Here is a 136,353-nt window from a genome sequence, read left to right as displayed (position 1 = left end):
CAAAGTGTTCCCTTAATTCCAGATAGTAGTTCTGATAACCAAATCCTCAGTACTTGATACTGAGAGCCTTCAATCAGTGTTGCAAGATGCAATCGGGCGGGAAGGTTTTAAGAAAGAGAGCGGTTTCCTCTCATGCTGTCCTTCCTATTACAGGAACACTTCATTCATGCTGAGTCAATAACACTGCTAAGGCAAGCGTTGTTCTGCAATAAAACATAGCTGACTAGGTTTATCCATGAAAGCCTTATCTGGGTTGTTTCCTGTCGTTTCATACTGGATTTCCTGAGGTTCTTGATTTTGTGGTTTAGCTACTTACAGGTCTTCTGACAAAACCAGCTCTTCCTATCAGCTTGCAACCTTCATGATGCTTTTAAACAATAATTGTGTAGATATTAATGATAAATAAGATATACTAACTGCCAAACCTGCACTGCCAAACTACCTAGAGCAAAAAGAAGTGAGCCCAAAGCCAATGCATTTACACTAATTCAAGTAAAGAACATGTTGCTTTATACTTATGTTTTTGGCAGATATGTAGCAAGGTTAATATACATATATATATGAGTGTGTGTGTTTATGACATTTTCAGTTGTAAGATCCATCAGCAAATATGGTAGACTTTGTAATAACATCTGTAATTGAAACTCAACATTGGAACAATCAAACAAGATAGAGAATTTAGCTTGCAACAAAACAAGAATGGGTAAACAAACAACTCTTACGCATACCATCATTCTAAAAATCATTGACAAGTGAAGAAGACCTAGACTTCCAGGAAAGTCCTTATAAAACTTTCAAGCTGAAACAGATAATGTTCACAGAAAAAGTGCACTGCCATAAACAGCCCTCAGTTGTTTGGGCACTTCTCCAGATGTAATGTACAAATGTCTACTCTTTGGCTCTGGCACAAAAAAAGAAACGTAGTCTGATATTGAGGCTTGCCAGAAGCACTTTTGACAAAGCTTTGTGATCTCACAAAGCCATGCCAACGCCTAACAAAGAAACTCCACCAAAGGCAATCTTGAATATAAAAGGCAAGCTCTCAAGAAAGCTTAACTCATGCACTCAAGACAAGCATGGAGATGTTTTCTTTACTACATTTCCTTGATGTTAATAAGCTCACCACATTCTTGTATATGCAGAGCAAATGTAACAAAGGTTACATATCTTGGCCAGTTATCACCCAAGGATTGACTAATGTACCATTGCTATTGCAATTCTGGAGCAAGTAAACTGAGAATTATGAAAGAGTTGATCTACTAGCCACACGTGAGCTACAAGACCATCCAATTTGTAGTTGGCATCTCTCTGGTTCAGTCTCTTTAGGTAAAAGGGACAGGAGGTGTAGCCTGCCATGCCACTCCTGAGGCTCAGGGACTGGGACGTGGTACTCTGGAGGGCAACATTGAGAGCCTAACTGAACCCCAAAGGTGGAGGAAGGCACTGTGATCAGGGCTGATAGGAGCCTGACCTTCTGTCTCAGAAGGGAACAGCATGCTGGGACATGGCTGGTCCTGGTTGGTCTATGGAGGGTCAGGAGGCTCTGCGTTGCCACCGGTTGAAAGGTCAAAGGTATCCTGGCTGAAGAGATGCCACCGGGTCATAAATGGCGCATCTGCTGTAGGATGGCTGCATGGCTTGAGAGAAAGATGGTTGCAGTGACCACTCCACCTTCTCCAGATGGAGCACCAGGGACTTGGGACTCTGAGGCGCCTGATCCAGTCCAGCATCAGCACAAGCAGGGCTTCCAATGGACTGCTCGATTTCTTCTGAGATGCCGCGTGAGGAAACCCAAAGGCTGGGGATTGTAGTACAGGATTGAAAGTGTGACCCCATCTGTAATTGGGACCTCATGAACACCGCATCAGTTGCCACATCAGTCCTCGGTACTGCATCCCTACTGCTGGTTGCAGCGCAGTGTTTCTGGGGCATGCACCTCTGCCCGTGCTGGAGTTGCCCTAAATGATCGGAGAACGTAGATGCTGCCATTTTGGTTTTCTTTTGAGCAGCCACCAGAAAGATTCCTGGCGCCTTGGACAGATGAGGAGCTGTGGACTTTAGGCTCTGTCTTTTTCCAAGTAGGAGTATCTGTCCATTAATGACCGTCTCTGACTGGCAGTAGAGATCTGCTGGAGTGGTCGTTCAAAAGACGCAGAGGTTCCGAGACTGTCCACTGTTCCCTTCCTGGCTGTTGGGCAGGCCATCGCTGGCGATATCTGTCTCACGGTCTATGTTGTTGTGTCCATTAACATGAACCTGGGCAGGGACAAGGTGCAGACGCCGCCTCCCCACTGCCAGAGCTGCTTTGGTAACCTGTTCGATGCATTGGTGCTTCCAAACCACTGAGCAACTGGTCCAGCTCCGTTTTTCCTCTGGGGCCCAAATGGAGTACGGCTGATCTACCAAGGCCGCTGATGGTCATTTGAACCGCGGTCAGTTTTTATGGAAGCGTAGAGTTGCCCGAGTCACTGCTTACAGACACAGCGTGGTCAACTGCGGTAGAGAGTGGTCAGTTACAGGCAAAGTGTGACTGTGCAGTGGCTGGGAGACCACACAGACCAACACGAGAGACTCCTTTCTTCCTAACCTAGCTGCGTGAGAGACTACCATCAAGTGGACCTGTGTGTGAATAACGCCTGTAGAAGACAAATGAAAAAGGAATGTGTTAATACATTCAGCTATTTCATATGTATAGACATAAATGTCCCAACTTCACGTTAGGGACTAAGAATGACACCTTCATTTTGTAATTATATTATTAAGTCTCTTGTTTGTGCTACACATAACACAGCACAAGCTTCAAACTAAGCAAAAGCTACACTTCCTCTCTTCAGTGGTAACAGAACACGAGATAATCTATTCCTAAATCCTAAAATAACTGATATTAAATACTGTTATAGTTTAAAAAAACAAAAACTATTTAAACATTTGCTCTCCCATGAAATCCCATACAAAGCACATTTCTAAGAGAACTAAATGTTTCATTTAAAGGATAATCCACACAAAATGTTGATTAGAATTTCCATTTACTTCCCATTGTGAGCAAAAACACATACACACACAAACATCATATAGGTTTGGAACTACATACTTTTACCAGTTTTTAGTGGCAACAAAAATTATTGGAGAAAAAGATTTTTTTATAGTGGACTACTGAGATAACTCTGATTGTTTTTAAGCACCTAAACACTTATGGTGAGTCCATGTCAATTTTTTTGGAAAATCAGGTGCAGATTTTCTCCTGAAACATGCACGTGTATCACATGCATGTAACGAAAGGCGGCTTGAATGGCAGCTCCGCCTTGTGCAATGAGTCAGTTTGCACCTCTCATGAGAGGCACCATGCCCCAGTCCAAGCCAGTGACTCACCAGTGGAAAAATCATCACATACAGATTGGAGGCATTTCTTCCTGGAATTGTAGCATCATTTCCTATACTTTGTACATTAACACACACTACGTTCGTTACTTACACAAAAACACAATACACCTATTTTTAGGGTGGCTGTGTGTCAGTGTATCTTTTGGTACTTAACAATCAGTATCTTGTTTCCCTGTGGTCACGCATTTTAATAACAGACTGTAAATTGTTTCTGGCTTTCCAAAACCACTAGGCCACTGTTTGATAAAGTTCACTCTGCAAATGGCCTTTGATATCAACAATGCATTGCAATCCCAGAAAAAAAATTGCAGTGTTCTGTTCAGTGTGCTTGGGAGAATGAGACTGCCTCAAAACCACAGACTGTGACAAAATGTGTCATTCATTCAGATTGAGCCAGCCAGAAACACTCACACTGGAGTTTCCCATGGTGTCTTAATGCAGGATCTGTCAGAGCCCAAATCTGATAATACAGCTGGGAAAAAGTGGACACAATGCTCTGCGCTCTGCTGTGCTGTTTTTTTGACACTCTATAGCACTAATAGCTGAAGACGAGAGACTGTGGCTGCCTAGTCATGAAAAGTCGTGACATAAAGCGTGAATTCTCAACTCTGGCACTCAAGGTCCACTTTTAGCTTATTGTTTAGCTTTCAACTTTGATCGAACTCACCTGCCTGCAAATTATCTAGCAATGCAGAAGACATTGATTAGCTTGTTCAGATGTGTTTGTGTTTTATTTTTAAGTGACAACTGGAGCTGTTTTATCTGAAACAGGTGGTATCACAATAAATACAGTGGGGAAAAACTCTGTGTAATGCTGCAGCAGTATTGGTCGATGACTGAACAGTGATAATCTGCATACATTTTGTAATCAGAACGATCTATCCTCTAAAAAAAGCAGTATGTACATTCTATGAAATGCTTTTTCCAGTTTGCTAAAAGATCTTTTAAAGTCTATTTTTGTACAATTCTAAATACAAAATAAATGAATGAAATCAATGAGATTTTAATATAGTATGATATATAAAAATGTCTTCAGAAAAGTAAATACATTTTAGTTTAATTTCAATTTAAATTTTAAGCCTTGGGTTCTTAGTAAAGAAAATTTTATGCTGATATTCTCAAGTTTACTATGATTTTATTTTTATTTTCTATTAAAAACTCTAATCTGCAAAACTCTTCCCTGCTTTTCAATCAGCTTAATACCAGTGAACATCATATGGTCTGTGAACAAACTCTCTAGATCTGGAGACTAACAGCTTTCCTCAAGATCCTTAAAAAATAGACTTCCCAGGTTACCTCAAAAGACCTGTTAACCTTTACAGGTTGTAGATGTCTACTTGCAACAAATTCAATGATCACCTTTGACCCAGAGTCACATGCAGCTATGTGACCTACTGCTTAGACTGGAGTTTGAATGCACGAGTACACAAGCTGATGTCTGTCAAATACTTCCGACTTTGATGTCCGTCCGTTTTGCACATCAGATGGTGCGTGATAAACAAGTAACACTACCAACTGCAACATATTATCCAGTGCTATGTAAGAACAATTTCCATGACAATTTGGGCGATGACAGCAGTAATGGCTGCATAAAAATTTTACTTTGCGTCACAGCAATAAATTAAATCGATTTACTTTAAAGTGCCCCTATTATGGACTTTTTGAAAATTACCTTTCATGCAGTGCGTGACAAAGTGAATAAAAACATCTTGCAAAGTTTTAAATCTGAAAGTGCACTGTGTATATAGTTATCAGTCCTCTCAAAAGAAAGTCGTTTTAAAATAAATCCAGTTTCATGTTGATGCCAACATGATAGCATATTGCCTGTCCACTTCTTGGTCTTTTTGCGCTGGTCTTAATGAGAAATCCCAAATTCATTCATTGCCACTCAGATGCTGCTTTTAGAGCGGTAAAAATAGTTGTTTCCCCAGTAACGCTGTACATAAAGCCGTACTGCTCTCAAAAATGCTGCTCTATAAGGAATAACAGGTATGATGAAATGAAAATTAGACCAATCGCCATGAGATTAGCGTCACACAAAGGAGGGCTCTTTTTGGAAAAAATAATCATTTACTTAGTGAATCGTATGGGAGTTGTTGGGGAAGCAAGCTTAAAAATAAATCCTATTATAAGATACAATGAAAGTGTTTATTAACCTTCCATGCATGTCAACCTGTTATTGAGGACCACTAAAGTGCAAATGTGAACTTTTCATTACCATAATAGGGGCATTTTAAGCGTATTACATTTCACAAAAGCATTGTTTTTGCAGACTTTTTGAAGAATAAACGCCCCTCTGGTCATCACTTGCTTTCTGACATCCCTAAATCTGCATAAACCAAACTTTGCAGGAGTGAATCTCCAGATGTTTTCTAAATGATATGGCCTAATGTCAAAACTGAGATGACTGTTTGTTTTCTCCTATATGAGACCAGGCCTAGAGCCAGATTTACGCCTTTTACAGCATAGTGTGGAAAAAATGGTTATTTCTCCCCATTCTTGCCCTTTTCTTTCCTCCAGAGTTTCCTAACAATCCCCTCTCAGCTGTTTGCAAACATCTCCCCAGCATTCTAGTACTCTCAAAATAACACCCACCAACACTTTGTGGAGGAAAGCTGTGCACCTGCCCATAATCCTCTCAGCAGGTTAAAACTTCATCTCAGATGTATTTCTGTACTCAGATCTCACATGTTTTATTTTGTTCCTTTAAAAAATACCTCATGACTTAATATACTGACACATCAGAGGAGCTGTCGCTGTCATTAAAATCTGCCATCTCGATGTGGAATCAGACATGCGCCTCTTTCTTGAAAAAGCAATCATCTTCTATTTCGGCACGCTTTTATCACCTGTTTGTGGACACAGTTGATATCATGCCCCAGATCGCGTTTCATCCTAATCATCGCCCATAAAAATAGCAGGATGTGAGTACAAGCTAAAGTGCTTCAGATTTTTCAGCACAAAAAGAGCCTATGCAGAAGACTGTTGCCTACACCTGCCTTAAGTGCAAAGCTCTGTAAATGTCCAACAAGAAACAAAGTTGCAAAAAGTCTGCGTGTTTTCTTGCTCTCTTAGCTCCAGCAGCTCAACACTAGCGAGTGGAGTAGTTTTGCATCAGGAAGCTCTCCTCTCTTTCCACCTCCTGTTTTAACTCCGATTGAGCTGTGCTGCTGAAGATGACAACGACTCTTTCCTTCTCATTGGATGCGGGCAACATACCCTTGTGAGGCGGGTGTGAATTTATCCTCGCCTGGGCTGTGTGTCTGGTGCCTACTAGAGTGACATCACTGGGGCTTTTTCTGTTTGATAGGCATTGTCATCCTTCACTAACTCCTTGGCTCTTGCTCCAAACCCAGTCAGAAGCCTACAAGGCGGCATTTAAAGGCATCCATTTCAATGACACAAAGATTATTCTAATAGAGAGATGCAGCTCTTCATCCAAATTATGCAGCATTATAATTTATTCAGTAGGAAAATATTATTCAGAAAATGTATTTTTTGAAATTATATAATGATTCGATCAGACTAAAAATATTGCAAATGTTTAACAATTCAAAAACATTTATTATTATTATGATTATGTGTGTAATATATAATATACAAATATATAAAATATATAAATATAAATATAAAAACAATCATAATTAATCCATTAACAAAAATAGCCACAAGGAAATATTTTTGAAATTGACTTATCAAAAATAATTTAATGCCAAAAAATTATGCTAAAGAAGTTCAAATAATACCATTATTTTATTCTTTTGATGTGTAATGTTATCTAACAAAATCAACTGTACAACTTCTTCTGATTGTAATCGTGACTTATAAGGTTCATACATTTGGTGAGGAAGCCTTAAAGTCAACTGTCCATGAGGCAGTGTACAACTGAGCAGCAGTTTTGGAACACATCCCTTCTCAGAAGCCACACTCTAGGGCTCTCACTAGCCCCAGAAGTCAACACTGTGCATCCATAAACACTGGAGCTCTGTTTCCAAAACCCAAAGTCAGCTGCTTTCTGCTCTCCACTTGTTTCCAGAAAGCAATAATCTACTCTAATACAAGTGTTTTTACAGCGGTTTTACTAGAGTTTTATTTTGCACCTAGAACACTCTTTACTGGTTTTGGCTTGAACATTGGTGATTTCACGGTAACTAGTTTTTGTCTAAATGGAAAACTGGCATATTATATTCAACACTGTTTACAGTAAGCCTTACCTTATTAAGATTTTACAAGCACAGGCAGCTGGGGCTTTCGGTGTATGTGTGTGTGTTTTTATAGTGTTTCCCAATAGTAGGAAAACAGTAGGCCCATCTGATTTCACATTACTTCACAGATGTGGACATTTGGTCAGTCAATGGTTGATACATTAATGTTGTAATACAAATGGCTTAAGGCATAGCTAATTGTTTAAAATAATAATAATAATATTAATAATAATAATAATAGACTTTTTATGCACGACAAGCATGAGACGTATCTCGCAGTTTATGTTTCAGTGCTTGGCGGAAAAAGCTATTTTTTTTTTTTTTTATGGACGATTCAATAGCAAAACATGAATCGCTTACTTGACTAATTAAGGGCAGGTAATGTTTAAAAATGCCAAAAATATGTAACGTGTTAAATCAAGGTTTTTCTTTACTTAAGCTGTCCATTAATAGTCAAAATTAATGATTTCTCTATATCTTTTATCTAAACATTTAAAGCTTAAATAGATCAATAATTGTGGCTGCTGTTCTGTGAGTGATAGTCTGAGCTTTCAAGGACGTGGAATGAGATCAAACCAAGAGGAAAAGAGAAAAAAAGTTAACGGAAGGACTGTACAAACTTCACATGGTGCGTCTGCAGGAAATGAATGTACTGTATATGTTTCTTGTGTAAGTCAGTCAGAAACAGACCGGCAGTCAGCAAACAGAAATCCTGACAATGTGACATTGACTGATATCCATGAAATGACAAACACCCGCTGCCATGAATCAAAACATACAATGTGATCATCGCTTTAACACCTGCTCCTAAAACACTCCTACGACTGGATCGTATCTCTCGCGAACCAATGTGGTTTACATCACAGCGTATGTAATTCATCTGATCTCATCTGCAATTAAATGTTTTTCCCCAAACGATGGTGATATTTGAACAATTTAAGTGATGTAAACCTCTTGAGATCACACCAGTGATTGTTTTAACACGTGAAAGACAGGACATCAAACTTAAAAACATTCATACTCGAGCAACAGACCTTATATTGCTTGTGCTTATATATATATTTTCATGCTGCTTTTTTGCACTTCCTCACTATGACTGCATTTATTTACATAAAATAAAAATAGTAAAAAATAAAGTTTTGTACAATGCCAATAAAGCAATATGGGAATGTGATTTAAGTTTTAATGAAATCTGGTCACTGTAACTTTGGTCAAGAGCTGCTGAGAAAACCTTGTGTAAGCACTTTAGAAGAAGACAAAGTGCTGTGTTTTGACTCCATGCAGTGATGCTCATCACAAGAGACCCTCTGGGTAATGGAGCCAGTATAAGGTAAAGTGCAGGACATTAATATTGCAGTATGCATTAAAGATGCTTTTGATGGGCCTCTTATATAAAGGCAGAGATGAAAGAGTTGGAAAAGCTATGTGTGATTAAAGCACAGAGAAAAGAAAAAAAATGAGCAGAACTCACCACACATCTGCTCCAACTAAATGTCCCATGAAGCCCAGTTAGCACCTTTGAAACAATATCATATCTAAAAACAAGATCATATCTTTGTTCAGACAGGCAGCAACAATCCATTTTTGAATACTTTATTCAAATGATTTGTTAGTTAGTTTTCAACCTAAACACCAAAAGCTGTGTGAAATATGTCATGCTTACAATCCAGTTGTAAACAATATTCTTCATTTCATTTATAAACTGCAGTGATATGTATGTACTTGTAATACATATTTCTACGTCTCACTAAAAAGCACGTTTATGCCATGTGACAAGGTAGGATATAGACTAAAACAGTCTCAACAAATAAACTTGAGAGTCATTACTAAAATGGAAAGAATCTCAAAACTAAATTAAAAATGGATGCATTCAAAGCGAATCACGAATCAAGATGAGATTTTGGCCATATTTTCCCCGCTTTGCTATATCTCAATCGGAGAAAGACGCCGCTTATGTTTTTCAGTGGCAGTGAGCTTCATGCCGCAGAAGCTTTCACGTGGACTGTGCAAGAGGCCATTCACTGGTAACGCTTTATTGGCGCTTTACGTTGCCGCAAGGAAAAGTTAATCACGCCCCTCTCAAAGTGCTGGGAACAGAGAGGCGCAAACGAGGCGCAGTTTCTTTGATAGGCATGCAGTGGCTGACTGCGGTCGCAGAACTGGCCCGGGCTATTTGTTCCACACGCTTACGCACACAGACCCGCGCCACACCAGCTCCTCATCACACTTCATCATTAGTCCTCAGAGAGCTTTGGAGAACCAAAACAATGAATTACCGAATCAAAACTAAATGAGGCGCTTTGAAACTGCATGCTGCGGTTCCACTCACATGTAGCCCTGTTGAGAGGTATCGCGTGTAGAACTGGCCTTTCAGTATCTCTGTAGTTAACTTCTTAAAACCTGTGGCTAGAGAAAACAGCCGTCTCTAAAGCAACTGATGACACAATTCATTAAGGGATAATTAATAAAGCTGCTAAAGAAAACTACAACTGCATTTAAAAAGCTCTGAAGTCTCCAGACAAAACATTTACGCCCAGGCTTGTCGCTAGTTATCTAAAGTATTAGGTTAAATCTCAGGAAAACCTGCCAAGAACCTGCCTGGGTCATATTTCATCTCAGAATCTTTAGGGATTTTGATACTGGAAACATGGATTCTTTCTTCATTAAGTACATTTTTAATAAAAACTAGGATAAGCGTCCATCATAAAACCAAATCTGTCTTCACATGAAGCCTCTGACAGCTCACAATCCACATTCATTTGAATTATTTTTTTATATATCAATTTTGAACTGGAAACAGAATTTTATTGAAATAATCTTCAGCAAAGCGCCAATATTTTTATGCACAACCTTGCAACAAAAATAATTTCTTATAGGGTGAGGCGTAATATTTCTTGTAACTGATTCCAGGCAAAGAGTAAATTTTACAGTAATTTAATGTCCTTTGGGAAACATAATTCTATTAAATGTTCACGCACAGATTCCTGCCCTGTGACTCCATGCCTCCCTATGTCTTAAAAACTAGCCTAAAGTAAGTAATTAATTATTATAAATTTTTTAATTAAAGTAAAAACTGGCCCCAGATATCTAGCCAAACCAGTGACTGTGTGAGGAAATCCCACTGGGTTTCCAGTCAGCGTTAATAAGAGAGACGGATGACACATAACTGGACTCTGGGGCTCATAAATATCATCACTGCCATCTGCCCCAGGTCAGGTCAGTGAGCTATTTAGGGGAATCATCGAGCCCGTGCTGAGCTATGTGCGTGAGTCTCTGGAATGCATGGAGAAACTGATACAATCTTGTCTTGTAACGGAGGAGAGGAGAGGTGGAGTTTTGATCTTCACGAGAGTGCGTTTCTTCTCTGAACGGTAGTTAAACCTAAAGACAAAACACAGATCCAGCGAGAGGGGGTCTGGACAGCAGCTGTGAGCATGTCGTGGGGTGTGAAGGCAGAGGTCAAATGTTATGATTGGCTAAATGTGAGATCCCTCCTGAAGGCCCTGGACGCAGCCTCGACAAAACAGCCTACGGCGGACCCGCGCTGAACAACTGAGCCTCTGTGTTCATAAAACTGGAGGAGCGATTCAGGAGCATTCTGGGCATGCGGTGTGCACACGGCCTTTCATAAGCTCTGACATTTGCTATATGTTACGCCCAATGAGTTTTTGGAGTCAAAGCAGTCTAATCCTGAGATACAGAGAGACAAATCTAAAGCCCCGTTGACATGATAAGGACCCGTGACTGTATGCAAAAAGCAGACAAAACAGCAACACTTCTCATTAAACACGAGAGCAATGGCGTCAGATGTGCATCACGGTTCGAGGACGCGCAGCACAGTGTGTTTCTTTTGTGTTTGGATAAAACTAGTCAAGAACATTTTACTCCTCAAATGAAAACTTTTTTTAGCTAAAAATACTGTCTAATACTGATTTACCTGTAAAGAAATGTTTCAAGGAACAGAAATTTCACACAGCTTCAATCTCAGTAAACATTTACCCAACTACTATCAAACGTATTTCTACATAAATACAACAAAACATTTTCTTGTGACCTTCCAGTGAAGTATTATGACAAAAGTCATTATTGAGAACTGCACTCTGTTCTGCAGCTGCATTAGAGCATCATGCTACAATTTATGAAATTAATAGTACACTTAGTACACACACACACACACACATATATATATATATATATGTATATGTATATGTGAAATGAAATGCAGTGAAAATGTAATGTACTGATAAATTTGCAAAGTACAAAAATAGAAAGTAAAAAAAACATAATAAAATACATAATATACAAATAATAATATACAAAATATACAAATAAACATAAATCATTGCACTACTGTAATAAGAATAATATTCATTATAAAATAAATCTTAATGGTCCTTAAAACATGCCTCCTTTTTCAAGTCAAAGTTTAATTTATTGTAGTTTTTTTATGAGTTTTTATGAGACCCATTGAGGGTTTTAAGGCATTACTTACCAGGAGTAAGTGTTTATTACATTCCTACAGGTGACAGGTGTTCAAGCATTTTTCATCATCATCATCATCATCATCATCATCTCCTGTCCTCTTTCTACTGTCCACAAACTCAGAATGTGATCGGGAATAATATGCAGTAGACACTTCCATATTTCCAATTCCAACTCATCTGTGCACACAACCTAAGCTTCTGCCACTGTGTCAAAACAACGTGACAAAAACATCCGGAGACCACACATGTGAACAAACAAGCCTCAGGTAGTTAAATCCGTCAGAGGGGAAACACGAAAAAGTGCACCTCTGGTGTCATGTATTAACAGATGGTGACAGTAAAAACCTAGCATTGTTGACGACACAGCCGAGAACTGAACTTACAGCCTGCTGAACGTTAACCGTCTCATTTTGCTGGCAAAGCTACTGGTTTATAGCCACAAAATTAAACGACATTCAAAATGGAGAGGCTCAGCCTCCCATCACAAGAAGGTTTAATTGAAGCCAGCTTGATGTGTAGACACGTTTATTACATAATAGTTAGACTGCCAGCCGCACAAATAGACCATAATAAAGTTCAGCTTTGCACAGCTGAACTCCAAAACGCAATTCAAACACCAATTCTGCAACAACTGTGATGAAACTGCAGTCGACGCTCTGCTTAAGAGCTTAGCTTAAAATATGCGCTAACCGCACTTAGACTCGTAATAAGGAAATCAGCTGTGCCTGCAAAACCTTGGACAAAAATACATACTTAATACGGGTTGATGAAATTAAATGCAGCCAGTGAGATTCATTCCCGAATCTCTGCGATGTTTCTAAAGGCACAATCAAAAGCTGTTGGGTCCTTATTAATTCAAACTAAGTATATTAGAGTCTTGAAAGCACATTTAAACTGTTGAATTTAAGCAGTCTTAAAACGTCACATTGTTCTTTAACAAAAATAGTGAGGGTGTAATCGTACTTTTGGCACATGATTTGTCAATTATCTGCACTTATGACTTAAATATCTTGACTTCAAATTTAGAAAAATAAGTTATCTGTTTCATGCATATTAAAAGAATGTGTCACATTATATCACTAAAATAAAGACCTGATCATGGTGCCTGTGCCTATATATATATATATATATATATATATATATATATATATATATATATATATATATATATATATATATATATATACACGTGACTTATTTTTTAAGAGAAAAAGAAATATATAAAATATTTTAAATACAATTATTAAATAAAATAAAATGAATAAATGAACAAAATACACAAATTAAATAAAAATAAAGTCAAAGAAATGCAATATTCTAAAATAAAGCAAAATGATAATGTAACCAAATAATTTGTAAATTATGCAAAAAAGTGATATTTCTAATTTCTAACATTCTGATTGGATCAATATAGAGGATATATAGATAAATGTCACCTGCAACAAATAGTTAAAGGGAGACATTAATTAACTACAATAAAAGTTTCAAACTATTACAACCTATCATTTACACACAACAAAAAATTGAGTTTTAAACTTGTATTTTTCCCTAAACCTTACAGAAACGTTCCTTGAAGAATCCATTTCTGGCGATGAAGTTGTGAAGAACAAATCATTCACAGCTTTACCTAGAGCAGATCAGCTTCAACAGTCCTCCCAAACAATTCTTCTACCTCTTCTGGGTTTTTACGGTCCAAAAACGCAGTGACAATACGATCCAGTCTGATCCGTGTGTGTGCAATTGAACAGAGACTCTTCGCTCCTGTCACTCTCCCTCTAGTGACTGATAACAAAAAGTCTTTTTTTGGTATCAGGCTGGAGGAGTTAGCTCTTTTCGCACACCATCTCTGTCAGCGCCTCTCCAATCCCATCTCCCGTCGTCACACTTTTCTTTACCCAACCATCCCAAAAATGCTGTGGGCAGGGCCCAGAAGAAATTTGCCATGTTACACATATGGGGAGGCCATGTAAACAAGGCCTCGGCTCTGTCTCCTGACTCCCCTCCAGTGCTTCAAGCTGAACCCCATGAGTCAGAGCCACCACCAAAGAGACTCTGATGGACAGAGGATTGTTTTTATAGTCCTAACGCCTGTCCTCACCTTTCACTTGTTTCATGTTGCCATGGAACTGTGTTTGGATGGTTACTGAATGTTGCACAATGTGAATATTGTCTTCTGAACTGAATTAAGCTTTTGTAATCAACATGAAAAGTTTGGATTCAAATGTATTATGTATGATATGAATATATATATATATATATATATATATATATATATATATATATATATATATATATATATATATATATATATATATATATATATATATATATATATATATTTTTTTTTTTTTTTTTTTTTTCATTAGCACTTGATGTGAAAAATATTTCTACATAGTAATCGTGAGCCATGGTGAGCATACAAGATTTTGTTGTAAAAATATCCAAAGTCCAAATATTCAAATAGATGGAGTTTGTGGATTAGTCATGTGAATTTTAGGCCACAATTATTTGAAATTATAGGTTAAAATGTATATATTTACATGCTGTCTATAATCTGCATGATTTTGTCATATTATACACATATTATTGATTAATCATCTCTTTTTAGGTGGTTGCATATTTTATTTTATATGCATTTAAATAAATTTAGTAGACTAACTTTCAACTAAATTTGTATATTTAAGTAGCTAAAATAAATTGATTGTAACCACTTATCTTATAATAATAAATATTTAGCATCATGTTTTTCAGTGTATATATATATATATCATTGTTCTATCTATCTATCTATCTATCTATATATATATATATATATATATATATATATATATATATATGCATGTGTGTGTGTGTGAACAATCCAAAAAATAAAAAATCTATTAATACTGACCTATAATAATAATGCTATGCGAGAAAATGTTCACTTTTCACATTCCCTTTCAAAATTCGACCTTCCATTTCACTCCAGAAACAACACATTATCACAATTCAATTTGTATGGACTTCCAGAACGTATTAAACGAAACAATGCATATTATTCTAAATGCTCATGACAGAAAACTTTGAAAACAAGACACAGAAAGCTTTTTGATGGCTTCCAGCCCAGCGCTGAAGCAGGCAATGCAGTGTCTGTGGTTTCTGAGGTGTACAAATATCAGTGGACCAGCAAAGATTGGCCTTGTTTTGCTCTAACCTTGCCAGCAGCTCCTGTTAAACAGTAAAGTGCTATCTGTGGTCGCGGCATGAAACAGATAAGACATCAATTACTGAGCTATTAACATCCAAGAAGAGATAAAGCATTACTATCTTAAAATGCTGCCCTCTCATTTGTGGGCCACTCTAATTATGGCGCTCAGTCCAAATCGAGCCAGTTTTTAAGATAGCGGTTTGCTTCTCGAATACTGTATGGGAAGAACGCTGAATGGCTTTAATGCTACAAGTTTAAAAGATGCATTAAGATCGTTCACCCAAAATATGTTTTTTTCATCATTACTATTTCTTTATTAACATGGATGATGGTTTACAATGTATTACAATCAACCTCCAAAATTCCAAATTACAGATTCTCATCACAGTCGTGAAATAGCTTTGTGTGAGAAAACTGGACTCGAGCGCCCTAAAGATACTTCCCAAACATAATGTCTGGAACATTTAAAATCTGAAATAAAATTTTTAATCATTAAATTAGTAAAATAGAACATTTGTCTGTAATTAAACGATAAGGAAAGTATGATATCTATCATTTTAGCCTATTCACCTCTAGCGTCTTACTGAATTAATGAATGAACAAAGAAATGTCTGTTCATTGGTTTAAACCAATTGTTAACCACTTACATTCATTGCATTGAAACAAGAATCGTGGAATATCACGCATAAAAAAAAAAAAAAAGACACAATAGGGGGATTTGTAAAGAAAATGATGTGGGTAAACTATTTCTTTACGAATATGGGAATTTGCCACAATTGCATATTAATCATTTTCACCGTCTAGTCTTTAAAATCCTTCGGACTTTAGCAGATGAGGCAAACAAAGAGTCATGGAAGGAATGGCTTGAGTTCACTGTTCTTGGTCTATCTTCAGTCTCAGCAGACGGAACGCATGAACTCCAGCACAAAGGCATAATGTCTGGCTGCTTATCACGTCTCTGGAGTCGGTCCTCTGGCTGCAGTCACTCAATGGAGATGTTTGACTGTGTGATAGGCATCTAAATTCATTTGCAAATGTGCCCTTTTCATTCAGCAGTCCTACTGACTGAAGACAGGCTGTTTCGAACGCGGCTTATTAGAACGATTTTCGAAGGACCATGTGACACTGAAGACTGGAGTGATTCAGCTTCGCGTCACAAGAATAAATTATATTTTAAAATATATGAACCTGAAAAAACATAAATAAACTTGTTTCACAATAATAAAAAAAATTTTAATCCAATAAATGCATAAGAGACTTCTTTCAAAGATTTAAAAATGTTACTGACCCCAAACCTTGAAATGGTAAATATATGTGGGCATCTCATAAAACACTGCCAGGGGGCAGTTTGGGGTCTTGCCTCTTGACCGGAGATTTAGATTAGTTTACACCCCTCTTAAAGGTGGAAGGCAAGGGCTTCCTATTTCTGCCCGCTCTATTTAAAGCAGGGACTGGTCAAGAGGGTGGCAGACTTTATAGCCTTTATAGCCCGTCATCTCAAATGTCTTCAACAGAGAACAGAGTAGAATTTAAATGTGTGCTAAACTGACTGGAGCTCCTAAAATTCGACCCCAGGGATGTTAAAAATAACACGGCCATATAGTCTCGACAGTTTTAAAAGTATTTTTTGGATCGCAGCAATCAAAACGTAGTCTTGTTGAACAGATAACATAAACACGCCGCTTGGGTGTTTTCTGAGACAAAATAATTTGCAGTTTTGGACATTGTGACTGGACGGATTGGTCGGACCGTCTCCTCGCGGCATGAATTGCACAATTCTCAGCCAACGCCTAGAATATTTCGTGAAATGCCACTGGAAGCTGAAGAGGGAAACGCAGGCTTGGGATGGAGTGACTGTGGTCAAATGCCCACGGGGAAACTGGGCTCTGTTATTGGGATCGTACCAGCCTCCAGGCCACCTCCAGACTACCCACAGTCCTTTCTGATGCATACCGCACACACAAAATAGGTTAAAATCACCATTTTGGTCTGATTTATGGTGCTGGTGAACAGATTATATTGTTCTCCAAACATATTCCAACATATAACATGTAATAATAATAATAATACATGATTAGACTCGGTCTTAGTAAAGTGAAGATTTTAAAGTAAAAGATTTTTAATCTTCCTGAGACACTCACCAGAGCTGCATTTATTTGATCACAAAAAAAGCAATTGTAAAACCCCCTTAACTTTTCGATTTTAAAATATTTTAAGTAATTGAGTAACTTATTTTTGTGATGCGAAGCTGAATTTTCAACATCATTGCTCCAGTCTTCAGTGTCCTTTAGAAATCATTCAATTATACTGCTGAATAAGAAATATTTCTTCTTATTATTATCAATGTTAAAAACAGTTATTTAAAAAAAAAGTTTGAGGAATAAAAAAGATAGAAATTAATACTTTTCTTCAGCAAAGATACATTAAATTTATCAAAAGTGACAGTAAAGACAAAGAAAAAAAAAGAAAAAGAATAAAATATGTATATATATATATATATATATATATATATATATATATATATATATAAACACACACACACACATTATACATATATATATATATATATATATATATATATATATATATATAAACACACATATACACACACACACACACACACACACACATATATATATATATATATATATATATATATATATATATATATACATAGATGTATATATATATATATATATGTGTATACATATATGTATAGTTTCCACATAAATGTTCATTAGCAAAACTGTTTCCAAGATTTATAGTAATAAGAACTTTTATAAAAATCAGTGGAATTTTTTCTGCATTACAAATGGCTAGTGTATTTTACTGAGCGGTTGAATCTTGCACAATACTGGTAGTCCAAAATTAGAATGTTGGAGCAGACTTTATTATATGTCACAAAAATATTTAATCACAAATAAGATGAAATGTACATAAACTAAAACTTACACAGTACTGCCTAACCTCAACAGAATTGCATACATTTCCTCTTTGCATTCCTCACTCTGACTTTCGCTCTCCAGAGATCTGACCCACCAAACGAGGATGTCTCAAAAAAGGACAACAAATCACATATCTGAAGACCAGAAGCACACCACAACTTAAAATAAGGAGGCTTGCAGCTTAGACCGCAAGGGTGTGAGGACAATTCCAGTGACACTTGGCGCTGTGTGTGTGTGTGTGTGTGTGTGTGTGTGAACTCAGCTCGACCTCTGCGATCAGCAGTACAAACTCATCTGATTAAATCAGTCTCTGTCATCGCACAGACAGATTATCAGAGACCTGTACACAAACAGCCCTGTCACAAAAACTCTGACTAATTCTGATGATTTGATGCCGGACCGACAGACGCGACCCGAACACAAACTCTACAGTATTTGAACTCTAAGAGTCCATCAGTAGTTAATTAAAACAAGAAGACCGGGCAGATGTTTACTAGGAAAGCATATAATGAAATAATAATGAAAAATATATATAAATAAAATTATCATTTATTTATCTATTTATTTATAATACATAACAAAAAGAAAGAAAACACTATTTATTTATTTTATTTTATTTTATTTATTTCTTTAGAAAGAATGTGTTTATAACAACTAGTTATGTCAAATTATTTAATTGTGATTAATCACATCAAAAATAGGTTTTTGTTTATATAATGTGGGTTATATAATATACATACATACATACATACATACATATATATATATATTTAAAAATATATATGTTACTTTATATATTCAATATATTTATGATATTAAAATATAAGAATATAAATATATAATTGTATATGCATGTAAATATATTCAAAATATATACTGTATGTATGTGAATTTATACATAAATAATAAATATACACAGTACACAAACATTTTATGTCAACAAAAACTTTTTGGACTTGATTTACTGTGATTAACCGTTTCAGTGCACTAATTTTAAATAATATATATTATTCAATTACAATTTCTTTATAATAAAGTAAAATAGATAATTTATTTCTTATTCAAAAATAAACACATAAAAAAATACAAAATTATGAGGATACAAGCAGAAATGTAAAACTATTTGTGTTTTACTATCATTCTGGCTCCACTTTTCAGAAAGTCTAGTCATTTCCAGTCATTTGTTAATAATAAGACAACAGCGTCACTTACCCTCCGCTGAATCTTCACAGCGCTGGTTGAAGTTCTCGTAAGAATCCCAGCGAATCAGAGGATCCTGGGTATTGTAGTCCACAGAAACACTGGGCCCGTTCTCAAGGTGGTCCATTCCTCGACAGAAAGCTGCTAGGTTCAGTTTATGTTCTATTTACAACATTTCGGGGATTTATTTTAACATCTGAACACGAATGACAACGAATAACGTTTTTACCTTGGATTTTTTCTGGGCCGAAAGAAAAGACAAATTCCACTTTTCCATATTCAGGAAATCTGTCATCTGAAAAAAGCAAGGACTGATCACCCGAGTGTCATCGGTGCAGCTCATTTCATTCAAACGAACGCAAGAACGCACAAAACCAACCAAACGTAGTCTGAGATGGCAGAGCGTATTCAAACGTCTGAATATACAAGACTGACTAAACTGAGGAGAATCTAGCATACCTTTAAATGTTTCATCAAGCTCATCTTTGCCGAAGACGATGCCCAGATCGTGGACAGCACAGGTGTGAAACTGCACTCTGAAGATGACGTCACGGGATGGGCTGCGGAAGCGCTTGTGATAACACTTGAGCTGTGGACCACACGAGAAACCACATTTCACTAACTGAAAATATGCTGCTTTTCAACCAGGCAAAAAAAGTCAAGGTCATACCGGTAGCGTTACAGCTACAAACAACCATAAATGTTCCAGGTTAAAATGTTAAGTTTGATTAATGATAGCATTGATTACCAAAAAAAAGAAATAAAATATTAATAACAGTTACAAATCAATCAAATGCATACATACATACGTACATAAATAGTTCATAAACAATTACAATCAAATAATTTGGAATCACTAACAAATAATAATAATAACTGTTGTATTTTTTTTTATTTTAACAATATTATAGCTATAAATGAATCCAATACATATAATACATACCATTTATGTATTAGTAAAAAATAATAATATAATATAATATAATATAACATAATATAATAACAACAAATAATGAAAATAAATAATAAATAATGAATATATAAAATTTATACCAACAGTAGCTTTAATACAAATGTAGCAAAACTTTCAAATATTTACACAACGAAAATAGATCATTTTGCTAGATATAAGTTGTCTGAAGTCAGAAAAGATTGTTTAACACTTTTCTAAAAGGACAAATTTCTGGTTTGCATTGCTGGTATAATTCCTGTGAGAGGAGTTTGCTTCACTTAAACTTGTAACCACAATTTATGCTTCTTTGTTTTCAGCTGAGGGGTGAGTTAAAATGACTTTCTGTGGTAATGGCGCTGTCAGTAGATCTTAACTTGTATTGAACCCAGAACATTCCTTTTAGAGCATGGCAAATCATTCAAACGTAATCTCGCATCGACACACGCACATTGAGCACAGAAAGGTCTATTCATGGGCTTGGAACGGATTGTTTGAGAGGTTTTGGATGCTGGTCACCCGCCTTCCCATGGTGCAGCGGTGCCAGAGATGTCAGTATAGTGAAAGTATGTAAAACAACAGAGCCTCTCCAAAACCCAGACAAGGACATAAAAATGTCCTCACTGGCCACCGAGGAAACTGTATCCCTCTTTCTGTTGCCCAAAATAACTATAATTAACCTACTTAACTTGGGGCAGATGGACAAAAAAAATGTACAGCCTTTCAGTTCGAAGAGTGAAACAAAACAAACACGACCGAACTGAGGAAGACGGGGGCTGGCAGAGCATCCTGCGGTTTTCCCAAACTGCAGCAGAGGCTCAGCCACACTCATGGGGGGTCCGCCTCGGGAAAAGTCGCAATTAACGAAATGAAGCTTGATTTAAAAGCCATTTCTCTGAGAATGAAAAATAAATAAACAGATAAATCTAACCTGGCGTAATAAAAAAATATGTGACACCGTTTTTATGTACCTCACAGAACGTTTCGCTGCGGTTTCCACCGAGTGACGCTAAAACACAGCTTCGATACATTTTTATCGCGCTGTACTGCTAAAAGCTAATGCTCTGTCATATTGGAAATATGCCCTACACCAAATCCAACACTAAACCTACCCGATAGTGTTAACAAATGCAAAACTGATATAAAAACACATTTGTTGACGCGACAGTATTCGAACCAGAGCTCCTCGTCTCTCAAGTACACCTATGTACTCCGTGAGCTACCAAACTCCAAACCTACCGTCTATGAAAACCCATAGATATGAAGCTGGATATGTGTGATGCTAATGTTCTCAAATCTCCCAGCACATTAATATTGTTTGATATTCTTCACGTAATTGTGTGAAAATTATGTTTCAGTAATCGAAACTCTAGTTGTCATTTCTTTTCGAAACTGCAGTGATATGTACTTGTTGGTGCGTATTTCGTGTATCATTAAAAAGTGCCCCAAGGTATGCGTTTATGCTATTAGACCACGAAGATAAAACCATGATGGAAATGGATGCATACAGTACTAAATATTGAGAAATGTTCAAAAAGTATTTTCGCAGTTTTTATTTTAAACATTCGGACCCCTTTGTTCCTCAAGGGAGGTGTATTGATCTACAACATTCTTTGGCAGAAGTGCAGTGCGATGTTGTGGTTCGTGTTCAGGTTAGAGTCCTCTATAGATCAGCTCTGATTGATTTTTTGCTTACTAAGGACTTCCAAATCGAGCCCATCAGAGAAAGAGCCTCTACAAGCGCGCAGCATTATGGCAGATGATAAAGCACTCTGCTCTTTTTGGCTTTCTCTTCCAAAAAGCTTTCTGAGGTAAAATGCAAATAAATCCATGCAGAGAACGAAGGTCTGATGGATGCCCCTCTAGACATCCTGCTTTATTATTGCCGTGTTGCTCTGAGAAATGCCCATAAATGGAGGAAGGAACATGTGCCAAGCTGCTTTCCTCCACTTTCTGTGGTCTTAATTCAACACTGAACAGATCATATTTAACCAAAAATCAAAGAAAAGCAATGAGAAATTATATTTGTATGTATGACAATTTTAGGACTTTATAAGTGAAAATGAGTGTAATCAAGTTTTTTTTTCATTATTATTAATAACTAATAATGAAACTATTTAAATTTATTGGGGTGAAATATGACTTTGATGTTTTGTGACAGATTCCTTCTTCTTACCAGGATGTCTCCTTTCAGAAGCAGGCCGGGTTCAATGGTGATGCAGATACTGGTCTGACTGTCTCCTTGGACGTTACTGCAAAAATCAGTCAGACACACAACCGTTAACCATAACAAAAACCCCATTAAACATAAACATCCTAAACTTATCGATGCATGGCTGCCAAACATTGTACTTGCATTTAACAGAAAGGGTCATCCCTACTGATAACAACACAGCTGCAGTCTGAGAGCATGCAGGAAGCTACAGCGGCCTAGTTCTGTGATGTATGGGAAAAGCACATGTGTGTGATTGAGAAACCCCCCAGACTCAGAGGGACGCCTGTGATTGGACGTTTTGAAGGCTGGGCTACATGCCAGGGAAGCATGAGCAATACCGTGTAGGAAAACATGGGGCGTTTCTTACTAGATCCCAGATGTGTAGACGGGCTGCATAGCCTGGTAGATCTTGAGGAAAGGGCGGCAACCTGAGAAACCATGAGAGAAAGTGAAAGAGAACAAAGAAGGTGTTACTAGAGCTCTAGAAGTGGAGTATCTAGTAAAACTGTCTCTTTAATTCCTGTTTATACCCAGTATTCACATGTTTCTCCAAGACTTAAAATATTTTGCAATGTAAATTGTTAATGTAAAGTCAGTATATTGCCATTACATAGGTTAATTAATAGATCACACCAGAGTTGTTTTAGACCCTACTGAATTAGAAAGGAAGTGAAATGGAATAAAGAGAGGGGGGCGGGATCAGGACACCTGAAGCGCAAGGGTTTTATTTATTTATTTGTAATCTTTTCTTGTTCTGTTTTTTATTCTGTGGACCGCTTGAAACCTTTAAAGGCGCTGTGTGTTGGATTATGACTCTATTAAAGCATAAAAAAATACTTTGCAGATAGTTAAGAAACATGCTAAGTTAACATAGTTTTTTTATCTGAAAAACAACGCTACAGTTTGTTGTTCTCCTTTGAAAATGTGCGTTCCGGCATGTCGGCCTTTTGGTTTGTGAAACCCACCCAATCATTTTTCGGAGATACTAGTTGGTGGAAAAAGAGCGGATTTCATTTCAGTCGTGGAAGCCGGCAAACGAAAGGAGTCTGAGAGGGAATCTGGCAACCTTCGTGTGCGCCAAGTCTGAGTAGGAGGGGCCGGGTTAAAAAAAAAGTCTCCAATATTTTGAATTTGGACTGCAATACCTAGTTCAACCGCTCTGGTTCAATCCTACATACAGCACCTTTAAGGACCACTGGGAGGATGGATTCATTTACACTACAAATGCGATTTGGTCACATGTTTCTGACTACCTCTGACTTTGGTTTCAATGATCAGATCACAAAACATTCTGGACCCCATCGACACCTGTATTTAGCGTTGACCCGAGACGTGTGTAATAGAGCAGCATGTTGTCAGTCTGACAGAGAGGCGTCAAAAGCGGCGGCAGTCCAGACAAACCCTGAAACCTGCCTTCAACGCCCCAGCAGTCGCTGACGAACAGCCAGCGGTCAGAGCATGTCAGCTCACCTCCTTTGGACTCGAAGTTTGGGATCCGTGCATGATGACGTGGTGCAGAAACAGGGGCTTGTTGTTGATCTTGATGTGACCAGAGAGCAGACCGCTGAAATACTGCACGTACCTATAGCGAAACAAAAGATGATCATAAATAACATAAAATAAATTAGCGGACCACACTGCACGCATGATTAGAAACAGCTAGGGAGGACGGAGATAGGAGTCTGTAACAGGGATAGGAAATTTAGTCATTAAAAAAATAAGCAATCAGAAGGATATGATGGTATTACCAAAAGTGCAGAAGTAGTAGTATATATTTATTTAATTACAGCATCTTAGGCTATTTTCTTCTTTTTTGTGATAACTAACCTACTAGCTAATTGACTAACTAACTAAGTAAACAGGTGTTTGTGTGTGTGTGTGTGTGTGTGTATACAAAACTTTACAATACGTTTTGATTTTTTAACATAAGTTCGTTAAGACATTGGCATTAATGCATGAACTAAAAATGTTAAAAAATGTATAAAGTTAGATTGATCTTAATTTCTAAATATACTATAATATAATAAAAATGTGCAGCAAAATAAAATTATGACAATAACACAATAAAACTTCACATTAAGTTTTACTTTGTTAGCATTTGTTAAGGCATTAGAACTAACACAATAATAATATGTATTATTATAGGTTATTGCTGATTTCTACATATATTGATACATTTTGTTTTTATTTAACATTGTATAAATGAACGTAATGTTAACAATATGAATCATACTGCAATGTTACCATGTGTATGCTTACAGTACGTTTATAAAAAATTATATTTAAAGAATATTTATATTTGTAAAGTTTTTTTAATAAGCTAATTGTTTTGCTGTAGAAAACGTTGCTAAAGTATGCTATTATGGTATTCCATTTAGGATACGTAGATGCACCTGTTGTACAGCATAATCTCACTGAGAGTGTGAAAGTCTTGGGTTTCAAGCAAAAGACACATTCATGAAAGTCATTTTACATAACATGCTATCTACACTGTCGTGACGACCATTTAGGGTCATTGGACGTTCTGATCTGCAGTCGTGTCCAATCCCTAAGCCCAGATGTTAGCTTTTATAAACAGGAAAAAGCATGTTTCTTCTTGAAGGTTGATGCCGTGTCCCGGGAGAGGAGCAGTGGCCAGCACTTCTGCATCTTCCTGGCTGAACGCCCGAGGCCTGGTTTCCCATGAACATTCGGTTGTTCCTGGGCCCCTCTATCAAGAGAAATCATGCGCTGCTTCTTTCCTCCTGGAGCAAAGCTCTTACCATGACTCTGCCTTTCCATTTTCCATGAAGCGCAAGTATGTTCCCCAATGAAATCTAGTTTTAATGAAGCCTGAAGTGCCAGTCCTTCCATACACGGATGGAATGCCTGATTCTGTAAAAGCAGCACATCCGTGGCCAAGTGTTCCCTTATGAGGCATAAATGGGTGTGTAGGGTTGTGTACTGAAGCACAAAGCGTGCATACACTTATATCAGAGCCTTTGGGTATGACGCTCTACAATAGGGGTCAAAAATCTGTGAAACTGTGAGTTCAAATATATATTTTCATTACCAATTGCCATTGCAATCTTGGTTCAAAGGAAGTGGGAGCATCTGACTGTCCAAGCAAAGAGTCATATGATCAATGCCATTTATTTTGCTTATTGGTTAGTGACCTAATAATGGAGTATAAAATATTATTTTTTGCACATAATTCAATTCATAGTTATCCTTCTTTAGAAAGTTTGGTTTAGTTTTTGACTCCACTGTACATTTAAAGCTAAGCAGCAGGATAGATGAAACTGACAACCACTTATGTCTAATTATAACTCAGGAAATAACAAACATGTCTTTCCAGAGTCTCTCCAGCACATATTTGTGAAATTATCATTCTTTAGCAATCCCGACGCGTATATATCTTCCACAGCTAGTACGTGCAGATTTGAGCCTTTGTGAAATTAGGAGAAATTTGGCGAGATGAAAACATTATAGTACAAATTATTACTTGCCACTTACTAAAGTAAAATAACCACATATTTATGCAGGTATAAATATATATTCGATATAAAATGGGTAGGTTTAGGTTTGGGGGTTGGTTAAGTGGTTTAAAAATCTAAATCGCTTATCGATAAAAACGGTAAAAATGCACTGATACGAATAACTTAATTTTATATAAAAGATATGCCAATATTTGACTTTTTTAACAAAAAATATGTAGCGATTTTAATGTTTTAAACAACGAAATGCATCTAAACTGTGTGTTTTAATATCAGTAAAAATGTAAATGTTACATATTCATACCTGCGTATAAACATGAGATCAATTTTACACACTCCCATAGGGTAAGGTTATATAAACAACACATAATCGTACTTAATCTAACAAAACTATACAGGGGTGGTTTGAATGTTTGGGGCTTTGTTATCAGGAGGGTGAAGCTCATAAATCTAAACAATGAGGGTCAAACTCATAAAACGCAAAGATAAGAGGTCAGATGGAGAAAACAAAGCACCACTGACCTTCTCTGGGAGGGTTGACCTACAGGAAGCACTTTATCTTCATAAAAGCGCTTCATGGCAAACCTGTCCAAAGCCTGGTCTGCACTGCAGAGTTGAAGGAAACACTTAGTTAGGTCAAAATAGAAACAAAAAAGTCGTTTTCTCCAATACAACAAAATCATATTCATAATAAGCATCTTTGTCTTGGTTTCCAGGAGAAGCATTTACATGTGCTTGTCGAATTTACTGGAAGCATTTTATCCATAAAAATAGCATGAATACACTTGCAATCGGGGACGAATTTGATCAGCACTTAATTTGAGTCTTGAGACAAATCGGCCTTTGTAAAATGATGAGATTTGGCAGTTGTTTTTCCCGCTCATGTGTTACCTAACGCTGCGTGGCGGTCTTGTGATATGGGATTAAAGTCTTTCCATAATAAGCGCTCAGAGGAGCATCTTTAATTCAATAAACACAGAAAGTACACAGTCTACGTGTCTCACCTCGCTGATATGTTACTGTAATGCATGTACGCAGCCACAACCACCCCTGTTCGACCTCTGTTTCCTGCAGGATGAGAGAAAGATGAGATTATCAGTCAATGCAATACATTACTTCATGTATACATTATTATCATTAACTGTTTTTCAAATTCAAGATCATATTAGTTTATTTTTACACATGTTGCAATTAGGATAACCTCTAACATGAAAAACTAAACGAGAAAATATGTATTTATCTGTTTGTTTTTCTTTCTTATAACCGAAAGGATAAAAAACATTCTCAAAAATAAAGATTTAATAAATTAGCATTTAAATCCTTTAAATATTATATAGTCATATAAACGTCCCACAAATATTAGAATTTGATAAGTTATGAGTATATGTATCAATTGATTTTACCTCTCAAAACATTAAATTGGGCTGTGTAAAAAAAAATTGAAATAAAAACTAGTTTTATTTCAGTTACTCGCCAAGGTAGCATTTCTACTTTTTAATTAAAGTAGTAAAATTATTAAAGCTATAACTGAAAAGAACTAAACTAAAACTGTCATTTAAAAATATTAACAATAAAAGCAAATTAGTTTTAGTGTATCTAATAAAACAAACGAAACAAAAGTGAAACTAAACTAAATATGAAAATGTAAATGGAATATGATGTTTAAATAATGTTTAATAAATACTATAATGCTACATTATGTTCTAATACTGATGCAACACTGTTCCAAAGTTCGAAAGGTATTTTAGAGCACGAATAAACAAAACTTTATTATCCATCGGGTCAGCAAAGAACTTAAAACAAATTATTTCATGCATAGTTTGAGTCATTTTAAAGATGTGTTCTTTCTGAATGAGTGAACATTTCCACCATCAAGCCATCACCTCGTGTTTCTGCTGTTACAAAGAACAACACAAGTTGCCATAACAATGCAATGTTTATGGTTTCCTGCTAAAAAGGCAGCATATTTGGTTTAAGCCATTTCTGGCATTTATAAATCCAGATCACAACCTCTCTTGGCAGCACTACACTTCTTAAAGCTCTCACGGAGCGCTAGTAATGGGTAAGATGCATCTTGAGGGTGTGGAAAGAGTCGGGTCTGTTTGAAATCAAGCGGAAATATAGCGAAAAGCATTTCTAAAAGCACAAGACCCATTTCAGGACAGACCTGCGAGCCATTGAGAAGGTAAGCTGCAAACTCCACCAGAGGCTGTTTTTCTGACGTTTGTATTCTCAGACAGAATCCCTTTCATTAGAGAGGCACTTAACGATACCGCTATCCTCAAAAATAACAAGAAACATTTAACAATCTAACTTCAAAACGTGCTGTCATCATTCTAATGTTTGTAAGTGGGAACCAGCTATGCGACTTAACCAGATCAGAAGGATACATTCAAATGAATTGTTTAAGAAAACAGATTTGCTTGAACCTCAAGAAAGGGTCAGGCAAAGGCTTTCAAAACAGTGGCCTTAGTATTAACTTTAAAAGTAAAATCGGGCATGTTTTCTTACGCAAAGGGCCTGCAATTGCATCATAAATCACACTGCCCAGACCACCATGACCTTTACTGACCCCACACCGCCCCGGGTTATTAAGAATTGCCTGAGAACGCCATCTACTGACAAACCACTATGGCTGCTATTTACAGTAACTGTAATGTGCAGATGAAAAATGTATAAGGCAAACATAAGACTGTTTCCAAACCTAGTGAGCTGTCCTGCTGTATACTACCTAGGGAACATCATAACTCTCATAAGATTCGAATCACAGTTGATTTCAACAGAGTTAGCATGTCGCTAAACTAACAATACAATATTTTAATAAGCATTTAAAAACTACAGATTTTTTTTAATTAAATGAAATATATAGGCCTACTATAAACTGCATTGTAAAAATATATTTACATTTATATACAAAGTAATTATGTGATTGTCTGTTAAATGTTTTATTTATAAAATTAATTTCATTATATAATATCATATAATAATTGAATATGATTTTTGGAGCAGCCTTTGGATCAGTAGTGCACTTATAAAATCTTAAATCCCATCTCACTAGGTTTTTTTACATACTGTGTGACACTGTGATGTTTGTTGCTAGTGTTAACATGTCTCCCATTCCTAAAACAGAAAAAGCACGGATAAAACAGTACCTTATTGTGTAAGACCACCACATTGTGACTGTCAGCGTTCATCCAAGTGTCCATGGCTTTGCAGATGCTGCAGATCTTATCCAGGGCTGGAGCATGATGGTCCGGCCAGCCAAAATCCAGCACCTTATGCCGAAATAAAACACACCGGAGCATGAGCAAGAGCAAAGAACAAACATCTCCACAATAGATAACGTAAAAAAAGTGAAAGTAAATACTACTTACTTTGGGATTTAGCTTGGAGATATCATAGCGCTTTTCACTGAGGTTGAAGAGCTAAAAAAAAATGATAATATTTTTAAGTTAATAAAAATAATAAAACTGGAAATAATATATATTAATAATGAATAAATATCTAATAATATATTAATAATAAATAAATTAATATATATGTTTTTAGTTTTAATTATTTTTACAAGTCCTTGACAGCATTGCAACCACAAATACGCTTATTTTAGTGCCCGAGGCTATTGAGTTCTGATGTCTCACCAAGTAGTTGTCACCATGTTTGGAGCGTAGCATGGTGGCGACCTCCTTTATGTTAGCGCTGTAGCTCGGCTCTTCTACATTACTGGGGAAGGTCACAGAAATGATGCGCTCTGTGATGTAGACCAGGTCCACCTCATAGTTTTCCTCCATGGCCTGGATCAAACTCAAGCTCCTGTAAAAGAACAGAAGATTTTCAGCACTTACAACTCACGTCTACAACCCTTAGTTTGCTATGCACAACTATGCACAACTCGCATCATTCGCTCAAGCACGAGCAAGTCTTGTATCTCAGCACATGACATCACGAAATCATCACATCTCCTGAAGGACGCCTCACCTCAAACATGTCAGCGCTGAACAGTCTATTAAAGCATATCTGATGTTCAGTATGGCTTGAATAAAATATAGTGGGGAAAGATTGATCGCAGAGATAAACAAAGGAGATATGAAAATATCCCGCATTCCCTGTGTGCAGCAGGGCAGACCAAAGAAAACAATTTGGTCACTGGTGAGGCCTAAGCCAGCCAAGGATGTAACCACAATCAGCCCCCCCACCCCAACCATCTGTGACCTCACTCTCTCCTCAGGTCTGGATTTCAAGACAATCATAGAGAACTACAGCCATCTTTTAATCTAGGGCTTTGTTCCAAAAGCTAGTGAGATTCCTAAGAAGGCAGCACTTCAGTGTGCTCCCAAAAACAGTTCAAAAAGTTAGAATGCATCGTGACAAGCTCTACTGCAATGAATGTCTTAAAAGAAAATAGAGAAAAAACATTTATTTATATGAAATCAAAAACTCAAAACACTACATCTGTCATGTATTTTATATTATATATATATACACACATATATATATATTATATGTATACATATAAATATAGTAAGGCAGCTCACTATATTTTGGAGGAGAGCATACAAAGTATTTGAACTCGGCCAGTTCTGCTTTAGAAAAGATAACTGTTGGTGAGGCCTTTTTTTAGCCTTGAAAATCTGGATTTCGTCATGTTTTCTAGGCATTGCAGCCACAGTAAATCATGTAAATCTCTCTACAGCTGATTTTAATTGAAAAGCGGTTTGCATTCATTGCGTGTTGGAGAAATAAATGTAAATAACGCATGATTGTGAGTGGTACATGACATATAAACATTGTACTTGCACCGCAGCTTGGGAAAACATGCACAACATTGCACAACTCTCGGGAGATTCTGACTGATCTCTGTGTGTGGAAAATACGAGGCGTAGCAACCCCTAAACAATCTTTTAATGGCAAGGATTTCCCCTTATCCCACAATCATTTTGGAAGCCCAAAGGTTTTGTCCATTCGTTGACTTTTAAACAAACGTATTCATCTCTTTCAACAAGCACAAATAATCCATCTTCATCAGGTCCTAAGTCTATTACTTTCATACTAAAATTGGAAGTAGTTATTTATTAAAGGGTTAGTTCACCCCAAAATGAAAATTCTGTCATTAATTGCTCTCCCTCATTTTGAAAGTTGGACCGTTTAATTACAGTTCTGGACCTGGGAACATTTCATCTATGGAGGGTCAGATATCTCCAATTTCATCCAAAAATATCTTAATTTGTGTTCCATAGGTCTTTGTAATGATATGAGGGACATGTTTATGTTGAGGAGAACTAACCCTTTAGTCAATCAAATAACGGCAAAGGAATAAATGATTTCAACTGTGCGCATCTCAAATGCTTTTCATAGCTTCAGTGGGCATATTTGCACTGTTATCTGATTTGCATAATTTCTGAGCTGAATGGTAGCTGAAACAACACAGAAAACGCATGCAAATGAAACGGGCTATCAGCGGGTGCAATTCATTCTCCAGAACTGATCTACAGTACAGTATCTGCTGCACAAACTCCATACCAATGAAAACAGGAATGCGCTTTTTGGCGGAAAAACAAAGAGTCCCAAAGGACCTCTTTTTAAGGTTGCGTCCAAACAAAACAAGAGACAAATAAAATAGCAGCCCATGTAAATAAAAAGCAAAAATTCCCCCTGGTAGCTGAAATGGGAGCTATTTGTAGTGGTGAAATTTACAAAGCGTCTTCTCACAGCCCGGCATGAACACACCCAACAGCTGAGAAACATAAGACCATCGGAATGGATCAGAGATCAACTTTAGCATTACATAACACAAGATTAATCTTTTTGTAAGTTTTTTGGTTTTTTTATATTCTTATCTTTTGATTTTCCCAATAAAACGAATAACAGAATAATTAATTGAGATGAAGTACATTTAACTTGTGTTAGAATCCAAAAGTAGTCATTACCACATTTTTATGTAATATACTGTATCAACTTTATGCCATAAATACTAAGATATAAATGATTACAATTGTGTACAAGGGTACGAACAAATCAAGCTAATTTACCGCTGATTTATTTATCTAGTCAAAATGAAAATAAATATATTTACTCGTTTTTAAAAAGATAAACAACCCAAAACTTTTGGTTGAATCGTTTAATTTTATTTTAAGTTGTTTTATTAATATTTTACCCCTTTTTAGATGTGCACAAATCTCTATTGTTTGTTTGTTTGATTTGTTTTTTACCAAAGGTTTCTTTTTTTTCCTTATAGAAATGAACGTGTAAATATGGTAACAAGGTTTTGTTTACTGCCTGTATCTATAACAAATGATCACTCAAGATAAACGTGCCATTATTTATCTGCTATACTGTATGTGGGAGAGAAGCCCTATTAGGACATCATAACTTATCTCTAGAGATTGTGTAGATGCTTTAAAGAATGTTTATTCATCGTACTCATAAACTGCAATAAAGAATGAGACTGATCCATGCAGAGTCAAATGTCAACCGGCGCTGGATTTAGGAATGCTGTGAAGATCCCTTGAGATGTTCAATATAGCAGCACACAGCAACGCATGAGATGTTGACTGAACTGATTTCTGATGAAGACAAAGGCATCTCTTACCTAGATGGTCTACGTCGAGACTCCATGCTCTTGGAGGATTTGGTTGAGCCCTGAAAGAAAAGAAAATTGTGGTTAGGATCATAAAAATGTGGTCGAGTAAAGCCAGCGTATGAACTTAATTTATGCTACTTGAAGGAAATGGTCAGATAAAAAAAAGAAGTTGTATGGCATCAGAGCAGACTTCCCATTGTTTTTTTTTGTTAAAGCGCAACAATGTTTTAAAATAATCTTAAAAAGCGCCTGAAGGAGCTAAATGATTTAAACTAAATGATTAGACTATATAATGACCATAAAGTTGTACAAAACACAATTTTTCATAAATTTTTCAAAACAATCATTTTTATAAATTCTATAAAAAGCTGTGTGTGTGTATATATATATATATATATATATATATATATATATATATATATATATATATATATATATATATATATATGTGTGTGTGTGTGTGTGTGTGTGGTTTGGAAATTACACAACAGTCGACAACCTCTGTGTTTAGCCTATGCAGATAATCTCGAAATGACCAATTCATGTCCAATTATTCAGCCTGGCTGATAAAGTAGTTTATCACTAATAACGATCGCACAAATAAGACAGTTTCCAGATGTTTGTAGCCCATTTCCTGTTTAAAAATGACCGTAAACCGGTTATCCTCAGGGGAGGTTTACTGTTCATCTCCAGAGCTCAGGCTGTTCTGCTGATTGCACCAATGAAAAGGCCATTTGTTTGGACAGTTACTTTTAGTTTGTGTTCATCTGTACGTAAAACTTTGTTGATACAGAGAGTTAATGCGAGTCTAATATCTAATAACTAATATCTAACACTGAGCTGCGTCCTCTTAGCTGTATATACAGTAGTGTAATTTAAATGACAACAAAGGCAATTTCTGCACTATAATTGGTTTGGTGTGGGTTGTGGAACAAAAATACACTTTTCACTTGTAAAATCACATTTAGATGCCAAGAAAAGTCAAAGTGTTAATATTCTCACAAAAGAAGGATAAGCCTGGAAAGATGCGTGGTTTACACTCACCATCTAAATGACATACTAGTACATGATGGACATGACTAAAAAGGAACAATGCTTACTAAGAAAACCCAGAATCCAACGTATAATTACACACAGTGCTGGGGCCGTTTCTAGAAACAGTATGGACTTCTGCATGTGGTTTCCCATATGTAGAAGTCTTAGAATAGTATAAAACAACTTAAAGGAAATGAAATGATGGGAAAATTTCAAGTTCAAATGTCGGCAATAAGAAAAAACAACACAGGTTTGAGGTTTGAATCCGGGGAATTTGCTGGAAACCAGGAAAGAAGTACATAAAACTAATTTACTACAGAAATTACAAAGAATATACTGTCTTAACAAAACCCATTTGGAATGTCATTTGGTTGAGAATACAAATGCAAAGGGCATAGCAACGTGACCGTTTCTAAACAGTTTTCCTGAACCAATTTGCCATTGGTTAACAAGCAGTCCTACTCCAAACTCTTGCCATTGGTCGATGCTTAAGATCCAAAACACACACCCAATTACTAGGATTTTCCAGGTCTTGAAATTAAAAATTAGAAACCTTCATCATTTTATTAAATGAATTCTCTAAGTACTTTAAGAAATGAAATTATGTCATTATTTTCTCATCACCAAGTCATTCCAACCCTGTATGACATTTTTAAGAATGTGTCTTTTACCATACAGTGAAACTCAAGTCCAAAACACTGCAGTTGTACACTCAAAAACACCAATTTAAAATATCGTCTTTCCACATAAGCAAGCAAGTCATACAGGTTTGAAACGACATGAGGGTGAATTTTAACTGTTGGGTGAGCTGTCCCCCTTAAAGAGTATTAATTAAAGTAAAATGCTCAATGTCATACATAATTCTCCTTTCCAAGAATCCAGTGAAATACACCAATATATTGTTTGCATTATATGTTTAGAGCCCAATCAAGCTTTCAATGAACAGACTGTAAAAGACCATTAACACATTTTGTAGTGTAACACACTTTTGTGTGTATAGATTACTGGGCCAGGCCGTTACGAACCATCATAAAGCACACGGAAATACAAATAAGCCACACTAAGAGACTGCCAAAGTTGCTCACTCATAGCCGGAGAAAGCCATTGCGACACACTCGAGTAAAACACCCTGGCATTGCAAACTCCCTCTATCCATCCGCAGGGTCCACCTTCCATCTCTCGCCACACGGTGCCCGGCTCCAAAAACATTCCCTTAATCAGCCGATAATTGCGACCCCCAGAAGGACAGCCAAGAAAGGGTGGGTGGGGGGTTGGAGGGGGTCTCAGCCAGGCTTGATCAAAACCAGCTGGAAGCGCTGCTTTGAGCGGGCCTGACAAATGAACGATCAGAGAGTGCGGGGACTAAAGCGAGGAGAGCTTTGAGTAAAAAGTCGCCAACGAGACCTACAATCGGGAAAGGAGCCAAAGTTCGGCGGGAACCCGAAGGCCTACCTTGAACAGGTAACCTGTACTCCACCTCCAAGCATCGCGAATGGAGGACAAACGCCTCCGTAGAGAGCCGCTGGGATTCATGGCTGGGAATTAACGCTTCCCTTCTCCTTGCAGTCCCCTTTTCCTGAAGTTCCCGGCTCTATTTTGGTTCTGCGCTGTGCTGAGGATGCCACATGCCTGGCGTCAAACTCAAGCGGACCGCAGCTTTCTTCTTCTCCCACTTTCAGAGTTACTCTTTCCCTTGTTTTGTTCCCCTCCCGCCTCCTTCTCCGGCCCCTCCCTTTTCCTCGGCACCTCTTCCCTCCCTCTTTCCCATGCTGTGTATATGTGTGTGTGCTGCCACCCGCGTTTGTTTGGATCTTCGGTCTAGCCTTTGCTCTCTCTCCGGGTCACACACTCAGCAGCTGACTGGAAGAGATGATCATCCCAACTTAACGGTTTCAGCCACTCACAGTTGTGTCACCTCCAGTAAACCACGACCTATCACCTCCTTTTTCACTGGAATACAAACTTATGGTTTTTTTTCATTTAAAGTGGTCAAGCTGTTTTTTTTTTTTTTTGTTATGCATAGTTTTTATCCCCGAGGTCCACTTAGGATGCTAAAAATAGCCGTAATTTAGTTTTTCATGAGCGTTTTCCATCCTCTCGCTGACCTTGAAGCAAGCTATGCTGCTTTCTGAAATGTCTAAAAGAGATTTCTATGTAAACGTTCATGTGCATGTGAAGTGGACCCCTTTTACAGAATGTGATGATGTTTCCACAGTTATTACATAATGGTATTTTACAGTCTGTTCATTTGAAGTTGAACTGAATGCAAAAAATATTTTACTTTCCTACGCTGAAGAAAAAACGGTTTATGGTTTACTTGGAAACAGTTTTAACTTTAGAAATTGCTTATACATTTCACAAATAATTACAGAGGAACGACAAGTTAAAATTAAATGGAGTGAATTTGTATTGTAAATTTTCATTTAAAAAAGTATTGCACATTTGTAATATTACACTTTGTGTTACTCTACCTTGACATTAAATTACTTTGTGAGTGATTATAATGCAACGGCTGAAGGAAAACGCCATTGCACTATTTCTACTGAAGTAAATGGGAACAGAAAACACAGAAGTAAACCAATTCTGATGACTTCCGCTATAAGAACTCCAGAAACTTACTGTAAAAAAAAAAAAAAAAAAAAATGTCCATGATTTTCTGCACTTACACTTCAAGGTTGCTGTTTTCTGTCAAGTCTGAAGTGGTTTTAACTGCCTTTAACTGCCTGTCCTTCAACAACGGTCTTTCCAAAAGCCTGCATCATACAGACATATTCGCAAAACACATCTGCACCAAACGTGCTGTGCAACACAATTAGACCCCATTTTGATTAGCTTCAAAGTCACTTATATGCTAGTGCACACTTAAAAGTTGACAAAATGCACAAAAACAACAAAACCTGAATAGAAGTTGTTGACGTGTAAATGTGGGCAGCTGTATGCTAATGTGATAACCGGATTGACGTCATAATATTGTATAAGTTCAGGACCAATTTTTCTTCAATAAATGCTCTTTTTGTACTAGGGAGAAAGTTTTGAATTCTCACAGTAACAGTACGCTTTCACAGCACAATGAACCCTTTATCTCAAAAGATGAGGAAAAATGTGATTCCTCATAATATGACTCATCTAAATCAGAGCCAGAAGGAATTAGAAGTCCAATGACTACACTCAAACCAAAGACGTTTTCAAAATATTTCTATCACAGTCACTGCTGCAGAAAGGAATTATGGTCTAAACGATAGGAAAAGGCAAGCATGTTATCAAACTAAAACGAAAAAGCATGCCACAGGAAGTCATATGACAAACTGATCTACAGATTCAAAGCGTTTGTTATTGTGAATCAAAGACGTCCGCAGAACCACAACTGATCGTGAGAGACCCTAGAGGTGAGGGTGGTGCACATCTCCCATGATGCCTCAAGAATGAGTAATAATGCCTGACACAGCTGCAAACGCACATGGCTCTAAACATCTAGAGCTCTATATTTCGCGTTATTTACAGAAATGCAAAATGCCAAGAACAATGTGGCATGATGAGTGGCTAACGAGATATTTTCATTCACAGAAATATCCTGCGGTTTGGCATCAGGAGCCTATAAAAAATCAGTCAAAATAATAAAAAATGCAAACAAGTCAACACATGAATGCATTCGTGTTATGTTTAAGGTTGCTTTGTTAAACCTCATAAGGGAGAAAATGGTTGTGATTTCAAGGTTTCAAGGTTCTAAAACTGCGCAGGTTTCTGAAACAATGCTTTGGGTGGCATATTTCTGTCCAGTTGTTTAGAGGGGCCGACCAATTTGTATATGGCATGTTAACCACCCAAAATGACTTCCACTCCAACACAGCAACAACAACCAGAAGTGTATGGAGAGAATTAGGGGGTTATACACAGCACACGTTCATGAATTTCAAAGACAAGTAGGTTGCTTGCAGTTGTACAAAAAAAACTATATCCAGGTAAATATTTTTACAAACTTTACATCAGTGCTATGCACATGCCAGTCAAAATAGCGAAAACTCATCAGTCAAAGATTTGACTACTTTTTTTTTCTATCCAAAATCCTGATTTGTAAAATGATGCTTCCTTTCTCAAGCTAAGTAAGATCCAGGAGTATCTGGCAAATATTTTATGCTGATATGTAAGTGAATCATTACACCGAATAAGCTGCGTGGATGATGCGTTTGGACCGTGGCAAACTCATTTCAAAGAGGACATTATACGCAAAGTTCCTACTCACACATACAGTAGAAAATCACAAAGTCACAGCCAGTCTTACACAGAACATATGCATGCAGAAAATCCATATATATATATATATATATATATATATATATATACTCTACCAACTGGTTGTCAAGTGATCAAGTAATTCTACTCTAAGTGACACAGACTTACCAGTAACGCATTTAACTTTTGGATTACTCAGTGACTGCTAAATCACCAAGTTGGTTAAGGTTTCTAATGTCCCCCAATTCCTCAGATGGTTCATACACCCTTGGGTACATGCAGGGCTTTACTTTTACAGCACTTCCTTCGGCTACACTCCAGCTCAATATTGTATCAATAAAAGATCTAATGATGTTTCAGGGGATTATAAGAGTCTGTTTCTCTGTCCCTAAATCTCTGAACGTACTCGTGCTCATATGGACGGCTCCAAACGAAAGTCTGAATTTTATTTGGATCAAGGCAGTTAGTCATCCACAGCTGCATCTGGTGTGAGTGTTCTTCACCCAGGCATGAGGGGTGAGGAGGAACGGGTGGACGAAGGGGCTTCTGAGAGGGGGTGACGGCACAACTGAACACACATGCTCGAGCTACGACATCTCTTCCTCTGCTAATCATTTAAAGCTACAGTTCACCCAGAAATGAACATCCTTTACTACAGTTGTTCCAATGTTTCTTTCTTCTGCTGAACACAAAAGAAGAACGTCGGACACCGTGAAGTTGCTGGTAGCCATTGACTATGGAAATCGATAGCTACTAGCAACTTTTTGTGAAGAAATATCTTCTTTTGTGTCAAACTTGTACTGGTTTGAAACATCTTGAGGGTTTTAGTGTACCGCCCCTTTAAAGCACATTCACTGGGCGGTCATTTCTAGCCCCAGTGAGGCTGTGTTTAGCTAATCCAACCAATAATTTGAGCTTCAGCACTCTGTGAGGTTTAGACTAGTGAAGTTTAGACTACAGAAGCTGCATAGCAACAGTGTTCTCTAAAGACCTAAATATTTATATCTTAAAGCCGTTATTTCTGCAGCAGTGTCAGTAATGACTTTACACTGTGTTCACACTGACCCAACAAACGCCAGAACTTCAAACATTCTGCATTTGGCTGTTGTACTCGGAACACTGGAAACATAACCATCATGTTCACACTGACCCAACAGGCTTGTCAGTGTTCGCTTTTAAGATGGTGAAACCTTAGCTTAAAGTAATTTCATTTCTCAAAATTGTATCTATAAATGTACAGAAATAATACATAAATTAATAGTAATTACACACACACACATACACAATAAAACATACATAAAATGACTTATTATAAATTAAACTATTATAAATATTATACATTTTATCTTTCTGTACATATGTGTATATATGTGTTTGTGCCTATTATTTTCATTTAAAAAATATAAAATAGAAATATAAATGTCTTTAAAACTAAATACTGTTTTATTAAATGAAACTATTAAATGAAACTATTGCTATAAAATTGTATGTATTGTATTGTATTTAAATGATACATTTAAAATAACATTTTATTTTAACAATTCTCAAATATAAATGCAAATAATGCAAAAAATATATATATATATATATATATATACACACACACACACACACACACACACACAGATGCATTTTATATATATATATACACACACATACACACACTTTTTGTAATTTTACTCACACATACAATGCATGTATTCAAAATGTGTAATAAAGTTGTAAAAGATTGATTGCAATACTCACTGTTGTCTCTATATGTTTCAGTGGGAGGTCATTGCTGGGGGCCTGAGGTGAAAGAAACAGACAAGAAGGAAACAGTTCATTCACTGACAAGCTGAAAAGGCTTCAGGAAGTCTGCTTTCCTGCAACCCATCCGCATTACATTCCAGTAGGACATCGCTCATTAATGTAACAATGTAGTCTTATAATAATCCAAGAGCAAAAGTGCAATAAAAATCACTATAATCTTAATCCTATTCATGCAAATAAACTAATAATAACTACATGAACAATCAAAAGTAAAACAAAGAAAGCTGCTACCAAATGCACAAATGTAAATACAAAATGCACATTATTGGTTAGGTAGATCAACCAGCATCAAACAGTGAAAGAGAAGACATGGGCTGGCTCCAGTGTGTAGGTGCATCACTAAACAGCCTGGGTAAATATTTAGACAAGAGCGCATAGCTCCAGCGTTACTGTGAATCTGCCTGGTGGCCGAGAAGCACCATATACAGAAGTTTAGCACAGGATCCACAGCTCAGTTTATTTCCCCGTCGATCCTGAGCCAGAGAAAGGCATTTATTTATGAGGCCTCTGGCCCCCAGGAATCCATGATGTCATTGGCCAGCTCGAGTCTGGCTAGCCTCAGAATACCCATGTAAGTCTGGGATGGCACAAGAACACAAGAAATCACCACGAAGAGACGGCAAGACATGGCAAGACAGCGTTGAGATTGCTATGTCCTGCTTTAGTTTTTTCGGTATCAGGCAACTCTGCGGTTCTCCGAACTACCGCTGAACTCAACATATAAGGTTAAAAGAAGTCAGGACATATAATGTGTATAAAAGATGTCAGTGGCATCCAGGGAATATATATATATATATATATATATATATATATATATATATATATATACACACACACACACACACACATATACATAGGTACATAAATATATATATATATATATATATATAAAAATAGAATTATTTTCAATTATAAATTTTTTTATATTTAAATTTATAATTTTACATTAATAACAGTTGGATGTTTATTTAAATACATTTATTAATAGTATCAATTAAGTTAAAAAAAAAGTTTCATAACTTTCAAATATTACTTTTAAATATTGATTTGTTTGTTTTTTAATCAAATAAATGTTGCTTTGTTGAATATGCAAGACTTAATATATATAAAATATATATGTATATATATATATATATATATATATATATATATATATATATATATATATATATATATATATATATATATAATAATTCTTTGGACTTTAGACTGGCAGTGTATATAAAAGCTTTTATTTAAAAAAATATTTATGCTTTTGATATAATGCATAAAAAAGATGTGACCGGCATCCTGGGAATTGTTCAAAACCTAAAGGAGATTCAAAACAGCCTCCGCTGTAAGGCGAAACCTCAGGTTTTTGAGGTTCGAGTGGTCAGTGATGTAATGTGAATCATCAAATCTCTGAGTTCCGCAAGAGACCCTACATGTCTGTCTCAATTCCTGAAGAAAAAACAAGCCTGGAGGGAAATTATACCCCAGCTGTAGAGTTTGCACTACTGAAGCCCCCGAAACGGCCTCCCAGAGCTGAGGCTCGACCGCTAACTAGAGCGCATCCGACACCGAGCGAGAACGCTTGGCAACCTCAACTTTCTGTGTGCTTCTGAGAGCCTCGTTATGTCCATCCAGCATGACCACCACCAAACCCATTATGGTTCCAGCCGGTCACACAAACACGTCAGTCCATCAGACACAGTCCAACCGCTGGCAGAACAACACAGAGCAGAAAGGTCATGATCTAGGTCACCTATCTCTGTTATCTCCTTTGCCGAGAAATCCCATACAACACTTTTTACAACCACTTCAGAGGGAAAGCAGAGATTTCAGAAGAAGTTAAACACAAGCCGCAGGTACGACGATTTCAAGGATAAACTCTCCTCGGCATCAACAAAATGTCGTGTGTAGTGTGCTGCGATTCGAACGTAAAGATGGAGACGGCCGAGGACCGTGTGCCGATCAGACGCGTGATAATAGTGCCGCTGGGAAACTTTTTCTTCCCCGCCGCTCCAAATGTTAAACCTTAACACATTTTGTAAAACCCGACACCCTCTCTCATCTCGTTTCATCGCCGCTCTGTATTTTGTAAACTCTTCCCCTCCACAGCCTTCTACGACTTTTGGTGTTTACTTCCATCTTTCTTTGATCGTTGACTCTATTTTTATTTTTCAAAATCGGCCAGAAGAGGATGTAAAAAAGAAAAGATCTGAGACTGCGATCAACTTGTACATACGAGTTCATTTTGCCTCGCGACGAAGACACCGGTATTTTTCGAGGCATTTTTTCGCTTTTAGATGCGAAACTAAATGAAACGCATTGTTAACTGAAAAAAACTCAATTTTTAATGCAAACCTACATGAAAACTAATTAAGCCTATATTAAATGTTAAATGCATAAAATAATGGGAAAAGAAAAGCCGTAATGACTGTGGTTTACAGTATATCTGCAGAGACAGTTTCCCAGGATGCTGGGTTAAGAGCATTGCACCATAGTAACGATGGTGAGCAATATTTTGCATTGAGCAACCCACCAAATCTTGAGTCACCACAATCTTGGATAAAATCTGCAATTTTTGTACATCAGCGGCAAAGATTCTTAATCATCAGGCTACTATTGCCAAAGTAAAGTCAGTGCTCCGGTCTTACATGCTCAGCAAGACTTCCTTCGGGCTTATGTGGTTTAGACTGCTTCTTAAAACGTTAACAAGAACTGATCTTTTTCATCTCCAGCAGTTAAGGCTTTTGGTGCTGGAGTTTAGCGGACGGTGATTCTGCGCACAGTGCGTCGGGTGAGGTTAATTTTATCTTCTCGTTTCACAACAGTTCTCTCTGGGTAGCTCTCAACCACTATTTAATGTTGAACTCATGCTGAAACTAAGCAGTGTTTAGCTTTGGGCAAGCGGGTAAATAAATAAATAAATAAGTCACAGTCGCTCAGCAACAACAACAATAATATACGCTAAAAAATAAAAAAAAAAATTAAATAAAATAAATAAATACATAATTTCATTTTTTTAGAGAATGAATAGTAATCATGATTATTATTATTCTTATTATTACATTTTTATTTATTATTATATTATTTTCAATTTGCATTCAGGTAACAAACACGCAGAAGTGAAATGCAAATTTGACTAGGAAAAATGACTTAAAATTAAATATAATTGATATAATAGTCTTTAAATGTTCTTATTTGGAAATATGCGTCTAAATAAATAAATACATATAGTTGAGGTTTTAAAGACCCTATAGATAAACGAACGTAGATATGTTTAAAAAGTTACCTATAGAAGTATGTACATCATTTTCACATGATTTATAATTCATTAGTCAAAGTCGATGTGACAACGTTAGGACACTCAAGGTCTGAGGCCTTGAGAAATTCCCAGCTCTAAACATGAGGCCCAGAACAGCGAGGCGTGTTTTAGTGAGCAGCACTAACAAGGGCTGCCTGACAGGATTACAGCATGAGATCCGCGCACCGACGGATGCTCAGATTTATCAAAGAGAAAGAGAAACTCATGTGTGACTGACTTGATTTGGACCAGACTGACGCGGCTCATCATATGATCATGCCACTCGCCTGAACCAATGCAAATTATAGTCCACTTAAGTAAATACTGCAAGAGGGAAAAAAAAAAAGCACAGGGAGTTTCCTAGCAGGAAGGCACAAATTGAGTGAACAGAGCCTCCTTTAAAATGACATGTAGCTAAAATAAACCCAGACGGTACTTATGTGAAACCATGAATGCACTATTATCATTATAATTAATATTTCGATCCTAAATCTAGGTCTACGCAGGCCGGGCAACATTTCCACAGAGAGTGTCATCCTCTACACTGATTCTATATCATCATAAGAGATTGTGAGTTCACTTTTTTTTTTATAATTGCAGTAATGCTATGCTGCGTCCAACTGGGAAAAGAGCAAAAGATGCACTTTCAGTTTGGAAATGTGGAAACCCACAATTCAGATGCTGACGCGTGCAAAGATGGTGGCATTCAGAGAGATAAACAGTGTTAGTATTAAACAGTCACTTTTAGGTTTAGGCAAATAAAATTAATACTTGGTAAATCTTCTAAAAATATATTTTTGCAGAAGTCATGCTAACGTTACATATCATTGTTTTCACTCTGCAATTTAGTTTAAAGGCAACTTCTTTTTTGACAATCAAAAACCTATATATGTGTATATATGTATATGTGTATGTACAATAATGATAATAAGAATAACAGATGTTTGAAGCATTCACACATTATGTATTTATTTTTAATTCCTTAGAAACAACTTTATCTCATACTTTTATCATAATTCTGACTTTTGTGTTTAGAATTTTGAGTTTAAACCTCGTAATTCTTTTTTCTTTTCCCACACGGAATATAAATATATATATATACTTTCAATAATAAAAAAAGCCATGTCAATAATGAATATGGATATAATTTAATTTTAGTATTAGCCATATGGGCCTGGTTTCAAAGACAGGACTAAGCCAGTATTTAAGCATATGCATTTTTAATAACTTTTTTAATAAGCATTTTTAGTGCTTTGATGCAACCTGTGTTGTTAAAAGCGCTATATAAATAAAAATGATTGATTGATTGATTGAATAACGTTCCAAAAAATTTTCTGACCACCATTTTGCTTTGTTGCTACTTTGAAATGGTTCCTACCTACTAAAACCCATCTACAGTTTTCCAGTAGGTTATACGTCACCTTTACGGCCAGAAGCCAGGGATATACCACTTCCGACTTTGAAGGGAAAGCAGCAAAATGTGTTTGTGAAATGTTGTACCCACAGTGAACAGCCACAGGACAGAGAGATGGGGAATCACATCAGTTTGGTAGAAGCCTAGTGGACGTGAGGGTGTATCCACGTTAACTCAGTGAGTCTGCTTCTTTCCCTCCCTATGTGGTATTCCAGCCTCTCCTCCGAGATCCCAAAATACTCGTCCTTTGTTTTGCTGCAGTTACTCTGCATTTAGAACAAGGCTCCATGTGTCCATGTGTTTGATTTCGGCCGCATGTGGGTTAAGTTAGAGCTGTACGATCATACAGATGATCAGCCGCTATTTGTCCCGAATCGCTCCTCCGACCATAATTTGTATGCAACAGGTACAAAAGGCATTTTTAAAAGCTTTCATGTGCATTTCTGTGGGCCGTAGATTTATACCCCAATGAAAATTCCTAAAACCGCGCAGTTAAAAAAGGCATTTTGTCAAATGTACCATGTGCTTGTCCAACTAATGATGGGAAAAATTGCCTGTTCTACGTTCAGAGTGCTTAGACATTTAGTCACTGATCTTAGTTCAACTGCTTACAGAACAGCGACTGTGTAGATCAGATCTGTCCTCAAAAACAGTGCAGGGCTAAAGAAACGAAAAGAAACCACAAAGAGGAGGAGGCGTTTCAAGCACAAGTTGAAAGGATACTCCATATCTGCTGCCGCCTATTGGTGGCTACGAAAAGAGCACGTCAACTACTATAAGGTTCAAAAACTCCACATTCCTAAAGACAGGCAGGTGAATGTTTCTGAACATGGCCACACTATCACGTCAAAGACGCGTATTTAGTGTTCGGATAGTTCACCCAAAAATGAAAACTCGACTTCATTTACTCATGTCACAGCCTCATGCTATTCTAATCCTGTATGGCTTTCTTTGTTTTTGGCAGGAGCACAAAAGATAAGGTTCTGAATGGTATTTGGATGAATACAGTACGTAATGATGAAATTTAAATTCTTGGGTGAACTATCCCTTCAAAAGAAGTAACAACAACTGATGGTAAAAGTACAAAAAAAGCTAAAACCTGTTGCGTAGCGCCTACGGCTCTGCAGTTTCAGCATAACAGCAATTTGATGCAACTTTACAAAGAGGCTGTTTCTTAAAAAAAGACGCCTTAAAGGCAATTCCAGGTTAGGCTCGGAGAGAGGATGAAATGAAACGAATCAACGACATTTCCCGATGTTTGTGTTGGGCAAGCACTTGGTTAACATTTTATGCATATAAAATGAATGTTATACATTAACATTATTATTAACGATTGATAAAAAATCATGTGCTTAAAAAATTATTACAAATAATAAAGATTTTTTGTTTTCAAATAAAGTATAAATGCCTGATATGACCCCTTTCCAATGGTTGAGCACTCGTTTTTTTTTATGGGACTTGAGGGCTTGGCTAGGTCATTGACAGAACGCTAACTCCACTGCAACCCCTCATCCTATGAGATTATTCAATAACTCTGTTTTGGTTCATAAACTGTGGAAGGGCAGCTGTTCGGCTCGCAGATCTGAAGATCTCTGTCGAAACGCGGCTTACGGAGCACCTAAAAAGGACATGTTGTTTCATTCCTGTCTCCAGCACCTCAGAGTCAATTACAGCGTGATTTAAACGTGTTTGGTTAATGTCCAAGCATGGCTGAAACAACAAAAACCTTTGATAAATAAAAAAGACCTTTATCGACGACCAGGGTGGAAAGTTGGCCCGGCTCTCCAGCGCATCGGATCCGGGGGTTTACGGCAACTGTTAGATGCTCTCTCACAGTTTTAACGGCCACCTGTGACTTTTTCGGCACAATACAGCAGGGATGGAAAAAATGTAAACAGATGGGACGTTGCGCATTTCAGTGGCACTCTGCGTTTATATTACGCTAATGGAGGGTCCGTGCCTGCCTTCCATCCCAGGAGAAATCTACGGAAAGAATTCCCGAAGATGGTATTCAGCTAAAGAATTCCGAGCTGTGAGAACCTGCGTACAGAACCGTCCCAAAACAAACCTCTGACCCTGGTATAACGCCGCAACAGGGAAGGACGTCACAGAGGACCCCTAAACAGACATCTACATTACACATATTGCATAATTCATCGTATGCCCTGAGAAAAGCGAGGGAGGATGCAAAGCAGAGAGCCTTAGGGGGCCTGGGCACGGAGCGTAAACACAGAAAGACCTGGAAAGAGTAACGCTGGTCTGCTTAATGTCATCCGAGGCCCGGCATGCGCTTCACCCTCTCATGGCCAATTATGGCCAATATCACATTGTGGTGAAACAGACACAGGCCAGATGGCTCTAGAGGACGGCAGACAGCTATGAGAGAGAAATCCTGAAGCCTGTCTTCAAATTATAAGCAGTGATATGGAGAGCATGTTATTGAGATAACGCCCACCTAATGTATGTGTCTGGCCGTCCATGTGTGTCAAATCAGAAAGTAGAGCATAGCAGATCACCTTGGATAGGGCACGTAAAATTAAAACACACTGTATTTGGTATGGGTGGTTTCTCGTATAAAAACAAGCACAGGTCACATTTCAAATAAAACTTAAATAAAAAAAAAATACAAATAATATTTTCATATATATATAATATAATATAACATTATATAACATAATATAATATAATATAATATAATATAATATTTTCAGAGAAAAAAAAATACAAAATATGTAATTAGTTTTAATTAATTTAATATTTTATTTGTCAAGGAAACATAAAAAAGTTCCATTTTATTTATTTTTTTCTTATATTTCTTAAATTTGACTGAATTTTCATCCAAAACACTGGCATTTGATCCTTGTTATTGGTTTCAGATCACAGGTCTAACCACCAGCCAGCCAAGAATTTACCAAAAATGGCGGCGAGGAGAAAGCAGGTCTGTGAGATTCAGGATGACCACAGAAACACTCCTGAATTCACAGAAAAGCTATTAAGCAGGGTTGTTTTTGGCTTCAGCGTGCTGCGTCATTGTAAACAGTGAGTTCAGTCCTTGCTGAAGGCAGTGTGTGTGTGTGTGTGTGTGTGTGTGTGTGTGTGAGAGAGAGGAGAGAGAGAGAGAGAGAGTGAGAGAGAGAGAGAGAGAGAGAGAGAGAGAGACAGAGAGAGAGAGAGAGAGAGAGAGAGAGAGAGAGAGAGAGAGAGAGAGAGAGAGAGAGAGAGAGAGAGAGAGAGAGAGAGAGAGAGAGAGAGAGAGAGAGAGAGAGAGAGAGAGAGAGAGAGAGAGAGAGAGAGAGACAGAGAGAGAGAGAGAGAGAGAGAGAGAGAGAGAGAGAGAGAGAGAGAGAGAGAGAGAGAGAGAGAGAGAGAGAGAGAGAGAGAGAGAGAGAGAGAGAGAGAGAGAGAGAGAGAGAGAGAGAGAGAGAGAGAGAGAGAGAAGAGTTAGAGGGCAGCTTTTCTCCACACACTTTAGATTAAAAAAAATCACTAAATATTCATGTTTGGGATATTCAGTCTGCAGGTCCAAGATTTACATAAGTAGATGTGAGGGTGTAAAATAAAACATTAAAACATTAATAAAACAATAACATAAAATAAGTGAATGTTAACAGATGCAACAGAATCTTTGGTGCATAAACTTGTATTTTTGCAGTGCTGCTGCATTCATCTAATGTCTTGAAAATATGTTCCTGCAGTCTCTCATTTTTAAACGTGTCCTCAGAACTTCAGTTTTTATAGTTCAGCTGATTAGTCTTTAAACAGGCCATCCGATTTGAAGTGTGTTTACTGTGCCTGCAGGCGAGATTCAGTACCTGCGCGCTTCCAAACTCGCTCTACCGTTATATACTTTATCAGGGAAAGAGAACGAGAGGGAGAAGAAAATAAATCATGTCCAAGCGATGAAAGCCAAACTTTCCCTCGAAAAACAACTAAAAATATGCGTTCCATTTTGAGGACACAATGTACAACAAGAGACTTTTTAGTAACACGGGCAGAGTAATGATGGATTCTGGCTTGCCTTGAGCGGGCAAGTGTACATAGGAGGAGGAGGAGGAGGAAAGAGAGACCAAAAACACAATTCAAACCAAAAAAGGAATGTTCACTATGTTATCGCTCATGCTTTGTTATTCCCCCTGGCTTATTTAGGTCTTGGGAGAGATCTGAACCGAAGACCCCAAGATTTTATTTCCTTATAAATATTAAGGGTTGTGGGACGATACATTTTGGCCTCCGAAATAGACAAACATCACTTTATCATCAACGTGAACAATTCCCAGCGACGACGGTTCTAGGAAACGATCAAAAACAACCACAGACGTTCTTACCAGTTCATAGTTGGCGACAGGAACGCAGGAGGATGATACCTGCAACACAGGAAAAAAAAATACAAATGTCAGGCCTGATTCTGTGACTTTCATCAATACATTTTACGTGACATTTTTCAGGTGAAATGGCATTTTGGATAAGAAAAAATGAAAGACGGATCCAATCAGAGCCAGGCGTTTGGAAGAGAGGAACGAGGATTCATGACATTGGCTGAAATAGGTTTCAGAAGCGGTGCAACTTATTACATTTTGATAAAAGGTTACCAAGAGAAACATTTTGTTTGCATTTTGAAAATATTCAGATTAACTGACAGGCCAGAAATGTGCAGTTTACGCACAACTCCACCCCAGTGTTATTTTAGCATTATGTATATACCATTTTAGTATTTATTCATATTTTGAATTAGCTTTTAAAAATTTCAGTTTTCTTTTTCATTTTGTTTAGCCACCTGTATTTAGTTTTAATGATTTTTGATTTATTTTTCAGTAATTTTTGTATTTTTACATTTCTTTAATTTATTATATATATATATATATATATATATATATATATATATATATATATATATATATATATATATATATACACACACACACTTACTGTGTTATTAGTTGGTTTTATTTCAGCTTTATTTCAATTACTGAAAACACTTTTAGATGAAAACTTTTTTCATCTATATCTTCAGTTTATCAAAAGTAGTTCCACCACAAAATTGATAATTTAAACAGCTTATATACCCAGTAAATAAATAAATAAAAATCTTCAATTTTCATATTTCATGTTTTGCACATGTTCATGACACTTTCTTCAAAAACAACTATAGCACAAACCCAAAATCAGTGGCAATAATGTACCTTTTCAGTGGCAAATAGTCTAATTTAATCGTGATTAAATAATAAAAATGACTACAATTTTAAAATAAAATCAAATAACATCAAAGCTAAATTAAAATATTAATAAATGCTTTAATAGTACACAAACAACACTGATCCGGTCACAACAAATCAAAACAATCACCTCTGCTCAGTGATTCGGTACAAAAACAGGCAATCTACAGCCCTAACCTCATTTTCAGCATTTCATGAACAGGATTGGAAGTCCCTGATTGTTTTTGATTGGTGATTTGCTTTGTCAGATCTCACAATCTGCTGAAGTCCTTTATAATAGGATTGCTGCTCAGACCACTGCCACAACTAATATCCCGCCTCCCATCAACAAATGAGCTCCGGGCTTCACAAACAGGATGGCGGACCATAATTTCTGGCATTGCTTCTACTGGAGCATTAAGAAAAACTGTTTCCAGGCAAAATAGCATCCGAGGAACTGGATCTGTGCACAAACAGGAAGCTTCCTTTCAAGGCTGTGTCTAAAAGCGAGGGTTTAGTCGATGACTAAACAGACTGCATTATTGTATGAAAGCACCTCCTGAGGAAGGAGACAGACCTCTGGCATCATGATGATTACATTTAAAAAACTAAACAAACATGAGTCAGACATTTAGACATTTGAGTAGAAATGAAATTGTATGTTTTTTTACAAAAACAAAGTGAGATTTCTAAAACAATTTACTCTTTCCACAAACTGCTGAACCGCACATTGGATACCATGAGCTGCAAAATTCAGACGTTCTTTGGCGTCTTATCTGCTTCATATTGCAATGATTATTTCTATAATAAATAAATAAAGTACTAAAATAAAAAGAAAAGATAAAATAAAATAAAAAAACATTTAAATAAAATAAATGTAAAAAAATAAATCAAATGAAATAATGAAATAATAAAAATAAAATAAAATAAAATAAAATAAAATAAATAGGCTTCATTTTGTTAAAGACTCAAGTAAAAAAATGATTTTAAAAAGGAGATGTCATGGCTGATATTACCAATTAATTCACCACACTACACACTGCAAATAATGCTTTTCAAGACTCGTTTTTTTTGTCTCGTTTCAAGCCAAAATATCAAAAAATTATTAAATCGAGGAGGAAAAAACAAGTCAAAATTAAGAGACTTTTTGCTTAGAGCAAGCAAAATAATCTGCCAGTGGGGTAAGCAAAATAATCTTGTTTCCTGTTTGAAATAAAAGCTTTTTTTTGCAGTGCATATGAAAGGTCAAGTTAAACACACAGCACTGTGGGATACAGTGCTGCTCAAACGAGGCCACAGTGATTTTACCAGTAAACCTGTGACTTGGAAGCCACGAACATAATGCCGGTTTATTTTTCTCACTGGTTATGGTAAATAAATAAAGTCAAGGCGACTTGGGTCAGATTTCAGTTGTGTCATTCCAAGGACAACAATTGATGATTTCCCAGAGTGCAAGCGTGTCTTTGCAAAAATTTGATTCAGATGAAAGTGAGGAATTTGACATGGTCTGGAAGCCATCGACTCTTACCACTTGTTTTGACAGCTGAATATATACGTGTGTTCTTTTCAACCATCTGGCATTTGTGTTAAATTTGCTCGGTCCATTTAATTGCTCGTCCTAATGCTGACAGAGCACAACGGCTTTCGCAATGTCAGTTTCTCGTTTATCAATGACCTTGACAAGTCATTGATAAAGTGTTCCTTAAAAAGGTACTGAGCCTTAACTAACAGGGTTTATAGTTTAACAGGTGTGCTGCACCTGAAAAATCACAACCTATCGTGTACTGCTGGTGTTTGTGAAAACACTCTCGATAGTGCAGCGATTCTCCAAAACCATCCAGAACAACCGCATAGCATTAGACTGAGCACAGACTAATCCCTGAAGACGTCTAAACTGCCGTGCAAAATTTGGATAAGTTGTTGGTAAGTACGGATTCTTCTATTCTTCTTAATAAAGGGCATGAGATTTTAAGCGTGACTAAAGCTGCCGTTTGATTCGACTTCCTGCTAAAAGACGTTATTCCAGCTGCGTACGTGAAGCAGCGACGCACATAAACACTGAGAATCTCGTCTTTTTTTTTTCTCACTGCAGGTCTCGGCGTATCTAAATGAACTCTGAACACAAACAATTAACCACTTTAAACAGGAAGACTGATAAGAGAGAAACAACAAATGGAAGCAAGCTGACACCCCAATTTCGGATAACTTGAACAAACATGGATACACTATTTTAAGAATAGGCAGTAAATCTTAATGATAAAGTAGCAGAAAGCATTACATTTTTGAATATCTGAAATAAATAAATCAAATTAAAGACTCCGTCTTCCACAAGGGCAGGTCCTGAAATTCACTAACTGTTCGTTTCAAACAGGCATAAACATTTATGCAAACCGTACACATCCTTATCTCCACCCAGACCCAGTACGAGCACTGTACCAGTCCATAACACTTCAGTGATAAAGAGAAATCGCTTCCTAATCGTCTCAGAGCTCTCCTCTAAGTCTTTCTCCAGACTCGTAACACAGGCCTGGTCTTTCTCCAGACCAGATTCCATCACCTGGCCTTGCTCCGCCTGCAGGCACCTGCTGATGACAGCCCGTCCACCTGCTATCCATAACTAACAAACACCTTATGTCTGCGCTGAGATCTGGCCCGACCCAGCATGCCTTCATGCCTCTGAAGATGCATGGAATGCTTGAAACTGAACCTGACGACTTCTCTTTCAGAGGTCACTCCGGAAGGGCAAAAGAAGGAGGCCTGAACAGTGGATTTACTTTGCTTTAATTCGCGGTAATTTTAATACACGGTACACTAAAAATTATGATAAAATATTAAAAATGTTATTAGAAAATGCTAAATATTTTTAAATACATTTTTATGAAAATTGCAAAGATTACATTTCTTTAAATGTAACTATTTATAATTATTTCCGAAAAATAAAACACACACATACAGTACATACATATGTGTGTGTGTGTGTGTGTGTGTGTATATATATATATATAAATTATGTTTATATATATATATATATATATATATATATATATATATATATATATATATATAATATATTCAAACTCTAATATAATTTAATGTCTGCATATCCAAAGAATATAAAATATAAAAAAAAAAAAAATATAATGACCCTAATACAAGTACTCAGGTTAGATGAGGACATTCAGAACGGCTAGAAATCCTGACGGAGCTCGTCTCATTGCAAGAAAGCAAGAAAGCAGCTGGCTGGAGGGTCAAGAGGTCGATTAACTGCACAATCAGCACCATATAGACAACAAACAATCACACTCTTTAGAGGGACATCATCACATCAAATACTGAAACTGATGAACATGTGAGCCCTTGATTCTCATGTGTCAAACTAGCTCCCTGAGAGCTGGTATTTACATCACGGTTGAGTCGTGTAAATCATTCTGACACATCCTGAGGCGGACTACTCAGAGCATAACCTCTGGTTAATGGTTCATGCCCGGCCTTTTAAACCGCAGCAGGGGTGCAGGTGAACACACAAAAGGTGATAACCGCTGGCCTGCTGGTGGTCAACCGCAATGCTGAAAATAGCCCTGACAATCATCCAAAAAGGTGAGTAAGCCTTTAAAAACCAAAGGAAAACATATTGTAGACATGACAGGTTAGCACAATATTCACCTGCAAAGAAGAGAATACCATCTGCTGTTGGATGAATGGCCCAAACACCTGACAAGAACATGTCCAGATCACATTTACGCTAAAACGAAGGGAATTATATAATATATTATTAAATAAGGTTATCCCAAGACTGTGACTTTATAATCAGGTTCACATTTTTGGTGAAAATAGTACTGAATTGTCACAAAAATTTAAGTAAAAAAAAAAGAAAAAGAAATACATAAATTAATTATTTAATTAAATTTAATTAAATTAAATATTTAGTATTTTATACAAATATGTATTTGGAGGGAAATTGCAAGCAATTGTTTTCCATGACAATTATTTCTGCAAACTGAGCAAAAAATAAAATAAAATAAAATGTATGTATGTATGTATGTATGTATATATATATATATATATATATATATATATATATATATATATATATATATATATATATATATATATATATATATATGTGTGTGTGTGTGTGTGTGTGTGTGTGTGTGTGTGTGTGTGTGTGTGTGTGTGTGACTTGTGATCCTCATGTTTAAGTTGCTTTAGCTTAAGTTCATATTTCAGATGTTTTGATGAGTATACTGAATCACTTCCATGGTTACGTTCAGCTGTGTTTTTTCTGTCTTATCCTAATGCCATCTCAGACCATTTCTTGTATGTCTGCAGGAAGATTAATAAGCTGTGCCGGATCAGGGGCTTCTGGGCGAGAGAGGAAAAGCACAAAAAAAAAAAAAGGTCCAGAATTTTTGGCTGGCATGTCCGTAACACAAAGCCTCGGTCGGTGCGTGCTCTTTGTGATTAACAGAAAGAGAAACAAAACAGTTCAGAGGAAAGAGGCAGAAAGGAGAGTGGATGCGTGTCAATAACACCGGAGTGTATAGATGAATATTATATAATGAGCGGTAATTGTGTTTTTGCATTCCTCGCATGCTCGTGTTAATTAGATTAAACCGAGACCTGTTGCCTTCAGACAGCAGCCCTCATCATGTGTGCTGGAGCTCCACCAATCACAAGCTAAGAAATAGTTCATCCAAATTTTGACGTGTTTACATAACTTCCTCAACCTCATGCTTGTCCAAACCCTGTGTTTTCTCCATGAAGCACAAAAAGAGACGTTAGAGAGTGACCGTGGCTGTCAGGCCCCAAAAGGAACGCCATATTTCTATTATGCTTTGCCATACAACAGAGCAAAATGTAATTTGTTCATAATGCATAATTCTTATTTTGGCTGAACTGTTCATTAAAACGTCCTCTGAAATGAAGTTTAGGAAATGAAGTTGTAGTTGCGGTGGATGGAAACCTCACTCAGAAACACTTGGATCAACGCACTGCATTTTCCACAAGCTTTTTCATGTGCATCCAAGATGATGGAATATTTGCATCTGGCACCGAAAGAGCGCAGAAAGAGAGAAACGCTCGCAAGGAGGCCGGATGATGGATTTGTTTCTAACAAACACGCAGCTTTTCACTTCACAAGACATTAACGGATGGACCGGAATGGTTTGGGTTACTTGTGAATTATCGTGATGTTTTCATCAGCTCTTTGGGCTCTCGTTCTGACGGCACCCATTCACTGCAGAGCATCCATTGATGAACAAGTGAAGCAATGCTACATTTTTCATCTAAATCTAAGTCTAAAAATGACTAAAAACAACATCTAACATTTTTATCCTTTAATGTGTTTTAAGGCCAAATTAATTTCCATAATTTTGGTGATGATTACTATATAAGGTCGGTGTTGTTTTTTTAATCATCGTCATCATCATCATCATCTCCACCATCACATAACTACAAAAGTAATTTGAAACTTAAGTTCAATTAAAGATTATGACTATAAGAAAATATCCATTAGTTTTCATTTATTTTGGACTTTTAAGGTTTTTTCAGGCCTACAGTATAACTTTGCTATTATTTCTAGGTTTTCCGTTGTCCTGGACAAAATTCAGAGTTCGGCGGAAAAAAAATGCAAGTTGAGAACTTGTTCAACAATTGGACTGGAAGGTGTTTGACATTTTTAGTTTTTGCATTCTTAATTAAAAAAAAAAAAAAAAAGATAAAACATTCAGTGAGAAACTGTACGCGAGCAGGATTGTGTAAAAAGAGGTAACCTCATATTACCTTTAAAATCACATACAAACTTCACTTAAATTTTCATAGGAGCAAAAGCAAAGCCCTCCGAGAGCTAATATTAGGCCATAATGTATAGTCTGATTACAATTCAGCAGCTTTGCCATGGCATGGATGAATGAAAAAATGACCCAGTCATTTCCTCAAAAAAAGCAAGGTCTACTGAGCCAAAGCAAAAGGTTAATCTCCAATCACAAGAGACTCGTGAGTAACTAAGGGCATTTACTGAAACCCAATCCTGCTCTAAAACATTGAGAACCAGTTACAACACTATCAGTAGAACTGCAACATAAATCCCATTCTGCTCTACACATAAAACATGATCTTAGCATGATCTACAGCATGATTGTTGACCTTCCGAGGAAGGAACTGGTTATTTGCTATCAGTGAAACGCGGCAGGTTGAAACAGGCCAAAGCCATCTGCGTTTAACTCGCAAGATATGATGAGTTATTGGCCGAGAAACTCTGTTTTTCAAGCAGGTGAGGAGGAGTCCCGACTCGTTCCACCATAGGAGACAACAGCTATCCAGATGAGTTATCCTCACCTCTCGTGCTTTCCCAAAAACACAGAGATAGATGTATTTCTTACACGCACAGATATCGCGTCTAAAACAACACATTATTAAGTTCTTACTTACTGAACTGTTGCGTAAGACCGGTATCACATCTGCACAGATATTGCATAACTGCAGTACTTTGTGTAGATATGATACTCGAACTCAAAATATATTGAGTATCTTGAATGTTAGAGGCATCTAACTTAGTTAGAGTCTGAAGCACATTAACTGATTCAACTGCAATTAGGGTTTTATCAAGACTGGCTGCCTAAGAAATGGTTCCCGTGGAACACTACAGCAGAGCCGTTAGAGAGCATGGATAGAAAAATAAGGAATTTCTGACATCAAGTGAACAGGAAAGAAATTTTAGAGGCAGAGCACATTATGACATTTTGATGAAAGAATATGAAGACAAACATTTTTCCTTTGGAATAATGCTCACTGATGAATCTCACAGATTAAGGTCAGGAATGTGTAATAAGAGAAAATAGGGTTATTTTTGACTTAATGCATTTTTAACCATTAGTGCTCATATTATGCAATAACATCAATACATATACACAGTATATATATATATATATATATATATATATATATATATATATATATATACAGTATATGTATATATATGTATATATATATATATATATATGTATATGTATATATATATATATGCATACATATATATATATACTGTATATATATATATATATATATACACACTTTAAATATACTAAATATAAACTTTCAACAACTCAAAACATTCTCCTACTATTTACTGAATCTATACATTTGCAAAGACTAACTGCAAAAAATTTTATCCAAAAAAATGTAAAAATAAAATTACTTGAAGGTGTATTTGACCTTTAAAGGGTTATATATTTTGCAATAAAATAAATTAATATATAAAGAAAATATAATGTCACTTACATAATGACTCATTATTTAAAAAACTAACTTAAATAAATTACTAAAATGTTGATATATATATATATATATGTATGTAATTACATATGTAATTGAAAAACCCAAAATTCAACATTAAAAAAATAACACAAATAAATGAAGTTAAATTAAATTGGAAATAAAATAAATTATATTTTTCTTAGTCTTAAAAAAAAAAAAAAAGGAAAAAGTCCTGAAGTTCAAAGGGGGCTAAAAAATGGTCATGAAAACCAAAATTATGGCTGTTTTTTGGCAAACTCCTAAGTTTTAGCCCTAGGTTTAGTGCTGCGTGATGTTGCATATCAGCAGAACGGCGGGGCCTGGTTCTGGGTTTCCTGCCTTTATTTCACTGCCCGGACCATAAATCAAATGCAAAAGCAAACAAGCGCACAGCAGCTCTGTGCCAGCAACCCCTGAAACAGGCCTGCTTTCTATAAACATTCCTCAGGGAGACCGAGCCCTGATAAGACCTCCACAAACTCCTGAAGATCGTGAAGCCCGCCTCCGTTTCCCATCAGCACCACGTAGTACAGCCATCAAAATATTTCACATGGTGTTCAGCGGCTCACTGGTTCTCCACCGCTGGAATGTCCTCACGAACAAACACAATATCTGAACCTCACACAAGAGTGTAGCATCTGCCCACCGGAGTTGGAAAAAATTACTTTTAAAAGTAATGCATTACAGTATTGCGTTACTTCGTGAAAAAGTAACTATGTTACCAAATTACTTTTTATGGAAAGTATGCAATACTTTTGTGTAAATATGAGCAGGGCTTGATTGTTTAATTTTAATATAAGAAGTTCTATTTATAGCAAATGTACAATGCCATTCACAGCAAAAAGTGTAATGAATAAACCTCAGGCTAAAGGAAAAATAAACTCAGAATACAGAAAATATATATTCTTCAGCATTAAAGCATAATTGTTAGTTAATCTAAAGTCATTTTTGATTATTAGTATGGTTAAACTGGATACTTACTTAAATAATCTGATTAATCTCGTGTTACTTGTAATGCGTTACCCCCAACACTACTGCATACAATTCAGTTTTCACCATTCATTTCAAATTAGGCCCATTTGTACTTTGCTCTAAATGCATGTACTCTTTACATCTTTACAAAAAGCACAAAATTCTGAGTTAGTAGCAGAATAGCAAGCAAGATCTCCTAATTGTGTCTTTAATAGACCGTTGTTTTCTAAGTTAAGCGCATCCCAAAATGCCTTTTTGTCACAGTTAACAGACATTTCCACATCCATCAATTTCCAGATCCCAAACTATATTAACCTACCAGTCACAGAATAATTCAAAAAGTTAAAAAACATATATTAATATGTCTGTATAATGACCCATTTAAACGTTAATGACAGAACATACCATCATAAAAAAAACCTACATAAAATGATGATATTTACCATTAATATGTTTCTCGGGTGATTCATTTGCAATACTAAACCCCTGAATAAAAATGAATTTTCATTGCTGCCTTCATAATACCGTTTTAAGCTTGTGGAGTACAGTAACTACCACAGTTATGTTTTTACTCTGTAAAGCACTAGGGCTTAACTGCTTCAGGTTGTGCCTAAAAACCCCCTTTGCTTGTGGTGAATCAAATCACTGTAATAAAGCAGTGCGCTTGTTCATAAACAGATCAAAAACCAGACTTGTGAAGAGGTGTTGTTTACTGCAGCTGTTTAAATGCAGCAGCGGCACGGTTCTTTACAGTGAACGTCGACGTAAACTCCAATAAAAGGCAAATAATTAAAAAAACTCATCATCTTGAAAAAACAATGCATCCAGGATGGAGCGCAACTGAATGCAACGTCTCTAAAAGTCACATCTAATGCACATGTACGAAGATGATTACAATATAATCCTGTGTTTTAAGGACAGTTGGGCCGCTGTAACATCACAATCCATGGTGGCAGTGTACACGGAAGAGAAACACAACCCATGATTAATCACTCGTGACGGGACCGGCAGACTGGAGGACTGGCATGTTAGAGTAATTACCGGAGACAATACTGCATACAAGCCGCAAAAACTCAACCTCAAAGCTGAAAAACCTCAAACAGGAACAGAAGCGGCCGCCCCGCGTCTCCAACAGCGACAGTGGGTTACGAAAACCATTTTTTGCGAGAAACGGTTACATGATTGCACTGAAATTTTTAAATGCGGCAATAGTTAAGTCGCCATCCAGACATATTTCCTGGCAGAACTTGCCACGCTGGTGCTCGCTCGCACCACAGACCCTCATCCGTACGGGCTTTGGTCGAATTGATTTCGGTTCGGTCATTAAATCCAGCGGTGAACTGCTGCTACTAATTTCCAAACAGACAAACCGTGTAGAATCACTGCAGAACCACGTTTCGACAAAATCTGCAGACTTTGATCACGCTTTCAGCACAGATTTTGGTGGAATTCTCTGTTAAACATAGCCAGAGTGCTAAACTCCTATCGGCAGCGAAAAGCATTATTACATTAACCAAACGAAGATCTTTGCAAATTTATAAATGACAGATATGTGTTCCTAACTGCTGATTAGTGGCCGCCATGCTAGCATTCTCTCCCAAGACCCATTCCAAAAATCGGCTTATCAAGGACAAAAATGTCCTGTTAATACACACAATTATGGTTTGTCTAAACTATTCCGTTTAATATCATACAGTCTGGAACTTTAATAAGCAAATCAATTATAACCACTGAACATCGGTTCCTCATAAGTGCTTTGAGTTTTAATCACCGCGACCTCTTTTAGCCTGAACAGTGGCTCAAGTGTGCGAAAGTGTCCCAAAGACAGGATGTTTTAACTAATTCTGCCCCAAATGATTTCCTGTGGGCCTCTTAGCAGGTCTACAGAGTGCCAACTCTTACTTAGCAAAGTGATCTCCACCCATCTGAGAGCCCCTCAACCACTGTCCTTTCTCTCCGAACGCCTGCTTAATGCAACGCACAGGAAGCAACGCTGGCATAGTCCACCTCAAACCAAGCGGCCAATTCATTAGAGGAGCAGAAATCAAGCCAAGGATGCCATTACTGTACATCTTTTACGGCCAACATTAGTAATACAGAGCAGAGGCCAAATCATTTTCAAAAACTGCTTACATTTTATTACATTTATGACCTCTACTTTTTTAAGTGATGAAACTGCACATGCGGTTTTGATAGATTAATATATATATTGGCCAGGCTTACAAGTTTTGCCATTGTCAGCATCTGCAGTAATAAAGGGTTGCAGCAACATGTAGAAAGAATTTATTTGCAAAAAAACCCATAACTCTGTTTGTTTGTTTTAATTTTCACAAAAAAAGTCTTATTAATTATTAATTAATACACTGTTTATATATATATATATATATATATATATATATATATATATATATATATATATATATATATATATATATATATGGATAATGCATTATCCATTATTAAATGTTAATAAATGGTAAGTATTTTGAATTTGCCAATATATTTTATTTAATAAACAGATATAAACAAAATGCAGAAAATGTTATTGTTCATAATACTTAAATTATATACTAAAAGACATGATATGATAGCAAATATTATCTAGTGATTTGCCCTGACCAATACAGAAAATTATGAAAAAAATTTATTTGATCAGTGGCATCATATCGGCACATCAACTACTGCCTTTTCTAGACACGGTGACTGGCACTACTGCTTCAAACACTGCAAAAAAAAACCCCAGTGATCTGAATTCTCACGCTATTTGTATTAAAGCAAAGATTTCAATCTCATTGAAACATGTTTGTACTCTGCAATCGTTTGAAACAAACTCCTTAGGTTAGGTAATCCCTCAGAGATTATCCATTTATGATGGGATTTCTTATCTTAAGTTTTTTCGCTGCAACCGGGCCCTTTGCTTTCCGACTCGTGCGATCCCAATCTTCCTGACGGGTGCTCCATCAGCCCCGGCGCACTGAACGTGCCGCCCGCCAACCTGCAGTGATAAACAATCCCAGCGAGCTGCGGCGCTTTGTTTCCGCAGCGCCGAACGCATTCATCCGTTTAAACTGCAGCAGGCTGTGAAGATGCTGCAGGGGTCTTAAATCAACCCCTCCCGACCGTCCCAGAGCCTCGGCTTCTACGCAGGAATGCCGTGGCACGTGTTTCTGCCTCCGTCAGCATCTCCTCCCAACACTTCACAGCCTCCAAACATTTGGCAGAGACCGACTTTAACTTGCTAATGCCTGAAAACCTCTTAAAGATCGCTGCTAATTTGCTGTGACCTCGTGAAAAGCGGGGCCCCGGTCAAAACAGCTCCATGTTGGTTACATGTTGGCTATCTTGTCAAATTTCATGTTCGCTGGCACTCTAATTTAACAACCCTGGAGAATCTGGACATCTTGAATGCATTTGTGCGGTGCCGTTCAGTGCTCTTTTAGCACGCTAGTCAACGAGGATTAAGTCAATCTGCCGTAAAACTGAACGGAAAAGTAACTAGGTGTAAGTGATGGTAGGATAACATAGACATGAGCAGGCCCAGACGTCATTTTTGAGCAAAAACGGTAAGATTATGCTAAATGGAGCTGAAATGCAATCAAATTAGCCAAAATATATAATAACCAAAAAGTTATATATAATAACCAAAAGTATTTATACATGCACAAGTTAGTTTAACACTAAATAAATACATATGTATATTTAGCAAACACAATGTATATTTAGAAAATATTCTATTGCAAAAATACACTGAATTTTATTTAGCTATTTTACGAAAATATTAAGCAGAACATTCATAATAATTGATTATTAACTGGTAATAATACAATGCTTCTTGTGCAGCAAATCGGTATATAAATAAAATAGAAAATATAAATAAAATTAATTAATTAATATAAAATGTTATAATATTTACTGGTTTTTTTGTGTGTATTTTATTGGTGAGAATTTAAGACTTCTTTTAAAAACATTCTGTAAATGTGTTTTTATTTCAGCAATATTTATTTTCATTTTTTGCATTATCTACATCAGTAGTTGATCTAAAGTGCACAATGGCCAATATACTGTGAATAAAATGTAATGATTGAGCAAATACACAAACTTTCTGAAATGTATCTATTTACATTTCTGAGAAAATCTCCAACTGCTTATTATAAGTAGAGTCTCGTCATAACTCAAACATCTGCAGTTAGCGGCATGTTGTTGGGAAATAATTTTTAGTTATCCCTTGATAAGACATCCGAGAAGTACAAGCGTGACCTGCTTCGATATGGAAAGAAGAAAAGAAGAGTTTGCTTTATTCCCAACTTTATGACTTAACTCCACAGAATAAAGAAAGTTGTTTTGTCACGGTATGAATCTGCGGTGAAGATGTCCACGTTTGATACGGCGAGAGCTAAAACACGGCGCAAGAATGTAAACAAGCTTAACAACACTCGAAAAATACTCTCAAATTTACGAGCCAGTTACGAGTCCTATCATTTACCTCCAAAGCTGTAATTTCCGTTTACGCATGTTGCGAATGCTTCTTAACAAGCCCGCATGCACAAACCAAACTGCTCTTTAGCATAATCCGCTCGTATATTGGAACATCCACATCGAATGCCGCTTTTCTACGAGGAAAAGTGAGTCGATCTCGACGTTGGACGGCTGGCCAAACTTTCTAACGGCAGAGATGCAGATTTATTTATCTGGCGGAATCCAAGCCGACACTAAATACATCTTCCAGCCATGAGATCAAATGATCCTTGAACTTCCATAAAGGCCCGTTTTTTTTTTAAACGCACATTTATCACACAGAATTCCACACCGGACAGTGTTAGAGTGCTGAGGATCTGGATTCATCTGCCTCGCTATGTGTAAGTGGGAAATGTTGGAAGTGCAGTAACAGAGGAGCTTGAGGAGGCTCTAAATCACGGCCGAAGCCAACAGGAGGAATGCTGGAGAAAACCGCTCCGAGCTCAACCAAGCCGCTGCAATCTCTCTTTCGACGATTACCTGGAGACCAAACGAAGACCATAAAGCAAGAGAAAGCGCTTGTTAATATTTGAAACCATTATCACCGTGAAAATCAGCCAACAGTTAACAATAACTATGCCCAGACAGCTCATTTTGCATTTTTGCATTTTCTAAGTGCAATTCCGTGGAATATTAAACATAACAAAAATGCATTCATTAAAGTGCATTCATTTGTCCGAATTCAGAAACACTGAAGCATTTGTTTAAATCACAGTAAGTTGATGAGAAATATTTTGAACGTTTACCAAGGCCATCATTTTTGAGTAAAAATACAGTAATAATAAGAAATTAATTTTTTACAATTTTAAATTCTTTTTACGATTTAAATATATTTCAAAATGTAATTTATTCTTGTGCTTATAAAGCTGAATTTTCAGCACCATTTCCTAAGTCTTCAGTGTCAAATTATCCTTCAAAAATTATATGATTTTTTTCAGGATTCTTTAAAAAATTTTTACTTTTTTTGTGTAAATCAGACAATTTAAAGCATATTTAAAGCATAAAATCTTACTGACCCCAAACCTTTAAAACGCGGCTTAATTTCCAAACTGTACTAGTGTTCTCTAAATCTCTACTGTCCGGCGCCAATATTGGCAAGCATAATAAACTTAATGAAAACTTGCATAAGGAAATTGATTGATAGAGACGCAACGGGATGTGCATAGCTCTGTGAATCTGCAGAGCTTTCTGTGGAGATTTGCATATTCATGCTCCGTGTGGGGCTGCCAATAATTCACTGGCAGAAACAGAAACTTTCTCTTGGAAGAAAAAAAGCCTTCAGCATCAAACAGTTGGCAGCGATCGCGGATCAGACAGCTTAGCGGGGAAACTAACAAAATGGTCAGTTAATTAGCCCCCGTTTGATTGACCGCAAATCTCCTTCTTTCATATCTGAGTCACTGCAGGTTCTTAAGCTCCATCAGCTGATAGTTTCACTGGCGTTTCGGCATGCGATGAAACCTGTGTGAGGCTCAAATACAGTAGGATCTGCGGGCACAGTCTGGGGAATGAAACGAATTTGTTACGAGAGACGCTGTCATGAGAAACCGAAACCATCTATTTCCCATCTCGCTATCTCTAGATAATGATAAATACACTGGATGTGTTCACAACAGAGTTATTTCTTTTTCCCCTCAATTTGAGACAAATTAGTGTAAATTGCATCTGCGAATGTGCCAAAAACACAAAGTGTGCATTCTTTCCCATGGTTGAGGTGGAATGGACGAGAGCGGAACAAACAGAGCTATAAATGTTGCGTGGGTGTGCGTAGACGGCACGATGACGGCATCAGATCGTCATCACAGTTTTGCCTTCTACTTGAAGAGTCGCATGCTTTATCTAACCCCTGATGCCATAAACACATTAGTTGAGTTTGCAGCATCATAAATAACAGACACTAAAGAGACGTTTAAGGTCACCGCCTGACCTCAGGGTCATCAGGTTATGTCTGGTCAACGGGAAGAGCTGGGAGAGAGTGAAGCGTCGTTAAAATATGTCCAGGTCACATTTACTCTAAAATCAAGATGATGTCGACATCAAAGGGAATTCACAAAATGCGATTTTATGTCCATAGAAAGCACATTAAATGTAAGTAAAGTGTCTACTTTTAAGGATTCGAATACGTTTTTGGTGAAAAAAAAATCATCAAAATTATTAAAATATTAGCGTAACATAACATTTATATCAAAATTCAAACAACATGCTTATTCTGACTTGTACATAATAAAATACGTAAAAGATGTGCTTTAAATTATTTTAAAAATAACTTACCGACAAATGGCCAAAACCTAGGACAGTGACAAATTTAAAAAAATTTAAATTACAACTAATTAGTATTAAGGGTGAAAGCAATTAATCTCTTAATGTGTCATAAGTTAATTTTTGCATAAGCGTGCCTGACAAGATTGTTACGCTGAATGACATTTTAGTGGGTACATTTAGTAAATCAAGGAAAATGTATAATATTAATTTTTGCTTCAGAAAAACAAAATTGCAAGTAATTTAAATGAATATTTTCCACACAGATTGTATAGATGTTTCAAAAATAAATTATTCAAATTATATTTTAAAACTAAATAAAATATCATTTGAAATAAGTAAATAGAATTTGTGTTGTAAATGTTTATTTATTGTATTTAGTTTGATTGCACAAATTTTTACACAAATATTCGCATTATCGTACTGTTTCCGGGTGTTTTACTGTTTTTACCATTATATTCTGATAGATTTTACAACCGTAACAAACATTTTACTGTATTAAAGAATTCTTTAAAGAAAATCAGCATAATTAAAAGGCAGATCTAAAATAAAATAAAATAAAATAAAGTAAAGGTTGTGTTAAGAATATTTCTTATTTTGGAAAAATGCTCAGGGCGGGTTCTTGACAGGTTTGGTGTGATTCAGAAGAGAGAGCCACACGCCGAAGTGCTGGTCTGCGCCACGGGGGGGACGGCTATTGTTCAGCATTTAACAGAAGCTTTGTCATCCTGTCAGCCGCATTTGTTACAGCAGAAAGGAAGCTCTGAAAACATGCCACTCAGAGACCCGAATCAAAGCTGAGCGTCCTCGATGTGAGACCACAGCGACACTTACACCAGACCGGAACCTCGCTCAAAACACCGACAACTCCGGTTCTCACTCTACACAGCGCATAAACGCATGCAGGCATGCATTCGATAGCAATGCGCCAAATCGCTACCGTTAAAACAATCAGCATATAATTAGGCTAATTAAAGCCAAGTAACGTATTTATACAGCACTTCATACCACACAGACGCCTCATATAAATCTTGCAAAATGCATCAACTGTAAGCAGCTCTAGAAGAGAACAGTGTCATTGTTCAGCTCAAATTCAATGTTGATTCTATTCAGTTCAATAACAGTTTCAGAGTTGCAAAGTTGGTGTATTTTAAGTTAATTGCAGAGGCTGAAAACCTATTTAAATGTGACGTATTTCGATAAGCTGAGCTTGGTCTCATGCCAACAAAAGCAAACGTTGCATAATTTAAAGCACAAATTACTAGAGCGAACAAAGGTTTTCTGTAAATAATGACTTTGATTTCAGTCTGCTCCTCACACAAAACAACTGAGCACTTAAGAAATCTTGAAAAGTCATCATTATGTTATGCTAATTCTACAGTGCTTTATCGTTTGGAGGCATTTAAAGGTATGAATCGAAACATCATCCGGCAAAGTCGGGACAAATAAAGGATTCTTTCATTTGAACTATTGCACTATTTCTTTAAAATCACCAAAATGGTACAAGAAGTCAATTTCTATAGCACTTTCCAAAAAACTAGGCAGAATCAATTACGGAAACTACGGAGTTCGGGTTCTGCTGTAAAGCATAATTCTCTAAATATTTAGCTCATGTCAGTTCAGCGTTGGTTTAGTTTAGTCAAACCAGCATTACTTCCAACACCGAGTCTCATTCTAAAACCGGTGTTTAATATGGCTAAATTTCCCCTCGACATCCCCACACTGGTCCCGCGCTTCTCGCAACCCTCACGTCCTGCAGTCCGAGCTCGCCTTAGACACGTCTGCGAACACTTACTCTCTGTCTTCACGCAGAACAAGCAAACAAACCGTCAGAGGCGCGCACACGCGCACCCCCCGAGAGCAAATGAGGTTAAAATTCCCCAGATATCTGAGGAAGTTCCCAGCGTCAGCGAGCCGTGTCACCGGCTCCTTACCTGAAACACGGCGGTGGCCATCCTCAAAGTGTGCGAATGCGTGCGTTTTTCAGCCCCAGTGCCGCATTCTCCTCCAAGCCGAGAGTGTGTTGCGGGATGGTCCGGTCCGACTCTCAAACACACGCTGTAATCCAGCCAGCAGGAGCGAGTGAGTGAGTGAGTGTGTGAGTGTGCGGATGTGTGCGCAAACGCCGCCGCTTTCTTGGCTTCCTGAGAAAGGCTGAAATGTTGACTCACATACCCTGTTCGCTCTAGCAAAAAAAGAGGATCATAAAAGATATTCACGCTATATATGGCTATGGACTAAGAGAGGAGGTCAGATCCAGACGCAGCACCTACAAACTCAACAAGCGCACGGCACGGAAATCTAGGAAGTCTGGCTGCAGGCTACTGCCATTCCTTTCCCTCTCACTTTTTGCCCTCCCTTTTTGCTCTCTCTCTCTCTCTCTCTCTCTCTCTCTCTCTCTCTCGCTCGCTCACTGTAAGCATTTATGAAACAGAGAGCGCAAAAAAATCCTTAGAAAAATATATACAAGGTCCAAAAGTAACACTCATCAAGCACCAAATGCACGGAAAAAATAGCTTTTAAGCAAAATTACTCATCAGTAACTTTATTAATGAAAGCTAGACTTAAATGAAATCCAGATTTCTATGAAATCCTTTTTTTAACAATCATAAAGTGTCCATCAAATAGTCAAAATCGCTGAAATCAAGGTTTTGTAGATTTTTTCATTTCATTTCAACCCTTTGTTGCATAAACAAAAAACAACAAGTTGATAAAACTCAAAAATCCCTTGTAGCTGGTTGTCTTAAACTTTTAAGTTCTAAACTTTTTTATATATATATATATATATATATATATATATATATATATATATATATATATATATATATATATATATATATATCATATACTACAACTGATAATTTCAATACTACATTTGAAAATTAGTGATAAAGTGGTAATATTTAAATCTATTTGTGAAATCTTCATAATCACAACTGAATACTGTATAAAATAATTGTAAATATTAAAACTTCATAGCTGGTCAATTTCTAGGTGAATCTCGTGCCCAAGTTTTCTGTATTGCATAAGAAAATGAAGGAAAAACATATTTGAAATGAGCATTTATCCAAACACAGCTGAAATCCCCAGAAAGTTTTGTGGGTTGGACTTGGTTTTGACAGACAAAAGCCTTTCAGCCCTCTCTCTCTCTCTCTCTCTCTCTCTCTCTCTCTCTCTCTCTAGTTGTTATCAAGTTCTCAGTTTACAGGTTTAACATGAGTTGACAAGCTCAAAGGCAGGCTGAGTTGCGCAGAAGAGCTCCCAGCGTGAGTCGTGTAGCTGTAAAGCAGCGATCTGAAGAACACCGCCGAGCCTAACTCTCTCCCAGACCGACTCTGATTCATAAAACAAACGACTTCAATCCTCTTTAAAACAGCCAGAGTGCTGGAGCTTCTGAAGGATGCTCGCTGGCTGACGGATTACAGACAAAACACAACGACACTAGATTTATACAACTGTTCCTGAAGGAAATACCAGTGCGGCAAAGTAGCGAGTCGTAGTTCCTTTATCACTGTCATCCCTCTCACTGCTGGATGTGCATGAGAATCAAAACACAGCACAGTTCTTCGATTTTGGCATCATGAAGGCTATACGATTAAATAAAACCAGCATGATAATGTGTGCGAACTGAATGCTAAATTCAAATCAAACAAAAAGAGAGATTCGTGAACTTAAATGATAAAATCTACAAAGCTACGTATGCACGTTATTGTCCCTCAATAGAAAGATCCAACTCTGAATCACTGAAACAAGTCGATCTATCAGTCACTTTTATGTATATAGCGCTTTTAACAATACAGATTGTATCAAAGCACTGGACGGTATCAAATAGAATACAATGATAGGGATGTATAATGGCGAGATTGAACAATTAAAATGCAGAGACGTCTTCTGTAATCAAATCAACGATAATCGAAGTGTAGCCAACTAAGAGGCGACAGCGGCAACTTTTAAACGAATCCCAAGTCGTTTCATGTTGACGTCGTTTTGCCGTTTCTATGCCACAAGGCCGTTTCCTCAGTAACGCTGTACGCGAAGCAGCACTGGGCTCACGAACGCTGATTTTATTACGAAATAGAAATTAAATCGGCCAATCGATTAGCGTCACAGAAAGGAGGGGTTTGGAAAAATGAATTGATGGGCGAATCGTTTGGGAGTCGTTGAGTAAGTAAGACGATAAATGCATATCATGAGACAATCAAAGCGTTTTTCGACTTTGCGCGAATGTCAACTTGTCGTTGGGGAAGGTTAAAACCAAAACATGAACCTTCCATTACCATAATAGGGGCTTGTTAATGAATAGCAGAAATGTTAAAACTCGCATTTAAAATAAATCCTAAACAGAGTGTCTGAGGAATATGAATACACTATGAAAAGATAAATGAATGAAAGGTTGTTCGAACTACTGAAGAAAACAGACAGGTGATCATACGGCCTGAGTAACAGCATGGAATTTAACACTGGCTTCGGGGCTGTTAAAGACCAGACAGAACCCAAGCAATTACTGAGAAGATACTGACAGCTTTAGTGTTGCAACCTTCGACCCCTCGGGACACAAATATACAAATAGTTATTTTCGAATTCTGATTCTCCTTTAGTTTATCTACATCATAAATAATAAATGAATACATTTTTAAAAATTATAAGAACATTTTAAAAATACGAACAAACCAAAAAAATCAGTACGTTTACGACGCTATATTTTTTACATTTATGTTTCGTTCACATTTAATAGGCATTGATCGGTATTTAATTCAATCAGCTGTGCAGCCCTAGACCATGCCATTAATGTAAATTACGTAAAATCTTCTTGCAATGTAATTATCCAATTTACATGGAAAAGTTTCTATTATGAAAAAGCAGCTGACCATTAAAGCCAACAAATTGGCTTCTCAAAGGATTATCTGAGCTCTGATGGCGAGAGCAGATAACGTTATCTGTTTTCGTGAACGGCACAAAAACTATTAGGGTAACAAGTGTCTCTCTCTGTGTTCCTCTCTTTGAAGTGGGACTGGAGTGAACATGCTCCTACGAAGACTCTTGAGATTGAAGTACAATACAATGTGCTCTCTGTTGAATGCAGTCGGAGAGGGTCTGTTCAGATTACGCACCTCTCACTGACAAGCACACTCAGAAAGCAGAGCCAAAACAACATGCATGCTAACTATTATTACCAGGGGGTTGGGGTTTATCTGGTTAGCTTCTCCCCTGCTGGAAGATGCTATAACTACATCATTATGTGCTCAAAATACTATCTAGTGATGAACATTCAAAAAAAAAAAAGATAAAGAAAAAAGAACTCATTAAATAATAAAGAAAATATCCTCAACACCATATTTAAAATAAATACAAAAATTATACAATGAAATAAAATAATATATATTTACAAAATAAATATATTTTATATTACATATTCTTCTGGAGATTTAACATTGTTGTGCAATTATTTAATTTTATTAAAATACATTTAAGAGTAATAATAAAATAAAATAAAAATCTAAATAAATAACATAAAATAAAAAAATAAAAAGTAAACAACTTTCATCAGTGTCTGATGTAAATCGTTTTTATTATTATTAAAAATTTAATAAAAAATATGATCAGTGTTATTAACAATTTTCCATTTCAAGTCCTTTTCATATATTATTGTGAGAAAACTCGCTAACGCTCAGGGTTGATTCTGAAAAATACAGCTCTTTGCGCTCCTAAAAACACAGACAATCATTTGTTTGGGCGTGACGTTGTGCAATCGTGCCATCTAATCATCATTTCTGATGGTGGTTTCCATGAAGCTAACAATTGAAGGTCTTTTTTTCGAGCGCACCATCTTATTGGAAAACATGAGCTGTTTTGTTTGGTGATATCAAAATAATTATACAGAAGACGTCAGCTTCAAAGTGAGATGTCTGTTCGGAGCGTCCCTTACCAGATGTTGGTATGATGTGGGGCGCAGAATCCAGCATTAATGACAAGCCTGACGAAAGAAGAGGAGGAGAGGAGCAGAGGAAAGCACAGCTATCCCATCAAGCTGAATATTGGCCTTGACCCAAAGCGCAACACTTGATGTGGACTTTGCTTGTTAGCAAGACATTTTGTCATTGCATACTAATACTAATACTAATAATATATTTTATACAGATATTGATATATTTTATTTAAATGATACTATATTGTATTACATAATACATATGTAATGTATGCACTATTTATGCATTATTTCCTATTAGCGTTGACTAAATACTAGTCTGACTGGTATGAGCTAGAATAATTAATTCGTTTTTCTTTCAATACAAAAATTGAACATTTTTATTTAGTGCTTTCAAACAATTAATCATTATTAATCGCATGCAAAGTAAATGTCTACAACACATACAATGTTTTTCAAATATTTACATTTTTCAAATAACCCATCAAAATAAAAGTTTGGTTAAGGTATTATGCCAGAAATATATTACTATTATTTAGAATAATTTATGTGATAGGCTACTACCGCTTAAAAATTAATAAAGCTTAATAAATAAATAAAAAATAACACACTATTTCATTTTAATTCTATTAGTAAATCCTCTTTATTTACCAAAAAATTAAATTCATACTTTTATTACTTCAAACACAATTTTAGTAGTAAAGAACGGCACTGATTTTTGTATGTTTAATATACATATTCTTATATTTTACATTATATGAAAATATATTTCATATATAAACATATTTTTGCATGAGTTTGTATTTATTTAAGTATACACAGTGTACACACATTTATTATGTAAATAAAAACTTTTATTTTGGATGCGATTAATCATTTGAAAGTACTCGGGATCATCACAACTTACTAATTATTCCACCACTGTTTGAATGTCTAAAAAAAATTGGTTAATTAAAAATAAAAACAAATGAAATCACACTCACAAAAAAAAAAAACATTTCTTTTTACGTACAAAATAAAATAATTGGTAATTTAAATAAAATAAAATATAAATTCCTTTTTTCTATTTTAACTAGTTCCTAAGGTAAAAATGTTTATTTTTATTAAGATTGCATGATGTATAAAAATAACTAAAACTGAAATAAAAATGTATTAAAAGACTTGCAGAGTGCAACCAGTTTTTTTGTTCATGTTCATGTGAATAAGATCACTGATACAAAACATTCAAAACAGGAGCTTGAACTAGATAGCTTGAACAATTATGCATGCATATTTGCTAAGAAACAACAACAAAAACATGAACAAAGAATGTAGACCAGTCTTTAAAAAAAAATCCCCTATTAGATGCTGGCATGTTATGAGTCTGACATATATCCTGTGTCCTGGATTTTATTATCTTTAATGATCCTCTCGGTGCTGCCTGTAATAAGCATCGTTATAAGTAACACTCAGGATGGTGTTTAATGTTTGCAGCTAGTGTGAGGGAGAAAAAAAAATGCCAGGTCTAGCATGGCACGGGAGCCCAAGAGGTCCCAAAACAAGACCCATTCCTCCGACCAGCACGCTACAGGAGAACATTCCCGTGATTCCGGGGAGGAACGTCCTGCTGGAACACGCAGGGGCCAATCAGAGCCCTGCAGAGAGGCAGGTGCGTGAACAGGCAGCCCACCGCCGCGCACAGGCTCACATATGGAGCGCACATTCAACAAAGTGTAAATTCCTCAGGCTCTCTTTAAGCTGCGGGTGGTGAGGTTAGAACATCACTACCGATCCTCACGTACGCTAAAGACATGAACTGATGATCGTAACCTGCGTCGGCACATTTTAGGAACGGTATAAAGGTGCAGTGATAATTATAACATGCATGTATTTAAAGAGACGGTTTTAAACTTACAAATTAAGAAAAGTTTCATGATGTTCCAAACACAAAAGATTTATTTTCTCTCTCTCTGTCTCAGGGGACCTATAACAACAATTTAGGTGAGTAGTTAAATATTTATTGATTTAAATAAACCTTTTAAGTTGCAGGGATTAATTTGATTGACATGCTGGTGATTATAACAGCTTAATATAATAATAATAATAATAATAATAATAGTATCAAAAATGAGTAATAAAATAGAAAAGAACAAAACAGAGCAGAATAGGATTACGATAGGTTGGAATAAATAAATAGAATAGAATAGAATAGAATAGAATAGAATAGAATAGAATAGATAAGCATTTCACAGCATGTGTTGTCTATGAAGATAAAAATAATTTTGCATAAATAAGGAATTAATGGCATAAATAATAATAATAATAATAATTATTATTATTATTATTATTATTCATTCTTATTTTTTGTTTGTTTGTTTTTATTACCACAAACTTAAATAAATATAAGGTCACAGGTTCTAAATTATTGATTCAATTATTAATTATTAATTTAATTATTACTCATTGATTTGTATTACTTTTTATGCCATAAATTAATTTAATTAAACTAATTTAATAATGCTTGTAGTTTAAAGTTAAATATTCCCTTATTATCAATGTGAAGAAAGCAGAGTTTGAGTTTCCACGAATGCACTAATATGTTACTTGCTCACTAAATGCAAAATAATTTATATTTAACATGTGCTATGCTACCCGTTCATTTGGACTGAAAAATATATCCTGAATTAATTAAACTTACTTGAACTTTGTGCATTTATTCTTATTATTGAGCCAAAAGATTTGTTTATATAAAATACAATAAAAGTCAAAAGACTCCCGTGTTATGTTGACTCCATTTAGTTTCTTTTGTGTTGCACAGAGGAAAGAAAGTCATAGAGGTTTGGAACCTAGAAATAATAGAAATGCAAGAAGAAATGAACAAATTTTTGGGTGAATTATCCCTTTAATGGATTGTTGTGGACATGCATTGTGAAACCAGCTGTACAATGACTCCATAGAAGGAATGGAATAGTTTTTATGACTCTCAACAGAGTTTTTGTCCATGAAGACCAATTCTATGAGGTCACACAATATCAAGTCTACTCACAGTCAGGCTCACCGCAGGAACCCAACACTGTTTGAATCAACAGAACGTACATACATATGTTCATCAAAAACACGCAGACTAACACGCTCTGGCAGAGTGATGACTGCGTCCTCGTATCAAGTTCCTACAGACACAGTCGAGCCAACGAATGGCAAGCAATGGAAATAATCAACAATTACAGCAAGAGGGAATGTTCTGGGTTGGAGAGCAGACAGAAACTTCAGCGTTGTGGCACTGAAAGAAAAAAAATCCTGATGCATGACTGCTGATTTTTAGGTCTAGTAAAAAGCACTGTGAGCCAGCAGGAATTCTTTGGGATTAGCATGTGGTCAGTCCAGCCTCAGACATCTAGTCCTCATCTGCACAGTGACCATCTGATGCATTAAAAAAAAAAAAAACCTGAGCTGAAAATCTTTGCTGGAAATGCTAAATGCTGTAAAATAGTGTCCACAAACATCAGCACAGCTGTTTTTTTAGTTGGCAATAAGAAAATCATCCTTCTATTGAGTGTTTGTTAGGACAGAACATCATCCCATTTAGCAGAGACAATACTATTTGAAAATCTGGAATCTGAGGGTGCAAAAAAATCCAAATAATGAAATTGCCTTTAAAGTTGTCCAGATTAAGTCTTTAGCAATGTACATTATTGATCAAAAAGATTTTGATATATTTATTGTAGAAAATGTAAATGATATATCCATTGCACGCAATCTTTACTTAATATCCTAATGATTTTTGCAATAAAAAAAGGCAATTTTGAGCCATGCAACCTGCGACTTATGGCTCGTTTTGTGGCCCAGGATCACATATTAGAATTATTTTCTGAAATATCATGCGACACTGAAGAATGGAGTAATGATGCTAAAAATTCAGCTTCGCAAAAAAGAAAAAATATTTAAAAATTTAAATAGCAATAATATTCCACTACTTTCAGTACTTTTTTCTAAACTAAGCTTTGGTGAGCAAGATGATGAGAAAGATCATTAAAAAAAGAGAATCAAGTTGAAAACATGGCTACAATACCCAAATATAACTCCCAGATGTACTCATTTAACCCTAATACAAATGTATGTGCATGACGTCTTCCATCTCATGGTTCACCAGCATTGTTCTATGCAGACATCGCATGGGAATCATCTTAAACTAATAATATGACTGGCTCTGGTCGTGTGTTACTAAATAAACCCTATCCATTCTCTCTAAATACTACTAGCTTGCCGCATCTTGTTACTAAAGAAAGAGTTTAAAAGGCTTCTGACACATACCTCACAGCTGACATGTAATAATCCTGAAGGTCTGAACGTTCCTCAGTGTGAACTCTGCAGTAGGGTTTCCAGCTGCACTGGACTCAAACACGTTTTGATGATTCAGTGAGATCTTGTTCTCTCACGCGCTCGGTCGCTCGCACTTTATTGCCCTCCGTGTGCAAACAAGAGCCAGGCTGATAAAAACGCATAATCAAATAAAGCAGGTTCTGATTAAAAACAAAACATCTGGAGTGACCCCTCACAAAAAATATCCGAACAACAGAAAGAATTAACTATAGAATGAACGACAGACAGACAGACAGACAGACAGACAGACAGACAGACAGACAGACAGACAGACAGACAGAGAGATAGATAGATAGATAGATAGATAGATAGATAGATAGATAGATAGATAGATAGATGATAGAAAAAGACAGAGCAATACAAAAGATTGAACTATAGAATGAATGATAGAACAATAGACATAATCATAGAATGATAGATAGATAGATAGATAGACAGACAGACAGACAGACAGACAGACAGACAGACAGACAGACAGACAGACAGACAGACAGACAGACAGACAGACAGACAGATAGATAGGTAGACAGATAGACAGACAGATAGATGATAGAAAAAAAGACAGAGCAATACAAAGATTGAACTATAGAATGAATGATAGAAAAATAGACATAATCATAGAATGACAGACAGACAGACAGACAGACAGACAGACAGACAGACAGACAGACAGACAGACAGACAGACAGACAGACAGACAGACAGACAGACAGACAGACAGATAGATAGATAGATAGATAGATAGATAGATAGATAGATAGATAGATAGACAGATAGACAGACAGACAGAGAGATAGATAGACAGACAGACAGACAGATATAGATATAGATATATAGATATATATATATAGATCTAGATAGATAGGCAGAATCACATAGAGACAGAGAGACAGACAAACAGAAACATGCTGTTCAGAGGTTTTTTTAAAAACCCTTACCCAAGTTTGTACAATAACTGTACTGTTCAGACACACACCCGCCTGAACTCCACCCAACTGAGCAACTCCTAATACATACTAATATCCCTGATGGCAGTGCCAATGTCACGACACAGTCTGTTTCTAATAAAACATATCATTCGTGTCTCTCAGTGTTTCCAGCTTGTGTATTCTCTTCTCTTCTTCTGCTCTTCCTCCAGGGACTAATGGCTGCTTCTCAGTTGGCCTGCTGTTTACATATTTTCCATACTGTTTTGATTACTCCATCTCAACCAGTTTGGGTGTTGCTGTTTGTTTTCCAACTGTCTCTATGCCTGCAGCGCTGAGAATTGAGTAGGAAGAGGAACACATAAATCACGAATGATGAGTAATCATACTCCACTGTCTGACAGGGAATGCCCAGACAGACTCACGCTTTTTGGATTACGCTGGGATTGTAGACGCAGCCCAAACGAAAACACCAGAACATATGAACCTCTAGGGCGCATGCGATGTTCAGAAGTGTGCAACACCCTCAGTGTCTCTCAAACAATGAGCAATGGCTTTAGGGGTAAAGTGTGATTCATAAAGTATATGTTAAAGGTAGCAAAAAAAAAAAAATTAACAAAAGAACTCACTGAAGAATCTCATTTCAGTTCAAAAACAAAATCAAAACAAGACAAATATAGCATTTTGAACTGATTCAGTTAACTCTCTCATAGGGTGAATCCGTTAAGAAACCAAGCAATACATTTTGTATTTATTATTACTTTTTTATGTTGCATAATAAATAGTGATAGTGGCAGATTAAGAGCTGCAGTTCAATGTTTCTGCAAAATATTTGTTCAAAACTCAAATAACAGCTATACAAAATCCCAGGTAATCCGTGCAAATTCACTTTCATTATGCAGACCACTCATTCGTCATGTCCTGTGACAAAGAGGTGCACGGGTCAAAGCCTGTGTGGCGTCATAATCCCTACATGACATCTCAAGTTCATATACAGCACACATAATAGATGAGAGAGAGAGATGAATCACTAAGATCACGTTCTCTTAAAGCTAAAACCACACAATATTCAGTCATTACACAAAAAAGCAGACATCACCAAGCCCATCATCTAAAAACACCAGCAAGTCAGGTACGTGTGTTCACATCACAAGACGTGCCTCCTGAGGTAAATGATCTCGCTGTGTAAGAGAGACTAACTCCTCATGAACTCTGAAATGAGACAAATGTCAAGCACAGGCTTAGAAACATCTGGAATGGAAGCTCAGCTGGGTGACCGCAGCTAGAGACCTATAACAATCGTGACTTACGTGCATACTGTAATTGCCAAATTAACAATGAAAAGATTTACATTTCTTTGATATACATACAAAAAACTTGAACAAATAGGGCTATAGAAAAGCTATTAAATTGGTAGTTTGCATTGAGTCACAAAAATGAATCAAATTTACTTGAAATGCAAATACAACTAGGTCTCAAATGTTCAAATAAAAAAAAGTGTATTAAAATCATTGTGATATTTAGGACACTTCTTTGTGGAAAAAAAGTTGTTTCTTTCAAAGCTTTGTACAGTGTGTGACCTAGGACCTTTAATTGAACCAAACATTGCATTAGTCAAGTAATCATGACTTACAGCCTGATGTTCTCACTGCTCTACGTCCCTGCTGAATGGCCACTATCATCACCTCTCAGGCTTCAATCTTGTGCAATTTCACTCTATATCTCCGGAAATCTAATTCCTGTCCCAAAGAGCACATGGGAGTTCACTTCCTTCAAGAGACGTCTCACTCGTCAACAGTATTGAACATCAAATGCTTCAATCTGTCATTGACTTCACAATCTGTTTACCTTCCATAATTAGAGTCACAAAGGCTTGTTGTTGTACAGGATCAGAACATCATAAGAGACCTGGATGTGAACGGCTCAATTATAGTCTAGTCTATGGGCACACCCTAAAAGCAAGAAGCCCATGTGAAGGCATTGTTTTCAGCAGAAGAAGGCTGGAGCCGCTCCGCACTGCTCAGGACGTGCAAAACCTGAGAAATATAGATGAGAATCAAAGGCTGGGAGCTGAGCCAGAGAGGAAGGACTTGAGAGAGAGCAAGAGGAAAGCAGTGGAGTCTCAGGGATGAAGCTAATGGCCAAAACCCTCTCGCTTTGCCCTCTGCATCTGAGAGTAGTAGAAAACCATAAGAACATTTTGAAGAACATCCTGGCAACCACCCAGCACACGCTAATAATCGCAGCAGCTAGTTTTGTACTGCGCATTTTTCATAAAATGCAAGTCATTATTATTTTGGACTGCACTCGAGAGAAATAAACTTTTTAAAATATAATGAGCATGTCCCAAGAAGTAGAAGGGGTCAATTTAGTAATTTCTTAAAGTGGGGGTCATGTCCTACATAGTTATAATGGCTGCTACGCCCTGCCAAGCTCATCTCCATGCCAAACCAAGAGTCTAGCAGCACCCCACAGCGCTATACGACCACTTTACCCAAAACTTCTCTATTACATACCAGACATAAATCATCCTTAATGACAAAGTAGTCTCTCTGAAGTAAGTCCCTAGAAAGGGAGACAGACCATTGGATATGAAATGATGCTGAAAGGCCCTGCCAGGGTGCAGAATGCAACCCTTCTGTGCTTGCATATGAAGCAACGGACTGCACTGTAGCAGCATAAGTTGACTAGGGGTAAGAAATGGCAAACCACTTCTAAAATAAAGCTTGCTGCAGGACCGTATCCAAATGAGGCATGACACTCCGCGGCTTACTGCACGGCCACAGGCTCGTAGCAGCTAGATAAAAACACAGCTAGAAAATACACAGCATGTGTTCGGAATTAACAAAGCCATTGTAAAAACAGGGTTGCAGAATAAGAAATCGTGAATAATTAGTTAAATACCAACACTGAACTTCCTAGGAATCACTATGTAGTCATTATATAACCTAATGTGAGAAATAAGCGAGGTAAAAACTTTATAGAGTGCAATAAATATTCGCTCAACACTTACCTGGTACCGGAGAGTTTGTAGAACAATTTTTAAATGTTGATAAAAGTCCTATTCCTTAATTTCCGAATGCGTGGCAGTGTATTTTGGTACTAAACAACCGCTTTAGCTGTGCCGTAAAATGTTATGGGGAGGAGAGTGTGTGTACAGGAGATCCTGCTGCTCAGAAGACCAGAACACACACACTTCCTGCCAACCACACCTCAGACTTCACGAGCACATACACTTACTCTTAGCAGAAACTACATATATAAACTCATATAAATACACTTATGTAATCTTTATATATGTATACATATACACACATTATATGCATAAGTAAATAGCAAGAAAAAAACTAACCACATACCGTACAGTGTGACATTCAAGGTTGTGCATTATTCAAAACAGAATCAGGAAATCACATTAAATTCTTGAACTGGAATTCAATTTAACAGGATTCAGAATTGCAACTTGAATTTGAATTAAAATGAATTAAAATAAAGTAAAATGTATACAATTACATGTTTTACAGGAAAAGATCATTCTGAATGTTGGCTTGACATTAAAATAATTTAAACTTCATTTAAACGTCACAAATTAAAATGTAGGTTTGAACAGACAGATTTTATATGTCGTTTTCTCATTTAAAATATTAAATATAATTAGCAAAAAAAAATTGTATTTAAATATTTCATTGAATTTATTAAATTATTTTTTGTGGATCAGGGTAGAAAAACTCTTATTTTATTTTTAAGAATGCAAAAATTGTTTGCAATTCAGTAAATTCCTCTTTCTGTCATTTCAATTTCAAACATATCTTCACCTTCACCACTGAATTCATTTCAAATTTCGTTTCAGTTTAACTTGGTGTTTTAACTGTGGTGGCATTAAGAAGTTTTTTTTTTTATATCAATGTAGAATTTCTGTAATTCGGTTTAATCATGATTAACGAGTATGATCATGATAATTTAATGTTGAAATCAGAGACACTTGGCCATCAGAGTGACCTTGTTTTTTAAACTTAAGCTGATAATAACATCCTAACAGTTCTGTTTTTGGTTAATTAATTGTGCTGAAATCTCCAATCACAGGCTTTGTTATAATGGATGCCCCAGCTGAAATACACAAAACAATGGATAGCTGTGAGCAAGGGAAGAGATGATGGGAAATCAGTGTGGTCAATGCACTTTGTTTAAACATATCAAGGACACGAGTCACAAATCTGGCAATGCACCTGCTATATAAGCAAGGGGAACTCATCCATGCAGAGCTGCGCTCAATCAGGAACCATATGGGCTTCACACCAGTGTTCAACGGACGGGGTGGAGCGCTGCTTTTCCTGTTCAAGTGGAAAACACCCCGGACCAGATCCCCACGACCAAACCCAGGTCTGAGTCATTCAGTGTACTTCTTGGCTAGCAGGGGATGCAGACTTTGGAAGAGGACCCATCATTGTTCTGTCTGCACATAGCTCCTCTATTTGTCCTCAATTGAGACCTTTACATCTTAAAAAGCTCCATAGGGTCAGCACATTGAGAACTAGAAGTCGTTTGAGGTGGAAAAACATGCTTCCAGCAGCCAAATCCAGGAAGCCATTGGCTCCTATCACAACTCCAGCCAGTCTGACCAATTCAGGAGCAAAATTGCACTCCTCGAGTGGCTAAAAAAATAAACACGGTAAGGTTATAAGTCTCTTGCTAGCACCCGGTCAGTCCCCCAGCTGAAACCAAGAAACATCGAGCTGAGGAAATGAGGTGAGCGTCGTGAAAAGACAATACTGTGTTTTTAGAGTCTCACGCCAGGACTAACAATGTGCTATGATCTTAAAAGGATATTAAAAAAATGGGGAAAGAAAAATAATGCTTAGCTGTTTAACACAAAGTTGATTTATGGTGGTCAGAGTTAGTTCATTTTCTCACATTGACTCCCGAAGAGCTGAACTAAACATTACTCGCTGTTCTCTTAACCCAAAACCCACTGAACAAGTCAATGCATCTTTACATCTTTGTGCCAGAATACTCAAGTAGGATTTTTCAAACACCAAGGTACTGTCAAAAGTTTTAAGAAAAAGGTTATATACGTGCTAAATTGAGGGTGCACTTACTTTTCCAGTTTGATTACCCTGTCTTGTTAGTTTAGCCAGATTGTATGCCATCTATAATTGTGACTTAGAAAAGATCAGACCACATTTTATCTTTTGGAATCCATTTATTTTTGACAAACTTTTGCTTGCCAGTGTAGATATAAATATGTCAACAGCTCACCACGATTCTGTAATACACAATATAAGTAGCTGTTCTCAAAGATTCAAATGGCTGTGTATTCTTAAAAACAAAAGTTTTAAATGGTGCCAGATGGTTTTTCGACTATGGCATGGAAGAACATTTTTGGGTTTACCAAAAGAACCTTTCAGCGAACAGTTCTTAACAGAACCACTTTTCTTAGAGGAATAACATTTTATTATTTTATAAATCTTTTTCCACTATAAAGAACATTTTGTGAATGAAAAGATTCCATGAATGTTCTACATGAACCCATAGATGCCCATAACAACCTTTATTTTTAAAATGGCCAACTGCCTGACCACACATATGTTACTAACATGAAGCCATGATTTAGCTATGTGCCTTCAAAGTCATTCAGAGTAAGTGGGAGAGAAAGACATTTCAGATTCTATAAATAGTATTCAAAGGATCTGGAAGGACCAGCTGAAGCACAAACAACGACATCAGAGCATAGACATTCTATAGCCTTCATGTATTACCAAATACGGATGTATAGTTCAATAGACCAAAGTGACTAATGGCTTTATCTCCTGGTCAGTACAAAGGCAATCTAGGGTATTTGCAGCTGCAGCTCTATAGGTTGAGTAGGAAGTTTTTCTTACACATAGTGATCATATTTCTCATTGCCAACGTAAACAAGCATTTCAGGGGCCCTGAAGGTAAGGCTAATGTGTGTATTTTTCTAAACTTTCTCCTATTTGAATCATTCTCATTCACTTCCACGCTGTGGCATGCTTTTCTACCTTCAAAGACTGACTACAGCACAAGTAAATAGCATTCGATCGGGCTGTGAAGGAACACTTAATTACTTGGACCTAATTATGAGTCCATTTGTCCAGTCTGAAAGAGAAGCTTGCAGGGCAACTAAACTAATAAATGAATAAATTGTTGGAGAAGTAATTCAAAAGATTTGAATAACGTTTAGTGAATGATTTATTGACTCAATCCTCCAAACACAAGAACTCTAAAGACAATATGACTAATGACTAACACGTGAACCAATTCAAAAGATTTAAGTCACTGAACACAGTTGATTGAATTAATTATTGACTTAACTCAAGAAATCTGCACAAATAGGTAACCTAGCGTACCAATGAACAAATCTTATTAATGAACTGATTCAATGGTAAGTGAAAGGTTTCAATCATTCGTAACATGCTTAAAATCAAAGATAAAAAAATTGAGAAGAAGGTAATTCAACAAAATCAATCAACAAATCTTATTAGGATTCAACTCCCTTTAAAGGATCCAACTCACTGAAAAGAAAATGTAACTAAAACATCTTGAGTGTATATATATATATATATATATATATATAAAAATAAGATACCTGAAAAAAAAGTTAATAAATCAATGGACTGATCTTATTTGTGATACTGATCCAAAACACTCTGAAATAGATAAAACTATAAATAAACAAACAAATCTTTTTGAAGAACCGCCTGAAGATTTGATACATTGAATGAAGCTCAGTGAGTGATTGGATGCCTCATTGAGATGAATCAAAATCCCCACCGCAAGTCATTATTTTTGCAATTCCCATTAGTGACACCAATTGTACACAGAAATTAAACATTTCAACGTGTCAGAATACACAAAAAGGCCAGATCTGACATCTTTGACTATGTTTTCTCACATCCTTTAATTCACACTGATTTCCTCTGGCATTTCCAGTAATTGCCCTCTTGAGCATGCTGACTCTCCCCGCAGTGAACTGGCACCGTACACACGTGCTCGCCGCCGGAGTCTCGCATTAGCTCTCTACGGCTCATGGCTGGCCTTTGAGTCTAATGATTCATTTACTCTCCCACTTAACCTCACTCGCCTATATTTACAATCACCCAGAGACTGTAACTTCATTTTCCAGCCTTTGGAATTCAAATCAAGTCCAGTCTCGCGGACGTGCCTATGCTCGTCCAAGCCCGTGCTCAATGAACCCGCTGTGAACCGCTGCAGTCATTTCCGACCCCTTGTGAAACCAGGCTGAGCTGTCGACAGAAATGAGCAATCGTAACGAGAGAAGAAGAGACGTTGGAGAAGGTGAATATGTTGTGATTGGAGCTGTCTGACCTGCACAACCTTCTGTTATCTAAGACACATTTATGATGCGAGTCATTCTTCAGGCTGAAATTTGTCCCAGGCCTCTTAGCTGCCAATAGACCCATTCTTAACAAGCATTTTTCTTACTTTTCCAGTAAAAATATCTAAAAATCCTTCAAACAGACACATTCACATGAGAAGCGACACAGTTTGTGTGTATGAGTGTATTCTTTTACTGAAACTGTAAGTATAAAAAAATGTAAATAAGTCTTTAAGCATTTAAAGCATTTTCTCAAGTAAATGTATCCTGACTTTTAGAACTTTTGCATGAAAACAAGACAAAAAAAGTAAAGCTCAACTATAATCAATACTTCTTGTCAACATTATGTGTATTTTAGGTGGAGGTTTCTTTAGCATGTCTGTTAGCAATGTCATATTTGTCTTCATGTGCCATTTGTCTGGTTTCTTCCAACATTTCTCAGAGCAGAGAGCCAGTTAGCCGCCAAGTCTGGACAGTGCAAATGGTCTGAGCATTTGTTTTTTGTGGCAGAGGTTAGACAGCAGCCACATCTTATCTAAATATGGACGTGGAAATTTATGGAACAGCATGTCGGTGTGGAAAATGTCCATCTGACAAGGGCTTGATTTATGGAAATTGCTTGAATTTGTATCTAGATGTCAACATGAAATTAAAATCGACCCAGTTCAATTTTTATATTGTGCAATAATAGACTTACTGATACAATTTGCTTGTACCTTAGTCAATACAAGTACAATATTTAATAAAAAATTACCTTCTTTTCGCTATTACTCAGTGGTCTAATGAGAATGTACATTGGGAGAGTAAATGGTGAATAAAATAAAATTAAATAAAAGAGCACATGTGGGGGCTTTATTGAAATAAAACAAGATTGGTTTTCTTTCTTGCAGGGTTCTTTTGCACTTCATACAGCTTTTCACACTGACTTTTAAGTAATTTCTGTAATAAAAACGGGAGGAATCCAAAGGCCAGCTCTGCATCACTCATTGTCATTTTCATCTTTTATCTAATGACAGGAAACGAATTGCATCCATTCTTGGATGATTTTGTCGGAAATTCCTCAGTGATTCTGGCGAGGGAAGTTGTTACACGTCTCTAAACAGATCTGGAGCATTTTTTGAGCCTTAATCGCAGTTTAATCAAGGGAGCTTCAGGGTGTCATAGCTGTCCTCCTAAATCAGACGTAATCTATCAAACAAAAAGCCCCGTCCTTTTTTTTCCCTTGATAATCTGAAAGAGAACACATCCCTGCAAGACATCCTGTCGTCTCTACAAACCACACAGCAAAATGCTCAAGCGTTGCTCAACGCTCGTATACACTGCAAAGCAAACTCAGAGCTCAAAAAAAACATGCACCCCTTTGCACCTCTGGAATTTCCTGTGGGTGCAAAAAAGTGGCACAGCAGTAGGTAGGACTAGCTGCCCGACACAAAAAACACACACACACACACACACACACAGACATTACCAATATACACAATAATAGCTGCCATATGGAGCTCAGAGATGATGGAGAGGGGTAATCAGCAGCTCTGTTCCAAAACCTAGTGAGCTGCCTACGTAGGCTGCATTTTAAGGCACCTCTTAAGCATAATCGTTCCAGAAGTGTTTTGATTTTTCAGTGACGCCATAGAAGAACCACTTTTGGTTCTCTAAAGAACCTTTCGGTGTACAATTCTTGAAAGAATACTTCTTAGTTATTTTTTTTTACTCTTAACTCAACCTTCAAAACAGGACTATCATGCAGGAAAGGTTGAGGGGCTTAATTTCGGGGAGGGTATTCTAGAACAAGAAACGAGTTGGCCAAGCCAAACATGTCCTGGGACAGCATGCAGTTGTTTTTATAAGATTCCAGAGTGCGCCAATACCCTTCCTCAACCAGAGGAGCTGGTCCACTATCAAGGAAAAAAATGTCCTCTTTGATAAGATTTGTTTGGTTTCCAGACAGAAATGGGATGGTGGATTTGACAAAAGGAGTCTAACCTGTACAAGCAGACGCAACCATTTAGGGAAGTTCTGAAGGCTCGCAACCAATTTCAGTGTTACAGACATCCATTTTTATGCAAAAAATATGATAAATCAAGCATGCTTTGTTTCTTACCTTAACCTCACACTTCCTGTGGCAGGCTAACCGGCAAACTGCAAAGCAAAAAAAAAAAACAAGCCATTATTTTTACACCTACTTTAAAAATTAAATTGTGCATTTTAAAAGCTTTGTTTACTATTACTTGTCGACTTTCTTGTGCAAAACAAAACTAAATATATTCTAAATAGATCATTATTATATACATTTTGTTTAGCATTATCGAGAGGCCTAACTAGGATGCAAGTATTAAACGCATTGCAGAATTGTGCAGAAAACAACCAAAACGAATCTAAACGTTCCCTTCGGAAGAGATGTTTTCTTTTAACATGTTCTTTCTCATCTTTTCGCAACTTGTTTACTCTGTCAAATAACATCTGCCATTAGAAACCTGACATTACGCAGCACCCTTCACATGTTCGCCACAGTGGTTGAGCTCAGACAGGGCCACAACAACCCTAGACGTTGAGGAGGAAATTTTGCCCACAAGATCATTCAGATTAGTGGTTTATCATTACGGGTTTTCAATGAACATCGTCTGTGATTTATGTGAAATGGAGGAAAAGCTTTTAGATGTTTATGGCTGATGTAAAACTGCTCAACACAACAAAAAAATTGTTTGCCAAAACCATTTTTTTTCTGTTTATACAACCCCTGGCAAAAAGTATGGAATCACCAGTCTTGGACGAGCACTCATTCAGACATTTCATTCTGTAGAACAAACTCAGATCACAAACATGAAACAATCATGAAGTCATTCCAAAGTGCAACTTCTTGGCATTCAGAAACACTAAAAGAAATGAAGAAAAAACATTGTGATAGTCAACAAATGCTACTTTTATAGAGCAAGCACAGGGAAAAAAATATGGAATCATTCAATTCTGAGGAAAAAAATATGGAATCAGACAAACGAAAAAAGTCAAATCATATCACTAGTATTTAGTTGCACAACCTCTGGCTTTTATAACAGCTTGCAGTCTCTGAGGCATGGACTTGATGAGTGACAAGCAGTATTCTTCATCAATCTGGTGCCAACTCTCTTTGATTGCAGCTGCCAGATCAGCTTTGCAGGTCGGAGCCTTGCCGTGGGACATTTTTTCAATTTCCACCACAGGTTTTCAATTGGGTTGAGATCTGGACTATTTGCAGGCCATGACATTGACTGGATGCGTCTTTCTCCAAGGAATGCTTTCACAGTTTTTGCTCTATGGCACGATGCATTGTCATCTTGGAAAATAATTTCATCATCCCCAAACATCTTTTCTATTGAAGGGATAAGAAAACTGTCCAAAATGTCAATGTAAACTTGTGCATTTATCCCCAGTGCCTTTGCCTGACATGCAGCCCCATATCATCAAGGACTGTGGAAATTTGGAAATTTCGGTTTTCTTTAGGCAGTCTTCCTTGTAAATGTCACTGGAACGGCACCAATCAAAAGTTCCAGCATCATCACCTTGTCCAATACAGATTCGTGACTCATCACTGAAGATAACCTTCATCCAGTCATCCACAGTCCATGATTGCTTCTCCTTAGCCCATTGCAGTCTTGTTCTTTTCTGTTTAGGTGTCAATGATGGTTTTCTTTTAGCTTTTTCTTTAGGCGATTTCTCACAGTTCGGTCACATACATTGACTCCAGCTTCCTCCCATTTATTGTGCATTTGTTTTGTTGTGCATTTTTGGTTTTCAAGACATATGGCCTTCAGTTTTCTTTCTTGACGCTTGGATGTCTTCCTTGGTCTACCAGTATGCTTGGCTTTAAGAACCTTCCCATGCTGTTTGTACTTGGTCCATATCTTAGATACAGCTGACTGTGAACAGCCCACATCTTTGGCAACCATGCGTGAAGAGTTACCTTCTTCAAGAAGTTTGACAATCCTCTCTTTGGTTTCAAGAGACATCTCACTTGTTGGAGCCATGACTCTTGCCAATCCACTTGGTCTAGCAGCCCTCCAAGGTGTGATAACTGCAATGCTTTTAACTGCAGACTAACGAGCAGATCTAATCTGAGACAGGTGCACAATTAAGGAAAGGAAATTGACTGAATGAATCCTTATTTTCTCCTCAGAATTGAATGATTCCATATTTTTTTCCTCAGAATTGAATGATTCCATATTTTTTTCCCTGTGCTTGCTCTATAAAAGTAGCATTTGTTGACTATCACAATGTTTTTTCTTCATTTCTTTTAGTGTTTCTGAATGCCAAGAAGTTGCACTTTAGAATGACTTCATGATTGTTTCATGTTTGTGATCTGAGTTTGTTCTACAGAATGAAATGTCTGAATGAGTGCTCGTCCAAGACTGGTGATTCCATACTTTTTGCCAGGGGTTGTATTATAATCTCTGGAAAGAGTCATAGACCACCGGCGAAGAAAACCGAAGACTTCTACTGAGCTAATCTTTAGTAAATATTTGCAATAAACAGTGTAGTGCATTCACAACTGTTAATATTGTGGTCTTGTATTGTCGGGTATTATGATAATTCACCATTATGTAAACTTCGGCTTGCTAAATTCGCACTCAATTTATAAAAATACTTACAAATGCTTTATTTTTATGGAAACGTCTTTTTAAGAAGGTAAGAAAAATGTTTTTGCGGATATGATTGCAGATCCAGATTTTTGGTAAATCGCACGGCACATTATCTACCGTCATCATTATTTGAATCTTGATGGTTTGAGAAGTAGAAGCAAGAATAAAATGTATTTATATAAATAAAATTGTGTGCAATTATAAAATAAAAGTAATGAATGAATGAATGAAATGCTTGGCAAATTGCCCACATCCAGACGATTTACATTTTAGCAGAATATTCAGAATCAAAAATTATTTGTTACTCAAATGTCATTTGGAAAACAGATCCAGTTGAAATGGTCTTGCAGATTCTCAAAGTATCTGTGGGGCCCAGAGAACATAAAGAACCTCCTATCCCAGCCCATTCCAATCCACCTCATAAAGGTACAGCACACTTCAGCAGTGGCCCAAACGCTCCTGCTCTTCTTACACAGAGCCCACTCTGTTCCTCACGTCTGACCTGCCATACCACAGAGAGGGGCGGAGCCAACAACAGAGGGTCTACACACAACCAGGGTTTTTTTTTAGTCACTGAGGTGATGAAATATCTCCAAAGCCACACCTAATCTCTCTCAAACTACTCTAATGGCAGACAGAGACAACTACGACTTTTTATGTCTTTGTGTCTCTTTTTAAACTCTGTGAGCTGCCTTGTTGCACACTGCCTACGTAGGGAATGAGAGTGCAAAATAACAACAAATAACTTTTCTTAGTCTATAATTTAGTCCTTTTTTTTTTATTATTTTTCTCATCATTTTTAGCTAACATTTCACAATTCTGACTTTGCACTTCAGAGAAACCAGAACTGTGATACTTTATGGAAAAAAAGAAGAAGTTAAAGTTAAAATTAATTCTGATCTCACAACTCTATTATATCTCACAGCTTTTTTTTCTCAGAATTGCAAGAAAATATTTGAATCATATGATATAAACTAAAAAGCAGTAAGTTGTTAGACTTCTATTTTTAGCAATATATCTTATAAAAATGAGGTTTATTTTTCATGCTTTTAATTTTTTAATCTAAATATAGTGATGTTATGATGTTAAAACAGAACTAAAAGTCTTCAAACGTCACAAATTATTGATGCATATTCATGTACTGTATCATATTGTCTTACACAATTGTGCAACCCACGTTGCTCTTATTCTAAAGATTTTCAGATAATAAACAGAACAAAACAGAACTTTGATTTATAACATGTTTTTTGAAGTTGAAACAAAAATGCTTTCTTAATCAATATTTTTTGTGTTATTTAAATATTTGAGCAGCAAAATCGTACGAGACATCAAACAGTTCGATCTCGCTGCTTTAAGTCCGTTAGAAGCTAAGCAGTCTGGGAAACATGCCTCTGTTTTAGAAAAGAGCCCATCTTCCTCCTCAGCCCTGTATTGCCCTCATTTGAAATCCAGGTCACAGCATGAAAACACCGTACTGGAGGCTACTACTCACAAGTTCCCTCAATCTCAGATGATTCCTTTAAGAGCGCGAATCTCAAGTGCTTTGGGAAAATCCAGAATTTCAAAGAGTTTAAAAATATGTGCTTATTCTGGAGCAGACTGTACCTTATGTAATATTGCCTTTTTCCTGTCTTGGTTCACATTTTTCTGTGCATACGTTACATCTGCAGTGTTTATTTATTTAACTCATTGGTTTAGTCTTCGAGAAAAGTAGTGAGCGTCTCAACAGGGTAAAATTGACCATGGGAGCCTTTCAGGAGAACTGTATTTTGGCTTCAGGTCCGCATAGTTATTGGCTTTTTCATTTCAGAATATTTTCATTAGCATGCGATCCTCCTGTTTGGGAGTGTGTCGGATGTGAGACAGTTTAAAGAACTGATGAGTGTTTCATTCTGGTGTGGCTTAGCGGTTGAAAATCTGGGCCACTTATGCAAAAAGGTTGCAGGTTATGCATTTGGCAGACGCTTGTATCCGAAGTGACTAGCAAGGTGTGCATACATCACTTTGTCAGGTTGTGTGTTCCCTGGGAATCCAACCCACGACCCTGGCATTGCTAGCGCCGTGCTCTAATAGTTCCAGAGCTACAGGAACATCTACCCCAGAAAAAGGTGATTCATGAGCTGCCATCGTTGAGAGCAAAGCACTTAACCCAGGATTGCTCCAGTGCACTGTACCTGTAAAACAAAGTGAAAAAGCAAAAAGAGGCCGTGCTTTATAGGGATCCTGCATGTCTAAGAGGTGCTCATCCGTAATGCACGGCCTTCAGTGGCTTGGTGATATAATAAAACATCGCCAATGGACAATAAGAAAAATGCATGAATTAATAAGCATAAAAACCAAACCATAAGTTTGAGAAATGGAAACAGAGATGTTCTAAAGCATTCAGCTGTCTTTAGCTGCATCATTACCGTGTTTTGATGGCTCAGTCCTATCTTCTGACGCACTAATGCATACGGCACACAAAAATGACAAGAGCCACCAGAAATTAGCTCTAATCTGAGTAGCAGCAGAAACAAATCTTATGGGAGACAGAAAGTCCAGCTAGCCACCTAAAGAAGGACAATTCATGTCTGTTCAAGTTCATGAAATTAGCTGCAGTGAAGAAAGATTTACCACGTTAGTTGTATTAAGTCTTCAATATGTGGTTTTATGATATTTATGTAGCCAGTAAACTACATATTGTGAAAAAAAATCTTTAAAACACTCAGAAATAAATAGCACATTTCACAAATAAATAAAAGTCATATATGACAAAAAAGTAAAATTTTTACATAGAAAAACTAGAATAGTATTTTTTTGCACTTACTTTAATCATCTTTACAAGCAGTACTATACTGTATATATATACTACTATATACTATTTTGAGTGTCTATAAAATACCATACATAACACTTCTAAACCAATACACTGAAAAAGTTCAACTGTTAAAAAAATACGAAGACTATTAAATTAACCATTGCTACTTCAAAATTTGATTACAAAGATACAGATTTTACATCGATTTATGATTCAAAAAGTCATTTTTCATTTTTCATGTTTCATTCCTCACAGTTGTGCGATTGTTTTAATATGTTTTCCCATATCTATTGCTGCCAGTTATGTTTCTTTTCACAACAGGCGCACAAACGTGCCCCATGTGGGCTTCCCAGCACGTTTCTGAGCACACGAGCCCTGAATAAAACATCAGAACTACCATATTGGGTGTGAAAGTGCATTGTGGGGACCGTCCGTGGGTTTGCCTTGTTAGGAAGTCAGGTCTTCGTGTATAAACACTGAGAGAGGCAGCAGAGAGAGAGAGGTGGAGGGTCTGTGAAAGAGATGTAGGGAGAGAAAGAGGATTAGGAGGGGGCTGCTTAATATCTGACACAAGGACTTAAGAATGTTCAGAAAGAGAGAGGAGGAGGAGGAGCGGGGTTGGCATTTCCCATGCTGGCCTTTTGTAATGAGCAGCGGTCCCAGAGGGCTGGGCCGTGCCGGGTTACACAGAGAGCACAATCACAGAGCCGGACCACGAGTTTCCTCACACACAAACACACCGGACTGCACTCGAGCAAACACACACACACGGACAATTTCAACATGCCACGGCCATTCTCTCAAAGCGAATGGGTCCCCCGAGGGCTGCAGTGCCAAATGAGTGTTTAGAGTTTTGCCACACTCAGCACTTAAGACCGAACAAATGTCAAACGCTGGCAATTTCGCTATACCGTGGCAGATCGATGCTTTAAGTCATGCACACTTGAGAGAGACAAAGACGTGTGTAGTGTTGAGAACGTTTTGAAACGTCTGCTTTTTTTGTCTGTTTGTTTTAAAGCGAAAGGGGTCCCAGTGCTGTTTTAGGCCCCAGTGTTTTTCAAAATAGCTCTATGATTTCTGCAGATTTTCAATTTTGGGTGGACCATCTCTTAAAGATGCGGAAATTTTAATTACTACAAAGTAATACTATATTATCTAAAAAAAAAACAGGTAACACACGTAACTGGATGGATGGATGGATGGATGATTGATGGATGGATGGAACGATGGAGGAATGGATGGATGGATGGATGGATGGATGGATTGATGATGGATGGATGGATGGATGGATGGATGGATGGATGGAACGATGGAGGAATGGATGGATGGATGGATGGATGGATGGATGGATGGATGGATGGATGGATGGATAGATGGAACGATGGAGGTATGGAACGATGGATGGATTGATGGATGGATGGATGGAACGATGGAGGAATGGATGGATGGATGGATGGAACAATGGAGGTATGGAGCGATGGATGGATGGATGGATGGATGGATGGATGGATGGATGGATGGATGGATGGATGGATGGAACGATGGAGGGATGGATGAACACCGACACACACAAAATACCAAGTGCATGAAAACCCTCCCATGAGAACACCCATAAGAAGTGTATTATATTTGTGATATGTTTCTGTGTGTCAAAGTGACATCCATATATTATTTTGAACTCTGTATGACCCCGTCCTGTCCATTCAGAAGACTCTCTATCTACTTCTAAGTGTGATTTCAGGTCTTAACTAAGAAACAAACCCCCCGTGCAGCTGTTAAGCTTTAATATCCTGTATGGACTATTTCCCACAATTCCCTCTGATGCTCATCTGGTGTGGATTCTGATCTTTTCTCCAAGTCTAACTCCACTGCAGTACTGAATCAACATGCTTTCTGAGAGCCGTGCTCATGCGCCTGGGAACGCAGGATAAATCACTGCTACATTTGTTGAAACAGCTGCTGAATTCAACACACATTACTGTGGATCACAGTGCTTATGTAATAGTGTAAGAAATTAACAGCTTGCAGTGGTCACTCCTCAAAGTGTGTGAAGTTTTGTTCTTTTTTCCTGAGAGCGTTGTGGTTGGTGGGCTCTTTTCTGCCATCTAAAAGCAGTGAACATTATACAAAAAGGATCTCTGCTTAATCTAAAGGCTCCTGATCTATATTGTTGCACTGTCTCCTAGTGGCAAAAATTAATACTGCATGAGTTTATCTGCAAACAGTTAGGTTACAAAAGATACTGTAGCAAAATCTATAAACTGTTATATATATATATATATATATATAGGGGTTGGGGGGTTCCAATTGCAATACATATTTTGTATTTATAATAATTTACAATAACATAATGTATACTTTATATAACAGTCTGATTTGACACAAGTTGAATATTTTAATAAAGTTTGCAATTTTTTATAGAATATAGAACAGTTTATAGAATATCAGAATATTTAGAAGATCCGATAATTTTACTAATTAAGTTTATATGTGCTATTTAACTCATATGTATTGTATGCGTTACTCATTAAGAACATAAATAAAACTTACCAAATCTGAAAAATAGAACAAAATAAAACCAGAAAATACTTATCATTTAACAGGCTTATGCAACAAAACTACATTTCCCATCATTCTCAGTGAAATTACAAATCATTGTACGCAGATAAAATAATTATACATCTAACGCTCATTACTTGTTCTTTAATTTGTTGTAGTAGTACAAAAAAAACGTATTGTTGTTGCTAAATTATTGTTTTGGAAAATTAAAAAAAAAAAAAAAAATATTCTGAGCAAAATTTATTGAGAGTGCAACATATAATTATGTGTAACTTCCATCAAAGTCCATAAGTAACATAAGAAAGGGATACGTAAACTGATTAAAATTAAATAAAAATATATATATAACTGACCAGAAGATGTCAGCGTCTTACTGGTGCGTTTAGCCTCAAAAGCTATTTGGGGTGCTAGACCCTCTGATTTAACATAATGCCTACTCAGACTGTTTACAGAGCTAGTAAGTCATCGAAACCTAATCAGAAGCTTGAACGACATCCTGCCTATTAGGATGCCTCCTCATGTCTGCCATCATTGCAGATTATCAGACGTTACGGTGCCTTAGCAGGTCTGCAACCAGGCGCCTCATGCTGAAAACTGTGCTAATTCTGGAGCTTTAATTTAACACCAGATTTCAGCAAATAAAGGCTTTAACGAAAACCTGGAGGTTTCTCGTTAATATATTTTCAGTTTTAGTAATGTCAAATATTTAAATGAGCACAAATGTGGATGTCCTGCATGTGTTTACCGCCATACCAAATGGAAGGTCATGCTGAGACGGGGAGTTTTAGCTGATTAAAGTAATGATGTTAGACTCAGCACAGAGCTCGTCTATCAGCAGGGAGAAATTAACGGCAGTCTTCATCAATCTGCTTATCTCATTTCACTAATGCAGCTTCAGGAGAGGAGTGGCAACTTCAGGAAGCCCTAACGAGCTGTAGTGAGCGGTTATGTAATGTGTGTGCCTCCATCACAATGGCAACGATGGATGGATGAGAAAAAATAATAGACCTGCTGTGGGAATTTTTTGTGTGGCATTTCTGAGCGTCAAATTGAATTCTCAAATCTGATTGGTCAGTCGAGAAGCGCTGATAAACAGAAACTTGGACTTTTTTTTCAGTGTTTTTGTTGCTGTTGCTGATTTAAATTTTTTTATTTACTTTTTATTACAGTTTTTGCAGGTGACATATTGTGCCTGTAGGTGCTGATACTTGGGGGGGCTATGTTTTCTGTCTAATTTTCCTTAGTACTTGTCCTTGTACATCCTTGTAATGCAATAAAGTTACTTCAGAAGCAGCACTGCATAATGTATTAGGATATTACGCATTGAAATAAATACACCATTATTTTTGTTTAATAATTTTGAAGAATAGACAAAAATACAGTCGTCCAGTAAAGTGAGACAAAATGCAATTCCATGATTGATAAGTCTTAATATCTTAAGCTGTTTTGTTGTGTAAATAAAGATAAGCTAAAGAAGATAAATCATTTAAAATATTATGTTTGCTTAAAAATTTATCAAAGTTGAGTTTTTGCTTAATAAAAGAACAAAATGTCTTCCATAAGAACAATAAACTTAATCGTAAAAGAAAAGCAAAACGTTCTTATCCCACTAGTAAATATTTTCTTGTTTTAAACAAAACTCACATAATTTTAATACATTTTATTTAAGAATGTTTATATATTTACAAATAAACACAAGGCAAGATGTTCATAAAGTGTACTTCTGAGTCACTGAATCATTCACTGAAGCGATTCATTTAAAAACAGATTCGTTTAGGAACAAAACACCACTGCTGTGTGTTATTCAGAGACATTCAAGAGTCGATACTCCTTAAATATGCAAAGACAAAAAAGTCATTGAAAAAAAACCTTTGCATAAAAAATATGCAAAGAAAATGAAAACACTGTGTCTAAAATACAAGTGACTGAAATAATGCTAATACTGTAATCATGCTGTTCTGAATATATTACAGATGGATATTATAGATGGAACAATGGCATGATTATTTAGCTATTTTCCATTCTTAATTAAATTTCTTCAAAGTTTGAAGTTTTCGTTTCAGATTTGGTAATAATGAGTTTTCAAAAAATGCATCTCTGTGCTCGTTTATACGCTGCCAATAAATGGTCAAATCGACAAAGCACTGTGGGATACAGAGCCATGTACTTGGCTGCACATTTTAATAAATGTCATTGGAATGCAATCTGGATTTTCTTTGCAAATGGCAAATTCTAGTAGTTTGCAAAAAATAAATAATTCATACTGCAGAAACAGTAAGAGTATTGTGTTAGTATGCTACTCCGAATGTAACTAAACATAAGACTTAGTTCCTGGACAGACTCCTTTGTGTAAACTGGCTTGGACTCTGTTAGTGTGTGTGTGTTCGCTTCCATGTGTTTGCCATGTGTGCGCGCGCGCACACACACAAACACAAATCCAGCGCACCATCAGTCTCTTCAATAGCAGCCTGCACCCCTGAGGGCGATCAGGGGAGATTTTGCATTTCTTTCTGAAAAAGGAAAACAGTCTCAATGTCCAGAGGCAGAGATGGAATGCTAATGAAACCACAGAAAATGCTATTTTTACCTACACGTTTCCCCTTGACATCGTTTCATATCTCTGGGTCGCCTCAGCGCTGCGCCTGAGGTGTTTATGCTGGCGAGAAGACACGCCAGATCAATTGATGCCATTGAAAAGCAAACAAGAAACAACAGTGAGTCATGACAGAGTCAGGCGGGCTGCTTTCGCTCTTGCGAGGGAAACGCGTCCAAAACTGTGATCGGCTGGAATGAAAATAATCAGATGAGATCGTGTTACAGGGCAGGGGGCTCAAAGGAGGGGGGAGTACGGTGCGTTCTGTCCTTGTACTGAATGCAGGCCGCCTTCTCTTTCCAGAGAGGTGCTGCGTGACTTCGCCAAACTTTGTCTGTCGGAGACACAGCTACTTTCAACAAAGTTAATCAACGTCGTGAATATCGTCGCGATTTTAATTTGGCCAATTAAACTAATTTCGATTAGTTAGACTCATTAGAATAGTATCACGGGTTTAATTGAGTTAATTGGAGTGTTTCGGTGAATTCTACCACCTGCGATGATTCGTTTACGATGCCTGATGTCTTGGGTGTCTGATTGACTGGTATAGTAGTTAAATTGCTGTTTATTTAAAGTGTCATCTCACAGACCACAGATTTAAAGATGCCTGCGATTAATTCGAGCACTAAAAGCGACAGTAATCCACATTAGCTTTGCAGCCGAGTTCAGTCTGACCTGCTGTTCTCGTGTCAAGTGCTCGACTGTGATCAGGCTCGCGGACTGCATGCTTTATTTACCATTAGATGGGACACAGCTGTCTCGCGGTAAAACTGCGCTCATTTATGAGCACCGTGGCAGGATGCTTATCTCCCCAAAGCTTTTAAGTGCAGGTACGGTTCCTTTCAAGCTAAATTTACTCAAACATTCATACTGATACTGTATACTAAAATGAGATTAAAACAGTTAAACAGGGAATCGAAACTAAAAGTAAAGTTCATAATTATCAGTTCATTAATCCCGATTAGTTAATCAAAATAAAAACTTTATTGTAGTCACAGGTTAAGGCAGTTTTTAATGTTTTTCCACTCCAATTCATTTAAATGGATATATACACATGTTAATCAAGACAACTTATTTAAAAAAAGATGAATAATGTTAGCATTAATGCATCCATAACGCATGCATTTAGCAAATGCTCCTCTCTAGAGTTATCTTTCTAGCTTGTTAGCATCCTGAGGTAAGTGTAATAAACGCACCAATTTCTCATGGACAGCTTGCGCGATTTGAAATGTTTTTATTTAGCGATAACATGAGAGATGGAACATTTCAGCAAGTCATTGTACCTTGTGATTTTCATGCTATAACTTGCAGCAAAAAGAAAAGACTATGGTGCATGCGCTCTGCACGCCCGCTGCAACGCAGGTCTGTCACAGCAATTTAAAGTTCGCCAAAATATATCAGTTCAATTCCTTTTAGTTCCAATTCTCGATTCTGATTGGTCAGCGGCTGTGTTTTATTCACGATAGAGCGCTTTCACCCTGTCTATCACTAAGTAACACCCCTAACGACCACCATTAATTTAGAGACCACGCCTTCCCCATCTAATAAACACTTCTCATGCAGAGATATGTTGATGCGTGCATGCATCTTTGTGAATGCCGCAACGTGAAAAAGGAAGGGAATATTACTGTATTGGTTTTCTGTGTAAGGTATGATTTTATAACAACTTGTCCATCAGTTCAGACCGTAATGACGCTTTCGCAATCTTGATGCTACACCATGAGTCAATCTATTTTAAAATCACATGGTGTAAAAAAATATACAGATGATAAGCTATTCTCTGGTATTGTCTGTTTTATTTAAGCTCCATTAGATTGCAAGCATATTTTCTTTCCGTTTACTGTCAGGAACTATTTTTAGAAGAAGGACTGCATTTAACGAGCTCCACTTCGCTTTGTGCCTATAACAACACCCTTCAGCCGTGATTTATTCACGATACAGCACGGCCTCTCGTGACCTTATCGCCACGTAAAACTGGCAGAATTTGAAATCGCACCATATAAAATATAACAACGTCGAAATGTCATTGCGATTGCTGGCAAGAAAGCCTGCTACAAATACGTTTATTGACGTTTTGTTCAGCCACTTGACGCCAATTCAAAGCATCCCAATTGCCAATTCAACCACAAAGGGTACCATAAACAGCTCTGTCCTGTACTTTCCATATCAAAGCCCTCAGCTATCAGAGGTCACTAAGAGGACTCCGTCCTTTGTGCTGTAATGGACACCCACTGGAGAAAGCGGCAGGTTAACAGCTCAAACAATCAGCTAATAGATTTAACTGTCTTTAACTCAATACCGCTCAGATGGGACCCTCTCCCTAGAGTCACAGGACAATGACAGATCTGTCATTCTGAATGGAAATGATTACCCAAGATGATCTGCACAATCAAAGATTTAAGTGCTAATGGCTTTAAAAAGTGTAACACCAACTTGTAAACACAGATATGATGTTTAGCTATAAACAAATTTCGGGAGGAGCACGCACTGATAATTAACGCGCTGGCTTCTCGTTTCCTAATCACGCAATTATCCAACCAGAGCAAGAGAAGCCTACTATAAATTCGCACAAGCTTCTTACCTCGATATCTCGTTTCGAGCATGGTATCCAGCATGTCCGAACAAGACCAATCGCCAGAAACCTACGAAATCGAGGACACCGAGCCCTCCACGACTCCGCTGAGCAAGCACGCTAACGCCCGCCCGAACTTCAAACGAGCGCGCGGCTTCGCCAGAGGCAGAAAACTAACGCGAGTGACTATCCTTTCGCCAACGCGATTAAGATCACGTCGCCTCCACCTGCCAGACGCCCTCAAGCTTCCCCAGCTTCTCCTACCGTGCAGCCTTTTCTTCCGCTCCATCCGCAACAAAATGGACAATTCCGCTTTGCGTCAAGCACTGCAAACGCGAACATTCCGTTCTCCCGCCGCGCTAACAAAGCCGAGCTCTCGCTGTACTCGACTTATCAAACAGGCGCAGCTTCGCCAAACATTTCTCCTCCAGCCAAAAGAAAGGAAACAACTAGAAGAAGCCGTAATTCTCCCAGGGAAGACCCGAGAAGTCAGCATCTGCACCGTATTAAGCCTCCGCCCACCAGGAGGCGGCAGAAGGCTCCCAGCTACTGCTAGCAAAGCCCAGGACCCAAACACCAGCAGCTCTTCCTCCAGTTTCCAGCAAACAACCCACGCAGCAAGCACCACGGCTCCAGCCCCCACAAGCCATCAGCCTAGCCTGTACCCACTCTGTTCATTGGATCAGTTGAACCCACACCAACAGTACTCTGCCCAAGTCTCTCCCGACCATGCCTGGCAACCAGCCCCCAATCCACTGTCCGTTATTTACCAGCCTCAAGTTTCTCCTATTCCTCCAGGACCTAACTCGTCCATTTCTGTTCCCACAGCCCAGCCAGCCATAGGTGCCAGCACAGGCACACAGATGCCTCCACTGACGATCCCAGCCGTACCACCTCCTATTCCTCCTCCCCTCCCCTATTTTTCTGCTACCAGTCTGAACCCAGGTTCAAGACCCCCCCCACCATCTTCACACACCTATTCTTCTTTACCTCCCTATCTTTTCCACTCTTTTCCCCTAGATCCCCCTGCCATAGCCGCAGTGAGCTCCAACCCACCCCCACAAGTAGCTCCCATGAGTTACCCCCCCGCCAACTCTCCCATCGCCCACCACCCTTTCTCAGTATCCACTGCTAACCCTCTTCCTATGCCCTCAAATGCCGCCGCACCGGACCCCACCCCCGTCCCCAATTCCATCAAAGCACAGATCCTTGCAGAAATCCAGGATGCTGGCACCAGAAGCGAACCCTATGCAACCCAGGTGCTTCTCTTTTCACAACTAATATCCCAGCGAACCATCCTTTAAGGTCCCTCCTCAAGCCTCCTCGACTCAATCCTACAAGCAGTTTCTCACAGAACCCTGCAATCTTACCTGACCGCTTGGAAATGCTTTAAATCTTTCCAGGCAAGGTATAACCTCCAACCCCTGATTTTTCCCTGCTATCCATCACTTCTTTCATCTCCTTTCTTAACACCTCAAAAAACCTGCAAGTCAGTTCTATTAAGGGCTACTTGAGTGGTATCCAGTTTTTCCATAAACTCATCCACGGCATCGCCTCACCTCAAATAACCAATGCTCAGACTTCACTTTTAATCAAGGGCATCCAAAGAAGGCATCCTCCCGATCCGACTCAAGGATGCCCATCACCTCGAAATTCTCTCAAAATGCATATCCACCCTCCGCAGAGGCTACTCTTCTATCCATACTGCTCGCACTCTCGATGCAATGTTCATTCTGGCCTTTTTCGGTTTCCTCAGATGTTCAGAATTTACAGTCAACTCCAGATTCGACCCAAATATTCACCCCACTATTTCCGACCTATCTATCGTGAGACCACTAAACCGTATCCTTTTTCATCAAACAAAGTAAACGGACCAGACCAAAAATGGGCATTTCATATATATTTTTAACCTCCAAACTCCTACTTTTCCCCTTCAAACACTTCTAGCTTTCCTCCAATACAGGAAATCCCAAACTAAAACTCCACTCGACCCTCTGTTCACAGATGATTCCAACCACCCCGTATCTCGATTCTGGTTCCAAAAGCACCTCAAATCAGTCCTATCTTACTCCGGAATCCCATCAAAAAATTTCTCCACACATTCCTTCAGAATAGGGGCAGCCACCACTGCAGCAGAGAAAGGTCTCTCCCAACAGCAAATCCAAACCCTCGGCCGCTGGTCTTCTAACGCATACAAAAGCTACATTCTGCTCAGACCAGTCACTCATCAAAAGCCCTCCAGACCCTAACCAGTCCCAACAGAACTCCAAACCTACCACCCCCGCAGGGGATCACCCAAGGCACGTCATCACTCCTTCTACAACGGCCAGCTCTCGCTGTATACGACCAAATACAAAATCCGCCACCGCAGCGGCCACACCAAGCAGGAACATCGCACCCACCGCCCTGGACGGCTCCCGCTATAAACAGCCATATTCAAAATCTGCCACCACAGTGGACATACCAAGCAGGAACATTGCACCCACCGCCCTGGTCAGCTCCCGCTATAGACGTTCGTATACAAAATCTGCCACAGGAGTGGCAATGCCAAGCAGGAGCATCGCATCCACCGCCGTGGACCGCTCCCGCAGCAAACGACCATATACAAAATTCGCCACTGCAGTGGCCAGCTCAAGCAGGAGCATCGCACCCACCGCCATGGACCACTCCCGCTATAGACGTTCGTATACAAAATCTGCCACAGGAGTGGCAATGCCAAGCAGGAGCATCGCATCCACCGCCGTGGACCGCTCCCGCAGCAAATGACCATATACAAAATTCGCCACTGCAGTGGCCAGCTCAAGCAGGAGCATCGCACCCACCGCCATGGACCACTCCCGCCGTAGATGACCCTATACAAACCTGCCACCACAGTGGCCAACACAAGCAGGAGCACTGCACCCACCGCCGTGGACCGCTCCCGCCGTAGATGCTAATACACTCCCACCGCCTTAACAGCGGACCACTCTAGCTAGAGTACTGCACCCACCGCCATGGACCGCTCCCGCTGTTCACGACAGTATACAAAACCTGCCACCGCAGTGGCCAACACAGGCTGGAGCATTGCACCCACCGCCGTGGACCGCCTCCCGCTGTAGATCATGGTATACAAACCTGCACACCGCAGTGGCCAACACAGGCAGGAGCATTGCACCCACCGCCGTGGACCGCCTCCCGCCACACAATAGCACACAAAACCTGCCACCACAGTGGCCAACACAGACAGGAGCATTGCACCCACCGCCGTGGACCGCTCCCGCTGTACACGTCAATATCCAAACCCGCCACCGCAGCGGCCAACACAGGCAGGAGCATTGCACCCACTGCCGTGGACTGCTCCCCGCTGTAGATGACGGTATACAAAACCTGCCACCGCAGTGGCCAACACAGGCAGGAGCATTGCACCCACCGCCGTGGACCGCTCCCGCCGTAGATGACGGCATACAAAACCCGCCACCGCAGTGGCCAACACAGGCAGGAGCATTGCACCCACTGCTGTGGACCGCTCCCGCCGTAGATGATGGTATACAAACCCGCCACCGCAGTGGCCAACACAGGCAGGAGCATTGCACCCACCGCCGTGGACCGCTCTCCCGCCAGAGATGACGGTATACAAACTTGCCACCGCAGTGGCCAACGCAGGCAGGAGCATTGCACCCCCGCCGTGGTCCACTCCCGCCAGAGACGCACACTTGCACCCACTGCTTCTAGCAGCAGACCGCAAAGCCGGAGCTCTGCACCCACCGCCGTGGGCAGCTCCCGCCAGAGACGGTCATTCACACAAGCTGCTATTACAGTGGACTGCTCTAAGCCGGAGCCCTGCACCCACCGCCGTGGACCGCTCCCGTTAGAGACGCACACTCGCACCCACTGCTTCTAGCAGCAGACCGCAAAAGTCGGAGCTTTGCACCCACCGCCGTGGACAGCTCCCGCCAGCGACGGTCGCTCACACATGCTGCTATTACAGTGGACTGCTCTAAGCCGGAGCTCTGCACCCACCGCCGTGGACCGCTCCCGCTAGAGACGCACACTCGCACCCACTGCTTTTAGCAGCAGACCGCAAAAGCCGGAGCTTTGCACCCACCGCCGCGGACAGCTCCCGCCAGCGACGGTCGCTCACACATGCTGTTATTACAGTGGACTGCTCTAGCCGGAGTACTGCACCCACCGCCGTGGACCACTCCCACTAGAGACGCCACACGCACTCCACTGCCTTCAGCAGCAGACTGCAAGCAGGAGCATTGCACCCACCGCCGTGGACCGCCCCGCTGTACATGACAACATACAAACCCGCCACCGCTATGGCCAACACAGGCAGGAGCATTGCACCCACCGCCGTGGACCGCTCCCGCCCAGATACGACAATATACAAACTCGCCACCGCTGTGGCCAACACAGGTAGGAGCATTGCACCCACCGCCGTGGACCGCCTCCCACTGTACACGACAATATACAAAACCCGCCACCGCAGTGGCCAACACAGGCAGGAGCATTGCACCCACCGCTGTGGACCGCTCCCACTGTAAATGACATTATACAAAACCTGCCACCGCAGTGGCCAACACAGGCAGGAGCATTGCACCCACCGCCGTGGACCGCTCCCGCCCGATGATGATGGTATACAAAACCCGCCACCGCAGTGGCCAACACAGGCAGGAGCATTGCACCCACCGCCGTGGACCGCTCCCTCCCGTAGATGATGGTATACAAAACTTGCCACCGCAGTGGCCAACACAGGCAGGAGCATTGCACCCACCGCCGTGGACCGCTCCCGCCAGAGACGCACACTCGCACTCCACTGCTTCTAGCAGCAGACCGCAAAAAGCCGGAGCTTTGCACCCACCGCCGTGGACAGCTCCCGCCAGCGACGGTCGCTCACACATGCTGCTATTACAGTGGACTGCTCTAAGCCGGAGCATTGCACCCACCGCCGTGGACCGCTCCCGCTAGAGACGCCACTCGCACTCCACTGCTTCTAGCAGCAGACCGCAAAAGTCGGAGCTTTGCACCCACCGCCGTGGACAGCTCCCGCCAGCGACGGTCGCTCACACATGCTGCTATTACAGTGGACCGCCTAAGCTGGAGCATTGCACCCACCGCCGTGGACCGCTTCCCGCTAGAGACGCCACATTCGCACCCACTGCTTTAGCAGCAGACCGCAAAAGCCGGAGCTCTGCACCCACCGCCGTGGACAGCTCCCGCCAGAGACGGTCGCTCACACATGCTGCCATTACAGTGGACCGCCTAAGCCGGAGCACAGCACCCACCGCCGTGGACCGCCTCCGCAAGAGACGCCACATGCACCCACTGCTTTTAGCAGCAGACCGCAAAAGCCGGAGCTCTGCACCCACCGCCGTGGACAGCTCCTGCCAGAGACGGTCGTTCACATATGCTGCTATTACAGTGGACCGCCAAGCCGGAGCCCTGCACCCACCGCCGTGGACCGCTCCTGTAAGAGACGCCACTTGCACTCCACTGCCTTTAGCAGCAGACCACAAAAGCCGGAGCTTTGCACCCACCGCCGTGGACAGCTCCCGCCGGAGACGGTCGCTCACACATGCTGCTAATACAGTGGACCGCCTAGCCGGAGTACTGCACCCACCGCCGTGGACCACTCCCGCTAGAGACGCCACAACATTTTCATGCCCACTCTCCTACACCTACATAATATCATCCTAATACCATTCCAATTTCAACTAACATATCCATGCTCTTCCTCCTTTCTAGCTAAGCCAGTAGCTTTTTTGGGGGCCGCTTACACGTGTTTTCGGCTGCTGTCTTAATTGGCTTTTGGGGGCACTCAGGATCGGGTCGGACATCGAGTCCTGTCCGCCACGGACAAGAGGAAAACTCTGGACTCGTAGTCCACCTAGTTTCGAGCCCTCTCCCTGACAGCTCGCCAAACACGCTTACTTTTTACCGTTACTATGATTAATTATACGTAAGGGCTTAACTCGTGAAATGATGTTTAGCTATAAACAAATTTCGGAGGAGCACGCACTGATAATTAACGCGCTGGCTGGCTCTCGCTTCCTAATCACGCAATTATCCAACCAGAGCAAGAGAAGCCTACTATAAATTCGCTGACAAGCTTCTTACCTCGATATCTCGTTTCCGAGCATCCTCCACCACCCCAATCTCCATTCCTCCTAGTTCTACTATCCCCTCTCGGGGCACTCAGGATCGGGTCGGACATCGAGTCCTGTCCGCTCACGGACAAGAGGAAAACTCTGGACTCGGTAGTCCACCTAGTTCCGAGCCCTCTCCTGACAGCTCGCCAAACACGCTTACTTTTTACCGTTACTATGATTAATTATACGTAAGGGCTAACTCGTGAAATATACAGCAAACAACTTTGATAGAAATCACCCAAGGCTAATAAACTCCCATAACTTGCTTGTCTAAATAAGTATGGATTTTTTTTTATGGCCAACCATAAAAATCTATAGTTGTCACGAGACTAACGTGATAGAATCACTTACTGTCCTTGTTTGAGAAGGACCGTTGCTAAAATGTACAGGGTTTGAAAAAAGGTGTTCTAAGTAACAGCTGCAGATGGGGCTGTGAAGTTAATGAAAGAAAGAAATTCAACTGCCATATTCAAGAAACACATATAACGTATAGAAGACAATATACAAGACAATTTAATCATTCTGATATGGAAAACAAAAATCACTTAATATAATAAAATAACAGTTGGAAAATAAACCGCACGTGTTTTATTAAAAAGTATATATTTACAAAATATTTATTAATAAATTAAATAAAACTAGCCTACTAGAGATGCCTACAATGCTACATAAAATATAATATTTACCTAATCTTTCCTAGACTGACTACAGCAAACTAGTGAACTGAAAACTCAAATGAAAGCACCTGGAGAATGAAACTTATTGCCTAAAGTCTCTTTTTATTTTAAAATGAACTTTAATGTGTACTAAACCTGAAACATGCCATGTCTTGTGAAGGACTTGTTCTGGATCTGAAGGTTTCTGCTGTCTGTGAGCATCAGATGTCTCTGATCCTGCCAGAGCTTCTGCAGCTATTGGCACTGGCAAAGGTTTATCTGAAATCTCTTCTTGATACCCGAGTTTCTGCTGGCACTGCTCAGTTTTATGTAACAGATGATAATAAAGCGGTGCACTGGAAAAAATTGAGATCTTTGCCAGAACCCCAGCAAACCAGATACTGTCTGTAAGTATTACTACTGCATTTGCAAGACATTCGGTCACTTTTTACCCTGACCTTTGACATTATGAGCATACAGTATGTCCTATTCAGCAGTTGGGTAATTCATGTATTATTTAAGACAAAACAATGAGTTATATTCCAGTCTGTCAATTGAAGCTCATTAATACTTAATTATAGAAAAGATTTCTGTGCAGACAAACAAAAATAAGATCCTGCTAAATGCATTGTGATGACCAGGGCCATTTCTATACATTTTGACAAGATACTTATTGATCACTTATTGTCGGTATTTTTAAATAATACTAATCTCAAGATGTGTTAAGTGAAACACAAATACACAATGCACACATTAGATAGTCTGCATTAAATTGTCTACTTTTGCAACATTTTCTGCAGTAAATAAATCTAAGTAAATGGATAAATTACGAAAAACTAAAATGTTATGTCAAATGTCAAAAATTTCATTGCCTGGTTTGATCTGACCTTACAGTAAACAAAATAAAGGTTTTAATTAAATGCCAGTATGTTTTAAACTTTTTAATTGAATTGAATTTAGTTGAATTCAATTAAAGAAACTAGTGATTTATGCTATTAAATAAAATCCACATTTGAACAAAATATTTTATATTTTGCTGACAGTATTTATTTGTATATTTTTTTAATACTAAAACAAGGCTTTGGTTGTAGAAGGCCATTTCTTTACTATACTTATATACAAATCACCACTATATCATGTTTTTATTTTGCTGATGATGCCATGCGTTTACACTAAATATCTGTATTTCTGACCTTTCTGAAAATAATCCATATTGTTTGTGCTAATATTCACCCACTTACATCTACTCAATACACATTATTTGATACGGTTTCATTTTTTTAAAGGGATACGCCACTCAAAACTGAAAATTCGGTCATAATTACCTTCATGACACACATGACATTCTTTCTTCTGTGGAACACAAAGAAAGATATTTCGAATCACGTTGGTTACCAAACAGCTTCCATTGACTTCCATTATATTTTTAGCAGCACAATAGAAGTCAATGGAAGCTGAAACTCTTTAGTTAACATTCTTCTAAATATTTTCTTTTATGTTCCATAGAACAAAGTCATACAGGTTTTGAATGATGACAGATGCCTACAGACGACTCTCTAGTTTGCCGATGCCTATAGAAACGGCCCTGGTGATGACTTTTGGCGTGAATCCTGGCTCGAGTGCAGAAATGATAGAAGCATCATCAAAGCAGGATCAATATCTGCACCGACCATCTTGCCTTGTGTCGCTCTTTCACTCTCTGTAGTCAAACATCAAGCGGTGATGTAATTTCCAGCGGCCATCGTTGAGCAATAAAGCCCTGTCTGTAACACTACACATTGTCTCTCAGTGGCCTAATCGGGTTAATGATTATATTTCATTAGTGGGACAAACTGACTGGTCAGTGGGAGCACCTGCCACCCCTCACACACATCTCAACCTTTATCCATTAGCTCTGATCAGATGCTGGGACGGGCAGCTGTCCATAGTGGAAGACACCCCTCGGGCGGTCCACCCTCCCCTGGACTGACCTCTGCAGATGAGCCCCTCATTGTTTACAGTCTGCTTGCACACGCCGCAGTGCTTCCCCTTCTTGAACGTCTTCAGCCGGAAAGTGTGGGAGTGGACGGCTTCGAACTCTTCAGGCTGCAGTGGAAAGAAACAAGAGATGTTATAGAGACACGATAAGGACTCGCGAACCAAAACATAAAACGAAAAAGAATTTTATCTCAAGAGGTCGGGGGAAATGTCATTTCAAACAAACTGCCAATGATTAAAATACAGTAAAAAAAAAAAAAAAAAATATATATATATATATATATATATATATATATATATATATTTTTTTTTTTTTTTAAGTAGATTTTTACTGTATTTTTACATATAAAAATATATATATCAACAAAAACTTATTTTGGATGTGTTTAATCGTGATTGTTTGACAGCACTACAATATTGAATATTTTGCAGCGATATAATGATGTATTCGAGTAATATGCAGCAGTATAAACTATATTTAATTGATTATGTTTTCATAAAACGTAGTAATATATGGAAAATATGTTCTGTTAACACGTTTAAGTCATGCCACAAAACACTGAATCAAAAACTAAAACGAACAGTTCAGATCAATTCATGAAGCATAACAAGGTCATAAGTTATAAAATGTGTACTTCATAAATAAATGGCCAAAAAGCACAATAAATAAAAGATCGATGAAATTCTCTTACATTCACCAAGGCTTTATTACAGTGATATTTATAGAAAAGGAATTTGTTTCTGTGATAGCAAATTGTCAGCATTATTACTCCAGCCTTCAGTGTCACATGATCCTTCAGCGTCACATGATGCTGATGTGCTACTCAGGAAACATTTCTTATTATTATCAATGTTGACACTGCAGACTGCTTTTATAGCCTTTGTGGGGAAAAAGCTAAATTGTCACCAACTGAAATAAGCATAGAAATAGTTGTTTTATCTCTCCCATTGCCTATATTTTTAAGTATCTAACACATATTTTTACTCTTATAAGTGTGCACATGCACAAAAGCTGAAGCTTATCTAAAGGCTTATCTAAATGTTGAGATCGCTTTTTTTTTTTGTCTAAAGTAAAAATGCAATCCAGAGCATTCTCGATGAAACACAGATCCTTATTTGGGAATGGTGCAGCTGCGTTTAGGTATGACTGAGGCACCCTGTGCTTTACCCTCAGTAGGAGCTGAGAGGGAGAGAGGGGCCATCCAAAAACAAGAGAGACATGGACAGGATTTGGGCCTCTGCAGGTGTGTTATGTAAGCTGGGACCGCACATTTGGATCTGACAGGCTCCCTTCAACAGACGCCTTGTTTCAGGCCTCTGTGTTTTTGATTTCCATTATTATGTCTGACGTTTTTTTTTCCTGCCTGGATTTAACGCTCACGAGCAAGAGGGTGGTGAAGAACTAACATGCGTGGTGACTGGTAACGAACGCTGATGATGATTTCACTTGTGACTTCACTTCAAGGATTTACGATATCTCTGCTGTGTTGCACATTTTTGGGATTCACTGTGAAACCGACCTAAAACACTCTAAAAACAACGCTGTACAAGAGGACAGGAAGACTACATTAATAGAGAAAAAAGAAAAAGAAAAATAGCAGCACAGTCCATTGCACTTATCAATATGAATACATTTTAATTGAAATAAATTAGATCAATTGGTAAGGCTTCTCCGCACACCTGACAGAAATAGATAGGTGCATAAGAAAACGAAAATCGGCAAGGTCAAAAACTGAAAAACAAACCAGATCCCGCAGACTAACTAAGCAAAAAGTATCAAATTTCGGGCGCAGGAAACTAAAAAAAAAAAAAAAAAAAAAAACATCACACAGTAAATCACATCTAACAACAGGTTTGTGACCAATCACCACAAAGGTCCATTGATTTATAACAACCTGCAGGTTATGTGATGTTACGTTTTTTTACAAAAAGGTTTCTTGATGAAGGTCATACGAATAATACTTTTTTGAATAGTTTGTGTGCGTAGATCTGGTTTGTTTTTCAGTTGAAAATTAAAACCTCTTCATTTCAGCCAGTTGCCAAAGCATTTCTGATTTCTAATTAAATTCTAATTGTAAATCTCAACTAACTAAAATTTTAATAAAAATCAATTGCAGAAATATAATAAAGAGTGCTATTGCACGATTAATCACTTAATAATATATATATATATATATATATATATATATATATATATATATATATATATATATATATACTAAATAAAATATAAATAAAAACAATAAAAACTACAATATTAATATAACAGTATCTAGAAAGATACTAAAATTACACTGGTAAAATAATGGGAGATATACAATAAATCATTATAAAAATGTAAATAAATAAATGTTTAAATAATAATTGTTATTATTATTATTATTATTATTATTATTATTATTATTATTATTAAAAATAATTTGTCTTATGTTCCTATGAACCTTAATGAAGTACAACAGCATTTCCCAGCAGTTTTTAGAGGATTTGAGCACCATGTAGGTGGCTCTTTCTCTCCGGCTGCCAGTCTAGCTTGGCAGGGATCTGATATGGCACGTGTCTCATATATTGAGATGCTGACGGAGCAGCACAGAGAAGAGAGCGAAGTTCAGCTGGCACCAGAGCTGGCCAGTGTTTTCTGACATTTGGACAACAAACTCCCAAGTGTCTTCATTCTGTAAAATTTGCCTGACTATGCAACAGTAACTAAGGGGGCAGAGCCTTGCACACATCAAATGCTGAATGAGGAACTTCCATGTAGTGGATCAGAAACTATTGTATACAGAGGAAATGACTGTACAAGACAGACCTCCTCAATGCACTAATGTAAGTCGACATCTGGATTTGTATACTGAGACTAGTTCAGGAAATCCTAGTCTAACTCTCAATGGTTTGACGCCACAGTAAACAAGACATCTCCTGAATCTGGACCAGCTCTATAAACATAATGCAAGATAATCTAAATTCTGTAACATTTTTAACATCTTTATGATCCTCAATGGAAAGCAAAGCTGCAGTCATGCTTAAGGGTTAATTTCTTGCCATCTTCTCCCAAGAGAAGCTCTGGACAAGCTGAACAAAGATGGTCTATCTGAAGAATGAAACTCCATGGGACGGTGTGACATTGACAGCTATGTGCCAACAATGACACGGTCTCATTTGCATTCCTCCATGAGGACGCGACTCGGCACCAACTTAATGTGATTAGACTAATCTAATTAGCCAGAAACAAATCAATGCACTGGGTAGGAGCCCCAGTCTGAGATCCATGAGTCTTTAGCAGTGACTGGATGATACCATCACACCTACACATACAGATACTTTACAAAATGCAGTCTGTACAGCTTAGATAAAACAACTTTTAAAGACAATGTTCACTACACATTTATCATTTACTCACCCTCATGTCGTTTCAAAATCGATTTTTGCGGAAAACCAAAAGAACATTTTTAAACATTTTTCATTTTCAAGAATGAAAAATCAACAAAACAGCGTCAAAGTAGTAATCCATATGATTTGTTTGTTACATGCCAAAACATCCACAGCCATGCAGTCCTGAAACGATTCTCACATAAAAAAAGTGCGCAATACAAAATGCATGAAAAGAACGTAATGAAAAGAAACCTAAGATCTTTAGCTAAGAGGGGGGAAAAAAACCTGAGTTGGCACATAGCTGTGTAGGAGATGAGCTATTTCTCCATCCACTCCTCTGAACACTGGATTCAAAAAGAAAGACAGAGCCATCTAGAATTGAAATAGAAAGAGGAATCAAGAAGTACTGTTTTTGTTGATGATGTTTTTGTAAGTAATGTCTATTATTTGTATGTATGTATTTATTTACAATAACTTAATAATAACTCTGTGTAAACAAAAATAATATATGTTCAAAATTTTTGAAAAATGAAAATTGAAACAATATTAATATTTATATATTTATATTAATATGTATATTTTATATATAAGAAGAAGAATATATCAGTCAACAGTAAACTTGGTCTTATCAATAATATCAGTCAACTTACTGACATCAATACTAAAAATATTAGCATCTATAATACTTTAATATTCATTAATAATCTTTTGCTGGAGCACTTAAATTATGTGTCAGCAACAATGGTCAATTTTATTGCAACGCATCAATGTAACATATGGTAGAAAGAAAAAAGGTGAATAAATAATACCAAAATGCTTACTGGTTGAACTTGTCTGAAATCGAAACAGTTTTTTAATTACCTGAACTCAAACTTTCTTACATCGACACATTTTACGCATTCTATACATGCATTTGTACAAAAGCGTTTTTACCCACGAGACGTAAAAAAAAAACCAGCTCAAAAGGCCAGACAGGAAAATGTCTCAATCTGAACTCATGAGAGCAGAGAATAAGACTACTCTGCACTCCTGACAGTGAGACAAGATCCCGTGAGCTTTTATTCACACAACAACAAGAGGCTGAAGCGAATTAGACTGAGAAACACTGACAGAAAGAATCTTGGCCCACAAACATAAGACACTCCTCTGCTGATGCTCCGTCGTTTACTCTGAAAATACATACGTAAACATATCCCCAAAAGCATACGGCCAGGCTCCGCTGTTATGCAATTGTTTCAGGACAATGAGGGTGCTCTGGGATATGGGTTAATGTTGAGGAACGTTGTGGCTGGAGATGCAGGAATCGTGGCATGGGGAGGGCTGGCTAACCTTCCACAGTCTATTGAAACACACGGGGTTACGAATTGCCCAATCCCATCACCCCAAACACTGCCAGCCTTTCAAATGGCCCATCTCACTCTCTCAGATGGGCACAAAGGGCGAGCCCCCCAAAGCAGGGCACACATCATCTCCCATGGTCTGCGTAACTGTATACACGGCCCCCTCGCTGAGACACTAAGCCCCTGGGAAAGGCACTCAGCCTTATTCAGACGACCAATCCATACAGCAGACAATACAGCCTCTCACCCCAAAGAGAGTAAGAGGTGGGGCGGATCACCACACAGACGGAGCAGGGCATGATGGGCTCCAGACAGAGTTTCAGAGGAGAAGAAGCAACAGGTGATCAGACACGGATAGCTCTGTCTATATGGGGAGATATCACTAAAACATATTTGAATTTTTTTCAGGCTTTCAAATCTACATTTTAATACATTTTAAAGTGAAAATAAATGTGAAAACCTGCTGTAAAAATCCTCCTGTAAACTCTATTGGCAGAGAGCATCTCAGGGACTGCACAGTGGTTTAAGTCTTACCTCTCAGATAGGTCCTTCAAGGGATCTTGTAGGGGTGAGATGTCCAAGTAACAAAATCTAGCTACTGGGATACCTCAGGGCGCAGTTATTGGACCGCTTCTGTCTTTTAGAAACATGGCTTTCCATATCACTGCTATGCTGATGACAATTAACTGAACCTCTGATTGATAAATAGCTGCTCGCATCTCTGCATGTCTAACAGGCATTTCTTGCTTCACCATCACCTTCAACTTGCCAAGACAGAACTGCTTGTTGTTTCAGCAAAACCATCCCTTTGTTAGAATTTCCCCACCCAATTACAGTAGATGCATCAATCATAACTCCTTCAAGGACAGCCAGGATCCTTGGAGTTGTGATTGGTGATCAGCTGAATTTCACAGGCCACATTGCTAAAACTGCCTGGTCCTGCATATTTGCTTTATACAACATTAGGAAGATCAGGCCCTTGTTCAAGCTCTTGTTCTGTCCAACCAGGACTATTGCAATGCTTTCTTGACAGTTCTTTCAGAGAGTTTTCAGAAAAAAATCTCTACAACTAATCCAGAATGTGGATGCAAGATTAGTCCTTAACGAGCCAAAAAATATACGTCACACCTCTGTTCATCAGCTAGCACTGGCTACCAATAGCTGCTTGCATAAAACTCAAGGCAGTGATGCTTGCCTACAAAACAACCACTTACTCTGGCCCACTATTTCAGACGAATGTGCCTTCCAGAAGGAATTCTTGTACTTGTATTCTGCAAGTAACTTTCACCTTAACTGTTCCCTTCCGGTAATGGCCTGCCCAGTTCATTCTGAACATCCAACATATCTATCTTTATTATAGCAAATTAGAGTTAAAATGTGTAATATAAGAAATGAGTAAAATTAGTTTTTAGGGAACTTAATGGTCAATAAACGCAAAATCAAAACAATCATTCAAAATAATTGTAAAGATATGAACGCAGAATAAATTCCAGCCTTAGCTGTGGCTGTCACCTCTTCTACAAGCAGAAAGTTTTTTTTTTTCCCACAAGTGTATGAGCTCCAGCAGCACCTGGTCTCAGATGCGGTTACTACAGGACAACAATGATTCCAGATGGTGGTGTGTGTGAGAGAGACGCTGCTGTTAAGCCACCTGTGATTCTCTTTGATGGCTTTCTTTGAACTTGACGCAAGGGAAGAAGTTTCTAGAGGTGCTGGAGGACAAAGATAACATTCTATTCTCACAAAGCTGCAGTGACACAAACAGGAAGTGCTGTTCCACGAAATACAATGCGAAGCTGATTTCTAAGTGAGGTATTTCCATAACTGAGCCATAGGTATTAATGTGCCTGATAAAACGCCCTCATTTTAGTTAATGAAAGCTTTATCCAGCAAGTCCAGAACCCTCTTTTCACCCGTCTCTCGCTGGTTCTGACACACATTTACTTTCTCTCCATCCTTTCAGTTGAACCAGACACAGACCGGGCACACAGCCATCAGCTCACAGGCAGGAAAGGAGGTGTGTTTCCATCATAAACTCACTCTGCTCAGGAGAGAAGCACGCATGAGTCCCAAAAGATATTTGGACACTTTAGTCACACTTTCAAACGCCTGAATGTCACTGAAATAAAGCTAGATGTTAGCTATATTTGGAGCGAAACTTAAAAAAAAATACTATTTGCAGTTTATTCACAGTATTATGCACGTTCTTTCATATTCTTCGCTTGTGTGTGTGTTTATATTTATGTATTTATCAATTAAAAATTATATGTACAAGTTTAACTAATGTATTAATTTCAATATTTATACTTATGCAGTGTATTATTAAGAAATAGCTCATTATTTAGCCTTTTAATAATACACATTAATGTTCATTATTATTGTATACTACTGCTTGTAATATATTTTTATATCAACTTCTTTTTAATCAAATAGTAGTGCGCAGCATTATAACATCACAATCAATTTGCATATTTAATTTAGCAAGTGGCACCTTGTTAACATCTTAACGTGTAATATTTTGCGCTTAAATACATGTATTTTGTGAGTCAAACAAATGTTTAATAATTTCAACCGATATGGTAAATATATTAAATTGTATTGAGTACTTTGCATTGTGGGATACTTTATTGTATATTATATAGTAAATAATAGAAACAAACTGCAGATTTAAAAGAGTAGTATGGTAATGTTATTTCAAACACAGCTGTTTGGTTTGAGCATTACAGTGTTATATAATGCAACAACATTCATTTAATTTTAAGAATGGGGCTGAAACGTGAGGCTGCAACTCAGCAAACGTAGGATCGTTTGTTAAGGCTTCAGGTTTTATTTCCTAGTACAGTATAGAAAGCATTGGTCTCTCCATGTGAGAACCCCGCCAAGCATCATGGGAAAGTGTCTGTAGAAGGCCCGGTGAGGCGTGGTAAATACAGCCATTCACCTACAATCCTCTTAGAGTTTAATCTGTAAATTAACAATGTGAATGAAGTCATTCCAGGGTACTCAGATCTGCCCTTAAGTGATGTGAAATTACAGCAGTGGTTACTTAAACACCTCCTCTTAAAAGAAGCGTGCTACCACGGATCGGAGCGCAGAGCCCCAGCAGGCCCGTCTCTAACGTGCACACACATTCCTAATGTATACAGTCACCTTACAAAGACTGCTCCTTCTGCAGACAAAAACAGAGATACACAGTTTCCGAAATAGCTCCCAATATTGTGCACTATACTCAGTATGCTCTATATGGGTCGTTTAAATACACAATTAAAAAAGACAAATCTAGTTAAATCTAACAATATAGTCCATAAATTGTTCATATTCATGATGGATTCATTTGCTTTTGATAAACTTATGAGAAAGGTTTTAATGCCATGACTTGTGGTGCAACCAAGTATAGAGTAAATATTTGTATTTTTTATTTTTCCTTACACACTAAAAGCATGATGCATGCCCATCCTAATAGTCTTTAAACATATAAATATATATTTTATTTCTTTATTTATTAATTCATTCATTCATTAATCCATTCATTCATTCATCCATCCATCCATATTATACAAAATCAAGTCAATCAGTGTTTCAATCAGAGTCTGAATTCATTCAGTCATTTCTTTCACTTGTTACCTATATAGCAAATTCTGTGGCATTTACTATGTTAGAAACAAAGAACAAGTATGTGATTTCAGATACAGCCAGTGTTTGATTTGCTCAGTAAAGCTCTCGAAAAGAGCCTCCAAATGGCGTTATTTCATTCTCCCTGTCCAATCATTCAGCCCCGTTAAACATTACTCATTCTTATATATCTGCCTTAACATACTACGCTTAGTATAAATCTCCAAAACCGACACATACACTCACGGTCACCCTTAAAATTCACCTTATACAAATACACTCACCCTAAAGTCTGCTCATAAATCCTTTAAACACACACACAAACACTTAAAATCCACTCTCTTGCGTTTACTTGATACATCAATCACTCCTTCCATCCACGCCAATGTAAAAAAACACAACATCTTCACCTGCAAATGAACCCAAGGAGCTGGAAATATGTGAGTGTGTGAGCTAATCCATGTAAAACATGACTCCACAATGCTGGAGTTCGTCCACGTATCGGAAAAACCCATCTCTGTGTCCATATTCCAGTGCCAGGATAAGATGATTGTGTCCATCATTGGGCCTCCATTCATTTACCTAAACAGTCAAAAGCCACACTCCTGGAATATTCTGCTGACCAAATATTACTGGGACATGTGGTTGCTAGGGTGTTTTGGATTTTTACTTATTCTTCCGATGTATATACGTGTCTCAAAAAAGCCAAGATATGTTATATAGGTTAATATTTTCAAACTCAGAAAAGAATGTAAATCAAAATCATTCAGATAAGGTTGTTGTTATTATATTATTATTATTATTATTATTATTATTATTCACCATGGCTGCATTTATTTAATCCAAGGTACAGTAAAAACTTTAACATGTAGAGATTTTTTTTACTATTTAAATTTGCTTAATATTTGAAAATATATTTTAAACTAATTTATTTCCGTGATCAAACCTGGATTTTCAGCATCATTACTCCAGCAATGTCATGTGATCACTCTAACATGCTGATTTACTGATTATCACCATTTAAAAAAGTTGAGTAGATTTTTCGTCAGGATTCTTTGATGAACAGAAAGATCCAAAGATCAGAATTTATCCAAAATAAAAAGCTTATGCATTTAAAAGCTTGGAGTCAGTATTGTTGATTACATGTCTTTGTGGGATACTCGATTTTGATTGGCCAGTCCCTAACAACCTGCTGGATGTACATTATCCCTTACATATCGTATAGCCCTAGATGTACATTATCCATATCGCCCAGCCCTAGCAGAGCTATGGTCCTCCATGAATTAAATTTGAGACAACTGCTTTACGGTAAAGATGATACAAAAATGTCCCTTCTTTGGTACTGCCCCAGTGACAAGCTGTTGTAACAATAAAGGTACCATTTGTGCAATTTTTTTCTGAAAGTGTAAGGCAAAGCACAACCAGTGCAACAGACATTGACCAGCAACCGCCTAGATAGAGTAACAATCCAAAACAGTTTTATTTGTACAGTACAAGACCCATTAGTCCATTACCAGTCAATAACTCTCACTTCTGGCTTGGAAACCTTAATGCTTCAGCCAAACTCAGTTTTACTTCATGAGGTCATTTGGAAAGATCAGTGCTGAGTTTAAATATCATACAGCAATTGACCATTGATCAGCTGTACACAATGACACTGAGAGGTTCCTTGACATGTCCTGTCAAGAACCGTACACAAAGCCTTCGATTTCTGGAACATGTAACCAAAACTGTGAACTGAATATTTGGATCTTCTCCAGTGATTATATTCCTCGTCCTTAATAAAATTCAGCATTTGGAATTGGGGAAAGAGATTAGTTGTCTTCTCATTTGATGGAGGACACCTTCAAACTACCCGCTATCCTTTTCTTGGCACTACCTCTGATCAGGATTTACCTGGAGAAAAGCAGTTCATTAGCATTCCCATTCATCTCAAGACCACCTGGAAACACACAACCTACCTTCAACACGGCCTGAAACGTCCCACTTTTTGTACCTGACTTTGGTTAAAGCAGGTCTGCCCTCTTCGGGACTCCCACCCCCATCCATCCCACCACAATGTTTTCTTTTCACAACGCTGCAATTCTTCTACTCACAAAAACATTTCTCAGCAAGGGGGTCTGACCTTTGCCCTCACCCCTCCCTTCCTTCCACTCTTTCTGACCTCACATCCACACAAACACAGTGAGGACGTCTCGCTCTCTTTGCTCTTTAAAGGGTTCGGAGCGCCGTAGGGGGTTCGCTCACCACAGGACGAGCCCCCAGAGCATCTGAGGACAAGAGAAGCATTAAAGCACCGCGGACTGATGCTGCATTGATTTGAGGGGAAGCCAAATGACCCGGTGAATTGAAAGTGTAAGGGAGAACCCATGGGTCCGATCAAGTTCTGCTATAACATCCTCAGGAAACGGCATCCAAAAAACAGGTTATATTTGTCAAACAAAGCATTTTTGAGTGAAGTCTGGGAACTGATAAAAAAAAATAACATATGTAAACTTCCTCCATGTGCCATAAAAATCAAGAGACTGTCAAACATAATCATTCAGATTAAAGGTGCTGTAAATAGAGATGAAAAACGTGATGATAATTACTGTCATGTTATAAATAAATGGGCGATATAAAAATATTTTCTAATTATTTTGTAATGTAATGCAAGGTAAAAAAAAAAAAATTATATATATATTAAACAAATAATGTTGATTTAATGAAAAAGCTGATATATTACTTTCCATACTTTATCAAATATTTTCCATATATTTTTCAAGTTAATAAAAAAAGATATCCTGAATAATTCATTCATAAATAGTTTTTGGATTAATTACTTTCATGTTATGGCCAATAAATGACATGTTATAAATTTCTAGAATTTTTAACAAATTAAATTAAATAAAATTTCATTGGCTGTTTTTTCACAGATAAAAACGAGATGATAACTAACAAAAACTAATTTTCAATGACAAAAACTACAATGAAAATCTATTGACATCTTCACAACTAATAGAAACGAAGACGGAAATGTTAAGGTGGGACAATATGGGATCAGATTCATTCAGAACAGAATCTGCTGCATGGTTTAGAGGTTAGATGCCACTTACATTCCAACTTATCACAGCTTATTGATCCTGCAGGACATAAGCTAACATATACTTGCTGCACGTCTCATAAAACCTTCAAAAATCTCTACTATGAGGGAGTAAGAGAAGAGCAGCCATATGGGTAAATTTGATGATGCAAGAAAGAACTCAATTTAGTCCGGTTTCTGACTGCAGACCTGAAGCATATACACACATAAAGAGTGCATTTACTTAGTATTAGTAGTCCTAAAGATTAATCAAAATTTATTCATATAAATAAATATACATGTCTGCTTGAAATAATCAATCATATGGTAAGCAAGTTATAAATAATGCATAATTAGCCTGTATAACCATTGATGTTTCATTGAAAAGAAAACCATTTTTTTCCATTCAGTTAAATCAGTGTCTATCATGATAAAACCTTAATGTCAAACATAATGAGCTTGGAAATTTTTGAAAAATGCTTAATAAATGCATTACACTATAACTAAACCCATTTGATTTTAGCTGACTAAATTAACTGTAGATTATTTGACTAAAATCATATGATATTTAGTCGACAAAAACAGACTGAAACTAAAAACAATTCAGACAACTAAAATATATATTGGCCAATAAATGACAGATTTTTTTATTGGCATAATTAATGTTATTGGTCAAAATACTAAAATACTATATATCACACCTGTCTTAGTGACACCAGAATGCTACTGTTCAGCCAATCAGAAGACAGCTCTGCTCTTGTCAGTCAGATTTGCTGACATGTTCTTGGCTGCCATCTTTTCCAAAACTGCAGAGACGCATGAACAACTGATGATGGAGGGACAATTCTCTTTTATCCAAACATTCATGGGTCAAATGGTCACAATTGTTTTAGCATTTCAAACAAACCTCATAAAACAGTGCCGTAGAACAAAACTCCTTCCATATGGATCGCATTATCCATTATCTAAGCAATCTGAAGAATTGGCGTCGCCTAAATGTTTATATTATTGGCACTCAAGGCCAGACATTTATTTACTTATTTATAATGATGAGAGTGTTTGTGTAGTATAGAGATTTGGTGTAACTCGGCCAGTGTTGTGGACCGGGATCAGTCTATCCCACCGAGGCTCCTCAGGAAGAAGAGATGAAGTGAGGATGACAGACGGAAACCAGTTCCCATCTCAATCCAACCTCATGAGACAGCTGGCACAGATCCAGACACCTCGTCCCAGACAAACCTTTACATTACTCCACACTACGGGGTTCCTGAAGGGCAATCTCATTCATTTTCTCTTCGCAGAAATATATTTTTAGAGATAATGTGCAAACCTTTCAAGACAGCACACCATATGTGAATTGCTCAATCATCTTAAGCCTCTTTCAAGCCAAGTAAACATTTTTTTTCATAATTTTTTGCCTACATGTATAAAACAATCAGATTATAACATAGCTAATATGATATTTATTGATGCTTTGTTATTCTATTTCATTTTATAAACTACAAAGTTATTTTAAAATTACTAAACAACAAAAAAAAAAACATGCACAAAAGGTTTGTCTGCAGATATTGACCAGCCAATTCAGAAAATCCCACAACAGACGAATTAAGTTTGATCCGTCAGGTTGATAGCATGAGTCTATACCTACAGAAAATTGTCACAAAACTATATTCACCCGTGTTTGTGGGTGGTCTTCTTCTGTCAGTCTCTGGTCCTGGGAACACGAAGATCAGTATCTGAGCTGTTCTTATGATCAGTCTCTCCAGGATCCAGATTAAGTCATTTTTCCCAGGATCTGCTGAAGCCATTATTCCGGTTGGGATGTCACAGCCCAGAACCCCCATCACTGCCGGAACTACCTCGGCTTCACTTGACTTGTCTCATTCTTCCCAACTTGTCCTTCAGTCTCTGGTATTCATAAAGGTTTTTATACTCTTGCTTCCTGATGTTACATTCACAATCACCTAACATATTCATCACCGCCTACGACTCCTCATCTACAAACACAACAGTGAAATATCACTTGCTTTATCAGTCTCAAAGTCCAAGAATAACTTTTCTAATAATGCTTACAAAACTGGTCATATGAGAACTTTACATTACACAGTTGTGTTTCATTTAATGCCAAAAAACATACACAAAGTTGCCTGACAGTCACTAGAAGTCTACATCACGCAAAGCCCTTAAAAGTACTTGCTGCCAATGATGACTTTATAGTGCATAAGAACAGAACTGCACAGAATCCTGTCGTTCATGAAGTTCTACAACAATGGTCAACTAGGTCAGCAATGATGATAACATTTCATCCGATATATATAATTGATATAACTACAAACTATCCAGGGCATCACAGTCCCAGCTGTCACTGGAGGCCTGCATCATCTAAAGCTCCTAAAGCGGTCTGATGTCCCATCATTCACGAGTTCCAGAAGGCTGCCAAGCCAAGAATACAAGCTACTTATTTGTCACCTCTTACAATATCTCAAAGACAACTGACTGCTTTCGGAGCTCTCAGAATAGACACTTAATCATAGCGTGAGAGCTGGAATTACACATGTGGCTCTATAGACACATTTATGGGGCTTAACGGGAAAGTTTAAAGATTTTGAGAAAAAAATTAAATTGTGGAAACATTCTCCAGCAGCCTAAAAACCTTTGTACCAAGGTCACAATGTATACTCAGTATAAATGTGACTTTTATTTTTTTGGGGATTTTGGATCCAATTTCATTTCATTTCGTTTTAGTTCAGTTCAGTTAAGTTTATTATTCAACAAGGATGTGTAATTTCATCAAAAGTGACCTAATAAAAGATTTCAATTTATAATAAACACTTTGCTCTTTCTATTAATAAACCAAACATGTAAATATTACAGTTTCCACAAAAATATAGCCGCACTACTGTTTTTCAGCACTGATATAAGATATAAGATAATTTCTTGTGCAGCTTTGCATCACAGGAATAAACAATACCTTACAAAATATTCAAATAGAAAAAATATGCTACTGAATATTTACTGCAATTTTGATCAAATAAATGCAGCCTTATTTGACAAAAGGAGAGTAATGTCTCCATGAAACCAACATAAGATTCAAAGGGTCATTATGAAGTTCAACATCGCCGATTTCTCTCTCTCTCTCTCTCTAAACGATGAGGGGTCAGAATGTGACCTCTTACTTGGCTGTGTGATGGTCACCTGCTTTTCATTTAGGAAAAAAAAATTTGCCTCAGGCATTCCAATTTCTCTCTGTTGTTCTCTCATCCTTCTCATCCTCGTCTAACCTAAAAGCGTTTGATTTCAAAGAGGAGGATCCGGATGAGGAAATTACTCACTTAACGTGATGTTGAGAGTGAAGTCTCTTAACCTGAAGCCGGTGTTTGCAGAGGCACTGAGTGCTGCCCATATCAACAGACTGACTTCTGAAACCCTTCATCATCCTGCTTCACACACAAACATCGTGCTGTCCTTCTCGTTCTACTGTGATATTGTAATAAACTACATGCGTGAGCATTAGAAGAATTACAGGAAGACGGGGCGATGTCAAATACTCACAGCGCATTTGGGATTCTTTTTCTGGTGATATCAAATTTCATTTGTGTGAAGAACAAAATAATAAATCACACTCCGGCCACAGCAAAAGCAAAGTAACAGCCAAAGATGTGCAATCTGAATTGATAAGTTGATATCTGTGAATCAGTTCCGTTTTAGTCCGTTAACTTACATTTTACATGCTATAAAATAATTTCACTAAATGTCTTAAATTTTAATAAGTACACTGAAACAAGTTTTGCTTTATTCAGACGTTGACATAAAAAATAAAACATTAAAAAATGCACATAAAAAAGGCAAGGGACAACAATGAACTGAACATTAAATGGAGAAAGATTGAAATAGCAATGCAAATTAAATATTAAATGTAATTAAATATTGCCGTTTATTATGTTTATTTAATACACAAAAAAGCAGATATTGCATTAGAAATGGATGAATCTGAATTTAAGAATGCAGTAAGGAGATTTAACTTGATAATCATTAGGGGTCATTTCAAGTTTGACTGAAAAAAGGTAAATAATAGTAAAAGAGAAGTCACATATGAAATGACGATGAAATGCTTATCTCTTTAGGCTAAATGACATCCTGTTGTTCACAACACAACAGCTCATCTCATAAATCTTACTCATGATCTGTAATTTTACACTTAGTAAAAACAGCTATGAGCAACATTTCGCAAGACCAAACCGACATGATTAATCCAATTCCGAGGCATCCAATTCTATTACAGTATTAAAATGGCATTTTATGGCAAAAACACAGAACCGTATTTTTATCGCAGCCATGTAAGGCGGCGGCGTTTTCGTGAGATAATCAGAACCTGCGTTCATCAAAACCGAATAAAGTTCTGTTTCACAGGCTTCGGTGACGTGCATCCTCGTGAAAATAAATAGTGCAGATTGTGCAATGCAGAAAAATAAATGAGGGCTGTCAGAAAGTAAAGCAGCATTCTTCAGCGTCTGTACAGAGTGAAACGGAGTTCACTGCCAGTAATTTACATCTTTCTACAGAAAGTACAGCGTGCCTCTCTAAATTGTGCCAATTACAATGATTCACACTGGGCTCAGAGGCATGATAAAGAAACTAATACCAGATCTCCGCCGATGGGGCTTCAGACTTTAAATCAAAGAGACTTTCACATACTGATCGTAAGAAACTCATACGACCGCCAAACGTTCAAAGAATAATTCACTTTAAAATGAAAACTAACCCTCGTGTCGTTCCAGAACCACTTTGCTAGGTTTTAATCTGTTCGCGGTTCGTTTGAACACAAAAGGAGACTTTTAAAGTATTTTTAATGCAGCTCTTGCTATTTAATAACAGTACATTGCGACTATGGACATCAAACTCGAATAAGCACCATAAAAAGTATTTATGAAACTATAAAAAGCTGGCGGAGATAAAGATTATTAGTGAATAACGATGGTTATCAGTCATTGTATGACTTGGAATATACGCTATATGTATTACTTTTAATCTTTAAACTTTTAATAGTCCATTTTGGAGCTTACAAATGTTATGGCCTAAGTTGAACTTCTAATAAAAGCAAAGCAGATTGGATCCCATATGTAGGTGAAAAAACACTTAACAGAAGGGGCATTTCAGGTGAACTGTCCCTTTAAGTGCGATGTGTAGCACAAACAGGCACCTGGTAGGACAGAAACAGATGTCCTGAGATAGAAATGAGGTCACAAAATCTGAATCACATCAACTAATATAGGACAGGCCAATAAAAAACAACAACACTTGGTCATTCTTAGCAGCTAAAATAAGGTTCCTGAGACCTGACCTGAACTCAGAGTCATATTCCTGATCTGGAATTGAAATAGAGATGGATATACAGTTAAATATACAGTACAGAGTCTGCCAACGACGGCTATGTTCAGCATGCGATACTGTACAGAATGAAGAGACTTTTAGAAAAACACACTTTAAAATAATAGTCTAGGAAATGTATATATATATATATATATATATATATATATATATATATATATATATATATATATATATATATATTTAAATTGAACAAAGATGAAATCTGAATACTGAATTTGCCAGTTTTTTTTCTTGAGTATCATATGATGCATCATCCTTTATTGCTCATATATAAGAGGCACACACACACACACACACACACACACACACACACACACACACATATACATATATATATATATATATATATATATATATATATATAAATCAGTAAGATGAAACACTGATAGCTTATTTGTAATGTAAATCAATGAGATCTTTACAGCAGACTAATATCTAATATGCATATAAATATCAGTTGTCACACTATAACTCACAATAATATATCTCAGTAAAATGATATTTAAATGCTCAGTTTTCAAAATTCTGAAGTTCTAATTCATTGAATAATAGATAATACGGTTATAGGTATCATATAGGTAGATGATTGGTTGATATATTCATTTTTTAACACTGAAACACATTTTAACATTATATGTCTTATGAATGATGTAAGGATCATTAAGTAAACTTGCTTCAGTCCAGTAAATATTAATCTTGAAACATTACTTGCAAAATAAAGTTTGAGGACAAACATTTGAATCAGTAGTGTGCGCGACACATAGTAATAAAATTCTACTAATTTATAAGCAAATTCACGCATGAAATAAATAAATATCATGTTGTTTATTGCTATTTTCAACATCAGGGCATGGGTGTACTACAACACTGTGAAAAAAAACATAATTGGTTTAACGCACAAGGTTCAAACAGGCGGTCTGGGTTTCCTATCACCAACCATAACTGCAAACAGGTTTAAGGAGCATTGGTCTCTCTCTCAGCCCTGAGCACATCACTGCTAAACACTTCATCATCCGCTCAATCAGCTCTTCCGTCTCGAGGCCTCTGGGTAACTGGTGTGATCCACTCATGCTGATGTGTGACTAACCATAGCACTTAGTCCTGCGCTTCATTCAGTGACAAGAAAAGCACCACACTGCTCCAGTCGAGCACAATGATGGAGCACAGCGAGTGAACTAGGACTTGTATTCTTAGATAAGCAGACTGTTTACTGAATAAAGATGCAAGATCTCATACAGCAGTTTAGAAGGACAGGGCAAAATGCATTTTGAAAATGACAATCACCGACCCTACTCACACCAAAGGGCAGATTTTTTTGAAGTGAGCACTCCGAAAATCCTATTTGAAGCCATGCATACTGCCAATTAATTTTAAATCACAATGTTATCCAAGCTGCAAAATGTTATACTGTAGAAGACTATTAAGTTAATATTAAATAGTTTCTATTTTTATCACATTGTACATCTGAATTTTAGAACGCCTGCTAAGGTCTTAAATCAATTTCAGAGCGTTTTCAAAACAAATTATCTTGAGTTGCCATGCGTGACGTGATCACAAACAGCAAAATCAGTTCCTTAAAGTGGCCACTGAATGAAAGGTCTCTCATTAGGGACAGCATCTTTGACTGATAGTATACAGCGTTTCTTCATTACGATAGACAGAGTGGGCCGATCAGTGAAAAATTACATCATCTGCTTCAAAACCACACAGACATTTGGTTCCATTCACAAAGAGTAAGAAACGGCTCTGTTTATTTGAGATGCTCTGGTTGAGCATTGCTTATGTGCTGCAAAGTGAACTCACATCAAATAATGCCCCCTACTGAGACGAAACAAGAATGCCGATGAAGAATAATCGAGTAAAGTTCGACATGATGAAAACCACATGATGCAGGGACAAACTCCCCCCTGTTAGGCCTCCCTCTAGAAAAGCCGCAGAGACATTAATGAGTTACTGATGAATTACGTGTCTTGTGCCTTACTACAGATCCCCAGATAGCAAATGTGTACCTTAAGTCGCCCGTGAACTTCCTAGAGTCTGTTTAGTGGTCAAGCTTTGAAACAATAGTGCAGACAGTCAAACCATTGAATGCATCCTCAAAAAAATTCAATAAAAAAACAAAAGCTGTCAATGTGGCAGAACCCCTAAAAACTACTAGTATTGCTTACACTTTAGGTACAAATTTAGGTACTGAAATGCACCTTTTAGGAGTAAATGAAGAACAAAGGTATACCTTTTGAAAAGGTACTTTCCCAGTAATGGCTTTTGTACTTTCTTTCTTTTTTTTTTTCCCTGAAAGAGTAAGTCTTTTATCTCTGACAGATGCTGAAAAAGGAGAAGAATCAAAACTGGCAACCCAGCGAGATTGAGGATTAAGGGAAAGGGCAAAAGAGAGATAGAGAAAACTTGGGAAAAATCAGAGAGGATGACGGGGAAAAGTGAGATATTATGGTGATCAGGAGACATTCCAGAACGCCGTTCCATTGACAGCAGTGGATTAGTAAGCGGCTCGGCCCGCTGAAGTCAATGCAGACTTGCATCATGAATCAACGCAGAAGGTTAAACGCCTATAATGTACTCAGAGAGACCACACAGTTCCCTCTGGGCTGTCGCTCAAGGTTTAACCACTCGTTCCTATGTAAAATCATAAGACCCAACAAATGAAAAATTCAAGTTGAAAATGACAGAACGATAGATAGAAAAATAGAAAGGCAGAACTATACTGTAATACAATGACACCGAACACAGATATGATAGCCAGAACAATATATTCACAGAACAACAGATAAACATTAGACTTAATGACAGAACCATAAAAAATTATAAAAAGTGAATGACCGATAGATAGATAGATAGATAGATAGATAGATAGATAGATAGATAGATAGATAGATAGATAGATAGATAGATGAAATCACTGCATGAAATCAACTGCAGAACTCAGTATAACATAAGTATACTTTGCCTGTGAAATCATTGCAAGCATATCTACTTTAGCATTCGATAACGTATAGCTCAGCTTTGAGATACAGAACATGCACACCCTCTAGCAGACACGTGCCTAGACGTACACGAAGAACCGTGGCTGATCTATTACGAAGGCGAACCAGATGTTCTAATTTTGAATTTGCCAAAATTATAGGGGCCCCTCACAGGCAGCTTTGATAGAGGGACGAAGAGCTTGTAGAGCATGAGGTCATTAAAGTGGAATTCAAAAGCCAACAATGATGAGAAGTGTAAGAGTAAATCATACGCTGAGTGACTTCAAAGACCACTGACTCATTAGTCGGAGAAAAATCAAAGGCGATCTCCTAGAAATGACTGCAATGCACAGAGAGGAATGAATACGTACCTGAAAATTCATTTTGTAAATTAATATTAATATTTATAAAGTCACATAAAATAAATGTTGCCTTCAGTAAAAATGTGAAAAAAGGTGTCATGAGCCGCACACGAACACTTCCAACACTGCACAGTGCAACTTGTTTGCTGTTGATTGATCTGGAGTGTTAATGGACATTGATCACTGCAGTAAGCTCTTCGACCTCTCAGACAGCTCAAGATGTGTCATTATTTGCATTGGCTGAGTGGCAGAGAGCCGGCGTTCGTAAGCAACAATTCGTCTCTGAGGTCTTTATGCTAGAACCACACGTAAAATTTGTGCAAAACATTAAGAATTTCATTTTGTGGGAAAATCCTCATTTTAAGCCAACTGTGGTCAAACTGTAATAAGATATATAGAAAACACAGTTTGTCGCGCGTTTATATTTTGCCCCACTCATCAACGCATATAATTCAAATGAATAAAAACGGTAACGCCTACTTTTCACAATCCAGTTACTAATGGTTTAAAGTAGCCTACTGCTCGATGTTTTTCTTTTGGTTATGGTTTGGTAAATACATTACATTACAGAAGCTAAGCATAGTCAATCAATAGCAATATAGTAAAAAGTTACTAAAAAGTTGTCAAAATTAACTCTTCAAGAAGGTTTTTTGGTAGCCATTGATTTGATGATGACAAAATGTGCGTGTGTTTATGATGAACTAACTTTTATAAACTATATTTTGTAAATTAATGAATTACAATTATATACAAATGAAAATCAACTTAACCTGTTCAAATATTCAACATTCATACACACACACATACATTTAAATTTAGCTAAAATTAAAATATATTTAAATTTAGCTTGTGATCAAACCTTCAGTCCATTGTTTCAATGTACTTTCAAATAAATTTACAAAAAAAAAAAAAAAAAAAACACTGTCCAGCCCGGTTAGTCCTAAAAGTCCTAAAAGTTCATTTATAATTCAGAGTTTGGAGGAAGTGCATTCTGAGCTTTTAGGTATTGGATGTTGCCCGCTCTTTTCTGTTACTTCTGCTTCGTCCTCTGCTGACATCAGGACAGGTTTCTCTTCGTAGGAGTCACAATGTCATCTCTCCTCAGCAGGTAATCAAACCCCTGCCAAGTATAGAGTTTGGGTCCAGGGATTTGGTTTTGGATGCCGCTAGCAAATAAATCACATCTGCTTCATTCTGAACACCTGTTTCCCGCATCTTCTGGTCATATATGATGACATCTACAGCTGTAGACGGAGTCTTCGTCCCTGCAAAGCCCATTCCTCCAATGCCAGTGCGGCAGAACTGCAGAATCACAGTCTGAAAGGAAGACTGAAAGACTCCCACTATATTCAAAAAGCGCCTGAGCTTTGGAAGGATTTGGGATCCTTTTCCACTCCATTCACTAAAGCCGAATGCTAATTAAGAGACCAGAGAGGTCGGAGAGAGTGAATGACCAGAGAGAAAGAGGAGTGAACACAATCATCGGCCGAGTGACAGTTAAAGAAATACTTCACCCAAAAGTGACAACGTTGTCATCGTTTACTCACCCATGGGGCGAATGTCCAAGCTGGGTTTTTTTTTTTTTTGCATAAAATGAAAGGCATATGGTAATTCATTCCATCAAGATCCAGAAAGTAGTAAAAATGTAATCCGTATGACTACATCTTAAGTCGTACGGCAGCTTTGTGCGACTGAAATTGAAGTCATTATTCACTTTCTCTTGTGAGATACATGTTACTGAAAATCTGAGACTTAAAGTCTCCATTTAATCAATGGAAAAAAAATCTTTCATTTTGTGTCCTTGAGGCCCAGAAGAATAATATATTGCTGTCTTTTAACTCGTGAGACTTAATAGCGTTCTTACAGACTTTATCTGAGATGCTTCTCTTATAATTCTTTGAAAATAAAAATTTACATAAATGGGACATTTGTTGAAATAATGTGAAAGTGTGGAGATATCAAATGAACATGATACTTAGATGAGACATAATTGAGCATAAAAACGAATGGAATTTAGTAAAAGGACTAACTTTTAGGAAAGCAAACTTTCAGTAAACTGATGTGATTTCTTTTGAAATTCTATAGAGGATACAATGTCTCAAACTGTTTTCTGATTTGGCAAGACTCAAAAGCTTTGAGATCGGTATATGAACTTCTCAACAAAATCAATCACTTCGAAATATGAGCTTGTGGTTCCTAAAAACAAACATCACAAATAAGATCTCTGACGTCTCAGTTGTTTCTCCAATAAAAGATTTATTGAAGTGCAAATAATGATTTTTGCACTTGCTTCTCGTGAGATTTTCTCCTGTTTCTTACATTTAAATTAAGTTAAAGTATATAGAGATATTAAAGGTAAAAGTAAAAATTTTCATTTCAGACTTGACAGAATATCTTTGCAAATCTGATTAAAGACTAAGATCTAATTTAGGACTTTTTACTCTGGAGACAAGACACTTGCTCCATTTAATCTCACTCTTCTCTAAAACAAACATCTTATGTCCCAGACGGAGTTAATCACTAATACTCACATTTTCGAAAAAAAAAAAAATACACTTAAATCATAGAGAATTAACTTAAAATGTGACATGGACAGTAAAAATGCATTGATTTTTTGCAAATGCAAATGCAGTCTCCCGTAAACAAAGTGAAAGTATAGTGATATAAATGAATTTGAAAATTAAATGAGAAATTGATCACTGACAGTCTCAAAATAATCATGTTCATGGTCAACTCAAAAGCTCGGCCGTATTGTTGCATGGAAAAGAGCAGCGTTTATGAGGGTTTAGAGTATTAAGGAGGCGAATAAATTATGACATGTTCACTTTTGAGCACACCATTTCTTATAAAAACAGTTCAAACAACAAACAACAGTTAATGTCTAATGTCTCCATTTGCACCAAAACATAGTGAAAGATACTTAAGCCTACTGCATACTATAATCAAAGTAGTCTCTAGTAGCTCTAAGCATGCTTCACCTGAAGGCTTTGCGTGACTGATATTTAATTCACCTTGTGAGTTAAGTAGGAGGATAATTGCTAAAAAAAATCAAGATTCAAAACTGTACATTTAATGCTGTGTTTGTCTTGAAGAAAAAACAAAAACATTTTCTACCCTTGAGGTCCATAAGAAGCTCAACCGACTTAACAGAGTTCTCATGTAGGTTGCATTTAAGTATCAACTTCATCTAATATGCTTCCCTACAGTTCTTCAGAAGACACAAGCAACAGGCTATGGACGTGCAGAAAATGCATCCTTTTTGCCCCCAAACATGAAAAAAACGCTCGAAACGCGACGTGCGCAATGTAACAACCTAACTAATTCATTGCATTATCCATTATTCAATCCCACCCATCCCATCCAAGTGGAGTGACCCTCGGCTCACCCAGAACATGCAGGACAGGCAGACCCAGGTGCGTGCGCGGCCGGCCAGTGCGGCTGGCAAGCTGAGAGACACGGAGGGCATCACGAGATCAGGCTGACGGCTTCCTCTCCACTGGATCCTGCACGAGACGCATAACTATTCCACACGCTGGTCCCACGACGCTCCACAGATCCATGACACGTTGAGGAGAGCTGCATCAACTGCCGCTGCTGTCCTCCTCGCCACTCTCTTATTCCAGGCACCCTCCCTCTCTCCGTCTCTCTCTCCCTCTCTCTCTCTCTCTCTTTTTTTGGGGTCATGTAGCTCGGCTCCACAGGAGAGAGGGGGAGGTGACTGAGAGCCTCTTTATTTCTCCCCTCTGCTCTCCTTGTAGGCTTTAGCCCCTCCTCTCTCCATGTCTCTCTTCAGTCTTACTTTCATTCACATCTTCCACCCCCTGCTTTCCTCTCTAACCTCCCCCACGAGCAGATTTTCTCAAAGCGTGCTCGCTCGTTCTCATCCCCAACTCTCCTGCAGCCTCAGGAAGGAAACATCGGAGTTGTTTCTTCTAATTAAGTCACCTGCGTCTCAGATTTTGTCTCCTGAGAAAAGGACTGGGTAAAGTCACACGTGTCTAGAGTTTCAGATAAGCGACTGAGAGTTAAATATGAACTCGACTGCAAGTGAATCGTTTGGGCATCCACGAATGAAAAAATCACACGTGAGGATTCTTTAACGTCTCAGTGGTTTCTTATAACTGAATATGTGTGGACTTTATCTCAACTCACACGAAGATAAACCGATAAACCAAGTTATAAGTGAGCAATCTCTGAGCGAAAATGAGATGAACAAATGAAATGTTGAATAAATAAATGGATTTGAACTTTTGTTCTGCAGACTTTCAGCTCTTTGCAATGCGTCTCCTCTAAAATGCCAGAAGAAATCAATGTCAACAACGTCTCAAACTGTGCTCTGATATGCAAAGAATTCAAAAGACTGGATATACGAATATGAATTAAATTTGAATCTTTCTCAACAACTCTTCCGAAATCAAACGAAACGAGCTGTAGACGAGCATTAAAAAATTCACATTTTTGACTAGAATGTCAGAGATCTCAACAATCTCTCAAAATTCTTCTGTAAAGATACAAATGTCTGAGATTTGATTGATTGAACTTGAATATTTTTCGGATTCTTTCAAAGGCAAATAATCTACACTATGATCTACGTTCTAAAATTTGTATTTTTTTTTTTGGGTCATCTAAGAAATAAACGTAACAAATAGTATCTATTTAATGCCACTTTCCTTCTTAATAGTAATAAAAATCAAAGCAAGTAGAATTTAACTCTTGTTTCGCAGATGTTTCCTGTCTCAAACTGTGCTGAGGATTGACGAGATGTTGAGATCTGTGTCACTTTAACTCAAACATTTCATCAGGCCAACCACATTATAACACAAAACTCGATCTCTTTAGTTTAGAAAAGCGATCTCTAAACAACTGCAATGTTCTAAATACACCTTCAAAATAAACTGCTTTGAAATGTCGGTTTTCACGAGCAAAAAGATTAAAAGGAAAGCAAATTGAAATTAAAGCTTCTTAGATTTACAGTCATTTCAAAGTTTCAGTAATGACTCAAAAATGAGATTATTTTGTTTATTCCATTTGCAGATATTTAGTTTCTTTTATAAGCAAGATTTAAGAATTTCTAGATAGTTTGGCTGGAAAAAGGCTAGAAAAGACTAGCTTTTATTTAAAAGCATGCTCAGATTAGACCAGACAGACAGTCTACAATCAGTATTTCAATATAAACTCAATAATTCCTTATCGAATTCTTCAAGTTATGATCTGAGCTATATATATATATATATATATATATATATATATATATATATATATATATATATATATATATATATATCCTTATACTGCATGTCAACTACAGTCTCGTTTGGTTTTTTTGGGGTTTAGGTGCCCTGCAAATTTTAAAAGAAACAGAATAGTTTTTAAGTGACAAATGATTAAGAACTCCACAAGCCTGGAAAGAGAGCAACCTCAGAGCAATGAAATTTTCCTCTGGGTCTGCAAATCTCCTTTAATGCCACGGCTACATGTCTCTGCCCCAGATATCAGCGAGGCTGCGAGCTACTGCTTTTCTGGGGCTGTGACGCAACCATCAAAGACAAACAGCAAACAGAGCAGAGCTGAGAGCTTCATTACAGAGGCACATCAAACCTTCACCCGGCCTGCCGAGGGGAAGGTGGTCTCACTGTGGGTGTCTCTCCGTCTCTGGATGAGGTCTGTAATCCCTTGGCATTTCCTCTTCATCACACTGATGAGATGAAACCTCTCCTGGGGTCAGTCCTGTTTGCTTTCACAGACATTCACCCTGTCTATCAGGATTGTGGTGGACACATTTGTAATTGAGGGGATGCATTAGCCGCAGACGAGCTAATTCAGGCAGTCGGGCTGAACAAAATGCCTGTAAACAAGGTAAATGTCTAGGGCGGTAAATCTCAGCTACATGGAAACTCTCATGAGGAAGCAACCAAAGGTAGAGTTGACTCTCTACAATCCCTATCATCTCCAAGCAACCTTTAACAATGTCATATTTACAGAGTGATGAGAGATCAAAATAACTGGATTTGCCAAAATGTCCAATAAACATTTGAAGGACAATCGAATAGCTTTGTTTTGGCACTCCTCTAACAGAACTATGATTTTGTTGTTGTTGTTGTTATTTGTTTTAAAAGGTAAAAAATGGAAGGTTAAACAAACAACAATAAAATAATTGTTATATGGTGCAAAATAATAATAATATATTATTATTATTATTATTATTATTATTATAGCTTGTTTTTGTAATAGTGATCATTTTTAGTAGTATTAATATTAGTTTAATAAGAATATAATATAATATAATTATTATAATAGGAAAAATCTCAATCACTATTACTATAATCATTATTAATCCTGTTAATAATATTACTAATAATTATTAATAATATTCTAATAGTAATGATGATGGTTTATTATTATTATTATTATTATTAATAATAATAATAACAGCTCTGGTTGCTGTAAATAGTACTAATAATAATAATAATAATAGCAATAATAATAGCTTATTAATAATAGTTTAATATTAGTTAGTTGTTGTTGTGATAATAGTAATATTATTGTTGTTGTTGTGTTGTGATTGTGGTTATTTATATTAGTAACATTGTAATAATAATAATTATTATTATTATAAATTACTATAAATGTTTTGTTGTACTAGTAGTAGTAAAGAAAGATACTAACGGACACCAATAGGACACCATTTGTTGTTGGATTGAACACTGGTTGACTAATATCTAGTAAATTGAGTCTGTGAAATCAAATAAATCAAATTCATAGAAATTCTCATATAATATACATATGTTCCATTGATTGACCGATCACACAGGAACAATTAACCACACCAGTCTATTTACATTTTTCTCTTAATTTCTAGGGGCATTCCCCTATAGGTGACAGTCAAAAAGGTTTGCAAAGGCTGATAAAACAAACCTTTACAGAGAATAAAAGGAGAATAAAACAGAAATAAGCGTGGGATTAGTTTGATTAACTTTGTCACAATGAAAACCATCCGGTTCCCAACAGCACCTTAGAGCCTGAGGCTGTAAAAGCCTCCATTTTTATTCTTCAAGCAGATCAATCCCTTTATGAGATCCGCTCTGGTCAATAGACCGGCTAAATATACACGCGCAGAAGGGCCGCGATGCGCTTTCACTCAGCTCTATTTCGAGAACATGAATCAGATGAGAAGCAATACAATATAGGGAATAATATCCGGCCTCAGATGCAGCGCATTAGAGGAGATTGGGGTCAAAACGGGCAGAAAAGGGATGATTTAAAGAGCTCAGCTTTTCTTTAAAGATGGAACGAACTTTAAAAACACAGATGAAGGTAATTGAAGGGGCAGTCATTTAAGGCTGCAGTAGTAATAGATGATATAATGAATATTCACAAATCAATCTGCAATAATTTTATAACAATATCTTTGATCGGTTAAAAGTTTTAAATAATTACTGTAAATGTTTCTAAAAGAAGTCTCATGATCATCAAGGCTGCATTTTTATTACAAAATATAGTAAAAACAGTAATGCATTGATGTATTATTATTTAAAATAATTTTTTGCTATGTGAATATATATATATATATATATATATATATATATATATATATATATATATATATATATATATATATATATAAATATTTATTCCTGTGATGCAAAGCTACATTTTCAGCTTCATTATTCCAGTCTTCAGTGTCACATGACCCTTCAGAAATCATTCCAATATTGACTATAATTTAGTTAGTAAGTTATTATATTAAAAGTTACAAAAGGTAAGTTTGATGAATGACCAATTAATATTTTTTAACAAAATCTGATATAACGATACACATGAAAACTGCTGAAATCATGCAGTTTTAATGTTTATTAAAAACACTTACTGGCGCAGACACACACACACACACATATATCATATCAGTGCTATCAATCGATAAACTGCAAGTTTTTCTTTTACATAATATATACATGTGTAATGTGTATATTTATTTTGCATATATAAATACAAATGTGTACATTTAAGAGAAATGTGCTATGTTTATATATTAAATATAATAAGAAATATATGAATATAAATGTATATTCATGTAAATGTTTTCAAGGTATATATATACTGTATGTGTGTGTCTTTCAAAGAGCATACAGTATGAAACCACAGCCCCAAGACTTCCCAAAACCCTCACTACAGCTCAAGCAAACAGCATCCTTCTCTCTGTCTGAGACCAGTAAAACAATGAAAATGGCAACCTGTCTTTACTGTAATAGCAAACACGTGCAATGGAAATGTGAGAACACAATGGAGTAACTGGAGCTGCCCCGCAATAGTCCACAGGTATCTGAGCAGACACAGTATTCCAGATGAACAGCTTTAAGGTTGTTTGACCACACAAGGTCCTAGTTTACAAGGTATATTTGCAGTTTTGCAAGGTAAAATGTAAACTAGACCTGGATTGAGGAGTCGTTTTACTCACTTGCCATGAAATGTTCGTATTTTAGTTTTGGGAGTCTCAAATAACAAGCAGACATGGTCTCAAACGATAAATGATACAATAACAGGCTCTAAAACGATTCATTCAATGGATTCGCTTGCTCAAAAACTCCAGTGATGGATTCTGATTGTTGTTTTATGAGCTTTTAACATCTCCAAAAGCGGCACCAAACGAATGAATTAGCATTTTCAATCAGACTGGCGACCAACAAGAGGCGGGAAATATGCCACTGTTTCATGTTCACGTCAACACGAAAACAGCTTGAGACATGTTTTTAAAAACGACTCGCTTCAATGATTCTGTGAGCTTCCACTCTTTCTTTAAGAGACAATAACTTTACACAGGGTGCACTTTCAGATTTAAAACTTGTAAAACGCAGGATGTTTCACAGCTTCACACGCTCCGGAAGGAAACGCTCTGTCACAATATATGAGAACGCAGATGTGTTTACAGCGACCTATGCTTTGAGTGCAAGAGAACAGCTCCTCTACATTTCTGTGTCAGGCACAGACCGATATCTTGAGAGAACAAGAGCAGCAGAAGTGACTCCTAGTGGTCTTGATGAGAAGTGAGAAAAGAAAAAGCTGTATTAGACTGAATAGAGTTGATAGATTGATCTTTTCAGAACCATTTAAGGTCCAAAATACTGTATTATGAAACGAGCCTTT

General features: G+C 37.6%; 1 protein-coding gene across 1 annotated transcript; it reads right to left on the bottom strand.

Annotated features, from left to right (window-relative positions):
* Positions 1–19,389: 19,389 nt before the first annotated feature.
* On the bottom strand, positions 19,390–130,842 carry LOC122352141 (tensin-like). Its single transcript, XM_043249685.1, is given in 18 exon segments — positions 19,390–19,531; positions 19,632–19,697; positions 19,862–19,991; positions 22,528–22,603; positions 22,934–22,994; positions 24,037–24,060; positions 24,063–24,148; positions 26,565–26,648; positions 27,047–27,112; positions 29,196–29,317; positions 29,417–29,467; positions 29,681–29,852; positions 32,629–32,678; positions 39,631–39,672; positions 48,725–48,763; positions 85,300–85,337; positions 107,090–107,204; positions 130,598–130,842. Coding segments are annotated over 18 exon segments (1,428 nt in total). The 5' UTR covers positions 130,679–130,842; the 3' UTR covers positions 19,390–19,406.
* Positions 130,843–136,353: the final 5,511 nt, after the last annotated feature.

This window comes from Puntigrus tetrazona, chromosome 9 (assembly GCF_018831695.1).
Source record: "Puntigrus tetrazona isolate hp1 chromosome 9, ASM1883169v1, whole genome shotgun sequence".
Taxonomy (NCBI): Eukaryota; Metazoa; Chordata; class Actinopteri; order Cypriniformes; family Cyprinidae; genus Puntigrus; species Puntigrus tetrazona.
The sequence above is the reverse complement of the archived record's forward strand: the minus strand, read 5'-3'. Positions and strand labels throughout refer to the sequence as shown.